General features: G+C 39.8%; 2 protein-coding genes, 3 long non-coding RNA genes and 1 other non-coding gene across 12 annotated transcripts; 3 read left to right on the top strand and 3 right to left on the bottom strand.

Moving 5' to 3' along the window:
• Positions 1-1,338: 1,338 nt before the first annotated feature.
• LOC144318488 (uncharacterized) lies at positions 1,339-19,477 on the bottom strand. 2 transcript variants are annotated; one of them, XR_013384422.1, is made up of 4 exons: positions 19,344-19,477; positions 11,289-11,366; positions 4,051-4,127; positions 1,339-1,711 (listed from the first exon to the last, which is right to left on the bottom strand). It is a non-coding gene; the product is annotated as an uncharacterized LOC144318488 (long non-coding RNA). The 2 variants fall into 2 exon arrangements; XR_013384423.1 differs by lacking the exons at positions 1,339-1,711; positions 4,051-4,127 and adding an exon at positions 10,551-10,683.
• Positions 5,181-5,288, top strand: LOC144319816 (U6 spliceosomal RNA). Its single transcript, XR_013385527.1, has one exon. It is a non-coding gene; the product is annotated as a U6 spliceosomal RNA (small nuclear RNA).
• A 142-nt stretch (positions 19,478-19,619) lies between the features above and the next one.
• On the top strand, positions 19,620-30,554 carry F3 (coagulation factor III, tissue factor). 3 transcript variants are annotated; one of them, XM_077905500.1, is made up of 6 exons: positions 19,633-19,818; positions 20,791-20,902; positions 25,132-25,322; positions 27,337-27,515; positions 28,071-28,218; positions 29,567-30,554. In XM_077905500.1, the coding sequence occupies exons 1-6, from the start codon at positions 19,719-19,721 to the stop codon at positions 29,701-29,703; spliced, it is 867 nt and encodes a 288-aa protein (XP_077761626.1). In that variant the 5' UTR covers positions 19,633-19,718; the 3' UTR covers positions 29,704-30,554. The 3 variants fall into 3 exon arrangements, with proteins under 3 accessions (XP_077761627.1, XP_077761626.1, XP_077761625.1); XM_077905499.1 differs by having other exon boundaries at positions 19,635-19,818; positions 28,071-28,230; XM_077905501.1 differs by lacking the exon at positions 28,071-28,218 and having other exon boundaries at positions 19,620-19,818.
• On the bottom strand, positions 21,091-24,246 carry LOC144318486 (uncharacterized). Its single transcript, XR_013384418.1, has 2 exons — positions 23,462-24,246; positions 21,091-21,596 (listed from the first exon to the last, which is right to left on the bottom strand). It is a non-coding gene; the product is annotated as an uncharacterized LOC144318486 (long non-coding RNA).
• A 20,137-nt stretch (positions 30,555-50,691) lies between the features above and the next one.
• On the bottom strand, positions 50,692-127,612 carry ABCD3 (ATP binding cassette subfamily D member 3). Of its 4 annotated transcripts, none has more exons than XM_077905497.1 (23): positions 127,426-127,610; positions 105,574-105,610; positions 98,334-98,432; positions 94,369-94,457; positions 87,659-87,728; positions 86,264-86,361; positions 85,799-85,922; positions 83,623-83,679; positions 81,285-81,427; positions 77,973-78,042; positions 75,525-75,594; positions 75,338-75,435; positions 75,136-75,227; positions 74,612-74,703; positions 74,455-74,530; positions 74,263-74,326; positions 66,471-66,548; positions 66,299-66,364; positions 66,115-66,204; positions 65,514-65,633; positions 58,238-58,342; positions 54,471-54,527; positions 50,692-52,273 (listed from the first exon to the last, which is right to left on the bottom strand). In XM_077905497.1, exons 1-23 carry the CDS (start codon positions 127,533-127,535, stop codon positions 52,196-52,198), a joined length of 1,983 nt encoding a protein of 660 aa, XP_077761623.1. In that variant the 5' UTR covers positions 127,536-127,610; the 3' UTR covers positions 50,692-52,195. The 4 variants fall into 4 exon arrangements, 3 of the variants coding, with proteins under 3 accessions (XP_077761623.1, XP_077761622.1, XP_077761624.1); XR_013384415.1 differs by lacking the exon at positions 50,692-52,273 and adding an exon at positions 56,214-56,371 and having other exon boundaries at positions 127,426-127,612; XM_077905496.1 differs by lacking the exons at positions 50,692-52,273; positions 54,471-54,527 and having other exon boundaries at positions 58,067-58,342; positions 127,426-127,612.
• On the top strand, positions 55,227-67,364 carry LOC144318484 (uncharacterized). Its single transcript, XR_013384416.1, has 3 exons — positions 55,227-55,306; positions 58,173-58,393; positions 67,264-67,364. It is a non-coding gene; the product is annotated as an uncharacterized LOC144318484 (long non-coding RNA).
• Positions 127,613-128,004: the final 392 nt, after the last annotated feature.

Below are 128,004 nucleotides of genomic sequence, written 5' to 3'. Positions count from 1 at the left end.
TGAGTGGCTCAGTCAGTTAAGTGTCTGACTCTTGGTTTCAGCTCAGGTCGTGATTTCAGGTTCATGAGATTGAGCCCCATATTGGGCTCTGTGCTCAGTGCAGAGTCTGCTTAAGACTCTCTCTCCATCTCCCTCTGCGCCCCCCTCCCACCCCGCCTGTCTTTCTCTCTCTAAAATAGATAAATTACTGATTTATAGGAAGAAACTAATCATCAAGGATCAACACACTTGGGTCAGAGAGTCACTTTGCTTTGCTCTGTGGAAGAGGCTGCTCAGGAGGACAAATCCATCAGTATTTGGAGCTTACTTAATAGGCAAAGACAGTGAATAGGAGAGATAAATGGGTATCCCAAACATTTGGAAATGACAGGATGGACAACCTCTGAAGAGTTAACCTGTAAAGTCAAATCACCCAATGGTTCAGGGAAAAGCCATTTGGACTGGTTAGCTTGGAATGAATTTATGATCTGCATGCATGTTTAATCTTAGAGATCGTGAGACAGAATGATTCCTAGGCCAGATCTAGACTTGACTGAAACATTAACATATTTCATGGAGGAATGTGTTAATCACCCACAGAAGCACAGAAAAGGGGGAGTTTCAGAAACAAATTTGGTTGGCCCATTCACAGGAAGCGAAGAGACCAGAAGGTACCCTAACTGGAGGTGGAAAGGAGGTCAATGGGTCATAGGGTGTCCAGCTCTGGAGAAAGACACATTGGCTGCCAGAGTGTGGGCTACCCAACATCTGAGTCCTAGGACTAAGTTCCCTGATTCTGAATCCAGCATCACTAAGCTGATCATTGCCTTCCCAGGCAGCTTTCCAATAGGAGAGACCATGCTAGTGAGCTTGGCTTGATTATCCTGTCTGCCTGAGTTATGTTTTTCCAGCCTGGTAAGTTAATTGAATTTATGATTGGAGAGAGTAGTCTCTTATGAATTTTTAAGCATGGAGTTCATTTATGTAATGAAGCACATAAATGATTTGTGTTTCTGAATCTATAAGACTTACTCAAAGGGCAAATTCACTAAGTCCAGCAAGTGTATCCTTCCTATTGAGAGCTCTCTGTGTTTCTGAATTCCACTGCCTTCCAGTACAATCCTCAGCAGTAAGCACAAAGAATCATGTTCCAATCTGGCTAAGATGCCCAACTTGGAATTTGCAGGTCCAAGCAGGTGACCATAGCTCCACATTATGGACAGCTGTGTAGACTACAGGTTTAGAGACGGAACAGACACTGAGCTGAATTTTTACTTACCCCAAGACAACTCTTGAATGTTTTTCAAGTCTAAGTCTCTATTATTAGTATTTTGATATGTTAAAAATATAAAACCATGATTGTGATTTATTCATTTCAGGCAATCAACAAATATTTATTTGAAGATCTGCTATGTTTCAAGAACCATTCTAAGTGCTGGGATGTATGTCAGCAAATAACACACACAAAGATATCTATTCCCAAGGAAATTAGAGTCCAGGAGGGTGGGCAGGAAAAAGACGATCAATTAACAAATTTAAAAATGTATAGTATTTTAGGAAGCATTAAGCATTGTTTACATTTTTAAAATAACAGTCGAAACGGGAAAGGAGATTGCAGAACTAAAAAGGCAGAACAGTGGATGCTGTCTGGTTCAGGCTTATGAGAGTGAGCACGTGACCACATACGTTCTTCAAAAGTTCACTTGCAAAACCTACAGATTAGGGAAGAAAGCTGAAAAGAGAAGCAAAGTATATTCAGCACATCTATCCTACATAAGGGCACTTTCACTTGGGCTTTCACTGTATTCTCATTAGGAACTTCTTTAGGATCCATCCTCATGTATGTGCTGCTTATTGAATTATTGTCTCAGAAGTACTTTGGCTCTGCTGCTGTTTATCAATGTGCTTTCTCACAAACCAGCAGTTCCTCACACCCCCTCGCCCACCCTCCCCTCCCTTCCCTTCTCAAAGGGAAGGAAAACAGAAAGGCTTCTTTAGCTGCCCCGAAAGTCCCTTGATCACCTCCCATGGCAAAAACCCCTCTTTGATGAGGCTGAAGTTATGTGCCTCTTAATCTGAGAACATCTCAGTCCTTAGATCGTGATACCTCATTGACAAAGCTGTGCCCCAGATTCCTTCCCAGCCGAGCCTTTCAAATCTATGCAAATCAGCGCTGGGTAGGGTGGTGTGCAACGCCGCATACCTCCTCCTCCACGTTCCCCTTCATCTACCCAAGTTTGCTCTTTAGATCATAACATGAGTTGACTGGCTTACATTTTCCCTTTTAAATAGTGAAAGCACTGGCTGAAAACATTTGACAGAGTTATTAAGGAAAATTAAGTTAGTGAGGTATTTTGCCCATTCTCTCAAGCAACAGAAATCGACTCCTTTCAAGAGAGCTCAAGACAAAAGCATGACTCTTTTTTTTTCCCCATGCAGGGAGCTCAACCCCAGGTGGGACTCCACTCGATCCGGGGTCTCCAGGATCACACCCCCGGCCGAAGGCAGCACTAAACCGCCGAGCCACCCGGGCTGCCCAAGAGCATGACTCTTAGATGATGCCCTCCAGCTTACAGTTTGGTCAAGCCAGAGCTTAGACTACATCTCATCACCCAAGACTCCTGTCTAGTCTTTCAAGGTCAGACATTCAGGACCTGTATTCCTGTCAACACCATCCAATATTTACCGGGTCTGAAATCAGAGCTATATAAATACTCCTTATCTCTTCCTTTCATATACTACTTGCAAAGAATAAGCAATGGAATGTGTTTAATAAATAGGCAAGGCGAATAAACATAGAAAAGAAATAAATTAAGGAGGCTGGTTTTAAAAGAAACAGAATTATTATATTTTTTACAAAGGCTTAGGTTCTAGGTTACTTCTGAGCCTATCTGGTTATGGATAGGCTTTGGGTTTTTGGTAGACCCTACAGAACATGTAGTACTTTACATACTGCCTTGATGGGAAAGGAGAAGAGTCAGCTCTCAGTAGCCAAGTCTAAAGATTTATAAACTTTGGTTGGGGCCTTAAGGTAGATCTTTTTCTTTGAGACAACCATCTAATGTAGAGCCTGATGTAAAACTTTCTTCTCTTCATTTGACATTAGAAAAAAAATTAGGTTAAAGAAGTATGTAATTTTTCTAAACCTACACATCTCAGGGGATGCAAAGCTGGAATTCAAATCCAGGTGTATCTGGTCCTAAAAGCCATGTTCAACCCCAAACCTGTAGCCCCAAGTCATTTGCCAGATATCTTGGGACAGCTACCCTAAATACAGGTTTGGGTGCCCACTGGCATCCAAAGCTGAGAGGATAAATGCCTTTGGGACAGGTATAAGGTGACCCTGCATTGAGTGAGTGATAAGTCAGGTACCACAGCTGTCTCCAGGCTTAGAAGCCAAGCAAAACCATTATCAACGGAATGCTCAAGCCTCTTCAACCAGGGACCTTTCAAGTTACTCCAGTAAGAATAAAAATTAACCTTCTTGAGCAAGCAGAAAATATTTGAATGAATGCTAATTAATGACATGCTGCACTTACTTATAATTTACCAGCCACTCTGAGATCTCTGAGATCTTCCACAAACAACTTACTATGACAATAACTTGTGAGCTGTGTGCTTCACTCCACAGAACGGACAGTGAGGAGCCCACACAAATCAGCAGTAGTATTGGCATGCTGCTATCTATTCCAGTCTAGTCCAAGACCAGAAACCACTCTAGGTTTCTTGAACAGAGTGGATTTGATACAGGGAGCTGGTTACAAAGGTCACAGAAGAGCTGAGAAACCAAAGAGGACATAGGAAAGCAATCTCAAGAGGAACAATAGCAGGCATCTGCTACCATCCCTAGGGATGGAGGGACAATGGGTGGTGGTACTAGATCCCAGGGGGAGGACTGCCTGGCTGAGTCCATGGAGGAGGCGCAGCCAGCAGGGCACACGCTGCGGACCAAAGTGGGGGCTGGGGAAGGAAAGAAACACCCTGGCTCGTCCCCTCCTCTCACCCTCGGTCCTCTACCAGCTGCACCCAATGACTGAGCTAAGATGCTAGAAGGGAGCCTGGGAAACATACCTCCATACAGACAGGGTTGGAAGGAGAAGGACGGCTTCGGGATCCATGCGGAAGTCAACAATGTGGTGGTGACTAGGCTGCAGATGGGCAATGGGTGCGATGGGTGGGGAAAGGAGACATTGAGAGTATTACCGCCGGTCACTGATAAAGAGGATTAGGAGCACATGAGGACCCTCCCCCCCAATTCCCAGCAAGAATGATTATCCAATATATTAAAGCATTTTCAGGCAAGTGAGGAAGGGGGCCATATGAACAGGCTAAAAGCATGAATTCCAAGGGAGTATTAAAGAATAATGCATGCTTGTGTTGCAAAATAGAAGATTTAGAAACAGCACAGAACCAACTCCTTGTAGACGAAACTCATTATAATAAAGCTGGTCTAGAAGGCTTGAGATGGAAAGCAGCAGCCGACTGCGGAGCCAACAACGGGACAGGACGGACACCCTCCAGCACAGGTGGACAGCAGCACGTCTGGACCCCCAAGGTCTACCTACGTCCAGGGCTGCAGGGCCAAGGCCCTCCCAACCCCGGGGCCAGCACCCCGTGATTTATTCATTCGTCTGTAGAAATTCACTGGACACCTGCAGTGCACCCGGATCTAGACGGGACACAGACGGAGGGAACACCCCGGGCCTCCACACGGCCAGAGTGGGACCGTCCACTCCGTCCGGAGGAGAGGGACGGGAGGGTGTCCTGGCAGGATATGGTCACAGAGAGCCCGAAACTCCTGCTCCCGGCCCTGCTAGACAGATTCATGGCACTGACATAAGCAGTAGGGACACACCAGCCCCACCAACAGAGATCCTCCTCTAAAGAACAGTGATATCTCCCCCTGGATTCGAATTTATTCAGTTCAACACAACATTTGTTAGAAAGCACTGCCCCTGCCCTCCGTATGATAAGAGTGGCAAATCCATGCAATATCAAATGCTGCCAGAGACCGTAGTCCTCTACAGATTCACGTAGAGGGTGGAGATTGGTTTCCCCACCAGGGCAAAGTGGTGGCAAAGTGGTGGTGATCACGGTCAGGGCGACGCAAAGCTGACCCGAGCCATCGTGCAGCCCTCTCGCCACTGAGGCTGAATCTCCACCAGGGAGAACCTTCTGGATTTTGCTTGGTGAGACGTTCAGTGCTCTCCTCGGCAGCACATATAGTGAAGCTATCACCAGCCAGAGGAGATTGGCATGGCCCCGGGGCAAAGGATGACATGCAAACTCATGAAGCAGTTCCTATTTTTGTGACCAGATTGAACACAGAGGATATTAAGGGAATGAAATACCCTTCACGAAACCGGGATACTGGATGGGTGTCCTCACACCGTCGTCCAAACCCGGAGGATGTACAGCACCGGGAGTGGACCGTACCATCAACTCCGGACTTTGGCTGCTAATGGTGTGTCAGTGGAGCTCCACCTGTTGTCAGAAAGGTAGCACCCTCGTGGGGGACTGATGACGGGGGTAGGGAGTACTATGCCTTTGTGGGGGGTCCGGGGTACCGGGGAAATTTCTGTACCCTCTGCTCAATTTTGCTGTGAACCTAAAACTGCTCTTAAAGAAAAATAGTCTTCATTTTTAAAAAATGACTAAAAAGGGGCAGCCCGGGTGGCTCAGTGGTTTAGCACCGCCGCCTTCAACCCAGGGCGTGATCCTGGAGACGCAGGATCAAGTCCCACGTCGGACTCCCCGCGTGGAGCCTGCTTCTCCCTCTGCTGTGTCTCTGCCTCTTTCTCTCTCTGTGTCTCTCATGAATAAATAAATATATTCTTAAAAAAATAAAAATGACTAAAAAGAAGGAAGAGTTTCAGGCAGGAAAGCAGCTGAGTAAATTCCCTGGAACAAGCCAGACACACAGGAGACAGGGGCTGGGAAAGCCTCAGTCCTCCTCTTGCCATCTGGAGCAGAGCAAGGAGGCCAGTATATCTGAGTCTAATTTCCTCCTTTTATATAAATGCCTGGCAATAATGCACCTAAGTACTTGAACTAGTCCAGTACTATAATTTATTTTTTTGATTTATTAATAATTAGGGGGAAAATATAAATGAACAAGATTTCTTACTTTGCAAAATCTTTTGTTTTGCTTTAATGTGTTCCTCTGAACTGATAAGCGAAAACAAAGACTCCATTTGTTATTTAAGATTCTCGTTTCTCCTGGGTTTATGCTCTCCTGGAACAGTACTGTTGTTATCTTAAAAGCTTCTGTTTCATCGGAAAGATGATTTAGCCACAAAACCTATGTACTAGGGTGATCTAATTTAGTTCTCAGCTTCCCTCAATATGTGTTTGCCTTGACAAGTTAATTTTTTAAACATAATCAAGGCCTTAGCTGGCCATGCGGAGTTTAGTCAACCACAGGATGTCGGGTATTATGTAGCAATGTGAACTGCGCCCTCAATCTGTTTGTGTTTTCCAGAAAGGTTAAGGGCTGCCGGAGACCCAGCCACAGGCGTGGGGGTGGGGGGCTGCTTGCCTACCCCCCACCCTCACCCGAACTTGCAGTCTGGCCCTCAGCCGGGTTGCCCCTGAAGCACCCTTCTCCGTTCTGACCCAGGGCAGACCTGCAACCACCCCACCCACGGCTCCCTGCTGCCTCGTTCGCTCAGACCGGGTCCTAAGTAGCATCTTAATCATGACACTCAAGTGAGGGGTTTTGTTACTTTCAACACCTGGACACATGGCTGAAGTTTTAGGCTTGGTCTGTAAGCTCAAACCCGTGTCACTGCTGTCATTGGCTAGAGCCACCCTGTCCACATTATACATTAATCCCACAACTGTTTGGGGATAAACCTGAAGGCTGGGGCGGATTTTCAGTCTGTTTTGCTTCTCTGGCTTGCTGATGAGAGCTGTGGGAGTAGTTGAACAGGTCTGGGAGGGCACGGATGGCTTTAGAGCTTGTCCTTCCTCCTCAGCGTTAATTAGAACATTTTATATCAAGGTTAATGCCTTGGGAAGCAATGATGTTAGCTGTTGGAGGAAGCTGAACTCATCCTTGGGCAGAATAGATAATACAAGCAAAAAATCAAACAAACAAACAAAAAAACAGAAGGGCATCCATAACTGCCTGCCTCTCGCCAAGGGCTGCAAATAAGAAGGAATTTTATTTAAAGCCATAAAATCTTTCTTTTTTCTTCTCTGTTTTCAAGTAAAGGTACTTTTCCTAATTTTCAAAGTCTGAGTCATCCTTTTTGGTACACAAGAAGTCAAGTTAGCCAGGTGAGATTGAAAAGATAAAATAGTTCCCCACGGAGAACCAAGGACTCTTTCTCAGCACTTTCTCTGCTTCCTGGGTCACAGACTTAGCACAGCGTCTCCTACCTTATAGCACATATTGCTGCCTTCACCTCCCTAGGCCCCCTTGAAGGCAGGGGGAAGGTCTTGACCCTGAGCTGGAGCCTAATGAGTGCTCAGGATGGGGTGCTCACAGGAGGGGTCATGTATCGGTTCTGGAACTAAACAACCTAGTTTGAGCCCCAGTCCCGCCACATCCCAGTGTGTGATCCTACCCAGTTACTTTAGCTTTGCTGAGCCTCTGTTTTCTCAAGGGGGAAACTACAGTACCTGCTTTCCAGGATTTTCATCAGAAGTAAATTAGATCACCCTAGTACATAGGTTTTGTGGCTAAATCATGATCTAGGCAGAAAGTTCATCAATGCTGGTAAAGCAATTGCTTATCTATGAAGTGTTCAGGCAAAAGAAAACCCACTCATTCGGATGGCACTTGGTGAAGATGGGAGTGTTTAGTGGGTATTGGGCAGAAACCACTGACTTGTCCAGTGTCATCAAGAAGGCTTTGAAGGATTGGGGTTTCAGGAGCTCTTAGTTGAAGGGAGAACCTAGGGAGTTTGCCCAGAACAGTCTCGCAGGCAAGTAGGAGAATCTCAGAAAATTGCTCTGTTGTCTCACTCTCAAGTTCTCAGCACCTCCCCGCTGATCTTGGAAGGAGATGGACACTGAGGAGCAGGTGCAGAGCTTGTCATGCAGTCAGCTGCCGCCAAGCCCTCCCCTAGGGAGTGATGTGCCCTACCGGTGTACCTGGTTAAGTGTTTTTCCTCCAAGAGCTGTGCATCCATTGTGCACCAATTGCACATCTGGGTCTCAGTAAATAATGAACAACACTAAGACCGTGATGGCCATAATATCACATGTGCCAGTGCTAAAATAAAACATGCAGACCCACAGGGAAATGGTCCTTAATATCTAAGTGCTTGCCAATGACAAAGAAATGGTGGGTCTGAATTTGGTCTCAAATTCTTACAACCAGTTTGGGTCTGGAACCATTGGATGCTTTGAACCAAGTCAGTTTCAGAGGTATATTCACAGAAACTATAAATTATAATCTTTAGAAGAAGATAAATGTCAATTTAAAACTTATTTTAAAACTGGAAATAGGGGACACCTGGGTGGCTCAGTGGTTTAGCATCTGCCTTTGGCCCAGGGAGTGATCCCAGGACCAGGGATGTAGTCCTGTATCGGGCTCCCTGCGAGGAGCTTGCTTCTCCCTCTGCCTATGTCTCTGCCTCTCTCTCTCTCTCTCTCTGTCTCTCAGGAATAAATAAATAAATCTTTTAAAAATAAAATTAAATAAAAAAATAAAAATTAGAAATAGTAAGTATTTGATACAACAAACATATTGCAGCCATGAAAATAAGCTCTGGTCCATCTGTCTGTCTCTAAGACAGCAAAACAAAGAATTTGAGATCTGGATCACTGATTCATTGTGCCCATTCTACAGATAGGAAAATGAAAACTCTGAAAAATCAAATGACTTGTGCACACGGGCGCGCACACACACACACACTCACCATATCAGCTTTTCCCTCTTAGTGGAAGGCGCATGCGCCACTTTTCCACAACCACTGTTGATTTTAAGACTTGGTTCTTTCACATGGCCTCAAAAACCAGTGTGCTTTGCTCTTGGATTAACTGAACTATTTGAGCTAAAGGCTTAACTTGTTCTTAATCTTCTCTTTGAAATGCTGACTTAAAGAATTAGTGCCCTGTCCAACAGGTCAGAGGCTCAGAAGGAAGCAAGGGGCCCGCATGCACACTTCTTTAGCGACACAAAGTTCCTGGTCAGAGATCCGGGACCAGATTTTCGTGGAACCTATGTCAGATCCAGCATATCGTGGTTAGAGACCCGAGCAGAGGCAGAGATAAATGGAGGCTATCTGGAGAAGCACCAGATGCTATCGGGAGAAAGTAGGCCGGGCTGCAGGAAGCCCTTCTCTTGGGTCATTCAGAGTGGCCAGGCGTCTCTATGAAGGACCCACAGAATCCCAGAAACGGCACCTTTCCCACACCCATGACCCTGGCACCCACCACCGACGCGGTGGCAACTGTCCCCACACCACTGGGCCCAGCAACAGGGGCTCAGAGTCTGTGGGTACTGCTGGTAGCATCCGAGCGACCGCTCCAGTTATGACATGACCTTTCTTCCTGCGTAGAAAGGGGCTAAGTGGCTTCCTCGGGTAGGGGACCAGGCGCTCCTGTCCCCCGAAGTACCTCCTGGAGTGTCAGAGGTGGCAGCAGGGACCCCGTGGTTCAGGTCACACGGTCAGATTGACCCCTCCCTCTTACAAAAAACAAGAGTTCTCTTTATCTTCCCACGTAACTCCTGACATCACACCCGCTGTCTCACTCCACTCCGGCTGCCCCTGTGGCTTTTCTGTCCTGTGGGCGCCTTAATGATTACTGGAGCCTGAGTGTCAAACGATACAAATGTCCCCAGTGGGAGGGAGAAGAGTCTGTGATGATTTTTTCTGGGATCAGCTTCAGTCATGGGTCCTCAGATACCACTGACATTTTTCCAAGCTGCTTTATTTTTTTTTAAATTTTTTTCCCCAAGCTGCTTTTAAAGGTAGCGTGGAGATGACCACGTCCTGTAGCGTAGGACAGGCACAGAGATAGTAGTTCAGCTAAGAAAGGCCCCAGTTACCCAGGCACTGATGCCACCTGACCCATTTCCAGAGGCAGGCTCGGAGGTTGGCATGGGGCAACCCGCAGCAGGTTTGGGGAAGTGAGGGGCCACAGAGGAGCCGGGTCAGTGGTGGAGGTGGCCCCCGAATCCTGTGGGAGGGAGCGCAACTGCCTGAGCATCCCTTCTGGGCATCCAGGATTATCGTCACACAGACCAGGGGAAATGTAAGTGACTCTATGACAAGTTCCATCTTGAGCCTGGACACGTGTATCATGACGACAAATAGGATGTAAATTCACACGTGCGAGAAGGCATATGGAAAGTTACAGAGCAGTGGAAGTGATTCTAGATTAAACCAGTTCATCAGCTCGGTTATGGCATAAGCAAGAAGCGAATCAGAAGGGCCCTCCGAGCCTAAACTCTAGGTTATGAGACCTCTATTTCTTAGTGAAAGACAGGAATATGGAAGAGCCTTTGTTTCATGTTGGCGGGGGAGGCATTTGTAGGCTAGGGTGTCCTTTTTTTTTTTGTCCTGCTGTGGTAAGGAAAAAGTCTGGATGTCAAATAACATTAAGGATTTAATGAATTGGAAACAAAGCAGAAGAAGGAGCCCTTTATTCTCAATTGAGGGCTGGTTTTGGCTTGGTCTTCTATTGGAAATTCCCCTTATTCCGAAGCCAGGAACTTTAGAGAGGTCCAGCTTCACAAGGCAGGAAACACTGGGGAAAAAGGAAATGGGCTTGACTCTGTGCAGTGGGAAATGTACCTCCTTAACGCTACCACTGTGGAGAGGTGGCACGGTGGTAGAGTGGTTGTGGAGGGCACCCTGGAGCTAACTGCCTGTGTTCAAATCCCAGCTTTGTCACCTCCCAGTTGTGCAACGCTGGGCGAGTTAATTAACCTCACTGGGCTTTGGGTTAACACAGGTGCACAAAATCCTACCTACCTCTCCCAGGATTGTTGTGAGGATGAAATAAGTTAATACCTAGAGAATGCTAGAATAGTATTTTCTGTTTATTTTTATAGGCTGCAAATAATAGAAATAGCTACAGAAAGCTGCTGAATGCTCCCAAATGATCTTTCGCTTTTCCACTGGCAGCATGTCATCAGCTAAGAAGAAATAAAAGGCTAAATGTAGAAAGAACAAGTTATTTTGCAGATTTCCTAGATTCTCATAAAATGGCATCATGTCTGGAGAAAGGGGAACCCTTCGTATACTGTTGGTGGGAATGTCAGCTGGGGCAGCCACTCAGTATGGAGGTTCCTCAAAAAGTGGAAAATAGAGCAACCCCATGACAAAGCAATTGCACTACTAGGTACTTACCCCAAAGACATAAATGTAGTGATCCGAAGGGACCTCTGTACTTCAATGTTTATAGCAGCAATGTCCACAATATCCAAACTGTGGAAAGAGCCCAGATGTCCATTGATAGATGAATGGATAAAGAAGATGTGGGATATATACATATGTCCCATGGAATATTACTCAGTCATCAAAAAAGAATAAAACCTAGCCATTTGCAATGATGTGGATGGAGCTAGAGGGTATTATGCTAAGTGGAAAAAAATCAGAGAAAGACAATTATCATATGATCTCACATGTATGTGGAATGTAAGAAACAAAACAGAGGATCATTAAGGGAAGGGATAGAAAAATAAAATAAGACAAAATCAGAGAGAGAGAAACAAACCACAACAGACTCTTAACCATAGGAAACAAACTGCTGATTGCTAGGGGTGAGGGGTGGGGGGATGGGGTAACTGGGTGATGGACATTGAGGAGGGCATGTGATGTAATGAGCATTGGGTGTTAGATAACACTGAGGAATCACTGCCCTCTACCTCTGAAACTAATAGTACACTCTATGTTAATTAATTGAATTTAAATTAAAAAAATAAAAAGAAAATGGCATGATGTCAGGGCTATGGATGGTTGTTCCTACATTTGGCAAATATCTGACAGTAGCATCGAAGCATTGGAGGCACTGGCCTTCAGAGCGGCAAGAAGGCAGACACATTCCTGCCTGCATGATGCTTCACCAGAGCAGACAATGACGTCACAATTCACTTCAATCCGGGGCAAGGACTGTGGTAGGAGGAGGAGGATGGGATTCTGGCCACTGACCAGGCGAAAGGCTGGGCCTCCCCGGTACCCAGCACGTACCATAAACGCTCATGGGGTTAATGGACACAGCGCATATGGTGCTTTATTGTTTATCTCATGTTGTCCTTTATCTCATAATCTTCGGGGCAAGACTACATCTCCCAGCACCTGACATCATGCCTCGCACATTCGGGGATAGGGAGGCAGTGAGCAGCAACAAATGTTTGCTCGATTGATCTGCATGACTGAGAAAACCTAATGTGTCTCTTCCCTATTCAACGGCACAGATCTTTCTAGCTTCGACCAAAGAAGTGAGAAACTTGTCAAGATTGGTAGCCACGTTAATTTTAGGGGTTGGGTGTTGTAGCACCCATTAAAGTGACATGCATCACTGGTTTTCTGCTCACTCTTGGCTGCCATGACCTAAAGCTCTCTTTCTTACTAAAGCTCTCCTCCTTAGTGTTAGGGTCCCATTTGTCCTCCCTCATCTCTCTGAACCTTCCTCTACTTTTTCCCCTACATCATCTTCCTCCTCCAGTGATGTCCCAGTCTCAGTCCTAGGGCCACTGGTGGCCACAGTTTCTGTCTGACTGCTAACTTGATCCATCTGCTCCCTCCAAGAGCAGACCCACTCCCTGGCCCCAGGAGCGGACACACAGCCAGACCTGGTATTTCTCTGGCAACGGGGATTGGCTAACGAGAGGGCAAGTGCCCCAAACAGAGACAAAGTCCTTCTCCAGCATGATGGCTGGACCCCAAAGCAATGGAGCCTAGGGAATGTCACTCGGTGCCATTGGCTGTAACCAAACAATGCAAACAGAGTCCAGGAACAGATGCAAGTGGAGACCAGCTTCATGAGACATGGGAGAAAGAGCAGGCAAGAGCAAAAGAGAGAGCTGGTCTCAGAGGCCCTGGTTTCTATGGCCCTTCCACCGGACTACAAGCTTCCCAGACTCATAAACATATACACGCTCCTCCAACTGGAGCTAGGCTGACCAGGTCACTATGGATTTCTCATCACTCTAGACCTTCCATTGGAGACCTTGTCTACTTTGACATCTTTGACCAAGCCTCAAGGCCAATATCTCCCAATTTCTCGCTCTAGCCTCATCTCTTGGCAAGCCTTGGCGCCTCGTTTCCAACTCTTCATGCTGGGCATTTTTCCTAGAGGTCTATGGCCACCTCACCTTCAACATGTGTAAAATTCAGTTTCTGAATGGCCAACTTTCTCTTCCAGGCTCCATTATGGCTGCCACCTTTCTCTGCCCCCAAGACCTCAGCCCTCTGCATCCTTCCTGCCCCCACCCACGGTCAGTCACTGAGTCCTGCAACTTCTTCCTTCACGCTGCTCCCCGCAGCCATCTGTCCTTTCTATTCCTCAGCCACTCTGCGGGTGAGGGGCCTAGGTTCCTGTTGCGCCCCCTGACTCAATTCTTCTGATGAACCATGACCAGAAGAATAAGCTTCTGAGGGTACTGTCTGCTGAGTCAAATCCAGACTCCTTGGTGGAGCCAACAGAGCTGCTCATGAGCCACCGTTCTAGCTTCTGACAACACTTGTCACCTGCAGGATCCCTAAACCCTCCACTCTGCTCACACAGGCCTCAGCCCTTGGCTCATCCTTCCTCTCCTCAGCCATTCCCCTGTGGTCCAGCTCAGACAGTGCTTTCCTCCAGGGAACCTTCTCTCATCACCCCCGTGGAAAGTAAGTTCTCCCTTTGGGGGTCCCAAATACCTTCTCTATCTTTATTTTTTTTTTTAAGATTTATTTATTTATTCATTCAGAGAGAGCGAGAGAGAGGCAGAGACACAGGCAGAGGGAGAAGCAGGCTCCATGCAGGAAGCCCGATGTGGGACTCGATCCCGGGTCCCCAGGATCACACCCCGGGCTGCAGGCAGCGCCAAACCGCTGTGCCACCGGGGCTGCCCCCTTCTCTGTCTTTAAACAAAGCTTTGTGGATGCGGAGGACACACTACGCGCCGGGCACTGGGCCAGGCTGGGATATTAGTAAAGATAAAGCAGCCTCTGCTGGCACAGAGCTCTCAAACTACTAGTGAGACGCATGACAACATGTCCCACTTCACTGACCCCCGCCTCCTCTGGTGGAAGCTGACACACTGGGCTCAGCTCTCCGACTAGCTGCAAGATATCTTAGCAAAAGGACTCCTACGAGAGTGCCTGGCGCATTGGCCTTCAGGACGTGTTTATTAGCCTGTATAAGGCAAGACCTTGGTGACAAATCCATCAAGGAGGTGTAAGACAAATGCTATTCTTAAAATCAAAGACCAGGCTCGAGACCAATTCGATCTGGACATTTCAACAGCTGTCTATGAAGCGTACCAAACTCGGAAAACCCAGTCCCTGGCAGGGTCCCACAAGCCCCCTCTGTAGCGTGTGTCCTGCTGCGCTCCCGACGCCAGGGAATCCGAGGCATTCCGTGGTCGGTTGGCAGCTGATTCAGATCTGAGATAGCGCAGTACAGAGAGGAGGGTGCTGGTTCACGGTGGCGATCGCCACCAGCCAACGTTACAAACATGCGTCCGGGGCAGACACAACCACCTTAGTCAGCAATCACTCCCCAGCCTGCAGGCTCTGCTGGAAGGAGGCGCGGGCGTCACAGGATGGAGCATCAGCCGGGAAAGGCGTGCTTAGGGGCTGCGATGTGAGAGCATCTGTGAACCAAGCCGGTTTATAAAATGTCGACAAATGAATCATCCAAAATGGAAATAAGGCCTCCAGGTATAAGTACTCTTAAACTGGTTATTTCACTAATTTGCAGTTACTTTTCATCTGAGGAAACCCACACATAGTTATCTTTCGCCTTTCCCTCGAGTTGACTTTCTGTATTGGGATTCACTTTCTTCCCATGTGCTGAACTTTGAAAGATCACCCCTACTTTCAAACTGATACAGTGCATGTATCACAAGCTTAATTTTCTGGGTTGAAGATACCTGTTTGATGGATTGACCATGATATGCCTAACCTTATATATATTTTTGGGGGCATGGAACAAAATTTATTAATAAATAACATTGCAGGGATCCCTGGGTGGCGCAGCGGTTTAGCGCCTGCCTTTGGCCCAGGGCGCGATCCTGGAGACCCGGGATCGAGTCCCACATCGGGCTCCCGGTGCATGGAGCCTGCTTCTCCCTCTGCCTGTGTCTCTGCCTCTCTCTCTCTCACTGTGTGCCTATCATAAATAAATAAAAAAAAAATTAAAAATAAATAAATAACATTGCAAAACACTGACAGGAAATCATTCAAGCAATTAAAATCAGGACAGTAAGTCAGGGTGCTGATATATTTAAGAGCAAAGGGACTCCTTGTTTTATCCTGTATATCCAAAGTCTAGAGAGAACTCTAGATATTCAAGTATTTACTGAATGAATGGACTTCTGTCCATCAAGTTAGTGCATATGTCAAGTATAAAGAGCTATAGAAATTGGGAATTAAGGGATGCTTACATAAAATGATACCAAATTAAAACTTTAAAATTATATGTGTTATATTCATGAGACCATACAGTAGTTTTCATTTTAAATGACTTTTAGTTACCAAAACAATATCTACAACTTATGTTTATGATTATCTATTTTGTCAACATTGTATGTACAGAATAAGAATAATATTTACTGTCCATCAAATTGGAAGTTGATAGACTGTTTGATAAGCCTTAGGTTTATAAAGAGAGTTTTGAGCTGAAAATACTAATTCTGCCTAAGGTTTGAACTGGAAACTTTTTCTCTAAAATTGTGCTTTTTAAAATACTGGCGCTTTGTGATAACTTATATGGTAAAGCTTCCTGTAAACTATTTTAGACAGCTAATAGAAATATTTTTGGATGACGAGGATAATAGATTTCATTGTACAGGCTCTCTATTATTTAATTTCGTTCTAAATGTTAAATGTTGAACTAGTATATAATTATTTTCATAAAATGCACAGTCATGACTGCCAATTTTTCCATGACTAACTATACCCTGCCAGATGTTTTTTAAGTTCTGCTAAGTCATATTTTCTTTTTCCAGAACTCTATGTTCCCACTCCTAAGTCCCTCTGGCCTCTTTTCATATGCTGCCTTTTACCTGAATTTGGCATAAAATGGATCGACTGTTCTTTTTACCATTTTTATATGATTATAATCGTTTTGTATAAATTACTCTCAATCTTACCTATCATAAAGCTTAACCTAACCCGTTCCTGGGGAGATATAGATTTTTGTACAATTTATTCTAAAAAGTCATGAAGCCTTTCCATGCAAGAACAGCCTCATCATATGACCGACAATTTTCTGAATCACCCTAGCACCCAGCCTGTAAGAAAAATGCTAAATAGTTCCCAAACTTCCACATTTGTTTTCTTCCATTCAGCTACCTCTCCTCCTGCTTAGATTTCCTGGCTGTAGCAAGAATCATTAGTCACTACTTAGACAGCTGGAGCCTGCTGTCAAGGAATACCATGCAACCCATCATGGATTTGCATTTTCTTACCAATCTGAGCATTCTGGAACACTCACTGCCCAGCCACTAGACAGAAAAATTTCAATGACAAATTTCACCTCTTGAACACCACTGAAAATATTTGGCTGCATGCACAGTTCCAAAAAAAAAAAAGTGTTCATTCAAATGTGCTGGTAATTGTGCAGAGGACTGAGAGATGTAAAGAAAAAAATCCAGTCCTTATTGCCCCACGGTGCTGTAGCGGGGGGAAGACAGATGACAAACACAGTTGAAATCAAGTGAAGTACTAGATGAAACCAAGTCAGTGCAGTTGGCGGGGGTAGAGAGAAATGGCTGCAACACTGCCCAGTCATCTCCAGACTCCTCAACAACCACAGTGCATCACCACTTGTGCAAAAACAAGGCGACCTCCCTTACATGTCTCCAGGCATGCACGCGTCAAGGAATGACCATCTGGATATTTCCACTGGAGAGCAGTGAATTCTCCAAACTCCAAGCATTTTTCTACACCTACTACAGAACATTGTCGAGTGCCCATAGATGAGTAGATTAATCAAGTAAGCTGGGGTTTAGGACCCAATCCTACTTGCATGTACTGGGAGTAGAAGAAAGCAAGCATGGTTGTGGAAGGAAAGTCCCTGAGGTCAGAAGACCACATAGATCTACATTGTGAGGCTCCTCATCCCTAGAAGGATGGCTGTGAGGTTCCCTCCAGCCCTCTGATACTCTAAGATCTAACCATAAAGGGACTGGTCAGGCCAGCCTGATTATCATTATGGCTTAGGAATGTTTCCCACTTCTAAGACTCTTCAAGATACATCAGGTAGGAGGGAGCTTTGGTTTACTGGAGGAGTTTAAAAAAAAAAAAAAAAAGCTAAAGGTAGAGAATAATTTTAACAATCAATTTGTTTCTGTGCAATAATTATCAACAGTAAAACTTTAGGATGTACTCTTAACAGTGCCAAGCAGCGGAGATCTAGAAATCATCTGGCCACAGTGTGATAGATGGTGATAGCACAGAAATATTATCTATTCTAGCCAGTCTGCTTCCTCATTTTCTTGAAAATAGTGATGTTTTTTGGCATTTTTCAAACTTTGAAGGATGTAATTCTATATTTACTCAAAAACCCTATGCAGAAATCCAACCAATTCCTCTCTTCCTGGTCTGATAATTTTAGTGAATATGCAAAATATCTAATTTATCAGTGTTTAAGGCACTTTTTGTATCACCATCTAACATTAAACATATTTTTCTCACAGAATTGCTTATCTTGACATCACTTAAAGCCCTTTGCGACTTCAGGAGGGTCAGTGGCTCTAAATAGAACCAATTACCCTGTAGACAGAGTAATCAATTCCCTGGGTCTTGGAGAGCAAGTGTAACATTTTCTCTACATACCTTCAACTCCAGGGCAAAGAATCATATCCCAGGCTGGGCTAAAGATCTGTTAGGGAAAATGACTCAGGCAGGGGGCCTACAAAAAGGAGGTTTGCATGGTCTCGTTTTGCAAATAGAAATTTTGTGGGTTTTAGAGCCAGGAGAGAGCTCAAAGAGGAAACCAGCAAGTGTAGTTTTCAGCTTCCAGGAAAGATGGACAAGAGCTAAACCTGGATGTGCTATTTCAGCTCAGGCACAGGGAGAAAACAAAGATTTTGCAGGGTTTTATTTCTTTTAAAATGAGGTATTGCTATGGCTCAACAGGCTATATGGAAATGCATATGTAGTATGCACCAGAATGCAAGGCTGACTTCCCTAGAAAAAGGTGGGAGACTCCACTCCTGTCCCCATATCTCTCCAGTCTGTCCTGGTAATAATAAAGGAATGATGGCAAGTGCTCTGACAAGAACTTGTACAATGCCACCTAATAGAATAAAGAGTTAACGTTCTCTTGCCTGACAATTTTACAGGAAAGCCCAGAAGAGGAAGCCAGAAATAGATCCAAAAAAACCAATGCATAGGACTAACAACAACAAAAAGTCTGATGACATTTTTAAATTTCATTTTTGGTTTCCCTACATTTGGGCGGAACTAACTCAAATCCCACGAATGTCTTCTTCAGTGTGAGAACAATCCTTTCTGGAACCACAAGGCTGCAGATGTCATGCTGGAAATCTCCCAAGGGCAAACCGCCCAGACTGGGGCAGCTCTTCCTCGGTCACTACCTGGAGTTGGGCAGGGCTGAGCCTGGGCTACCGACCTTCAGACACCTGCCGAGGGCCCCGCCAGGTGGGAGGCCAAGTACCTCTGACCTCACCGCCCCCCCCCCCCCGCCCCGGCCCCCGCCCCCGCCTGCAGATTCCGAGGCCAGGACGATGCCCCCCACCCCCCACCCCCCCCCCCCCGCGCCGCAGCCAGCCCAGAGCCCCAGCTGCCCTTGCCCTGGGGAGTGCGGGGCCGGGGGGGGGGGGGGGGGGGGGGGGGGGGGGCGGCCCAGGGCACCTAACCTGCGCTGGGGGAGGAGAATGCCCGCCCTCCTCTTCGGGAACTCCTCCCAGAGCACCCTGCTGTCTTCCCCCCCCACCCGCCCCTCCCGCCCCTCCCACCGGCCTGGGGGACCTGGGGGGCGGGGGGGCTGGAGACCTGGGGACCTGGGGGCTGGGGGACCTGGGGAGCCATGGGGAACCTGGGGGCCGGAGGACCTGGGGACCTGGGGACCTGGGGGCCGGAGACCTGGGGACCTGGAGACCTGGGGGCTGGAGACCTGGGGACCTGGGGACCTGGGGGCCGGGGGGCCGGAGGACGGGGACCTGGAGACCTGGGGGCCGGGATACCTGGGGACCTGGGGGCCGGGGACCACCGGGTTCCCCGCCGCACCTGGAGCCGCGGGAGCCGAAGGGAAGCCTGGCCTCGGCGGCGCGGTTGAATCACGCGTGAATCACCTTCGGAGTTTCCCCCGGGGGCGGGGCCGGGGTGGGGACCTGCGGGGCCGCCCACCGCGAGGGCCAGTGACCCGGCGGGGGGCGGGGGGCGGGGGCGGGGCGGAGCGCGGGGGCGGGGCGGGCGGGGGCCGGCGGAGCGGCGGGCGGCCCGAGGCTCCTTAAAGCGCGCCGGGCGCGGGCTCCCCCAGACTCGGGGCTCCCCGCGCCCCTCCCGCCGACACCCGCTGCCCCGCGGCGCTCCAGCCCGACCTCCGCAGGCCTCGGGGCGCGACGCCGTCCTGCCAGCGAGCGAGCGAGCGCCCGCCGGGCCATGAAGACCCGCGCCCGCCCCCGGGGGCCGCGCGCCGAGGCTGCCGCCGCTCGGCTGCTCCTGCTCGCCTGGGCCCTCCTGCAGGTGGCCGGGGCCTCAGGTGAGTGGCGCCCCGCCCGGGGCAGGGGGCGCGCGAGCTGCCCGCAGGTGCCCGCAGGTGCCCGCAGGTGCCCGCCGCGGCGCTCTCAGCCCCCGGGCTCGCGTTACGGGCGGGGAAGGTGACCGCGACCTTGGAGGTGATGGACGGAGACCTGCCCCGCCCGGGGCAGCGCGCCGTGCTGCTGTGGCCCTTCGCTGCACGTGCACCTTCCGTGATGAGGAGCGGCCCTCGTGGGCTCTTCTAGAACGTCTTTGTTTTAGAGCGGGTTAGAGGCGACCCCTGTTGCAAAAGTGCGCGCTCGGGCCGGGGCGCAGCGCAGGTGGTGCAGGCTCCTAGGCCGGCTCGGCCCGCGGGCACCGCGGGGACTGTGACCGGCGGGGCCGAGCCGCACAGCATCCCACCGGGACCCAGGGACCAGCCGGCCGTGCGACAGGCCTCGCTGCGGCTTGGCTGCCCGAAAGCTTCCGTAGAGCGACGTGTTACAAAGAAAATGGACAAAGTCAAGATTTGGCTGGCTTACGGTTTGCAGCCCTGACCTCTCTCACACGTGTAGGGTCTGCCTTTTTCCAGAACTTACCCCAGCCCCCCTTCCCCGGCCTTCCCCGGTGAGGCCACACTCACTGGGCTGGCCTTAGACTTTCCCGGAGGCTGCCGGCTCCTGAGCTGTGCTTCTAGGTCGGATTACATCAGGGCTTCCCGCCTATGGATGATTTCAAACAAGGACTTGGATGGAGATCCTTGCCTGTTTTTTGTTTGTTTTGTTTTCTGTTGGTTTTTTTTAGATTGCAAGGTCGATCTTGCCATGAGGAAATTCAGAGAATTTAATTCCGAAAATTAAGAAAAACGTAGTTTTGCAGTTAGAAAAAAAAATGAGGTTTATGGTGATGTTGGGGGAGTGAGATGTTTTATACCATCAACATGAAATCATGTGCTGAGTTCATTTAATAATAGTTGTTTCTCTATTGTTTAAAGGCACTGCAGATGTAGTCGTAGCATATAATTTAACTTGGAAATCAACTAATTTCAAGACAATTTTGGAGTGGGAACCCAAACCCATCAATCATGTCTACACTGTTCAGATAAGGTAAGCTAGGTACAAAAAAAAAAAAAGAAGAAGAATCAGGTTTTTGATGTTTCCACTTCCCTGTGCTGAATACAAATGTCTTTAAAACGGATTAATAGATGAGAGTATTTAACAGGTGACAAAGAGGGCATTCGTGGTAATTTGCTGGCCAGAGCCATACTCTAGGAAGCCTGCAACATTGCCACAACTTAAACTGATAGAATGCTTTACTTGGTTTTTAGAGGTGATGGGAAAATTCGTAAGTGGAGTCCCAGCTGGGTGTCAGTGAACCTTCCAGAGCAGTCTGTGGCAGCATTGGAAGATCGTGTTCTTAATCGATGCTAACCAACCCCATGTCTTTTTCCTGGTTAACTGTCTAGACAGTGAGCCAGATCTAACATGTTGCGGAGGGAGCAGGGAGGAGTACAAATGTATACATTGCCCTAAAGCAGTGTTTGATTCACTAATCTTTGGACCCGGAGTCCAATTCAGTTGCATACATGATCTCGGAGGAGATCAAATTTGTGACTCACTAAGCCCCGAAGAAATACTCCTCATCCATCCTCCTCTCCGACTGACAGCTCTCCCAGGAGCTGGTGATTGGGCATTTTCGGTCTGAATGTCAGTCGTGTGCCACCTGTCTTCCTTGACGGTTTTCCCCATAGTCTTGGTGAGTTTCTGGTTTCTGGGATGTTCTAGGAGGCTTGCTAGAGACCTTATAAAACAGAGAAGAGCTGCTGTGGAAATGAACACTAATTAAAGGCACAGTAGAGTCACTGGCTAAAAATTCAAGGTGTTTTGCTGTTTTGTTTCAGCTTGTGGCAAGCCTTTTATATACTATTAGGAACATAACTCCTAAGTACGAGTGGGTCTTTTAGGTGCATGTCCTTGTTTTTCAAAACGAACTTCATGACGACTCTTGATAAACGGGGAGGAGAATTTGTGTGTTTGTGTGCATTCATGTATAGATAGAGTTTCACACAGGAGTTTCATAACCCCCAGGTAATAATTATGCTTATTGTCAAACTTGTCCATTCAGATTCCACTAATTGAGAATTAGTAATTAATTCCTCTGATGCAGAACTGAAATTTACCTTAGTAAAACGTCTTCCTTCTGGATAATGAAAATATGACTTCCGGAGGAATGCTTATTCCTAAATATACGCAATCTTATGTTTGGTGAATACGTGGCAACATTTATGACCGATCTGATTTTTAAACATAAGCCTCTGTGAACTCTAAGTTCTCAGACTTTCCAAGGCTGCCGCTATTTCAGTGAACACGTGCCCTGATGTGCACACATCCTAGCAGAGCTGCAGTTTGGAGGGGCCTGCAGATGGGGATGAGGGGTTCCTGCCAAGAGCCTGACCTCCCACACTCTTACCTCCTGCACTAGAGAACCTGTGGGCACTTCTGCACCCCTGCCCTGCAGGAACCGGCACTCTTCTTCAGCCTCCCTATGGGTAAATACAATTCTTGGGTGAAAAGGACCATGGCAGTCTTATTAGGGAAGAGGAAACTTGCCCGGGGAAGGTGAGGGATTTATTCGTGACTGCCCTGGTAGTGAGTGCCCAGCCAGGTCTGGAACTGGGGTCTCCCCATCACCTGCTTTGGTGGGTCTGCCCCAGTCTGATGTGAGGCCCCAAAGCTGGGAGGAGGAAGGAAGGCCATCCCCACTGCGTCTCCTCTGTGGGCTTCTTCCCTCCTGGTTTTCCGACCCTAGAGAAACCTTTTTAACCTGCTGCTCTTCTTCACACATCCACACTCACTACCAGCCTGTCTCCACCCACAGGGCGCCACTGCTCTGCCTGGAGCCCCTGCTTGGAGCGCCAACTGCCTTTTTCCCCCATGGAAAGTTTTCAGTGGTAGTTGGGAAGTGCTATTGGCTCTTAGCACCCAAACATCACCTGTAACACAGATTCTATGGAAATGTTCTGAATTCTTTAAGTAAACTTCCAAAGCTTCTAGAAAACAACCTGCTCCTAAATTGGTGAATCTGGCTTCTGCTGGAATTTCTTAGTAATTCAAGTGGCACATTTATTATTTCCAAATTAGGAGGTTTTGCAGTACCTAGAGGAAGCTTGAAGCCTTTTAAAATGTTGATGCTGACAATTGCATTTAGAGGAATTTGGTACAGAACTGCCCCCTTCATTACCTGTTCACAGGACTTGACTACTTGAGGGGACCTAGGTGCTTGTGCTAACTTTCACCAGAGAAAGTTAGCTGTGATTTCTATGTGTGAGCTGGGAGGAACCGAATACCTATCTCAGATGGAATGCGGCCACAGAGCCCAGCAGGCTTTCCCCTGTTAATCTGAACAACATGTGTGCCATAGCGATAGAGAAGACGCGTCATGTTCTCACTCACTTTTTAGAATAGAAGTGATATAAATATTAAAGATGCATTTTGGTCATTCTGGGATTAAGAAAGCCTCTCTTATCACAGAAAGTCAGAGAAATCTAAGAAAGCAAGATATTTCTCTATCAGTCTCAGTTTGTGAATTTTAGAACAAAGAGTATGGTTGCCTATACGCCCTCACCCACGATAATTTAGTTCAGATTTTCTACAATATGTACTTACGGCTCTTACGTGTGAACTGAGACAGTTGAATCCATATGGCAGCTCATTTTCCCCAATTCAACCCGAAAGTGCAAACCACCTAGCAATCAGCAAGGTCTGGCTATGTGGGCCCCCTGTTAAGCCCTGCTGCTTAAGGGGGGAGCGCACAAGGGATGGACCCCGGTACCAAGTTCGAAGTAAGTGCTTCAGTGGAGCTATGGGCACAGGGAAGGGAGAGGCCAATTCTGAGAAAGAAGATCTGGAGATTCCTGGAGAAAGTGGGATTGGAGCATGGTCTTGAATGATGGGCAGGGCTCTCTGGTGGTCTGCGATGCTGAAGGAAAGAGCAGTGTGGCTGTCAATTTATGTGGGACAGAAACGTATGGATTCAGTGGCAGGGACACTCATCTACAGACGTTTTGGTCTTTTAGTTTCGTGGTTAGCAGTTCCTTAAACTGTTTCTTCTTCAATGATGTCTCTCAAAAGAAAGATCTGCCTTAGCCTCTTTGTCTCTCGGACTGTTAGATCCCACCTGTATTGTTACGTGATCATCTTTGGTGGGCTGTATTCGCATCCAGCAGAAGTGAGGGAGGCAGGCAGCATAATGAGACAGACAGACTCAGCTCTCACCTCATTAGCTACGTGACCTTGTACAAGTTACTTAGTGGTTCTGAGCCTGTGTGAAAAAGATCCAATAACTTCTTGGAAGGATTATAGCAAATGAAGTAACCTGTGTAAAGGGCTCTGTATAGTAGCCAGCATATAGTAGATTCAGTGATAAATAACCACACTAATCACGATCACAATCAAATGTAATATATGGAATGTATTATTTATGTAGATTCCATTATTACTACATTGACTATGTTCCACATAGAATATAGAATGTGATAAAAACATGTTGAAATAGGGGCTCTTGGGTGGCTCAGTCAGTTGAGCATCCAACGCTTAATTTTAGCTCAGGTCATGATCTCCAGGACATGAGATCGTGCCCCACATCGGGCTCCTCGCTTGGTGTGGAGTCTGTTTGGGATTCTCTCCCTCTCCCTCTGCCCCTACCCCGAATCATACTCATACTCTCTGTCCCTCTAAGTAAAATCTTAAAAAAAATAAGTGTGTAAGAGTGTTATAATAAGTAGACTATAGCAAATAATTGGGTCTTGATGGAAAATTGCTCTCTCTCCCATGTAACCATAACGAATTGTTTACATTTTAAGAAAGATATCTGGGGGGTCTGGGGGGCTCAGTCAGTTGCGCTTCTGCCTTGGGCTCAGGTCACAGTCTTGGGGTCTTCCTGCTCAGCAGGGAGCCTACCTCTCCCTCTCCTTCTGCCCCTTCCCCTGCTTGTTCTTTCTCTCTCTGAAATCAGTAACATCTTAAAAAAAAAGGTATTTAACAAATGGTCGAGAGCACAGACCCAAGCAGGCAAACTGCTGGCTGGCTCAGAGTCCTGCTGTGTGACTTTGAGCTGGTCACCCATTGTCACCTTGCCTTATCTATGAAAACCGAGTAATTACAGAGCCATTCCCAGCTTGCTGTGAAGACTCAGACACCCCCAGAGTGCTCAGCATAGCAAATGCCCGTGCAGACTGCGTGTGGGTGCTGTTAGCATAACACAGTGCCACAGCCAGAGAGCAATCTGCCTCCGATGCAAATCATGATGTTTCATGCCTCTTCCTTCCTTCCTTTAGCCCTAGACTAGGAAATTGGAAAAGCAAATGCTTCTACACCACAGACACGGAGTGTGACCTCACCGATGAAATTGTGAATGACGTGCATCAGACATACCAGGCACGGGTCTTTTCCTACCCAGCCGATGCCACTGACTACTCTGGGGAGCCTCCATTTACAAACTCCCCAGAGTTCATACCTTACATAGAGAGTAAGTACTCTTTGTAATAACCTTGCATTCTTGGTCTGAATATTTTTGTGACTCTTAGGGCCTATTACATAAGGAAAACACATGCTCTTTCTCAGAAATTGGTAAATGCCACAGCCCTCTTGGCTCATTCCTGCTGCATGGTAGGAGGTTCACAGAACGTAAACTGTGCAGTTGCTAACGGTGACCCGGAGTAACCTTCTCCAGCCGTCTGTCCCCAGGCCCTCCCAGGAACTGGCTGCATGAGGGGCAGGGGGGTAGGAATCCACCAAAGCCGGAGAGTCAGCATTGCCCCCACGGATATCTAGGAGCACATAATATTACAGACGCACATAAATCTCCTGAATATTCTCTTCCATCGTGAGCCCAGAAGTCCCAGGTTAGGGTTTCCACAGTCACAAATCTGTGGGGTAGGTCCAGTCTCCCTCTAAGTCCACGATCAGGCTTGCCGGCCTCTTCAAATCACCTGACCACGCTCGGAGTCCCGTGACGCCGTGATGTGCCCACACTTGCCTGGCCAGCCCCCGGCCTGCCTCCTTCATGCTGGCTTTGAAAATGAGGAATGCTTCCCTCCCTAACCTTCGCCCCAGTAAGCTGACTTTAGCATCTAGAAAGGGAATGCAGAGGACTCCTGCCAAGTGGATTTAAATGTGAGGTTTTTTTCTGGCCTGGACAATGGTTCTGAACTAGGTATTTTTAACAAATGTAGCACGTTAAGAAGAGTGAAATCAGCTGCTCTTTTCAGAAGAGAACGAAAGGTTGGAATGAAAGTGTGTGAATGAAAGTTTGACCAGTGCCTAGTCCTTACCCTCTGGGGGCCACTGAGAGAGCACCTTTCTCCGGGCAGGGGGGAGAGGCCCGGCGCCGTCCGCCACCTTTCCCCTCCACCGTCTACTTTGAGGGGTGGAAATAGGAAGCAGCCTAACCCCATGTAAATCCATCTGCCTTCCCTGAGCCCCTGTGGGCCAGAGCCTGTCTTCACACTCCTCTGTGGCCTTCACTTGTGTGTCTCCCGTGGCACTCAGCCACCCTCAGGGACCGTGCAGGATTGGTGATACTCACACCCGCTTTGGTCGTATCCTCAGGAGTTCCTTTTATAGTTCTTGAGGTTTTTGTAAGCCATTTCAAATCCTTTCATGGTGTAAGACAAAATATTTTATATAGTAATTTTGCATGTGCTCTCATCACACACACACACACACACATTTGTGTGTAATTCATGTTGAGCTACTGGGATTTAATCTACTGTCATGCGGCCTAAGCTCAGCAGACGACTGAGCCATTGCAGAGACCCAGTGGTTCTTGAGGTACCAAGGGCACAGCCCAGTCTTTCCCACATCCCCTAATTTATTGTATCTAAAATATGGAATCTCATACAACTGTATTGTTTAATATGACAGCCACTACCACATGTGGCTCTGGAGCACTTGAACTATGGCTGAGGCTATATAGGTATAAAATATATAGTGGATTTTGAAAAATATCTCCAAAAATTTTTATATGGATTACATGTTAAATGATCATATTTTGCTATTTGAGGTTAAACAAAATGTATTATTAAAAGTAATTTCAGGGCAGCCTGGGTAGCTCAGCGGTTTAGCGCCACCTTCAGCCCAGGGTGTGATCCTAGAGTCCCACATCGGGCTCCCTGCATGGAGCCTGCTTCTCCCTCTGCCTGTGTCTCTGCCTCTCTCTCTCTCTGTGTATTCTCATGAATAAATAAATAAAATATTTTTAAAAATAAAAATAAAATAAATAATATAAAAGTAATTTCAGCTGTTCCTCTTTACATTTTCTAACGTGAATACAAGGAAATTTAAAATTCCGTCTATGGCTCTGTTTTATGTGCCCTGGGAAGCCTCGGGGTTTGGCTCGGGAGCCACTTAGCTTACTACTGCTAAGTGAGCTGATTCGATGCAGGGGTTCACGAGGGATGACCGGGTTGTCTCGGGAACTAATGGAATTCTACTTGGCATAGAATTTTTGGTTCCATCAGAGCTCATTTTCTATGTTGTAGCAAAGCTCGGACAGCCAACAATTCAGAGTTTCAAACAAGTTGGCACAGAACTGAATGTGATCGTACAAGATGCACGCACTTTGGTCAAGGTGAACGGCACATTTCTAAGCCTCCGGGATGTTTTCGGCAAGGACTTAAGTTACACACTTTATTACTGGAAAGCTTCAAGTACAGGAAAGGTGAGGATTCTTTCATTTGCTTTTATGACTTGTTTTAAATTGTGGATCTCTGACTTTACAGCCCACTTCCTCCCTCAATTCAAAAATGCCAGAATGGAGTGGGTGAGAGGGCAGCGTGGTGGTGGGGCGGGGGGCGGGGGGCACTACCTGTGACGGGGTGCGGCCCCTCCGATACTCAGGCTCCTCCGCCAAGGACTGAACTGGGTCATCTCTAAGGCTCCTGCCGGCTCTCCCATTCCTTCCTCTCTGGAGGGTCCTGGAGACAAAATCGGTTTTCCATTCAATGATGAAATGTTTCTTTCCTTTTTTCCTTTATTGCAAATATCTTCTTCCAATTTAGGAGCTAAATTGGGCTGGATGTGCCTAAATTGGATATTTTTGGTCTTGGAAGAAGCATCCGTAGCAGTTAGCAGGGGGAACAGATCAGCCAAGTCACTTCTAATCCTTTATATGTCAGGTGTGTCCCTGCAGGCTTTTACCTTCACAATGACTTAGCAAAGGGGAAGGAATTCACTCTGAGCCCAGGTGAATTAAGAACTCTTCGTCTTTTAACAGAAAACAGCCAAGACAAACACTAATGAGTTTTTGATTGATGTGGATGAAGGACAAAACTACTGTTTCAGTGTTCAAGCAGGGATTCCATCACGGAAAGCTAACCAAAAGAGTCCAGAAAGTCCCATTGAGTGCACCAGCCACGAGAAAGGTATGTTCAGAGGTGAGTGGCTCTACCATCATTCATCTGGGAGGCATGGATACCTTCCGGAACACCGGCTCCACCCTCAGAACCAGGGTGTACTTTTGTTCAGGGAGAAACAGCCTTGTTTTTGTTGTTGTTGTTTGTGTTGTGTTGTTGGGGGGTACTCTTACAATTTTAGGCATTTGGAAATGTTTCTGTGTCATTCCCTTGTCTTAGCTAGTGTTTTCTTGAGCACCTATCCTGGGCCAAGCCCTCGGCTGAGCACTGGACACATGGTGCATGTTCAGGATTTAGCATTAAATCACAGATTTCTCTGGATATTTTTTCATACTTAAATTCTGATCCTGGGAGTTATGGGGGAGTTTCTGGACCAGCTGTAGCAGCACCGAATAGACATTTGTGGGGATCCACCATGGGCTGTTGTCACAGAAGACAGAAAGTCTAACCCCTGAAGGGAAGAGATTGAGTGTATCAGATATACCCTCGCCCACATGTGTGCACACTCGGGGCCCAGGCCCCTTGTGAGGAGTGATTCCTACCTGGAAATGCTGCAGGGGCTCAGATTCATCCAGTGAAGCTGAAAGCCTGAGTCTCCCTCCGGGCTTTATAAGCAAAGTACTCTGAGGACATCCAGGGAACAAAAGAGTCCCCGGATAACTCCATGCTGAGACAAGATTTGAAAATTTAAAAACACTTTTAGATAAATTCTCTCCTATTGGTTGACTGTGATGGCTCTACTTCTGGTCCTGCACCCCTTTGGGCCATCGGAGCCACAGTCCTCACAGCCGTCTCCCTCAAGCCAACTGGAGCTCCACTGCCTGTCTCCACACACACCCAGATCACTGCCTCCCTGCCTCTTCACCATCTACTGAAATGTGTCCTTGAGAACCATTTCAAATGCCACCTCCACCAGGAAGCCTTCTTGGCACCCCAACCAACCATCATCTCTCCTTCACGGGAACCCTGCTAGCACTCAGTGCCTCGCTGTTTGCACTGATCCTTGGTCTTCTACCGTATTATCATCCGGGCCACCAAACGCAGCATTATTTTTAGCCACTTGCTCTAACAGCTGTTCCTGCTCCCATTTACGTGTACCATTTCCAGGCTGTGAACATTATCCAGTTTATTAAATAGCCCATTAAATGATTTTCACCACTGTCAACTGCCCTTAAACATCTAGGCTTTGGCCAATTCTTTCCTAATCAAAGTCTGTTGTGTTGGAAAGAGTGGAAGGAAGGAAATTTTAAATTAAGCTAAAGCAGGCTAGTGTAATTTGGGGTTGTGCTCTCAGTTTTGCCCACTGATAAAGGGGAAGCTCTCAAAGTTGAAGTTGACTCTACCTTTTGTTTTTCAGAAATGTTCCTCGTCATTGGAATTGTGGTGCTCGTGGTCATCATCTTCACCATCATCCTGTCTGTGTCTCTGTACAAGTGCAGGAAGGTGCGAGCAAGGCAAAGCAGGAAGGAGAGCACCCCGCTCAATGCTGCATAAAGAAGGTGCCCTTGGAGCTGCCAACTGCGACAAAGTTTATGTTGCACTGTGACCAAGAACTTTTTAGAGAATAGAATATATAGAAACACAAATGAGTATTTTGGAGCCCGGAGACAGCTTGGGCTCACAGAAAGCTCTTTATGGGACCTGTTCTCATGATTAGCATTCTGGTTTCGGCAGCAGCATTAGACACTTTGGAATGTAATGAACGTACAACCCAGTCCAAGTTTTTAAAATTTCTATTTTAACACTATGGTACTTTTTGCACATACCATGTTTTAGAATGTATATTCTGCACCCCAAATGAAACCAGGTTGTCTAATCAAAAACAAATGAACAAAAGGTTTAAGAAATCCTGGGTAGGTGTTTGGAAAACTTTTGAGGTGACTTCAAATCATGTGGGAGAGTAAAATGGAAATTGGGTGGACTCTTCTAACATATAACATTGTTTTGTGATATATGGTATTTAGGTTCTTCTTTTTTGAGTTCTTTTGGAGGTTCAAAACAATTGGCAAACTTTGAATGTGTTCAATGCAGAAGACTTCTGTTTTGAGGCACATTTCCTAAAGTGCCTTACAGTTTAGCACTTTAACTGACTCAGATGCTGTGGATTAAGCACTTGACAGCTAACTCTATTTTTATAAGACTACTATACACACACCATATAGAGGTGATGATTTACGGTACTACAAGCTTTTATGGTCCATATTGTATATATTTATATAATTTTATAAAAGGTTTTATACGTGGGGATTTTCTATTTATAGAAGTAATATTGTTCTGTTTGTATATATTGAGATAATTTATTTAATATACTTTTATATATAAATAAAGGTGACTGGGAATTGTGACTATCGTATTTATTATATCTTCCATTTTGTTATTTATGGTTTGGTCTTTGTATTAGTTGGCCCTGCTGCAGGAACAAATGACCCAAAAACTCTCAGTGGCTCCCCACCACATTATCTTGAATTCTCACTTACATTAGTTTGATGACTGCGAGTTGACTGCAAGTCTTCTTAATTATGTTCTCATTCTAGGACCCAAACCAAAGGGGAAGACTCTTTGGGTCAGGGCAGAGGGAAAAGCAAATAACTAGTCACAACGGCAGCCATGCCTTCAAGCTTTGAGACACCTCTTAAAACTTCTGCTCACATGCCACTGCCCTGGGCAAGACACCTGACCACGCGTGACAATATTCTGCCTACAGGGAGGCACCACCAGTCACACAGCAATGGCAGGGCTACATGGTACCCCAGGTCGGGAGAAAATTATACAGTCTATTGCAGTTTTAGAGGGGGCAACTATTTCCTATTGGCATTAGTTTGAGTTGCAGATGAAGACTGGAAAAGAGAAAGGAAAGATTCTTTGGACTATCATCTTGAAAGAAAATCAGATAAAAGAGCAATATAAGAGAGAGAGAGAGAAGTGGAGGCTCCCTAGAATTCATTAAAAGCAAACTAGATTGGGACGCCTGGGTGGCTCAGCAGTTGAGGCTCAGCTCAGGGCATGATCCCAAAGTCCCCGGATGGAGCCCTGCTTCTCCCCCTGCCTATGTCTCTGCCTCTGTGTGTGTGTGTGTGTGTCTTTATTTTATTTATAAATAAATAAATAAATAAATAAATAAATAAATAAATAAATAAAAAAAATCTATCCATCTTTAAAATGAAAAAAGCAAACTAAATTGAGAGCAACTCATGGGTAGGACTGGGTCTGGCTCATGTTTATGGCCCTTTGAAGACCCGACCAGTAGGCTCCTGCTCATGGCCGAGTCCCAGTTGACTATATTACTTCCCTCTAGAGCATAGACATAGTCCACCATTCAAATACGAATAAAATACAGCAGAACCGTCTTGATCTCACAAAAGTATTGAAAGAGGATTCTAACTAGAGAGAAATGAGGCTCCTGGCACCTAGTCGGGCCACAACCGTGCTTGCCTCCTACTGGGAAAGGCTGGGCCCGTGCAGTCTAGGAAGAGCATCCAGACAGCTCAGCCACCTGGAAGTGCCCCCCACCCCTCACCACCCCACCCCACCCCATGGACACACGGACCAAGCACTTAAAATAAGGGAAGAATGAGTTCACTGTCCAGCTGTTCATACATTTCAAGTCCATCTATTCCTTTGCTCCGAGAACTCGAAGCATTCCCACTAAAACTCTAAAGCATGTTTTATTTGATAGAACATCACGTTCTCTAGAAGAACAGGGAAAACAATCCTTTGCCGTCCCTGGAAAAACGGGAGCCAGAAAGGAGAAAAACGGCAGAAACTTTGGAGACCTAAAGGAAAGCAGACCGAGGTTTGCCGGGTTAGTTTGCTGGGTTGCTGGCCCGAGGCAGCTGCACCGGCGCCCGAGAGGCCGCGCCCAACGGAGGCTTCCCTCTGCGGCAGAGTCGGCCACAGCCCGCGCTAAGTGAGCTCTGGGCTCCCCCCAGTCCCTGACCCCCGGGGGACCAGGATCTGGGGCAGGGGGGCCACAGGTCCCAGGAGGGCATCTGACTGCGTGTTTCCTTCCACCAGGCTGCTCTTGCCCTGCCGGGAATGATTCCAGGGTTTCGTGGCTCCGGGCCTCTCAATGGGAGGAATTGGAGGGGACCCCCTAAAGGCGGTAGTGGCCGAGTGAGAGCTGATCTGGGTAGCAGCCGGGATCTGGGGGTTCACGGGCAAGGAATTCCTGGCAGGTCCAAATGAGGCCACGTGCACTCATCGGAGGCTTCGGACTGCACATGTTGACCCCATCACCACCCCCCCACCTCCCCCACTCCCCACCCCCTCAACACCACCCCTTCACCTCCACCACCACCACCACCACCCCCCACCACCAGGTTTCCCCACCTGTCCTTATCGCTGAAACAGAACATCCACTGCCCAAACCAATGCCATCCTCGGCACTGGGAGCAGAAAAGGCTACTGGTAATTGCTGGCTGCCCTCCGGAGGGCCAAGTCGTACTTCATTACTTATCCAGGCCCTTAAAGTATCATCAGGCCAACTGTCAGTAAACAAACTTTCAGGCTTTGAAAATAGGTTTTTACCATCCTAAATTATTGATGCACTTTGACTTACATACAAGAAATTAATACTTGTGAAATCCAAAGACGTTTTACCCTAGTTACAGCTGACGGCTTATAATCTAAGTTCCTGCCTCTTAAATAAACGAAGGCACAATCATCCCTGTCCACGAAATAGGAAATAAATTCACTCCCAAATGTAATTCTTCCCTGTTCCAGAACATGTGTATTTAGCAGGTGTTCTTTCTTCTCCAGTGGTTGCCTGAGGTTTGTTACTGTTGCCATGTGACTTTCATTCAGAAGCTTATAGCGGACACTTGTTCCCCTACCCACAGCCCCTGCTTTTCACCTGGGAATCTAGGTGTTTCTGGCTTTGCCAGTCAGTACATTCCTTCCTCGTGACTGCAGAAGTTGGTTTAGGCACATGACCTAACCTCATCTAGGAAAGGTGAGTCTCAGGGCTCTTTCTGGGAATGTTGGGATGCTCTTTCTTGATGAATATAGTGAAGGATCATCTGGCCCCCAGAGCTGCCGGCAGTTATCTCGAAACCACAGATGGAGCCAACCTCAACTGGAGCTAACATACTGGAGAGCAGTGCAGAGTGAGGGAAGGAAACTAAGTCACCAAGCTACTGGATCAAACCTTGTGTGAAGTTCTCCCTACCCATCGACTTTCCACAGGATATAAGCCACTGGATTGTCTTTGACTCAGGCTTTCTTGACTTTTTCAACTTGCTGTCAAAAGTACCCTCACAGATGCAGTGCAAGCACTGACCATGGAATATAAACATAGAGGAGGAAGGCGCCTGCAATGTGAGCTTATAATAGGAAATGCTTACATCGTAAAGTAACTTCCACATTCGTGCTCTCTCAGTTACTGATTTTGCTCTGAAATTATCCCTGCTTGCCGGCACTGTTTAGTTTTTCTTTTCTATTCAATTATTCCTATCACAACACAAACATACTGTATTATTTTCTATCTTAAAAAAATAATCTTCCGGGGATCCCTGGGTGGCTCAACGGTTTGGTGCCTGCCTTTGGCCCAGGGCGCTATCCTGGAGTCCCGGGATTGAGTCCCGCATCAGGCTCTCGGCATGGAGCCTGCTTCTCTCTCCTCCTATGTTTCTGACTCTCTCTCTCTCTCTCTCTGTCTATCATAAATAAATAAATAAATCTTTAAAAATAATAATAATCTTCCTTTGACCTTGTAGAAGCCCTCCTCTGGATTTCTTCCTCACTTCCTACTCCTTAGACCCCATCAACTTGTAAATATTGGATTACCTTAGTGCCCCAATCTATCACCTATCAATAATCACTCCCCAGGTACGATAGCCAGGCCCATGGCTCTTACCATCTCGCTCTGTCAATCATCTCGCTCTATTATGCACTATGCCCATATCGCCCGTATACAGATGACTTCCAGTGTGTATCTTAGCCCCCAGCCTCTTCCCAACGAGTTGCACTGCAGACCAAACTACTTACACAACGTCTCCACCTGGCTGTCTAATTGGCATCTCAATCTTAACCTGGCCAAAAAGAATCTATAATTTCTCCCAATCCCAAAACCTGTTTCTCCCACCCCCTGGTCTTTCCCATTTCAGTGAGTAGAACCACCACTGGCTCAAGCCAAAACCCTTGGTGTCATCACTGACTTCTCTTTTTCTCCCATTCAATCCATCGGCAAAGGGGTCAGCTCTACCTTTAAAGTACCCCAGTTCCAGGGATGCCAGGGTGGTCCAGAGAGTTAAGCATCCAGATCAGGTCTTGACCTCCGGGCCTTAGGGATCAAGCCCTGAGTCTGGGTCTGTGCTCAGCGGGGAGTCTACTCTCCCTCCCTCTGCCTCACACACACACACACACACACACACACACACATACACACACACCCTCGCCCACTCCAGCTCACACTAGCTCTCACTCTCTCTCTGGACTAAATAAATAAATCTTTAAGAAAAGACCCCAGTTCCAAAAGTTACCTCCTCTTTGGCTATCGCACTAATTCTGGTCATTCTCATCTCCTACTGGATTATTTCAGCAGCCTCCCCGCTGGCCTTGCTGTCTGGTCCCTGCAGTCTATGGTCCTCACAGCGGGCATAGCTATCCTTGTAAAAACATAGATTATGTTTTTAGGGGTACTGTTCTCAACCCTCCAAGAAGGCCTGGGCCGGAGGGCGACTGTGTCACTTTGGCTAATCCGGAACCAGGCTTAGCAGAGAACTTTCCCCAGAATGATTCCCGAGCTGAGTTAAGGGAGGAGAAGGTGAAGGTGCGGCGGGGGTGCAAGCGAGCAGGTGCACGGCGGGGGTGGGGGTGGGGGGGTCGGTGCCGCGGTCCCGCCGGCCTGCCCTCCCCGTGCTCCCCTGCAGCTCCCCGGCGGCTGCCCTGCTGCAGGCCTGCAGCACCCGCAGAGGGGGGACTCTGTGCCATCGGTCTCCCTCGGGTCTCTCGGGGAGTCCTAACAGAGATGGCACGTCTTTCGTGGGGATCCACGGAAGTTCCAAGGAAGAGGCAGGGGATGCTCACCTGCTGTCTCCGTCCACGGGGGTCTCCCCCGCGGCCGCCTTCTCCCGGGGGCACCTGCCCCCCCACCCCCATTAACGGCCTCCGCAGCCCGTGCAGCTGCGGTTGTGATTTTCATCTAACACTTGGATTTCATTTTAATGGAGTTGCCCTTTCCACCGGCCGGTAGGAACCTTCCTGGGCGATCTGGCGATGCCCTGGGCCGCCCCCGGGCCCCAGGTCCCCTCTCTCTAGCCGGGGGCGAGGAGGATGCGGGCCCCTCCCCCCCCCCCCCCCCCCGTTGCTGCGGGAGCCCCTTGCACCTGCTGTCTGAGCGCCAGCCCTGTGCACCCAGGAAGGGCGCGCTGCCCGGCATCAGGGCATCAGCTACGACCGCAGGCGGGGGGGGGGGGGGCACCCCGCAGAAGCAGCACAGGTGGCTCGTCCAGAGGACACCATCCCACCATTCCCGCTGCAAACAGGACCCTAAAGCTCACTTAGTCAAAGTGTCAGTGCGGCGTCTTAATGTTTTACCAGGAGTCCCCCTCTTCCCTCACCAGCTGCTGCGGAGGCAGAGGGGGCTTGCTCGGCCCTAAGTCCGGCCGCAGCAGGTCGGGGTCCGCAGGGCTGGCCCGGCCTCCCCGGGCACCCCAGCCCCACCCGTACCGCTTGCTCTACCCGGTGCCCGACCGGCTGTCCACGTTCTCCAGATCCGCCCCCCCAACAGCCGGGCCCCACGATTTCCTTCTAAAGGGAAGCCGCGTGTGCACAGCTGATCCCCTGGGGAAATGTGTTCTTGCTGGATACTTCTAAACCAGCGCTTTGTCCTTTTTTTTTTTTTTTAAGGTAACTTATTTATTTAAGACACAGGGTGAGTGAGAAAGCACATGAATAGGGGCAGAGGGCGAGGAGAAGCAGACTCCCCGCCACGGGGCCTCCATCCTGAGCCTACCGGGTCGTGACCCGAGCCAAAGGCAGACAGGCCACCGTCTGAGCCACCCAGTGCGTCCCCCCCCCCCCTGCTTTGCTCCAATGTTAGCTTAAGCCAATGGCTCTCAAAGGCGGGGATCCCCAAGCCGGCAGCATTAGCATCACCTGAGAGCCTGTGAGAAAAGCAAATCTATAGCCCTGACCTCAGGCTTACTGAACTAGAAATCTGTGCTGCTTCCCCCCCAATTTATTTTTAAGATTTTATTTATTCATGAAAGACACACACAGAGAGAGAGAGAGAGAGAGAGAAGGAGAGAGACACAGGCCTGCCCCACCACCACCCAATTTTATTGAGAAATCATTTATATACGTCGCTGTATAAGTTTAGGGCGTGCAGCATGCTGGTTTGATTTTCTTATGTTGGGAAATGATTATCGCCATGGGTTTAGTTACATCCATCATCTCATACTGATGCAATTAAAAAAAAATTCTGGGCAGCCCGGGTGGCTCAGTGGTTTAGCGTCGCCTTAGGCCCAGGGAGTGATCCTGGAGTCCCGGGATCGAGTCCCACGTCGGGCTCCCTGCATCGAGCCTGCTTTTCCTTTTGCCTGTGTCTCTGCCTCTGTGTGTGTGTGTGTGTGAATTTATTTATTTATGAATAAATAAATAAAATCTTAAAAATAAAAAAAAGTTTTCTCCTTGTGTTGAGAACTCTGAGGACTGACCCTCCTAAGAGCGTTTCTGTGCATCTCGCAGCGGTGCTAGCTGGTCAGCCTGGCGTGCAGGGTCCCACCTCCCCCAGGGCTGCGTCTGTCTCCTCACTGGGACTTGGTGCCCTTTGGCCACCTCCTGCCAATCCGCTCTCCCCTGCCAACAATTCTCACCCAACCGCAAGTCTGACCTCTTTCTCTAGGATGCGGCAGCGGTGGGTGTGAGATTACACGTGTATATGAGCTCATACAGTATTTGTGTTTCTCTGACTTATTCCACTGAGCATAATGCCTTCAAGGTAGACCCATGTTGTTGCAAACGGTAGAATGTTCTTGGGGTTTTTTTATGGCTGAGTAAATATTTCATTGTGCCACAACCTCTATATTCATCCATCCATCAATGGACACTTATGCTGTTTCCATGTCCTTATGTTGTTTCCATGTCTTGGCTGTTGTAAATAATGCTATGAACATGGGGTGCAGACATCTTTCTCGAGTTAGTGATTTTCTTTCCTTTAGATACATTCCCAGCAGTGGAATTGCTGGATCAGATGATATTTCTATTTTTTTAGATCTTTTGAGAATCCTCCATACTGCTTCCTACAGTGGTTGCACCAATTTATATTTCCACCAACAGTGCACAAGGGCTCCCTTTCCTTTTCCACTTGCACCCCAGCATTTGTTATCTCTTCTCTTCTTGAGAATGGCCATTTTAACAGGTGTGAGGTGATGTCTCATCATGGTTTTAACTTGCATTTCCCTAATGACTAGCCACACTGTGCACCTTTTCTTGTACTTGTTGGCCATCTGTATAGCTTCTTTGGAAAAATGTCTATTCAGGTCCTTTGTCCATTTTTTGGTTTTTGGTTTGTTTTTGATGTTGCACTATATGAGTCCCGTATATATTTTGGATATTAACCCCTCATCTGGTACATGGCTTGCAAATATTTTCTTTTCCCATTTGGTAGGTTGTCTTTTCATTTTGTTGGTGGTTTTCTTTGCTGTGGAGAAACTTTATATTTTAATGTAGTCCCACTTATTTATTTTTTATTTCGTTGCTTGTGCTTTAGCTATGATTTCCAAACATGACTAAGGAGCTTTGTTCCTATGTTTTCTTCTAGGAGTTTCATTACATGTACAGGTCTTATATTTAAGTTTTTAATGCATCCTGAGGTAATTTTTGTGAGTAGTACTGGAGTGGGAGAGCTAGGTTCTGTGTCAGAGTCAAAGAATGAATCTCTTGGATGAAGGAGAGTAAAGCAATAGAAGTTTACTAAGCAAGGATGCAGAGGGAGCTCTCAGTAGTGAGAGGGGTCCCGAGAGAGTTGCTACCAAAGGCTTTAGGCTGGTCTCTTATTGAAAACTTGACCAGGGAGCATAATTATGGCCTTGAAATTCTTATGCCATCTTAGTTTGAGCAAGGACTATTGATAACACCCTTAATGACTTACTTCTTTGTGGTCTGGTCATTTTCTGTGATTATATGGTAGACTCCACCCCCCCAAAAAATAAACATACATAAATAAAATAAAATAAAATAAAATAAAATAAAATAAAATAAAATAAAATAAAAATGAAAAAAAGGGACATCTGGGTGGCTCAGTGGTTGAGCGTCTGCCTTTGGCTCAGGTTGTGATCCCGGGGTCCTGGGATCGAGTTCTGCATCAAGCTCTTGCATGGAGCCTGCTTCTCCCTGTGCCTGTGTCTCTGCCCCTCTCTGTGTCTCTCATTGATAAAAAATAATAATAATTAAATAAATAAAAATATATTGTAGCCCTCAAAGGAAAATGCTCCCTAGCATCCAGGGCCAGGTGGTCTGATCTAATCCCTTATCTCCGGTTTCCTTACATCTCAGCATTTTGGGATTTCTATGAGCCTAATTCCATGGCCCTCTGTCTCTACTTGCCTAGCGCTGCCTGTCCCTTACTCAGTATAAGATAGGGGGATCAGCAATCTGTGCTGTAACAAGAAGCCCTCCAAGTAATTTTAATACCCAATAAATTTTGAGAACCACTGGCTTAATCTAATTTTTACTGCAGTAAGAGTAGAGCTATAGCCCTACATGGGGTATTTCTAGCTCTTGTAGAGGTCAGAATGCAGCTTGCTGTGAGGCCTAAATCAAAGTACTATATAAAGCCCAGATAAAATTCTCCATGTGTAGACTGTGCACTGCCTAGGTGAGCGTTTGTCACATAGGAGTCTGTTAGCATTTTCCCACTTGCCAGGAACAGAAACTCTTTCAAGAGGACTTAAATGAAATCAGGAAGCCTGTCTTCTCTCTTGTCAAGTGCACTAATTGGCCTGAAGCTCTTCGGTTCCTTTTAGCCTCAATTACGTGATTATACGTTATTAGAGCATCAATAATGAACAATTAAAAATAACACTCTTCCTGTGGGGAAATAAAAATACTAAAAAAAAAAAAAAAAAAAATCCAAGAATTTTGAAGCTGAGAAATTGCAACTCATCTTGAACATGTGAAATGTAATAAACTTTAAGGAGGGTTCTGAAAAAAAGCTTTAAGGAAAGGGTCTTGACATGACATTCTCTCTCCAACGTGATTTTCAGAAACCACCAAGAGAACTATGCTCCATCTGCAAAGCAACTCCTGTTTCCTGAGCATGTGTCAAGCCAGAGAATTAGAAATGTAGCTTTCAGAGAGGCAGGAAGTGCTTTCCCTTCCGTCACAGCAGGAGAGGGAAGTGTGGTTTATAACTAAGATTGTGGCGCCATCTTCTGGATTGGTAACTTCTAGAATGTTTCTAGACCGGGTTCTAAAAGAAAGGAGTCCCCAAACCCAACACCGGTAAGTGATGAAGAATGAAGGCATCTGGCGGGAGGGTGGGCCCGAATCACTAGACCAGAGCACCTTCCCCAACCTGCTGCAACTCTACCTGCGGTGGTCTCTCGAGTCCAGAGCTAGAGTTCCACTCCAGCTCTTGCTCCTTCCCGTGGACTCCGGGTTCAGCAGCTTTGGCACCATTTGAGAGCTAGTGAGAGATGGAAATTCTCAGGCCCCAATCCAGACTTACTGAATCAGAATCTGCATTTTCCGGGCGACGTGTACACTCCCCGCAGTCTGAGAAGCTCTGTTCTATGTGCTTTCCTAACCATTCAGTCCCCTCTGCCCGAGTTCACGAATGCAGGGCAGGGGATACAGGATGAAAAAGGAAGACAGACACCTCACTGATGGATAGAATTACACAGACTTGATAAAATATGTCATTTATTAAACTTAAATATCTACAAGTTATTAATCCATGCCAAAGGTAAAAGCAGAGCCACGATCATATTGCAAAGATTACACTTTCCAAAGATGGACTTTGCCATTTTCCAGAGACGAGACTTTGAGGACCCCTGCCTTATCTGCAGCTCTCTGAACCCCAAAAGCTTTCCTGCCTCTATTCCATTGATTCACATGCCTTGCTTCTACCTACCCCTCCCCCCTTCAAGGCAGTTCATAGTGTTCCCTGGATCTCAGCCAGAAGCTTTCCTCTCCTGGATTCCCAGCACTCTCCCCACCACCTCGTTGTACAACCTTACACTCCTTCTTAGGACCCTTAATGTTGTACAAAATAGTTCTTTACCCGTCTTGGCTCCTTTTCCAGATCATAACTGCCTTTGAAAAAACCATGAATTTGAATTCACTCACTTATTCATTAATTTATTTTAATACTAAGCACCTACTATGTGCCAGGCATTGTGGGTTTGATCGAAACACAACGAGCACAATCCCAGCATTTTCAGAGCTCATTACGTTTGTAGGGTAAAATGTCAAACAGGTAATGGTAACAGAACAATTGATAATAATACGATAGGGAAAGTATAGGGTATTTGGGGGAACTCATATGGGGCCATCTAACTTAGACTCAGAAGGGCTATTTAAAATCTCAGCTAAAGGACACAGTTAATCAGTCAAAGGGGGAGATGGGGAGGGGTAATTGGGAGGAGCGCTCCAGGAAGAGGGAATGCTCGCATCACTAAAGCCACAACTGGGGCATCAGATACCACCCCAAATAAAGTGTATTTGACAATGTTTGGTGTTTGTGTTGCCTCAAACATCTCAAAGAGAAAGCAATTTGGCAAAATGGCTAGAGTTAATTTATCTTTAAAAACATATCTTTTTAAGAAAAGACAGCTTTTAAAGTATTGGTTAAAGGTATTTTTAAGTTGAGGATGACTGTGAATTTTTTTTAAAAAGCATTTTCAGAAAACCAGAATGACCAGATCATGGAGCCTGCTCTTCCATTCCAAGAATGGAAAGCAAATGGAGCTTTACCTGCAGTAACAGAAAGTTCCATGAGGCATCATGAATCTGGTCATAATCCCTGTGAAATAATGTGCTGTAGAGAACATCCTAAAATCATGGTCCAATTATTCACTTTGAGTTTTCTTAAATATATTACTCTCTTTATTGCTAAAATAAGCTTTTGGAGGGAAAGTATATACAGAGGGACATAAAAAAGTCTTCATGGTTTTCCAGTTAGAAATGAAACATGTGTCTCTCCTCTCCTTCCCAAGACCCCCCTAACACCATACTAAGTGAACTTAAAAGATTTAAATCCATAGGAACAATGAGAAAAGACAAGAGGAAATTAATGGAGTAATGATTTCAGTAAATAATGGACAAAGGCTTAGAAAATGTTTGTACATGGACGAGGGAGCCATACTCTATCTGCATGTGCATTGGAAAGGGGAGAAAGATTAATTGCCTTTCTAGAGATCTCTAGGACTTGCCAGATATGGCAGAGGAGAATCCTGAGAGAGACAGGGGTGGGAGAAAAAGTCTCCACAGCAAATCTGATATTCAGAAAATAAATATAAGAGGCCAATGACTATAAGAAAAATTTTAAGGAAAAATTATCTAAAATTTAAATTTGGCATGCCGGGGATGCCTGGGTGGCTCAGTGATTGAGCGTCTGTCTGCTTTTGGCTCAGGACGTGGTCCTGGAGTCTAGGGATCGAGTCCCGCATTGGGCTCCTGGCAGGAAGCCTGCTTCTCCCTCTGCCTGTGTCTCTCTATGTATCTCTCATGAATGAATAAATAAAGTCTTCAGAAAAATTTTTTAAAAATAATAAATTTGGCATTCCAGCTGACTTCCCACCAGTATAACAGAGTAAGGATATTTTCAGATATACAAGACTTCAAAGAATTTTCCTCCCATGCACCCTGTCCAGGAAGCCACTGTAGGACATGTTCCACTAAATAAAGGAATAAATCCAAAACAGAAGGATCCAGTGCAAGAGAGCTCCGTGTCGGGCTGGCAGCTTGGCCGGCCTCCAAAACTAGAGGGAAGCAAGAACACAGAAGACCCCAGGAAGACCCCATTGAAATATGCCTCTGAAAGCCTTACTTTCTGGAAAGTAAGAAGACATTAATATGGTGGCACAACTAGAAATAATAAAGGAGTACCTGTTATGATCATTACGGCAGATGGCGCAAGGTTAAAAAAAATGAAGTCTATCAGACTAGAGAGAAAAGACAGTAAGAAAGGAGCCCTGTTCTCTACTTGACTCTGCAATGAACCATATCATACATTCATCAGAAAACAAACACCGATTGTTAATTTAAAAGGATTTAACTTGAACTTCTGCTGTATTTTATTGGTCACAGAAATATTCTATAAACAGGCCTGAGATGGTCCCTCTAAATTAGCCTCCAATGGCCTGTTTACTTCTTCACAGCAGACCAGGACCATCAGCCCAAAGCCCACCAGTGCCGAACTCAAATCCTCACATATCTATTTGTTTTAAATATAGTCCAAACCTCCTCCCAAATCTGTAGCCAGCTAGAGCCTACTTGATGTACAACCCCAGCCCCCCCGCGCCGTGAAACTGCCTCGAACATCTGCCAAGCATAGATAAGACCAGCCTATAGCTATGAGGCCCAAACCACTGCCCTTCAGAGCAGTTGCTGCTGAACACCATTACCTACGCACATGAGTCCTGATTTCCGCTTTCCCTCCAGGAGTCCCCTTGTCCTATTCCACTCATGGGTGGTGGTCCCACACCACCATCTCTGGAACTAATTTTTCCTTAGTTCGGTCAGTTTTTATGTGTTTTGACCCTGTTACTGGGAGGAACTTCCCCTCCCAGGCAATACTATCTAAGTGCCACCCATATGAAGTTTGTGTGTTACTGCCTCTCCTGATCCCATCTCCTTCTTGGTCAACCCTCAAATCTCCCAACTTATCATTTATTATTTGTAACAAATTACAAAGGTCTCCAGGTCCAAGGAGAGGGAATATAGACCTCACCTCTCCATGGAGGATGCTGACACTACGCTGTCCAGAGCGCATGGGATGGGAGATCTATTCATGGGACCATCTTTGGAAGATACAAGGATGGCCCATATACAAAATTATGGTCCACTAAGATCCATATACAAAAATCAACTGCATTTCTACTCAGTAGCAACAATTAGAAAAAGAAATGTTAAATGGATACAATTTGCACCAGGACACTACAAACATCAAATGCCTAGACATAGAGCTAATGAAAGAGAAAGCTACCAAACATTACCGACAGACACTAAGGAAGTCTTAAATAAATGGACAGATCAAACATATTCAGGGATTGTAAGAATTCTGCAGTTGCCACGTACATAGAGGGGAGGGGTCAAGTTGGTTTATTGCGTTCAAGTATTTATGTGGAGTTTTGTTTATTATTGTTGGTTCAATCTTTTTCTCGTTATGAAATATGCCTCTGAATTTTTTGAAATGCTCATTAGCCTAAGGTCTACACTGTCTGATATTAGAACATTTATCCAATAAAAGACTCATACCCAGAATACATAAAAATCTGTAATAGCACTAGGACAACTTGTAAAAGGGGGCCCAAAGATTTAAACGGCCACTTCAAAAAAGAGGATGTTCCAATGGGAGATAAACACGCAAAAGTTCAGCCTCATTACTGGTCAGGGAGCTGCAGAGTGAAGCCACAGTAATTTGCTGTTGATGGCTAAAGTACACAGAAAAAAGAAAAAAGAAAAAACCACTAGCAATATAAATATTGGCAAGGACTGGGAAAACTGGAATTCTCATACACTTGATGCTGGGAGCATAAAAATGGTACTACTTTGGAGAACAGTCTGCAATACATAACAAAGCTGGACACATTCCATTCCTGAAACTCGTACATATGTGCACCCAAAGATTTGCATAAGAATGTTTTTTTTTTAAGATTTTATTTATTGGGATCCCTGGGTGGCGCAGCGGTTGGGCGCCTGCCTTTGGCCCAGGGCGCGATCCTGGAGACCCGGGATCGAATCCCACGTCGGGCTCCCGGTGCATGGAGCCTGCTTCTCCCTCTGCCTGTGTCTCTGCCTCTCTCTCTTTCTCTCTCTGTGACTATCATAAATAAATAAAAATTTAAAAAAAAAAGAGATTTTATTTATTTATTCATGAGAGACACAGAGAGACAGAGACATAGGCAGAGGGAGGAGCAGGGTCCACACAGGGAGCCCGATGCGGGACTCGATCCTGGGACTCCGGGATCACACCTTGAGCCAAAGGCAGACGCTCAACCACTGAGCCACCCAGGCGTCCCGCATAAGAATGTTTATAAGGACTACGTGGAACAGCTTCACACAGAAGGACCAATGCCCATCCATGGTAAGATGAACAAAGTATGGTCTATTCGTATAATTAAATATTATACAGCAATAAAAATGAGGGAACTCTTGCCACATCAACAATGGATCGGTCTCACAAGGGTGAGGGAAAAAGCCATACACAAAAGGGTATCTAATGTATATGAAGTTCAAAAAGAGGCAAAGCAATTTATGTGATAGAAGCGGGAAGAGTGGCTTTTGGAGGCTAACAGTTAGATGGCATGAGGGCGGCTCGGAGGTGTGACAATGTTCTATTTCTTGATTTGGAGGGTAGTAATGAGTGTGCACTCTTTCTAAAAACTCATCGAGCTTACGATTTATGGACTTTCTTGCATATGTATTATACTTCAATAGAGTGTCTAAAATTCCTTTTAAATAATTTAACTCTATGTGGAGGATGTGGCAGGAATATCATCGCAGGACTAAAGTGGGTCCTCTCCTCGGTGAGCTACAGACTCTACCAGGTAGAGTTGCCTCACAAAGTCACCTTATTTGTACAAAAAAGGAGATCACAGGGAATAATTCCCAAAGCTGTGACTCCCTGAACAGGGGAAAACAGGTTCCTTTTTTTTAGGACTTGGGATGAATTTCAGAGGGTCATCTTAACATTATAAAGAGGCAGAAGCACTTTCTGGCACTTTGATTCATCTGCTCAGGTGTGTTCCTCAAAAAAATTTTTTTTCTGTTCTAGCAGTTTGTTAGTTTGTAAAAGGTAAGGTTGACAGGCAGAAGCTTCTAGGAGTTCAGGAGGTCAGTCAGGTTGGTGACAAAATCCCTCCTCTAGTTTTATTCCGCTCCTCATTCTTGAGGGGCACAGGGCAAAGGTCCATCTGCAGCTACTTCCTGCCACACATGCGTGTCGTCACAGGGATTCAGAGGGGGGCAATCTGTTTTCCCAGCTCGTCTGACACCTGCGTGCGACCACATTCCACCCCCCGCTGTTCACACCCTTGTGGTACCGCCATCTGTGGTTTCACGGCCTCTATACGCTTGGCCACAAACTGTACCAAACAGTGGAGTATATAGTCTCCAAAAAGTAAGAAGAATAGCAGGATCACTGGGGGCCCCAGAAAGGGGGGGAACTACACGATGCTGGGGAGCACCATGCCGACGGCCTGCCAGTCCTCCGCGGGACATCTCCTCTGATGGTACGCAGCCAAGCTGCCTGACCGAAGATTTTCTTCATGTTTACTTCTACGAATCCAGGTACAACCCGAAGCGTTCATTGCTGCACACTCCCCCACTACCAGGCAGTCCAGGGCCAGTCTATCATTTCTTACTTCTATTCACCAGGGAATCTAAGTCCCAACAGTGCTCCGGTGTGTTGGTAGTTTGAGACTTTTACATATTTCTAGAACAGTCGTGACAAAACTAGTATCAGGAGAGTGTTCATCTTAAGATCTTTTTTTAAAAAAGATTTTATTTATTTATTCATGAGACACAGAGAGAGAGGCAGAGACACAGGCAGAGGGAGAAGCAGGCTCCTCCCAGGGAGCTGCATGTGGGACTCGATCCCTGGACCTAGGATCACGCCCTGAGCCAAAGGCAGATGCTCAGTCACTGAGCCACCCAGGTGTCCCCATCTTAAGATCTTAAGGCTTCAATCATCATGCCCAGTCTCTAGAAGCTGAGGAACAAAGCAAAGACAACCAGAAAACTCTGCATTCTATCATGTGTGAACCATGATCTGCATCATTCATTATTGAACAGTCACAGAGAAAATAATTTAATCCACTCAAGGGGCCTGGCAGCAAACAGACTGAAGAAACCAGAACAGCAGAGCTAGTACTGTCCAGATTGAGACTGTCAGAGTACAAACCTGAGTACCTCTATCCATGGCGGTCTTACCGAAGACCAGAAGCGTCAGGTCTAGAAGTGGCTCACGGTGTATTTGTTGTCCTCTGTTGTGAGGGCGCCTTTTTCACTGGTGGTGGATCCAGGGCATGACTCCCTCTAATTTTAGAGATCGTGTGGCTAATCGTACGAGGTGGGGCCTTGTCTGTATTGAGTGTAACTGGTCCTGTGGCGACCCATTTTTCCCAGTGTTGAGGTCCACCACGTTCCTACAGGTGAAGCTGGATTTCAGTAGGGAGGGGGAGGCAACAGTTTCCAACACTTGTTGAGCGCCTTCATCCCACTCCAATGGGTCTGTCTCAGGTCCTTTAAGTTTATCATAAAGGGGTTTTTGCAATCGGCAAAGTTAGGAATCCAGATGTGACAAGAAACGGCCATTCCCAAAAACCCACACAACTGTTTGTGGGTCCTTGATGGGGCCAGCTGACACGTTCTCCTTTCCTGAAGAAGACCCCATTGCCTCTCAGACATAATAAACTCCAAGTATTTTACAGCGTCCTTTGACATTTGGGCCTTTTCTTTTGATACCTTATATATTCCTTGCTGGCTATAGTATTTTTGTGACGTTCAACACCTCAATAATCAGAATTACAAGTCACGACATTATACTGAGACCTAATAGAATTTTAGGGATTTTATATAACTTCTAGAACAGCCATAGCATTCCACACAATATAGCCTAAGAAGCTTTATCATCACTTAGTTGATGATAAACCAAATAAGCCTAATTAGTCAAAAAGTCTTCATTTAGATTTTGAATTTGGGTAAGTTTGTCCAAAAATATCAGAAGGTTTTAAATATCAGAAGGATCCTACATGTCTAAGTAGGATCCTAGTTCATTACAAAACTTTTAACCAGGTTGACAATAACAGATTCTACAGATTATAGTTGCTAAAAACTTAACTCTTTTAATATTAAGAAGATTCAGTTTCCTTAAGTAATCAAAGACCCACACAGAAACCATTTTTCCGTGGTAGATAAAGAAAAACTATGTTGACAATTTCTTATCGAGAGTAGGCCAAATTCCAACCTATACCAGCATACCTTTTTTTTGAACTTTATTTTTTTAATAATCTCTACACTTACGGTGGGGCTCAAACCCATGACCCCAAAATAAGAGTCACATGCTCCTCTGACTGAGCCAGCCAGGCCCTCATACTAATGTACTCTTAAAACTCATTCAGTCCTATCTCAGTCTCAATCAGGTGTAAAACACTTGTCAGGGATTCCTTTTTTACAGACTTTCTACAGCTCTCTTTTTACATTCAGATTTTGTCCTAAGTTTTCCCTCTCCTAGACAACCAGTCTCATTTTAGGACAAAGTTACTTTTTTTCCCCTCAACAAAAATGTATTTCCATTCCTCATACCTTTCTTACCAAAAACATATATCTTACTTTCCTTGCATACAGAGTTGTTTCCCATATTATTCCCAGTAGTCTTAATTACATTTATTAGAATTCTTAATGCTTAGAGACCTTAATTTCTAGAAAAACTAAGTAGGGGAAAAAAAAAAAAGAAAAACTAAGTAGGAAAGCAATTGTGAGCTATTACACCATCATTCTTCAGCTCAGCAAATTTCTATTTCTATTCCTAGAAACATGTACTTTTCACAGTACTATTTTTGATAAAGCATAAAACATGTTTACTAACAGACCCAATTTATCATTAGTTTCTTTGTAACAGGACCAAAGTGAATAAGCCTATGTTTAGTAATCAATGTTTGCATAGTTTCTCCTACTTAGATTTAGATATCCAGTGAATTTAACCCAGTTTATCATCTAATCCAGCAAAACCTTAAAGTTGTAGGTTACCACAGATTTTGGAAGCCATTTATAAATTTACCTGTAGGATTTTTTACCTATTCAATCTACTTGTTCTTAACAATTTCCCAATAGTGTTGGGACCTATTGCCAATTTCTAAAGTTTTCTGCAGATATCTGGAGCACTTTGAGATATGGAATAGGTATTAAGGACCACTTGATTACCTTGGGCCCCAAGGTCCCAATTGGTATGCCTTTTTAGATAATCTCACAGCCTTTCTGGGAAAGGTGATGGGTTTTTAAACGACACAGCAGTGTCAGGTGCCCCTGCCAATTAGACCAAACCACCAGGTACCCAGGTTCTGCTCAACTGAACCCTCAACAGATTGTACCTACTTTGCTGGGCTGGAGCTTCCGAGTCTCTAAATGTCAGGTGCTGTAACCCTTCACCCCTGGGATGTTTAGGCTGAACTTCAAGGGGCATTCAATCCACCAACTTGACTTGAACGAGCTAGGCTTCACTAAATGAGTCCCCCCGCCCCCAAATTGCCCGGACTTTGTGAGACAACTGAAAGAGTAACTCTTACATCCATGCTGTGGGATCAGCACCTACCTCCATGGAAGGATCCTCTGAACAAAAGGTTCAGTGCAGCCGGTGGATCTCCCAATGGGGCAGCAACGCCAATCCAGCAACACTGGTGAGACAGGCGCTGTGGGTACAGGCCCCAAGTGAAAAAGATTATGCACTTGAGGTTATTGTTAAACTGCTTCTCTTATAGAGCACAAGGAGACTGTGGCCAGGTTGTGACCCCATTTATAGCCACGCTTAAAACAGAAGACTCTGGGCAGCCCGGTGGCTCAGCAGTTTAGTGACGCCTTCAGCCCAGGGTGTGATCCTGGAGACCCGGGATGGAGTCCCATGTCAGGCTCCCTGCATGGAGATAATCTCCCTCTGCCTGTGTCTCTACCCCTCTGTGTGTCTCTCATAAATAATAAAAAAAATCTTTAAAAATATAAAAAAATTTTTTTAAATGGTTCCCCCTAAGGATGAGAAATTGACTTTTTCAGTGATTTTTGATAATAGATTTTTTTAAAGTGACGTGCATATGATATTTATAGGTCAGAATATTTCAATTATTCACAAGTGAAAATTGACTGATGTAAGTAAAAATGTAAAGTTTTCCAACAATGATAAAGTCCATCTAACAGAATACATTCTGCCTTTAGCCAAATTACAAACACATTTAAAAGTTTAAAAATTCCATGAGGAAATGACAGACACTACAGTATCACTAGTTTTAAGTCAAATGCTAATCATTATGAGGGGAACAAGGTGGAGGGTGACAAAATATACCACCCCAGAATATCCCATTTTGGTGTAATGACTATTTTTGAGCTAAAGACACTTAAAAAAAAAACAAAAAACAAAAAACAAAACAGGTGCAAGAAGGGTACTGACTCTCCTTTTCCTCCTGAAAACAAGCTAATACTTGTCCCTGTATGGAAGATGTCCCCCCTAAACCAGAAGGAAATTACCACTCATCGTTGGCTTCCTCACATAGTTTATTCAACTTTTCCACAATTGCCTCTCTTTGCTCCACCTGGCATAAAAAGCCTTTAGGTTTTGCCACTTCTTTGGGCCATCTCCTTACGAGGGCTTCCCTATCACCTATAACTTGTATTCAATAAACTTTTATGGTTCCTTCCTGTTTCCCTGTCTTATGTCAACTTAATTCTTAGACCCAGCCAAAAACACAAAGAGGACAGAGGTAAAATTTTGCCTCCCCTGCAGAGGCAAACCCTAGATATATTTTATTCTGTTAATGCACAGCAAACAACCATAGTTATTTACACCCCTATTTTCTGTTGTAGGAAAAGTAGAAGCTTGGTATTAGAACACAGAGTGGTTCACTCAGGATGCAGTATGTTGCTCACAGGTGAAACTTACTTATTTTTCAGATTAAACTGACATTTCCAAGTGCAGCCTATAGAAGATGCTAAGACAAATTATAAGGAAAAAGGTGTTTCATGGTCAATCGTGTTCTAGAAATGCTGGATTTCTTTATTGTTGGTGTTCTTAGAACCATAGTTATGTTATGTATATGGTGATTCTCCAGGAGAAGGGTGTTCCTTTATGCCTCAAATGGTAAGGCAATTTAATGTTTGTTAAATTTTAAAAGGAATAAGGAATTAAAAATAAAGAAAACAAGAAACCCCAAATGGTTTTATCATGGTAAGAATCCATTACAGAAGGAATTAGGAGGCAGTTATTAGTAGGTTCACGGTAATCTAGAAATCTGAAAATCTCAAACTTCCCGCATAATTTAAAATCTTTCCCAGGCCTGATAATATCTTTTAAGGTCCCCTGGCTATTGCGTAGCATTTGTGAGGCACACTGAAATTTTGGGGGTTTTTACACTTTTTTTCTTGTAATCTCTACACACAACACGGGGCTCAAACTCATGACCCTGAGATCAAGAGTCACATGCTCCACCGACTGAGCCAGGTGCCTTGGTACATTGAAGGTTTTATGTGACTTTTCTAAAAGAGAAATTCATTCTGTTAAAAATCACATTTGATGGAACTTTTTAAAAAAGAGACATTGGGTGCTAAAAGGGATTTCTAACTGTCACTTTATTTTTGTGTTTTTCAAGATTAAGACTGTATGAACTATGTATAAACTACCCACTTTTTAGATACCAGAATAAAAAGAGCAAGCAAAGGTTGTACAGGATTTCTGATTATTTTTAATCTGAACAGAAAATGAGTAAGTAGACAAGTTTGCCAAATAGAGTGATAAAAACTGAATGTTATGTATTATGGAAATCAGTATATCGAGTTTTACTTTGGTAGCCGGTGATTCTTAGAGTTAATTCTGCAAAAAAACCAAAATCATTATACAGGAACAAGAATATAAAATGCCCATTTCTGAACCCTACTCTGATAAAACTGATTTCATATCTAGCTTATTGATAATATTCAGTTTCAGTTTTCCCTGTGCAAATAATACATGTAAGTCATTAATGGTGGTTTGGTGAGGTGAAATCAATTTCTTTTAGGATAATTCGACATAATAACCCAAATATAAAAAAGTTATTCAAGATTCACAGAGATAAACCAGTGCCTAGGAAACATAATTCACCCATGTGCGTAATTATAACATTTTTAAACATAAAATCACGGTCAAAGACAGTGATAACATTGCATACTCAGTGCATTACTTCATGTAGTGCGTTCCTATGGCTCATTTGGAGTTTAACACCATGTATCCACCGTACGTCTAATGAATGGGCTTCTAACATACACAGATCCATCCAATTCTTTTAAAAAATCTGAAACTCTTAAAGACCTTGAACTTGACATACAAGGGCTTTGTGTTTTAATATCCCAAACATTGGGAAGATTAGGTATGAAACACAGTAACCACCCCTTGTAAGCAAGACTGCACATAAGTTTCTGTTACATCCCCACAAAAAACCCCCCAAACAACTCAATACTGCAGACTGAGAGGGGCACATTTATTATTTGGCCAAAGGAAATTCAAATGGCTTTCCTGGAGTCAAATGTACCCCAAGATCTATACAAGGAATGAGTATAATGGTGGCAGCTAAAGAAATCTGCCACTGTGTAATAAATGCTATTATGCATTGATGCTGTACATTTTGAGAATATACTATGATTTGTTTGCCACTATCATGGAGCACAAGAAAATGAAACTCAAGACTATCTTGTTATAACAGGATAAATGACGACCCCAGGTTTAAATAGGGTTCTTCATTGAAGGAAAAAATAGAGCCATAAAAGTCAAATTAGCTGACTTCAAATGGTTTACATCCCAGGATGAATCAGGTTACACTGATTTAAGCCCAATTTAATTTAGGCAGGTTTTTAACCACAAGAATAAGGACATTCTTAGTACATATTAATAATTAAACCAACATATACACAATTAGCAATATCCTATATAATATTAAATGGTTTAACAACTTGTTCTCAATTATTTCATATCTAATTAATTTGTTGTTTAAAAAAAACAAGCTCAGCTTTATTTTACAATGTACTGTGTATTTCTAAGTGTGTTCTGTAATGATTTCATTGAAGCAGTACAGCTCTCGGGATTCTAAGAGCCAAATTCAACCGTATCTTCTGTTATCTGTTTGAATTCATAACTGCCTCTGCCATCCATATGCAGGTAGTACTATGGGAAAGAAGCAGAGAGAAAAAACATCAATGACTAAAAGAATTTCCTTTTTGTCAGGAACTTATGTAGAGATGATTATATAGGAAAATGATTGGAGGTTATTTTAAGCCACTAATACCTTCAAAAGTTTTATACTCAGAAAGGTAAGACTAAATGAGGAAGTCTTTTCTTTTTAAAATAACAATATTATTCTGCTTGGAGTGGACACAGTACCTTCCTTCATGAAGGAATTCCTCATTATTTTGAAGGGAACCAGAATTCCTCATTATTTTGAAGGGAACCAAATGTATAGGCTTCCTACAAATCAGAATGTTTCCGTAACCCCACCACCAAAGATCTGACGTACCACAGGCTGAACTGTGCTAACTGTAAGCCTATTCAATAGGGCAGTCTCAAATACTTCCTTTATCTCGTTTCCTGGATCAGTTTGGAACCTCTAACTTAAGGCTTTTTGTTTGTTCATGGTCTTAGTAGAGAAGGAAAAGAACTATACGGTATGCCTGCATAACCCATCCTGTGAAGACACTTAGGACAGCAGTTAACAAAGGCTTCTGTTTCATTTAGCAGCTTTTTATTTACAGAAAAGATGTATTTTTCCATCTTCTGTATTATTTCTTAGCTATTCTAGTCTGACACTGCAGTCTGTGTCATCCCTCCTTCACATAATCACTGCTTGATATTCTGTGCTTATCTCCACCACCAGAAGAAGAGGGGATGTCAAATCCAAGCACTCTCACAGCCATGTGACTGATGTTTATGAGCTCCTGAGAAAATGCAAAGGCTTGGATACTTTTTAAACTGCTTTATTAGTTATCCAATTTCTCATTTCACTCATGAAAAATGGACAAATTATAATATGTTTTAAGATAATAAAAAGTAAGGGCTCCTGGTTAAAAAGCAAGGGCTTAGTTGGTTAAGTGTCTGCCTTCAGCTCAGGTCATGATCCTAGGGTCCTGAGATCGAGCCCCACACTGGACTCCCTGCTCAGCAAGAGTCTGCCTCTCTCTCTCCCTGCCTCCTGCTCGTGCTCTCTCTCACTCTCTCAAATAAATAAAATCTTTAAAAAATAATAATAAAAGGTATCTTTAAAAGTCACACAGCTGTATAGAATTCCATTATTTTTAAATACTTTTATACAAGCTACCTCTTCGATGCTCATGGTAACCTAGGAGACAGGAAGGTAAGGATCAATAACTTTATTATATGAAGGAAGCAACTGATGCCAGAAACAGCTGTGCTTGAGCCCAGGTGTTCTGACTTCAAATCCCAGTCTTCATTTTACCAGGTGTACACTTTCATCTTACTATAAGGTTCTTGAGGGCAAAAACAGTACTCTGTATCCCTCAAGGACATTTAGCCCAGTACGTGCAAAAGAGCTGCTCTATCCGGAATGTATTTTATGGAACAAGACACCCCATTCCATTGTTCTGATTTCTCTCAAACCCTTTCTTTTACTCAAAATGTCTTTATCATTTCAGAAGGAAAAAAGAGAAGGAAGGAAAGAGGAAGGGGGGGGAAGAGGAGAGGAGAGGGGAAAGGAGTTAATAGGGTTAGTTTGGGGGTTTGAATATTTTACATTAAGAACTGAAAAGGGGAAAAAAAAAAAAGAACTGAAAAGAATGGCACTGCTAGAACACCAGAATACATCAGGGATCTGTACAAGTGCAAACCTCACTGTAATCTCTATGCAAATTATAGTGACTACTTAATGATTCTATTTTATTACAGGGCAATAATAAACACAGCTGACATTATTCAGTTTCCCCTTACAGCCAGGATCTCGCTAAAAATGTCCCTAAACTTTCTGCCATCTAATCCTTCCTAGACTCTTTCCTTTCTGTCAATACTGGGTGGTAAGAAAAACTTTACTTAGCCAGAGCTGTGATAAGGTTGTGTAAATTTTAGTCAGTTATTATACAATAGTCATTTATAAAAACGGAGAACCACTAACTAGTTCTCTAATATCTCAAATACAACCAGGGCTTGTTTATATGTATTACAGCTTTCAAAACTGACAACTATAATAGTATTTAAGGAAAACCTATTTTATTTTATAGAACTGAAATAGAACCACCTTTTGTCCTTCAAGGTATATATTTATAAGGGAACATACACCAAGAAATTTAAAACTACAATCACCTGAATTTAAATAAAATAAAATTCCACTATACCATTCAACATAAGAAATACAAACCTCATGGTGTTTCCAAAGAGACTTTCTATGTGACACAGTAAAGAGGGTGATGCCAACCTAATACAAAGAAAGTGATTTAGTTTTATATCAATAAAATAGAATCACAAATTAAACTCATCTATATATTGTAAGCTATTAAAATGACTATCTTCAGAAGCTTTAGTTAAAAATCAGTGTGAAAGAAAAAATTACAACTGATGTCAATGTTCAGGGTAATGCAAAGTACAGACCATTAACGACATAATAAAAACACACAAGTATCAATAAATTCTTTAAGAAAAAAAAAAAAAAAAAAAAAACTAGGGGATGCCTGGGTGGCTCAGCAGTTTAGCACCGCCTTCAGCCCAGGGCGTGATCCTGGAGACCCCAGATAGAGTCCCACATCAGGCTCCTGGCAGGGAGCCTGCTTCTCCCTCTGCCTGTGTCTGTGTCTCTGCCTCTGCCTCTCTCTCTCTCTCTCTCATGAATAAATAAATAAAATCTTAAAAAAAAAAAAAAAAAACAACTAATGGGTACTAGCATTAAATGTACTATTTTGTTTGGGGCAGAAAATATACATCCTGACAGTTTCTATTTTATTGTGAAAAAATATATGACAAAAGCACAAAAATAGAAAAATAGCAAGAGATCAAAATCAGGAAAATTAATTCAATATAGTACTATCTACAGTCAATCTATTTTTCAAATACAGGGTCATAATCTTTTATTGGAACCCCTTGTTTTGGAATGTGTCTTGGAATTCAGAGTTTGGAAAAGCAACATCAGAATTCTAGGGCAAAATTCTACAACTAAGTATGTTCCTTTGGCAACACGGAAGAACATGGACACTGAGACAAGTAAGAGGTTAAATATAAAAAAAAAAAAGAGGTTAAATATCTTTTGTTGGGGCGCCTGGGTGGGGTGGCTCAGTCAGTCAAGTGTCTGTCTTTGGCTCAAGTCATGATCCTCAAGTCCTGGGATCCACATCGGGCTCCTTGCTCAGCAGGGAGTCTGCTTCTTCTCCTTCTGCTCCCTACTAATACTTGCTCACTCTCTCAAATAAATAAATAATCTTTAAAAACTTTTTTAAAATAAAAAAAATCTTTTGTTAGTTTAGGCAAAGTTTGGCTACCCCATTAAGCATACTATAAAATAATGAAAAATCTTTCAGTTTTAAAACCTTATTGGTTTTTAAACTATAAATAAAGATTTAGGGCTCTCTAATAACTATTTAAAAAAAAAAAACCCATTCATCAATATAACTGCAGATGCTCTGGATCAATGGTTCTCAACTGGGGGTGGGGGGGATTTTTTTGTCCTTGGGGGACACTTAGCAATGTCTGGAGACATTTTTGACACAACTGAAAGCACTACTAGCATCTAATGAATAGAGATCAGATGTTGTCAAATATCCTATAAATCTGAAAGTTTATATGAACAGCTACATATCCTTTTTATCCTATAAAGCAGCTCCTCACAACTAAGGATTATCCAGCCCAAGATACCAACAGAGCTGAGACTGAGAGAAACCCTACTCTAGACTGCAGTTTCTTAAAATGGATCTCTCAAGGCTGACAGAAATAAATACTGGAGTATCCAGACAATTTTATCATGAGTTCTAATTTTATTTTCATTTTGATAATTTTTTAAAAATTAGGCTAAGTATTTTCTGGAACTTTTCTACCATGAATCTAAGTGCCCAAATCTGTGTTTATACTTCCGCTGAAACCAAGTGATTATTTAAAGTGATAGCTCTTGGGGCACCTGGGTGGCTCAGTCGGTAAAGGGTCCAACTCTTGATTTTGGCTCATGATCTCAGGGTTATGAGATCGAGCCCTGCATCAGGCTCTGTGCTGGGCATGGAGCCTGCTTAAGGTTCTCTCTCTCCCTCTGTCCATCCGTCCCCTGCGCTCTCCCTCTCTCTAAAAAAAAAAAAAAAAAAACATAAATAAATAAAGTGATAGCACTTAAAACTTTTAATGTACCATAACTTTGAATGCCATGTGGAAAGGTTCTCAAATTGGTTACAAACTGCATGACAAAATAAGTTATCAGTACAACACTGATTTTTGAAAGCTCACTTCAGATACTATTTTTATGATTCTACAATAACTGGATCAGATCTCAACTTAATGAAAGCATTCTTTCTGATAGAATTACTTAAGTAAGATACATTCGCAAATTTCAAAATACACGATCTGGACCTCAGACTATATCTTTCCATAATTAAATTCCAAACTAGTGGTTTAATTTCAGCAATACAATATCAGAGGTCTCTTTAATGTTACCAACTTGAAACTGTGTTTTGTCTGTACTTAATTTTTAAATTTATATTCGTTGTGTGGCTGTAAATGAGCTCTAAGTTCAAGGAATTCATACCTCATTTCATGCTTATACATATGTAACTGCTATTATAGTAATATAATTTAAACTATCAAATGCAGGCCCCAAAAGAATTTTCTTTTAAATGGAATCTATGCTTTAGAGGAAAAATGCATCTTACGTGGGAACATATAGCCTAAAACTAAATGTAAGGGACATCACATGGTCAAAACTACCAGCAAAGAGCCTCTAAATCAGTGATTAAGGGACACATGGGTGGCTCAGTGATTGAGTATGTGCCTTCAACTCAGGGCATGATCCCAGGGTGCCCGGATGGAGTCCCACATCAGGCCCCCTCATCAGGCAGGGAGCCTGCCTCTCTCTCTCCCTCTGCCTAAGTCTCTGCCTCTCTCTCTGTGTCTCTCATGAATAAATAAAATCTTTTAATAAATAAATCACTGATTAAATAGAGACCACATCTCCAATACCTATAAATCTGAAAGTTTATATGAACAGCTACATAAAAAGATTATAAATGACCAAAACTGATTCTAGAAAACAAATCAGTAAAGAAATAAAATCAGTAAAGAAAAACCTTCCTACAAAGATGAATGTAGCAAATTTCTTCTTTCATCATTATACCAATGCTTCTCAAACCTTAATGTGCATTTGAATCTTCTGGGAATGTAGTTAAAATGTAGACTCTAATTTGGTAGGGCCAGAGAGTCTGCATTCTCACAACCTCCCAGGAGATGCTGATCAATGACCTCACTTTGAATAGTAGGAAGTCATACTGTAAATAGCAACATAATCTTTTATATTTACTGTAAACCCCCAAAGAATACTTACAAATTGTTAAAAGACCCATGTACTTCCTTACTTGTATAATACTGTAAAACAGTTAGGATATACTGCTCTTATCCTCAAAATCCAACAAGAGTAGAGATGGTGTGACAGTCACCACAGAACTACTGAATATTCAGTTACTTAAAGAACAGTATCAATATGCACAGCCTGAGAAAAGGCTACCAAAAGAAACTCTGGTAAAATGTTGCCCAGGCCAGAGAAAAAAATGGACAAACTGAAGCTACCAAAGGACTACTATCAAGTTTTCTTAATTAGAAAAACAAATGATATTTAGGTTTCATTCTTAATGGAACACATTAAGAAAATAACAATTTATTAACTGAGTATAGGGAATGAGGTAAAAAGGGAAATAAAGTTAAAATACAGTATTTGTTTCAAATCTAAGATATAGCTAAAGAGAATTATATACAGAATTCACTTACAATTCTTTTTACTCATATCTATTAATTATTATTTGAAATCTTTATTAAGTAGATAGAATATCCTTTGATAGTAATTTTGCATCTTAATAACTTGAAATTTCTCTTTGGATAGATACTTGGTTGGACACAGAGTAAACTAAGAATGAGAAGCTCAAACTGAGAACTTGAAATGCTTACCTTTCGACAATGACTGTAAATGTAGCCTTCCACATCTACACTAACCGCACTGGTACATTCATCCAAAATGGCAAACTGGGGTTTATGATAAAATAATCTTGCCATCTGAAGCATAAAAAGAAATATTCTGTGTAAGCACATGCAGAAATTAATAAGGTAAAGTAGATTTACTTTAAATTAAATATGCATTAGTGTTGTAAAGCAAGTATGAAAATTATTTTAACTCAAAAAAATCTACTTCCTCAAAACAGAAACAAAAACAAAAAAACACAAACCTAAGTGTTTTTACTATCTTCCCAAAAGGGAAAATGTAACACATAGGAAATTTACTGTTGAGTTAATCAAAACATTTAAGAATGATGTGAAATGAAGTTGAGTTTTAAACTATTAGGAGGAAGTTCTCTAAACAAAATTAGAGGGTACATATTTTAACCAAATCTTAGAATTTAGACTCCAGATGACTCAAGTGCAAAAACGTGTTTATTTCTAAACATTCTTGTTTAAGTAATGACAAGTAATTATTAAGCAACCAATTAGTATTTCTACCAATAATTTTTAATGTACCTGTTTTATATCCCTGAGGTTAATACTGGATGCGCTTATTTTTTTTAAAGATTCTGCTAATTTTATAAGTAAAACTTAACATTAAGATTGTTATAGCTTCCATTTCATTATGTTGAACATTTTATCTTTATTTTTCATATGTATTTCATTTTCTGGGAATTATTTACTCTGATTCTTTGTCTAACAGATATTCCAACTGGTCATTTGCCCCTAACAACAATCACCATGTTGCAAGACCAATGGACACTTTTCTATCCTTACCCAATTTATCTCTTCTGCTATATGCAACTCAGATGACCACTTCCTCCTTCTTGAGAAAGTGACAGTGAAACCATAGTCTTAACGTTTCTTCTCACTTCTTAGGCTGCTTCCTCAGTTTCTTTTCCAGCATTTTCTTCACTTGACCATTAAATGTTGGGAGTTCCTCAGGGCCAATTCGTAAGTCCTCTCCTCTTTATCCTATATTTGCCTCTCCCTGAATGATCTCATTGAATCTCATGATTCCAAATATTATTTACACTTGTGAACTCTCAATACATATCTCTTGCATATCCTTCTCTTCGAGTTTCTAAATTGCTGAATAAAAATTCCTTTTTGAAATTTTTACTTAGTTATCTAATTTTTCCCTTAAAATCCATTCATCCACCCCACCCCACCTTAAATATTTCAGAAAATAACACTATCAAACAGCTGCTTAAGCTAGAAGGCAACAAGTCCTCCTTGACCTGTTCCTTTTCTTCTCCTCCTTTTCACACTCCCACCCTCATTTTTTAGTCCATTTGAGTAAGCCCTTCAGTGTTTGTAGTCCACTCACTTTTCCCCATCTCCACAATCATGCCCTCAGTCCAGAACACAATCATCACCTGCCTAGAGGACCATGAATAGCCTACTTCCTCTTTTACTCCTCTCCAATCCATTCTCCCTGTAACCAGAAAGGATTTTTCAGAAATATAAGTCAAAGAATTTCACTCTTCTGCTTAAACCCCTTCAACATCCCACTTCACTTAGAACAAAACCCAAACTCCTTACCGTGGCCCACAGGCCCTGCACAATCAGATTCTTATGAGTGGATAAAGCAGATATGGTGTATGTATGTATGTATGTGTGTGTGTGTGTGAGTGTGTGTGTATACACACACACACACAATGGAAAACTACTCAGCCATCAAAAACAAAAAAAGACACAATATATATTGCGTGTATACACACACACACACACACACACACACACAAAATGGAAAACTACTCAGCCATCAAAAACAAAACAAAAAAGAAATCTTGCCATTTACAATGACGTGGGTGGAACTACAGGATATTACACTAAGCAAAATAAGTCAATCAGAGAAAGACAATTACATGATCTCACTCATACATGGAATTTAAGAAACAAAACAGGATCATAGGGGAGGAGAGGAAAAAAATACAGCAAGACGAAATCAGAGAGGGAAACAAAGTATAAGAGATTTTTAATCATAGGAAACAAACTGAGGGTCTCTGAAGGGGAAGGGGAAGGGGGAGAAGGTAACTGGGTAATGGACATTAAAGAGAGCAGGGCACATGATGTAATGAGCACTGGGTGTTATATAAGACTGATGAATCACTGACTTCTACCTCTGAAACAAATAATACACTATATGTTAATTAATTAAATTTAAATACAATTAAAACAAAAGATTCTTACTTTCTAACCTCAACATTCTAGCCAAAATTGCTTCCTCTCAACTACCAAGACACAATGGGTCTTAGGTCAGAGATGCTTATGGCACATGTCACTTTCCTTTTGTCTCTAACACCGTGCTCTGCTTCTTGTATCTTTGAAATTTCTCGGGATCCCTGGGTGGCGCAGCGGTTTGGCACCTGCCTTTGGCCCAGGGCGCGATCCCAGAGACCCGGGATCGAATCCCACATCGGACTCCCGGTGCATGGAGCCTGCTTCTCCCTCTGCCTGTGTCTCTGCCTCTCTCTCTCTCTCTCTCTCTCTCTCTCTGTGACTATCATAAATAAATAAAAATTAAAAAAAAAAAATTTCTCCTTAAACCTACTCTGACCCCTCCCCCAAAATCCAAGTGGGTCCCCCCTGTAACTTCTCTACAGCCCTTCATATGTTGTGAACTGTATGTTGTCAGTCTCTCGGCCTACCTCCCTAGGCTATTATATTCATAAGCAGAGACTATTTTAATTACTACTGTACACTCAACACCTGCATGAAAGAAACATAAATTAATGACTAAAACATAAGCAGCTTTCTAGAGGTTTATATTTATTTGATGAGGTAAGGAAGGGATTATTAAGAAGTTCAACTGTACAGAGAATGATAGGTACAGACTACAGAGGACCTTTGGTTAAAGCATAGCTTGCTTTTTACATCAGGGAACCTGAAAATGTCTTTCTGAAAGAGAAGGGCCAGAAGAGATTAAATATAGGCTGTGCTGCCTCCAGGCCTGTTGCTATAGAGCTTACCTGTGTGTCAATAAACAACAGTTGAAGCACCCAATAATTAATAAATAAATAAATAAATAAATAAATAAATAAATAAATAAATAAATAAATAAATACTGTGTGAATCTGCACACATGCATTACTGAAGGAAAAAATATGATAAAGTCAGAGGATCCAAAAACATGGAAACATTTAGCCTTTCTCAAGAGGATGAATGACTTACCCTCCACAGATGGAAACAGGGACATCAGGAAAGTCTAGAGTGAACTTAGTTAAGAGGACTGATTATGTGAAGGCATTCCACAAACACCTCCAGCCAAGTGTTCTCAAGGAATTCTTTGCATACCTTCATCATCACACTTGGCATATTATATGGCAATTTTTTTATGTGTCTCTCTCCCATTATGCTGTCAGTACTTGATACCACAATGTAAGAAGACTGTAAAGTGAGTTAAGTACATGACCCCTCCAGTATTGCCACTGGAGGTTGACAAGCACTGCCCGCCCCCCATAGCTATCTTTGCTTGACAGTCTACTTCACTGTGCTACATTTCAATTTCTTCCATACAAGGGGGCACTCAACCATTTCTGCCTCAAAGGACTTGTAAAAATTGAATGTAAAGGGCTTAGTTGACTGTCTATCACAATTAAGCACTCAATAAAAATGAGCTCTCAATTGACTGACATAATAACTGACATAATGCTGCCTTATTTTTTTTTTCACTTCTCCAACAGATTTATTTGGAAAGGAATGGATTTTGAGGAGAAAAAAACATGGGGCAGAGGTATAGAATAGAAAATAAATACAAATGTAAGCTGTTTTGCTAATTGTTTTATAACCACAACAAATTCTAAAGAGAATGCCCTGTACAAAACAACGCAAGGTTCAAAGATTGAGGTGTTCCCTAGGACAATGAGGATTTCAGTCTCTGGTGTTTGGAATTTAGGCTGCAGTCTTTAGTTTTGGATGGATCACTGGGTGTGTGACACAGTCTGTGCTTTTAACCAGAGGTGAGTTTTAAGTAGGAGGTGGGATGTTCTGCTGGGAGTTGTGGAGTAGGAAATGGGGTAGAAAGCCTGAGATTGGTAGTTTTTAAATGATTATCATGAAAAATGAGAGAGAAGGGCAAAAGTAAATAAAATAATCACCAAAGAACACTTCTGAGCCCCAGTAAGACTGGAAACCATGCAAGTGTGGTGGTACCAAATCACATCATTCTGATCTTTCAGCTGTGCTCAGAGGCCTATATACAGAAATGCCAGGGCAAACAACTGCTCTTGGGCTGAAGTTGAGATAACAATGAAGCAACAAAAAGTGGGAAAGGAAGTTAAGGGAAAGGGTTATTTGTTCATTCCTTTAAGTATTATCTCCTGGGTACCTCCTATGGGTCAGGCCCTGGATTATTAAGTCTGTACTGGACAGAAAAGGAGGCAGAGTCAGAAGGGGACTGATCAGGGACACCTGGGTGGCTCAGTGGTTGAGTGTCTGCCTTTGGCTCAGGTCGTGATTCTGGGGTCCTGGGACCGAGTCCTGCATCAGGTTCCCCACAGGGAGTGGGCTTCTCCCTCTCCCTATTTCTCTGCCTCTCTCTGTCTCTCATTAATAAATAAATAAAATCTTAAATTAAAAAAAAAAGAGGGATTGATCAATCATAAGAAAGGGGAGGGGTAAATAGTCAAGATGTCAGTGAGTCTAAAGAAGGGAGACAGTTGCCAATTAGGTAAAAGAAAAAGAATTACAAAATTGGATTTAAAAAACACTAACAATTTTATGACAGTGGTATCTCTAGTAGGGGGTTTTGGTCCTTCTGTATACTTCATAAATATCCCAACCCTTCTATCATACATAGATATTTTTCATAATTCATCATAAAAAAAAAGCACCACTTTTAGATAGGAAGAACAAGCATAGTTGAGTGGGAAAGAGAACTATCAGTCTGAGAAATAAGATTGTGCAATTTATGATATTGGGTAGAAAAACCCTGGCTTGGTAAAGGCTGGGCCCAAAGGGGTGCAATGGAGGTAAGGAAAATGTTACCTGAGATTTTAAGGGGCAGTGAGAGAAGTAGATAGACAACCAATCTGCACGTTGGAGGCTATATAACGTACTGGTCAGTAGCAAGAAGGGTGATTTTAGACCCCCTTTCACGTGAATCTCCATTCTGCAACTCAGTAGCCTCATGGCATTAGGAAGCTGCTTAAGCTGTGCCAAGTCTTTCCCTAATAAAATAAAGTACCTAATAAAGTACCTATTAATAAAGTACCTAAATTCACAGGGTTACTGGGAGAATTACACAGAGTCTGCCATTCAAGACCAATCCTTCCCTCATCATTATCCCACTGTACTTTCTATTTAGCTATAACTGAAGACTGCCTTGTGTTACAGTTGGTTGAGAATATGTGGATCTCCTAACTAGATTATTAAGGGCAGGCACCTATCTCTGTATCCTGCAAAGAGTAGGCTCCTAGCAAGTAACGAACTCTGTGGAAATTATACTAGATTAAGTTTTTTCATTAAAATTATGTAATGATCTTATTTCCCTACATTTACTGATTTTGGGTAGTTAGACCTTTCAAGTCCATTCTTCCTTAAAAAAAAATCTAACTTTTAGAATTTACAAATTATTAATCTTTATAATTTATAAAAATTATGTCCTCTCTTCCCTCAATTTTTTACATTGAAAAATTTCAAGCCTACCCAAAAACTGTAAGAGCAATAAAATGACCATACATGAACTTTGCTCAATTTCACCAACATCAACATCTGTTTTATCAGCCTTCTCCCTTTCCCTAAAACCTTTTGGAGGTAGCAAAACAATATGCTCTCTTTTAAATTTCACAACCAATTCTCCAAATATTGGTTTATATAGAACATATCTGTCAGCAGTTTGGTCATGCCGCAGTGCCACTGGTGAGTTTCTCCTTTCCCAACCAACTCTATCATGGTTCACCTGGTTTTATAGGGTTCCTCCCTCCACTTCTTTCCTCTCCCCAACACATCCCCTCTTCCTCAAGGCCTTGAATTTCTTATCTTCAACTAAGAACTATTCCCTCTGTACCTTTCATATTCCACACATAGGACTCCTTAGTTAAGCACACTGATTTTTGTTTCTCTGTATTTACACTGTGGGCATTTGTGAATCTTGACGTATCCTTCCATTTTCTTTGAAGTCATAATAAAAGGACCTTAACTTTGTTCTCTTGACTTGCAGTTTTTTCTATAGTCATCTTCTAATTCATTTCAGAAATCCCGATTACTTCAAATTCTCACTCCTAAGACCCAATTTCCATTTTCAGTATAGCTGACATTTCTTTTCTTTTGCTTATAATTCATTCTTCACTCTGTAGATTAATCTCATGTTATAGCACTAGCCAGACAATCACACTATCAAGTTGATATTAAGTCCATACAGAATGGGTATGTTTGGGAAAAATAACATGCATTATCAGGGAATAAGAGGCAACAAAAAAAGGCAGAATATAATTTTAAAATAATGAGTAAACAATTCAGCAATAAGCCATTTCTTTTGCTGTTTTTCTTTGGCTACAGTTTTCTCTAATTTCCACAAGGCTAACATTCTAGGGAAAAAATTTCCTCTGCAGCTGCTCATACTATGGTATCCATAGTTAGAAAATGACTCTTTTAAAAGTTATCCCCCTGAACACGGTATTCAAGGTATTACTCTTAACATGCAGTGTTCTGTAGTCATGTTTGATCAGGAATAAGTTTAGACAATCACAAAATTAAAACATCTCCTTTCAAATGCCTCTTTCTATTAGGAGAATGTAAAAATTCTAAATAACTTCAGGGAGTAGATACTGACTCCTGAAACCAGAATAGTATGATGATAGAGGGAAGGGCAGGAGCAGAAATAAAGTGGGAACATATTGAGAATGGATCATCTCTAACTTTCAGACACTTCTGAGAGAGCAGCTTCAGTGAGAGGTCAGTAGAGAAAAGATATTAAGAGATCTTGAACTGCCATATAACCCAGGATCAATATGCTAGAAAGTTTCCCCAACTTTAATTAATCCCCAATGGATTAATAGTATATAACTAGAAAACTTAAGAATTTTTCAGAATTTTAAATATACATGCAAGTTATGCATTTTCAACACTTTTATTATCACTTCAACTAATCCATACTATAATAATTGCCAAATAAAAAGATTAAAATAAAACTGTGTACCTTGAATAATCAAAATACTGGACTCCACAAGTGACTGTATGCAACCAGTTGCATTGTTGTGCAATGTGTTCAGAGTATACTTACCGCCATTCTTTGTTTCTCTCCACCACTGAGGACATCCATCCAATCCTGAACACTGTCCCAGCCTCCTTCACGTTCAAGGATATGACCCAACTGGACATTATCTAAGTATTCCTTTAGTACCTTTCAGCACAATGATTAAAGATGAAATCAAACTTGATGTAAACCAACATTCTCTATTCCTGCTTTATTTTTTAAACTAGAATCACTATAATTCTATTGCCAATATCACTTAAAGGGGCACATTTCACAAAAGAATGTGACACAAAGGTAGCCCTGAACCCTCACTTCCTATCTATACTAACTCCGACAAAAACCTACTTAGTAGCTTAAAGAGAATACAACTACTATACATAATTAAAGGATGAGGGCAATGAGAAAAAAAAAAAAAAAAACTGTCAGGACCAGCTTAAATACTACACGTTTAAGCAAAGTAGTTAACATCTTATCTCAACTTGGAAAGTTATAATTAACGACATGGTTTTAGAAGACTTTACAAGGTAGGACAGATAAACTATCTAGCAGTTAAAATACTTAATTGATTAATATAAAGAATATGATACAGAGTATTTCCAGTAGATCTAGGATATAAACATTTCCTTACCAGGTCAGATATCCCCTTCCTTTTCTGATCTTCTCTTCCATCTGGATATATCACTTGGTCTCGAAGTGTTCCAAGGGTCATATAAGGTCTCTGATAGTGACAGAGCAAAAATCATTTTAAGTGACTTTTTAAAAAATAAAAGATCTTTACATCAAAGATTACAAAATAAACAAGGTCCTCTTACCTGAGGAACGTAAAATAACTTTCCTCTCTCAGGTTTAGTTAGACGTCCTCCAAAAAGAGGCCATAACTATAAAAGGAAAATGATGGGGGAGAGGAGCAGTTGTAAATTTCACAATGTGGTAGATTGTATGGCAAAACAAGACTACAAAATCTTGAGGCCAACTTGTACTTACTTCACCAAGAACACGGAAAAGTGAACTTTTCCCACAACCATTTGGACCACAAATTAAAACATTGGCCCCAGATCGAACCTGAAAGAAAAATCAGTCTATGAATTAACAATGAATATATGCTCAGTGAACATTTCCTTAGAGTCAAAGCATTCTTTGCTAATGATAAGCTTTTTATTTTGTCTATAAATGTGGTAACGGGTAGAAGCAGTGGAGGCTATGGTTGAAGAGATCTTTCACATTTTACTTTTTTTAAGATTTTATTTATTTATTCATAGAGACAGAGAGAGAGAGACACACACAGGCAGAGGGAGAAGCAGGTTCCATGCAGGGAGCCCGACATGGGACTCAATCCCAGGTCTCCAAGATCATGCCCTGGACTGAAGGTGGCGCTAAACTGCTGAGCCACCTGGGCTGCCCAACACATTTTACTCTTTTTTTTCATTTAAAAATCTTTGAGTGACATAAACTTAATCAGAATACAGAAATACAAAAAAAAAAAAAAAAAAAAAAAGAATACAGAAATACAGCTTATAAATTCTGAGAATTCTTGAAAACAGGTAGTATGTGTGTATATGGTCTTTTTTTTAAAAAAATGGAATCATACTATATATGTTCTACATATTACTATTTAGCAATATACCAAAATATTCTTCCAAGTCAGTATATTCAGATTCTTTCCATTCCATTTTTTAAGGGTCTACAGTGTAATCCATTCTAAGAATACACCATAATTTACTTAAAAACTTACTTTTTGTTAAGTATTTAGGTCATTTGTATTTTGCTTTGCTTTTAGGTAATACTGCAATGAACCAGAAGCAGTGAGCAAATTTATGCATAAGTGAGAAATGTTTCCATGGACCAGATTCTTGGAAGAGTGTGTGTGTGTGTGTGTGTGTGTGTGTGTGTAATAAATATTTACAAGTACCACACCACTTGTTCTGCAATGATGTAAAGGTAAATGAGAAAATGTGATCAAGAGTGGTTAAGTTCTCAGCTTAAGGTCTCATTTTAAGTATTAATCAACCTTGTGAAGAATCAGAAACCTGGGTTACAATCACACAGCAGGGTATCACAGCAGGAAAGAAGACAACAAAGATGTGAATACTCTGGCTGTGGAACCTGCCTTTGACAAATTTTTTTAACTGTTGAGACTTGCATTCCTATTATTTAAGTCAGTGAGTATTTGTTGAATGCTTAGTGTCAGGCTCTGCTCTATAAGTAATGGAGCTACACTAACAAATAAAAGAGAAAAACCAAAGCAAAAAAATCCTGCCCTTATCACTTTACATTCTAGTGGGAGAGACATATAATAAAGAATACACACAATACATGAGTAAATTCAGTAATGTATTAGAAAATAAGTGCTATGGAGAAAAAAATGTAACAAGGTAAGGGAATTTGGGAGTGGGTAGGGAGGTTACATTTTTAAGGCTGTGAGGCCAGGTCTCATTGAAAATGGTAACTGGGCAATTTTGAATGGAGTGAATTAGCAATTTATCTGGAGAAAGATTGCTCCAGTCCAACCCCACCCAAAAAAAAAAAAAAAAAAAGTTGATTGAAAAAGCAAGTACATTCAAACAGGAATGTACTTGTTCTGGTAAAAAAAAAAAAAAAAAAAAAAAAAAAAAAAAAAAAAGGCTGAGAAACTGACACAGAGGAAAGAGTACTAGGAAAAGAATTCAGAGAGGTAAGAGGTTGGGAGAGGGCAGCACAGGCAAATCCTGCAGAGCACTAGGAGCCACTGAAAGGACTACCTTTTGCTTTGATGAAACAAAGAGCCATCAGCATTATTCCCAATAGCCAAAGGTGGAAGTGACAGAAGAGAATGGAAGGATAAACAAAATGTGGTCTATACATACAATGGAAGAGTATTCAGCCTTGAAAATGAATGAAATTCTGACACATGCCATAGCATGGATGAACCTTGAAGACATTATCAAGCTAAGTGAAATAAGCTAGACACAAAAGGGCAACTATTGTATGACTCCACTTGTATGAAGTCCCCAGAATAGTCACACTCATAAAGTAGAATAGTAGTTACCAGGGGCTGGGGAGAGGGAGGAATGAGGATTTATTGTTTAATGAGTATAGAGTTTCTATTTGTTATGATGAAAGAGTCCTGGAGATAGTTAGTGGTGATGGTTGCACAACACTGTAAATGAACTTAGTATCACTGAATTGTTTACTAAGAAATAGTTAAAAGAGTACATTTTATGTTATGTACACTTTGCCACAAAAATTTTTTTAATGGTTGAAAGGAGTAAATTTTATGTTATAAAGGGATTCTTTTATGTTATGTTTATATATAATACCACAAAAAAAAAAAAAGAATGAGCTTCTGGGCACTTGGGTGGCTCAGTCGATTGGGCGGCCAACTCATGATTTTGACTCAGGTCATGATCCAGACTTGTGTTGGGTTCCACACTCAGTGGGGAGTTTTGCTTGAGACTCTCTCTCTCCTCCCTCTGCCCCTCCCCAGCTCTCTTTCTTACTTACTCTCAAATAAATAAATCTTAGGAAAAAAAACTTCTAAAAAAGGTTGAGAATTACTAGCCTCCTATATATATATATAAAATTTTCAGTGAAAGTCTCCCTTATAGTCTTAATTTAACCAAGGGGGAATAAAAACATTTTAAAAAATCTTTACTATGGAAAAACTGTTGCTGGTTTGTCATGACTGATGTCATAATTGGAAGTTTACCCCATACTAAAAGCCATGGGGTAATGTTAATGCTGAATCTAAGATCTGTGCGCATAAGAGAATGCCTATGGATATCTGTAAATTGAGTTGTTATATTTATAGGTTAAATTTGGCTTTGGGTTTCCTGGCATATTGCAACAAATAGTATGGAGAGGTTTTGGCTACCAGTGAAAACCACAGTGAGCAGTTAGGAACGGAAGACAGTATATATGGCTGACATTAGCAAAAAGCATAGTAGTAGGGGACGATTTAATTAACAGCCCTGAACATTATGAGCTCCTAAGGACATCATTATTATAATAAAGTAACACTATTATATATAATCAGAAGTATTCACTATATTCAGTTTCACAGAAAATGGTAATAAGTCCATCAAATAAATCCATAAAAAAGATTCTTTAAAATAATTTCTCAGAAAAAGGGACAGTTCTTTTTGCTGGAAAAATCATTCCATATAGTTCATATGAAACACTGAGGTTCATACGATGTGCTTTTTTATTACGGATCAGTTAGGGCAGCCCGGGTGGCTCAGCAGTTTAGCGCTGCCTTCAGCCCAGGGCCTGATCCTGGAGACCCAGGATCGAGTCCCATGTTAGGCTCCCTGCATGGAACCTGCTTCTCCCTCTGTCTGTGCCTCTGCCCCCCTCTCTCTCTCTCTCTTTCTCATGAGTTAAATAAATATATATATATATATATATATATATATATATATATATATATATATATATAATCAGTTATATGGTAGGCTAGTAATTCTCAACCTTTTTTAGAAGTTTTTTTTTTTCTAAGATTTATTTATTTGAGAGTGAGTAAGAAAGAGAGCTGAGGGAGGGACAGAGGGAGGAGAGAGAGAGTCTCAAGCAAAACTCCCCACTGAGTGTGGAACCCAACACAAGTCTGGATCATGACCTGAGTCAAAATCATGAGTTGGCCGCCCAATCGACTGAGCCACCCAAGTGCTCAGAAGCTCATTCTTTTTTTTTTTTTTTGTGGTATTATATATAAACATAACATAAAATAATCCCTTTATAACATAAAATTTACTCCTTTCAACCATTAAAAAAAATTTTTTTTTAAAGACTTTATTTATTCATGAAAGACACACAGAGAGAGAGGCAGAGACACAGGGAGAGGGAGAAGCAGGCTCCATGCAGGGAGCCTGATGTGGGTCTTGATCCCGGGACTCCAGGATCACGCCCTGGGCCAAAGGCAGGCGCTAAACCGTTGAGCCACGCAGGGATTCCCCATTAAAAAATTTTTTGTGGCAAAGTGTACATAACATAAAATGTACTCTTTTAACTATTTCTTAGTAAACAATTCAGTGATACTAAGTTCATTTACAGTGTTGTGCAACCATCACCACTAACTATCTCCAGGACTCTTTCATCGTAACAAATAGAAACTCTATACTCATTAAACAATAAATCCTCATTCCTTCCTCTCCCCAGCCCCTGGTAACTACTATTCTACTTTATGAGTGTGACTATTCTGGGGACTTCATACAAGTGGAGTCATACAATAGTTGCCCTTTTGTGTCTAGCTTATTTCACTTAGCTTGATAAGGTCTTCAAGGTTCATCCATGCTGTGGCATGTGTCAGAATTTCATTCATTTTCAAGGCTGAATACTCTTCCATTGTATGTATAGACCACATTTTGTTTATCCTTCCATTCTCTTCTGTCACTTCCACCTTTGGCCGCCCAACCAACTGATGATCCACCTAAGTGCCCAGTAGCTCATTCTTTTTTTTTTTTTTATTGTGATATTATATATAACATAACATAAAAATAACCCATTTATAACATGGACTTTACTCCTTTAAACCATTAAGATTTATTTATTCATGAGCGACAGAGAGGCAGAGACATAGGCAGAGGGAGAAGCAGGCTTCCTGCAAGGAGTCCGATGGGGACTTGATCCCAGGACCTCAGGATCATGACCTGAGCCAAAGGCAGATGTGCTCAACAACTTACACCCTAGTGCCCCGAAAATTAAGTTCTTAATAACACTGTATCATTGAGGTTCCTGGACTGGTTTAATGGGGCAACAGATGCATTGTACCATTACTTTTTCTTTCAATGTTTCAAGTTTTATTTAAATATTAATTAACATAGTATAATATTAGTTTCAGGAGTAGAATCCAGTGATTCATCACTTACATATGGCACCCAGTATTTATCACAAGTGCCCTCATTAATACCCTCACCCATTTGGTCCATTCCCCTACCCACCTCCCCTCCAGCAACCCTCAGTTTGTTCTCTATAGTTAAGAGGTTTTTTTTTTTTTTTTATGGTTTGCCTCACTCTTTTTTTCCCCTTTCCCCTAGGTCATCTGTTTTGTTTCTTACATTCCACATATGACGTACCACATATTTACAAATTAAAATATTCCCCAGATAAAAGACTTTTTGATAAATTCAACTTATGAATTTACCTCAAGAAGTCATCAAAAATAGCTCTATACATAATATGATTTAAGAGATTATACAAAAATATGCTGCTTATGAAGATTCACAGGCTTCTTCAAATATTATAAATGTGCCTTACTTTAAACATAAAAATTTGAGTAACTTACAAAGTACTATTTTAACACCCACATTATAACCCACAAGTCATTAATCTCTTAGGATTTCCTCAGTTCTACATCTAGATAGATAGATATGTCTGTGCTGGGGGAGTTCATAAAGAAATGAGGTATAAAATGTCCAATCTCAAAGAAGTTTATATTGTTACTATGTAAAAACAAAAGACAAAATAATCATAAAAGCATTAAATATTTATTTTCTGGTGGCCACGTCTGTTTTGTTATGCCCCTTTCAGGTGAAAAATTCTTATTTTCAAATAAGACAAATGGGTAGAAAATAATTGAAGGTTACACAGAACTGAAGGATGTGTATAAAGGAAGGCTATGCTATGAAAAATGACAGAAAGACAGAATAAATGGGAAAAGGCCAAGTGTAACTTAAAATACCTTGAGTCAGAAAGAGACAGAAGAGGAATTCATTACAGAAGACCCAAAGAACAAAAGTCAAAGAAACAGCTTCCATTGGAAGAGAAGACAAAATAAGAATCAACAGGATAGACAACAGGTGGTACAGAATATGGTCACCAAGTAAAAAACTTGAACAAGTAGGGGCCTAACTAGGGACTCAAAAATAGGACTTTCCAACTGAAACCAAAGTAAGAGCAAGAAAATGAAGTGTCTGAGACTAAGAGAGTGCAGTTAGAGGGACTGATGGTAAAAGTATATGAAATCCAAACATAAGGGCTTTAAAAGAAAGAGCTTCTGGATAGGAAAGTGACAACTTGGGCAGCCCTGGTGGCCCAGCGGTTTAGTGCTGTCTTCAGCCCAGGGCCTGATCCTGGAGACCTGGGATCGAGTCCCACGTCAGGCTCCCTGCATGGAGCCTGCTTCTCCCTCTGCCTGTATCTCAGCCTCTTTCTCTCTCTCTCTCTCTTTCATGAATAAATAAAAATCTTTTTTTAAAAAAAAAAAAAGGAAAGTGACTTCAGTGACAGGTGACAAAGTAATATCACAGCCTATAATTATCTTATCTGTTCTATGCAACTGTGCATACAGATCCCAAAGAACCTCTTATCACAATGCTTAAGCCATGTATACATCTGCACAGTTAGTGCAATCTATTTCTTCATATAGACCGAATGAGGGAAAGTGTGGGAAGGGCCGAGAGGATTGTTCACTGAAGAAATCCCATGGCCCCTTTCCTCCTGGGGTAATTAATGGCAATAAAGGAGCTACTGAAAATCTAACAAAGATGGGGCTCTGAGCTCTGCTTTATTCCCTGAAATCAAGCCTGGTGGGTGGCCACCTACTGTGCCAAGGGACCACACCAAAATGAGTAGAGCACCTAGGGTTAAATGAGACAACACTTCTGCAATACCTGGAGTCATTCAATATTTATCAACTATATTTACATTTCCTCTACATAGTCTTGTTTCCTAGCTTGAAGATAAATATGGTAATATATAATACACATTGTCAAATTAAGTTCAAAGTACTCTGCATAACTAACATTTTTCATTTTTAGAGTTTCTTAAAAAGAAAAGTGGAGATGTCCTTAAAAATTTAATTACTAAGAATAACAAAATTGAAGACTTGCCTAAGATTATAACAATTTAGAAACAAATCCAATAATTATACTTATTTTTAAACTATCAGACAACATTGCTAAAGTTAAAGCAGTTGAAAAGAATCTTTACATACAACACAAATTATAGAAGGCCACAGAGGCATGGAAAGAGGAATTCTAGAGCTGTGCTGTGCCATTTGGTAACCACTAGTCAGTCACATGTAGCTATTTACAATCTAATTAAAATTAAATTTCAAGTGTGACTACTATAATGAACAAAAGCACTGCAGACAATTCTACTGAACAGTGCTGTTCTAAAGAAGTGGTAGCTAGCCTTGGGGAGACAGCCTACATGGTAGGAATCTGTTACTAAGCAACCAGATTTTCTGAACTACTCATAAAGTCATAATAGACATATATTCTAATAGTAACCCTTAGGCCTGGGAGTGTCTTATAAATCACACAAAAATACTCTTCTTTTGCTTTTTCTTTTTAATTGAGTCTGCCATGTTCCCATTTGATTAACTAACTCTACTGAATCAGCGCCACTCTTCACTTGGCATGTTACTGCAGCGCTACTATGCTGCTCTTCCACAGTTTTCAGTAATAATAGAGTCTATATTTGGTTCGTGTAGGTACAGATCCTCCTGCACAGTCAAAACAATGCCTAATCATAATTTTTTTCAACTTAGAGACTAAAATTACATTGCATGTTTAAATATTCATTTCTCACTGGGGATTACAATCAACTATATTTTCTGTGGCTTTCTTGAGACAGACTGTATTTTTTTTAAAATGTTTGACAGTAGTATCTGAAACTTTAAAGTCCTAACAGTTAAGAAAAATTGATTTCTAAGTGTTTCAAAGACTTACTTTTTAAAACAATTTTGTGGATTTAGAGACTAAGTCAAGCCTTATAGTTATTTTACATATTCAGACAAAATTTTCATTTCATATTCTGAATCTGATCTAAGCTTTTATAAGATCATTTAAAAACTTACTTCAAAATTTAGGTCACGGATCAAGATATCTCCATTTGGCGTTGCTAATGGAACATGATCAAATCTACAGAGGAAATTGATTAAAAAAATTACAATTTTATATTAAACACTAAGCAAATGTAGCTGAAAGAGAATGGCTATTATGCGATTTAAGAAATGTTTATGATGCTAAAGAACTTTTCCTATACATACTTTATAATGTTATCAGCATTGATGATTTCTCCAGCACCAGGTATCAAGGGAATGAAGTGTGCTCCTTCTTCAATACCTTAAGTGGAAAACAAGTATTAAAGCATCACATTATGTCAGTCAAAACTTAAACTATGTGACCTAGTGCATTCATATTTACCCCTTTCCTGTTGCGAGACCATTGTGCGTTCATATTTGCCTTGATTTAAATCCTTTAGTACTTGCATTAATTCTGTAATCCGAGCAGTAAAACTGCAATTAAAAAAAAAAAGTCATAATGAAAATTGCAAAGGCCATCTTTCATTACTATTTTTAATATTTATTTGAAAAGTAACTGACATGTAACATTGTACAAGTTCAAAACTTTCATTCAAACTTAACTGAAATTTCTAAAATTATAATTTAGTATAACTATATACTAAGTATATACTCCGTATAACTAACTATATACTAAGCAAGACAGCTTGGTGGAGGCTCCAAACAGCTGAGCTGTCTTAAGGAAACATGAAAAGTTCACTCTCAGAGAAAAATGTTCCTTAATTTTCCTATCAAAATGTGCTCGAGGAGCAGGAAATGGGGCTTCAGTTGCCCCTTATTTTAACCTCAACTGGGCACAATCATTAAGTATGACATATTTTTAAAACTTATTTTCTGCAATTACTCAGTATTACTAATCTTACTTACCCAGCCAATCTAGTCATTTCACGGCCAGCCAAAACTATCCGACCCAGAGCTTGAGACATTCGCAAAAGCATTCTTCCACTTTGGTAGTAATCCTTAAATAGAAATAAATACTCGTTTTCACTTATATTTCTAAGATTAAAAATTAGCTTTTGTTTTTAAATTTCAATTTCAATTTATTATGGCTATGATTACAATACTTTACCTCTAGAAGTTCTGAATGTGTACTCTTGAGGTGTCGAGGATGAGACAAATCTAGAAAAGGACGACTTACAACTAGGTAACCAACAACAGTGGCAAGATCTGAAACAAAACAGTTAACATTTAATCATTAACAACACTTCACTTTCTCCACAAATTTCATTCCACTACCTTTTTTAAAGCATACTTACATTTGGCAACTATGCTATCAATGAAGCCCATAGAAAACCGAAACAAAATGAAATTATGGAGATGCTCCACCTGGTAGAAAGAAAATACAAAATAACATATATTATGTATGCACATAAAAATATGAATCTACCCTGAAAAAAACTGCATGATTTATTCCATAAATATTTACCGAAAATTTAAAAATTATATAATTTATTCCATAAATATCACCTATGATTTCTGATTATATGTATGTCACATTTCATGCACAATACTATCACAGAGCAGATGCCAAATACTTTATGAAACCATTTTTATGCAAATGAATTGAAATTACATATAAATGTTAATTTGGTATTATCCACATATAATATTGTATTCCCAATATTGTCAGATATATACGTGTTAAAATTGATCAATAATCAAAACAATAAAACAGAAGGATAAGCTAATTTAGGTAAAATACTAGCTGTCTAGATTGGCACTTAGTGTTTTGGTTTAGCTGGAAACATCTGGTCTATGCTTTCTCTAAGAATCATATTACACTCGATCTGAACCAAGTGCCAATGTCATCCATGCTATACAGCCCTGGTCTGTAGCTTTAATCGATCACACACTACCTCAAAATTGTAAGTCTAAAAATGTTCTCAAATTTTCCATCTATCAGATTATTCAAAGCTCTGCATGATCTGGCACTGGACTCTATCTTAAACTTCATCTGCTTCTATGTTGTTCCTTTTCACTGAGCTCCAGAAATACTGGCTCCTCAAACATGGTCCTGTCTTAAGGCTTTCCTCTTGTTTTGCCCTCTGCCAGGAATATTGTTGTCCTAGATATTTCTATTTTGTGACTAATTTCCTCATTCCATGCGGGTTTCTGATAAAATGTCACTTCAGGACCAACCTTCTTGCCATCCTACCTAAAGTATCTAGGCAACCACCGCCACCACATTGTACCATTTCATCCCATTTTATTCTTGGTCACAGAATTCACTACTATCCAGAACCATATAAAATATTGTTATTTATCGTCTCTCCTCTACTAAAATATGAGTTTTCTGAGTAGAGGGTGGCATCCTCTATCTTTTGCAAAAGGACAATGACTGAAACATTTATTCAATGAATGCAACATATTACATGCTGTGCTCAATGCTGAAGGTACAATAATGAATAAAATAGACAAAGTCCCTGAACTCATGGAGTTTACACTTGGAGACAAGTGTAAACAAGTGAGACAAATGTTTGTACATAAGATAATTATAAATTGCATTAAATTGGGAAGTAACTGGTGGAAGCCATTTCAGACAGACTAACCAGAGAAAGCAAGGCCACAGTAAGTTAACTTTTGGGCTAAAATCTAAAGGAAAAGAATAAGCAAGCCATATAAAGAGTGAGCTGATCAACCGCAGTTCTCTGGAAAAATTACCTTAAGTGCATTTTATCAGTGAGCACTATCAGAGTTCAGTCATGTCAAATATAAGTAAGACAAAAATCCAATTTCTAAAAGAATTTACTTTTTTAAAGGTTTATCTATTCTAGAAAGGGAGAGGAAGAGACAGAGAGAGAGACTCTTCCAAGCAGACTCCCTCTTGAGCACAGAGTCCCAATGTGCTGCTCAATCCCAAAACCTATGAGATCATGACCTGAGCCAAAACCAAGAGTTAGACACTCACCCAACCGAACCACCCAGGCACCCCTGAAATAATTTTAAATGACAATTTCTCTAACCTTTTTAAATCACCTCAAATGTATTTTTAGTTTCACAAATTTCCACTACAATGTAAGCTCTTTAGAGGAAGGATTTTCATAGGTTATGTCCACTATTATTATTACTAGAACCTGGAATAAGCTCAGGCATCTAGATGGCACTCAATATCTTTGGAATGAAGTAATGAAATTACTTGAATTCAAATTTTCCAATTACTTGAATTCAAATTTTCCAAATCGCAAGAAAATAAAAACTGATTTATGTATAGTTCTTAAAATATACAATATACAAGTTCTTTACGTAGAGTATATGACTACTTTTGAATGTCAATACAGACCATAACGTCTGAAACGCCTAAACTATATATGTATTATCTTGTCTTTTATAGAAATAATTTGCTGACCCCTATTCTAAATAATAATTACCATAGTATCTTCAAGAATGCTACAGAAACAAAAACAAAATGCTACAAAACAAAACATCACTAAATAAAACTACTAAGCAACCTCTAAAACTACACTGACAATTGCTTTAACAAATCAATCTATTTTTGTAGCTGGGAAACTTTATATACTGATATGATAATTTTTATTCTTTTATTTTTTATGAAAATACAGTATAAAAATACTTCATAGTTATTTAAAAATAAGTATCTTAAAGATTTAAGATATATACCTATATAGGTATATATAGATACAGATCAACATAAGCAAAAAAAAAATCTTTCTATAACTTCATGAGCCTGAAGCATATTATCTTACCAGTTTTCGGAAGACTGAGTGGATTGTCTGCTTTTCTCTCTTATTCCCATTGTAAAAGGCAATTTCTTCACTATTAAAGAAAATAATTTAGTAATTAATTTTAATATTACCAATGCCTGAAAAGTATTTGATGACGGAATATTTTATTTAAATCGACACTTAAGACTATAAGCTTAATGGGTATGTCTGGCCACAGTCCTGTCTGTACTTGAGACCCTGCTCCTAGCTCAGCTGATTAGAGAGCAAAGGAATACACACCTAACTGGATCACAGACCGAACAGCAGCCATATGCTGCATATACAAGTTACGTAGCCTGGTTGGAAAAGATGTGCTGGGCTAGTTCTCAGAAATTTAATTAATTTAATTTCTTTAATAAGAAATAAGAAGGAAGTTGCTATGACATATAGGAAGGCAGGGCTGGGATAGCCATTATAGACGACAAATGGAGTACAGATCCTACAGGAGGGAGAGGAGAAAACAACAGCTAAGAGAAGCTACAGAGTGATGCCATGACATACAGCTTTTGAAAGACTAAAAAGCAAACCAAGTCCGAACAACCTCACAATGCCGGCTTCCAGGAGCCCTGGCTGCACAGTCGTTATTATGCCGGGAATCCACCATACCCTCACAACAACTTCCCTTTTCTTGAGCTGGCCTGAATGGCCCCATAAGGACCACAAGAATCCTGACTAGAAGAAAAAGGGCATTCGTACAGATGAAGAAAGGTTCAGTGTAGTTAAGAAAAGTCTGTCAAAGTCATACAGCTAGCAAGTTAGGCAGCTGAGACTGTAACTCATATCTGACTCTAAAGTCTAGTCTTTCCACTCCCTATTCAGTATGATGTAAACATTCCTAGAAAAATAATTCTTACAGCAAAGTAAAGATTTACATAGGAATCTAGGGGGTATAGTTTAAAAAGCCTTCGATAAACACCTAATACTTCTTTAAAGTCTCTTTTAAATATGTGAATTTTATAGTCTAATCCAAAATGTACCTGCATTTTTTTCCATTATGTGAATTTTATAGTCTAATCCAAAATGTACCTGCATATGTGAATTTTAAAAAAATATGTGAATTTTACAGTCTAATCCAAAATGTACCTGCATTTTTTTCCATTATAAAAAAAAAAGGTAGCTCTTGCCACAACCCCTTCAAGCAAAATTAACTTTTTTTTTTTAGATTTTATCTATTGATGACACACACACAGAGAGGCAGAGACACAGAGAGAGAAGCAGGCCCCATGGAGGGAGCCCGATGTGGGACTCAATCCCAGGGCTCCAGGATCACGCCCTGGGCAGAAGGCAGGCGCTAAACCACCCAGGTGTCCCACAAAATTAACTTTGTATAAAGATGAATCATGTTTGACTTGTGTTTCACTATTTCCTTGGCAGGATAATATAGAGCCCCAGGGTATCAGAATCCCAATTTAAGCAACAATTCCATACCTATAATTACTTTTCTCTTGTCCTCCTACCTCCTCTGCACATATGAGTATCTTCCTATGGAGGAAGAGGAGGTGAGCATTCTACTTCTGACTCATTTAGCTCCATACGATCTTAAAGGGTAAAAACATCCCAGAACACTATGGCTGCCTATCTACCACAACTTTCTTCCTAAGTAAGAGAGCTCCAATTTCCTTAGTTATCCATCTATACTTTCCTATGCACCCAAATAGTTTAGGAATGGAACCTTATCTATAAGGAATGAGTTCCATTTGGTTCCTGCCCCTAAAGAAATGGCCTGTTTTTATTTCTGCATTTGTTACAGGGGAGGACTAATGAGATCTGGAACTGCTTTTGCTATCTTGTGATCACAAGAAAAATTAGGTTGAGGAAGGGGCAACATACAAAAGACGGCTGAGCCAGGAGAACATCAAAGAGCCAGAGCCCTGATCCTGTTGTGCCTGGAATGGGGCTATCTAAGAGTTCTTATGTCAAGTACTAAATGTGCTTATTGTTATAGCTACCTGAGTCAGGGTTTTCTGTTTCTCACAAAAGAACGCATTCTAGCTGATACCATCTTTGATTCACTTGGCAAATCATCTCTCTGCACAACCAACCGTCTATTCTTCCACATACCTACAGCACAACACTGTTTAAAATTGGTACCATTTTAGCAATACAAGGAAATAAAGGAAGAAGGAACCGTTAAAAGAGTAATCTGAGTAATTTTGTAAATGCTTTACATACTAAATAAAGATTAGGACCCTTAAAATGACTTAAGGTTTATAGAGCAACACATGAGAAAATTTACTGAGTACCTATTACATATCAAAACCTTTGCTGGAAGCTTTGTATATTATCTCATATTTAATCCTCAAGATAGTATTATACTCTCCATTATAAACAAGATAAGTGAAGCTATAACTAACTTGCCAAGGTCATATTATATATAATTGATAAGTGGAGGAGGCATATTCTGAAACTAGTCAGGCTGGCTCCAAAGCCTAATACTTTTTCTTCCTATTTTGGAAAATGCCTGGAAAATAGGTAGAGATACATTTAGGGAGACTGAATTACTGAATTAGTATTCCATATATAGTCTCAAAATAAAAGTGTTTGTGGATAAATTGAGACAGGTTTTCATTTGAAGAAGTATTATAAGTAAATTTTTTAAAAAAGATTTTAGGGATCCCTGGGTGGCGCAGCGGTTTGGCGCCTGCCTTTGGCCCAGGGCGCGATCCTGGAGACCCAGGATCGAATCCCGCGTCGGGCTCCCGGTGCATGGAGCCTGCTTCTCCCTCTGCCTGTGTCTCTGCCTCTCTCTCTCTCTTTCTCTCTGTGACTATCATAAATAAATAAAAAAAAAAATTAAAAAAAAAAAAATAAAAAAAATAAAAAAGATTTTATGTATTTATTCATGAGAGACACAGAGAGAGAGAGGCAGAGACATAGGCCGAGGGAGAAGCAGGCTCCATGCAGTGAGCCCAAAGGTAGACCAGATCACACCCTGAGGGGAGGGCAGACGCTCAACTGTTGAGCCACTCAGGGTTCCCTGTAAGTAAATTTGAATTTGAATTGAACTTTGAGTGTGTTTAAAGTGAAATCAACAGAAAATTAGTCAATAAAAGATATGAAGAGGTGAACCAGGGATACTACACAGTTGAAAATGAGAGAGAAATGCTGAGGATTACTAATCTATAAAACTGGTATTCTTCATAATGTGTTATTCAAAAGAGGTAAATACAGACACACACACAAATACAAATTTGTAAGAGTGCCTACCAGACTTTGTGGAGTTAAGTTATATGACAACAATATCCATAAAAAACAAATTTTTAGTACACCTAAATTTAATACATTTCTCCTTACCTGTTTGTGATGAGCCGGGAATTAACAAATCTATACTCTCCTTCATACTTTTGCTCAGTTATTGTCATCTTACCAATGGGTCTTCTAAGTCGAGTTAGGAATAGTCCAGAAACAATCAAGTAGGCCATCATACTTGTTGGGCCCTATTATTTTTGGAAGAGAATATACGAAGTTCAAGGATATCATAATAAATTCACTGGATGCAACATGCATAATTTCTATCATCAGCTCCAGTGACTTTGAGAGAAATTGCTCTTTTGGCTACTTTTTCCCCCTTATTTCTTTTTTGAGAAAATACACACTGGGCCTTCACGTTTTTAACTACTCACCTATTCTGTTCCTTCTTCAACACGGTAGCTCATCCCCAGCTTTCCTGAAATTGCCTACCTAAAAACTCCTCATTGTAGTCCTCATTCTTCCTATGGCATCTAAAACTCTTGATGGAACGCTTCCTGATATTCCCTTAAGATTCCACAAAAACTCTCAGATCTCTCTCTCTCTTTTTTTTTTTTTTCCTTCTGTTGGAATGTTAATATTCCCTGAGGTTTCTTTTTTTTTCCCCCCTGAGGTTTCATCCTTAAATCTTTTCTCCCAAATTTTTATCTCTACCCCCATCACTCTTAAGAATCTAAGGTAGCATTTCCAAGTAAATACCATATACCTTCACCTCACTATTCTGTAGGGCCTCAATCTAAAGTCCCCCAGATAAGCTCTACCTGCCTTTCCCTTCTTACATTTTGTTTGCAGCTGCCATAACTTCTAACTTAGTGAGTAACTTCATCATTAACTAACCGAAGCGAGAAACTTTTAAGTTTACCTCTCTGAGCTTATCACAAGCACTTCCCTCACTCCTTCTATATCCTAGGATCTGTCATACTAAAACTATTTCCTGAACGTGCCATTCAATGAAGTGCTCTGAAAGCTCGACATATCTAACAGATAACTCATCCTCCTCAGAGCAGCTCAAATATCACCTCCAGTTCTTCAGACACAAAATATTATAACTTCTGTTACTACTGTACTTATCACTCTGCATAATAACTGTCTGAATACCTATTCTTTCACTCGATTATAAACCTTTTTCAGCTGGAACTGTGTCTTATTTTTTTTTATCCCCACTACCTAGTACAATAAATGTGGACTATAATTTGTATTCAATATTTTTTAATTAAATATGATTGATCTGATGCATTCAACAATCAATGCAAGAGTGGGCAAAGGAGAGAACTAAAACAGTTTCTACCTTTGAGAAATGCAGAATCAGATAACAGGAATACATGGAGAGGTATTTAGGTATTATAAAAATGTAGTAAGTACCATAAAAATACTGCAGCACAGAGACAGGAGGGATTAGGCCTATTCACTTGCTTATAGTAAAGATTTTTTTTTTTAATTTATTCATTCATGAGAGACATAGACAGAGAAAGAGAGGCAGAGACACAGGCAGAGGGAGAAGCAGGCTCCATGCAGGGGGCCCAACGTGGGACTGGATCCTGGGTCTCCAGGATCCCACCCTGGGCCTAAAGCGGTGCTAAACCGCTGAGTCACCAGGGCTGCCCCTCACTTGCTTATAGTAAAAACAAGCCAGAAGAATAATTAAACCTGTATCACAGGGTTGCAAAAGTTTAGGAGGATAGATGAGAAAATTCAGATAAAAAACTACTCTCCCCGGTGTTCTGGAAAGTGGCAAAAACCACTGTATAAATTATGTATTAATCAACTACAAGATGTGTATGCATATGCATGTACATATATATATACACACAGAATAGTCACACTATCACATGGTCATGTAATAAGTATGTAACAGTAACAGCACATATTACATGACTAAAGTTATACTTCAATAAGGACACTCAGAGAAAGTTTAAACGTCATTCTTACCAACACAAATATTAGAGTGACAGGATAATAAGGCTCATGAGATAGTCAACCATTTATATTATTATAAACTTACATATTATGTTATAAACCAGTATAGCCACTCTAAAGGTATTTCTGATATTTTAACATTTATATTAAAATGGCTGCCTCCAAATCTCTTTTTAGACATTACTTTACAACAGTAAGAACATGAATGTTAAGGTTTAAGCACTTCTGGTTATTAATGCCACAAATTTTCCAAGTATCTACCTTAAGGAAAATTCAAACACCAAATTAGAGCACTTTTCAAGTCTCTAGTACAGTATTATTTTATAACTAGACTTTATTAGGTACATGAGATACATAAAAATTCCTACAAACAATCTGGCTATTTACAACACAGTACTATAGCAATTTAAAAGAGATAGGTAGATAGATAGATAGATAGATAGATAGATAAACAGATTAAACTTACCTGAGCTCCTATTGCACTTGTTAACTTGAAGATATACAAAACTATGTCTAAAAATGGCTGTAAATATTAGAAGGTAAAAAATTAAAAAGAAGATTGTGTAGACTGGTAGCTAATAAAACATGATAAATATAAAATGCCGTTCAACATTTAACATATAATGGTCAGCATGCAGCATTCCCATCACATTTAATGTACTATAACAGTATATAAACAACAAACAACAAATACATAAAGGCAACAGTTCTTATTCTCACAAAACTTAAAATAGAGAGACCATAACCAATGTCTACTGACCATCAAGTGGGAAAAACATGTATCATTTTCCACCAACTAAGGTAGTTCTACTGTGATAATTAACCATTAGTAACTTAGTAACTTCTTAATGTAGTGTAAAGACACTGAATAAAAGGACCAGAGATGTAACCCAAATCTAATACCAGCTTTTCTGGTTCCTATATACCTAAACCTATAAAACAAAAGGTCCTTCATGCTCGTACTATTGTCTAATTCTATTCAATATCCATATGTTGAAATAAATGAATGAGCCTATAATTTTCTGATATAAAACTCAAGCTTCTAGAACTAAAACAAGACATTAATATACTACTGCTCCGTACACAGAGACAACTCAAATGACATAAAAGTTTGTACATATTTTGAAGTGTTTTTCAAAAACCCCATATTATATTCATTCACTTTAAGTCTATAGCCACTCCTTTTTGTTGGCTGTTGTTAACCTCTTCTGTTTTGCCTTATAAATTACCAAGAAGCTAGACATACTTATAAACTTCAAGCACATTTAAAAGTTAACAAAAATGACTCATCATTTAAGTCACAGTTTATTTTTTTAAGTCACAGTTTAAATAATGAGATGTTAAAAACAGTAAATATACTGTAGTGCAGAGCACCACTAAAATTATTTTAAATTTTTCTCTATTGCCAATGTGATAAGATCTGAGCTATAGAGCTGCTCAAGTGCCAAGATGTAAAGAATACATAACAATGTCTACAGAATTACACAAAAATTTGTATATACAGTCCCCCACCCCTATATACACAGATAACTACAAAATGTGATAATGGGAGTAAAAGAAAGCTGAATTAATGAACAATTTATAGTTTTCAGAGTTCCTAGAGTATGGAATCAGTTAGTAAAGCCTTCTGGGTACCTGAGTAAAAAGTTTGGCATGAAGTGAAAAGACATCCTAGTAATGGGTCTGTCATGAGGGGGGAAGGTCTTATGGATACACAGCACTTTTCTAAGAATTGCCTGCCATCCCTCTATCCACATGGTTGAAGCAGTAGCATTCCTATTCTTACAATATGACCTGGCCCCTTGTATATCGTTCTTTTGACTACGAGTGGATATCTGGATCAAATGTGGCCAGACACAAGGATACTATAATTGGTCCACTTTGAGACAAACCCCCACTCCAGACCAAGAGCAGTCATGTCAATTAGAGTCGGAAATAGGGCATCTAGGATAAGAGGAGGAAATGCTAGGTGGATTATCTTGCAGGTGCCCTGTACATGTCCCAGACAAGACTGGAGGTGATGGCAAAGAAGAGGACTTAATAGGAAAACGATAGCAAAGCTGTAAAAGGTAGTGAGATAAGATAGTAAGATGAATAAGATCTGAAGAAATTGGCAGGAAGAAAACTGGTTAAAGCCCATCATCAGTCTCAAGAGCTTTGGCAATATTCGGAGGGGAAACAGTAATTAGAAAACTGAAATAAACTAGTATCTTATGAAAATTTGTTGACTATTATTCAAATGTTGTATTAGAATTAGAGATAATGAAGCACAGAAATGGACAGGAAGGAAAAAGTCCTAGCCTAGTGTTATGGATGTGGAACTGGAAACATAACTAGACGATCAATTTCTACCAACTGCCACAAGTTCACAGGTCAGGTGACAATTTACATTTCTGTTGTTTTAGTGAAATCAGCCTGCAAAATTCATACAAAATCTTTGCAAGACAGTAAATTCTTAGGCACCTCCAAAAATAAGAGAAAATAACTGGAATCAAAACTATTATAACAAGTCTAATTCTCTTATAAAAGCACTTAGTATTTATATGCTATATGTCCATCAAATCAATTCTATATAAATTTGCTGAGATTCAAAACTCAACAAATTAGCAAATAATTTTTAAAAAGAAAATAAAGAAACTTACCTTACTAAGATTTGAATACAGATCAACTACGCTGTTACAAAACTTTTCCACATCTTGTGTAAGCAGCTGGTCTGGATTGGCTATTCTGTTGTCCAGATTACCCATTTTATAATATGTGAAAGCTCTAAAATAGGTGTAAGAAAATAATTTAAAATTATTTTAAAAACAGTTCACATTCTAGCACACAGTACAAATTCAGAGAAACAGAAGTTAAGAGTTGAAAGAGGCCTTAAAGACTGTCCTTACTTTAGAGATAAGGAAGCAAGTCCAGAGAAGGAAGACTTGCAAATTAATCGAAGAGCCAGGATTAGAGTCTAAATTGCTAAGATCTTTCACAATGTGCTTCTGAGTCTAAGAGCAATTTCCTTGAACAACATATCCAATACAAAAGAAAGACTTCTATATCTCAATATCACAAGCATTTCTATTTAAGTATTTTTAACATAAAAATAGGTTATCACTTACTGGAGATACTCCTCATAGAGGTATTTAGTTAGTCTTACTCGAAAGCACAGTTTGAGCTCATTTAACCCAAACTTCAAGAAGTTATTCACTACAGAGATCTGAAACAAACAAACACATATTACTGGTTTTATTACATTTCTGCTTACAAAATTATAATTTATTTTTCTATCATTGCCTCTGTCCCGAAATCTATGATTTTTATAACTGATAGTCCAAATTGACATAATTCGGTTCTGTTTTACTCAGTTTACAAAGATACAAAGAGAACATGCTACACAAATGCAATTGGCTATATTATCCTGATACATTAAAACCTTTCTTGAAGCTTAGAGTATGTTAATATCATTAATTATGAGAAACAACTTGATACTTTTGTAAACAAACAAAAAGCCAAATCTGTCACCTTTGTATCCAATGTAAAGGAGCCCTGACATTTTTGTTTGTACCTTCTATTTCTTACTACAAACACTACACAACCCTAGACAATGAAATTCTACTTGCATTTGTTACAAAAATACTATAAATTTCATATCAACTAATACCATTTCCAGATTATTTCTAGAGTCACCTCTACTTCTCTTTTCCATCATTATATTAAAATTAATTATTCCATAGTTCCAAACTCACATTTACATAAATATTTTCTCAAGAAAATGCTGGTTGTTTATGGAATCTCAATCTTTTACTGATATCTACACTACTTATCTCAAGCTTTTTTTAAAGGTCTAAAAACCATATAACTATATCGTCAAGTTTTATTAAATATCTGACATTTTCTAAGTAGCTAGATTTTATAATCAAGCTTTTTTCTCCCTATTTATAATACAAAAATTCTTACAGTGGCAATAAAGAACCAAGCTAAAAATTATCACTTGTGATTTAAACCTAACACTGACCTTTATTTTTAATAAATTCAGATAATAAATCCCAATTTCACTGAAACTACATTAGTGGTTCAGTTACTATAACAGTTTATAGCCTCAAGCAATGGTTCTCAATCAGGGTGATTTTGCCACCATGTCTACCCCCATCTCCTAAGTCTCCCCTGGATATCTAGCTATGTCCTACATTTTGTTTGTCAAAACTGGGGGAGGACATTACTGCCATCAAGTGGGATGCTACTAAACATCAGACACCTTGGCCTAAAGGTGAGAATAAAATAACACATATGTACACATTCACATGTGTATACAATGAAACTGAACTCAACCTAATTAATGTTTACTATCTAGTATAAAGGTTTACATTGAAAAACTCTGCTATAAGTTACAAAACTAAAACTGAAATAGGAACTTAGTACCATAAATCTTTAAACTTAGGAAGCAAAAATATCTGAAGACTTTAGTAAGATCCAAATTTTTCCCTATATAAAGATTTTTAAGGAATTACACTTACGAGAGGCATGGCAGCGATGAAGTTGAATAAGTATCTCTTGAAATCTTTCCTGCTACGACCAATGATACCACTGCAAACCACCACATGCAATGCATTAGTTGCAAAAGAAGCAATATTTAACACTAAGAACACCTGTAAAGCTCTAAAATTACTCTTGGAAGTTTTTATTGACTCAAAAGAATCAATAAAAAAAAAGATGCTGAAAAACATTTTCTTGCAAAAACATGTTTCCAACTTTTGAAATTTGATCATTTTAAATAGGCTTCTTGAAATCACTCTATAAACGGCAAAATTAAATAACAATGATTTCCTGGGACGCCTGGGTGGCTCAGTGGTTGAGCATCTGCCCTTGGCTCAGGGCATGATCCCAGAGTCCTGGGATCGAGTCCCACATCAGGCTTCCTGCATGGACCTGCTTCTCCCTCTGCCTATGTCTCTGCCTCTCTCTCCGTGTCTCTCATGAATAAATAAATAAAATCTTTAACAACAACAACCAAAAAAAAAAAAAAAAAAAAAAAACAATGATTTCCTTAGTTCTTTCCTTCATAAAAATTGTAATTTAAAAAAAGGCATATGCTACCACAAAAAGGGTTTAGATGGGGAAACAAGTTGATAGAGCCAGCAATGGGTTATTATGGATGAAATAAACTAGTATTTGTTTTTAAATATTTAAATATCCTGATTCTCATTTGTATGAATTAATGGCAGAGATAACCTAATGAGATCAGATCAGCAAACTCTCACTGTAAAAGGTCAAGAGTAAATATTTTAAGATTTTGTGGGCCACAAGGTAAGGTATCTGTTTTAATTAGTTCTGCTACTGCAGAGCAAAAACAGGCAAGAATGGGACTGGCTGCACCCTAATAAAAATTTCCAAAACAGATGGCAGTGGGATGTGACCAGTGGAACCTTGTTTGCTGACCCTGGCAAACAAGAGACAGAGAGTAGACTGGCAGGGTTTCTCAGAGCCTCAGAATGGTTTTGTAGAGGCTTCAGATCTGTTAACACACTACAACTAGACCAAATGCTCTTTTATCTTTTTAATTTATTTTACATATTTATCTGTTCTAAAAATATCAAGAACTTATTTGATCACACATTCTTTTTTCAAATGTTTATTAATATTCCTCAATATAAGTAAAATATATTTTGAAAAACACTGTGCTAAATTATTTAAACCTAGCTCCACATATATGAAAAAAAAAGGGTATGTGATACAGAAATAATTTTATTTTTGTGAGAGAGTAGGTGAATAATGCCAAGTAATGTTAATTGGCCTTTTAGAGCAAAAAAGTTGCATGGTAAAATAAATTTGAGAAAACTTGAGTTACACAAAGCTAACAAATGTCTTTATCAAAGACCTTCTCAAAGCTCTTAACATAAAACATGTGCATTAAGATGCTCTGAGAGGGCTTTGTAGCTGTCATAGCTGGCATTCCATAGAACATACTTGGGAAATGTTACTTTAGATTGACAGAACAATTAACAGTCCAATTTTGATAGAAGTGCTAAACAATTTTTTGTTTTTTAATTTAAGTTGAACTAGGGCAGCCCTGGTGGCTCAGCGGTTTAGTGCCTCCTTCAGCCCAGGGTGTGATCCTGGAGATCCAGGATCAAGTCACACATCGGGCTCCCCGCATGGCGCCTGCTTCTCCCTCTGCCTGTGTCTCTGCCTCTCTCTCTCTCTCTCTCTCTCTCTCTCTCTCTCTCTCTCTGTGTCTCTCATGAATAAATAAATAAAATCTTTAAAAAATAATAATAATTTAAGTTGAACTAGAAAAAGCCAAAATAGAACCACATAAAAATGTGGTTTCTAGAAATAAGAATATTAAAAACAAGAGCAATTTAGACAGTACAAAAAGTTTAGAGGTTTATATTAAAATTGTTTGAACCAAACCTTACATAAAACCAAAGTGCTTTAGTGCATCCAAGCTGTGAAACACACAAGATTATAAAACTTGGTAAAGCACATGCTATCATTCAGCAATGGTTACCATTGGAGTAGCAGCTATAAATTTAAAAAATGGTTTCTTGAATAAAGCCTTATTTCTGCTTATTATTCCGCTGAAAAAGAAAAATAATAATAAAAAGTGGTTTTACAGCTTACATAATATTACCTCCAAAACATGCATGGATCTTCATAAAAAATAACTTGGTGATTATAAAATGCTGCTTACAATCAAATGGGTGAAAATAAAATATATCTTTATAATTTTACATTATATAAGCAACAAGATATGAAGGAATCTCCTCCATATCATGAAATTCCCATTTTCTAGCTTAAAGAAGGAGTCTCCGTCCTATTAAAATTTGCCCATATTCCAAACTCTTTAGTAGCCACTGCTAACAAGCCTTTTTAAAAATGTAAAGGATATTAAAATGCACATTAAGGACCATAATGAGTCTCTTTCAGACTTTTTTTTTTTTTTTTTTTTTTTTTTAGCAGAAATACATGTATCTAAACCTCTTTGGAAGAAACAAAAAGGAATAAACAGAAAAACTAATTTATAATGTAGCTTTAGTAGCAAGTTAGAGCAAGGTGTTATTTTTCAATAAAACTGTTTCATATTATGAATTCACAATGTTTAAAAATGTTAAATTTAACCAAATATCAAAGATCTTATACATAGAAGCTCAAAAATATTTATCAAGGAGAAAGTTAACAATTTACTTTAAAATTACTCTTTCACAATTGATGATTATGGGTTAAGAGTATAAGGAAGTTCCTTGTATTGTTCTTGCAACTTTTCTGTAAGTTTAAATAGTATCAAAATAGTATGTTTTTTAGAAACTCTTAGGGTTTTTTTTTTTTCACTTTTTTTTCCATCTCATATCTAAATTTTTAAAATGAGTACCCAAATTGATTACTAGCTGGCTCATGTTAGATAACTTTCTTCTTGTCTATCATCACCAGTTAATGTACAATCTACTCTCTGCAATGCATTTTATTCAGGGCATTAAGTATGTGAGAAAATTAAAATTAGCATCTATTCAACTAAAGTTGGAAATCCCTAGTTTATAAGAGCAAATATTATTCTTTCGGATTACAAAAACAAGAAATCATAAAATGTAAATAAAAGAAAAAATTTTTTTAAAAATAAACTACTATACAAAGTTGTGCAAGGTTCTTTATATGTAATATGTGACTTCTACACAGATAGCTAATAGGATGCTTATAATGAATATAAGCTGTATGTTTTTGCTATAGGTATATAACAATGCTATAGTTGGAAAGCCTGTATTTTTATTAACAAATATGGCATTTAGATAATAAAGTCATCAAAGGAAAAAATATAAAATTCTATAAGCATGTAAAAGGGCATAAAGGTCTTCTCTACATTATACAAAGGATAATTGCTTATGTACACAGCTCATATAAACAGAACTTAGCAATAAAATTGATCCTTCAGAGTTGATATGCTAGCAGCAACAAGTAAACACTTCAATTGTGTTTATGACAAACTTCTTTGAATTTGTTAGAAGATTCCTCACTAGGGCACACACACAAAAATAACCAGACTCTCTATACAAACACCATTAAAGGAGACCAGACTATCAATAAGCCCTCAACTTATAGCAAGTTTTTTAGCCCTTCACTTTTAAAGATGAGTGGACAGGGGATCCCTAGGTGGTGCAGCGGTTTGGCGCCTGCCTTCGGCCTAGGGCGCGATCCTGGAGACCCAGGATCGAATCCCACATCGGGCTCCCAGTGCATGGAGCCTGCTTCTCCCTCTGCCTGTGTCTCTGCCTCTCTCTCTCTCTCTCTCTCTGTGACTATCATAAATAAATAAAAATTAAAAAAAAAAAAAAAAAAGATGAGTGGACAGGCAAGAATGAAAACTGAGGAAAGCTTCTCACATGATCAACACAAATCAGAACAACTGAGGACCAAGAAGAAATAGAAAATGCAGGAAGTTTAAAAAAAAAAAAAGTCACACGCTTGAAAGAATGATTGCTCTAAAATGAACATTCATACAAAAAATAACTCTTGAAAATAAAATGATGATAAATACAAATTCATTGGATAAAGTAAAAAAAAAAATTTTCCCAGAAAATAAAATGTTAGAGATTAAACAGTAGAGAAATTAAGAGATAAATCAGATGATCAGTTTAGGGTTCCAGCACACAAGTAATAATGATTCCAGAAAAATACAGGAAAAAAATGGAGAGGGAGAATTTTTTAAAAGCATAAGAAAATTTCTCAGAATGCAGAATGAGTTTCTCAATTGAAAAGAGCCCACCTAATGTCCAGAACAATGGAAAAAAAAAAAAAATCACAGTGACATTCAGTAAATTCCTAAACACCAGCAATACATCAACAATTTTAAAAAATGATCATAAAAACTTCCACTGGGGGTAAAAACAGATCCACTGCTAAGGAAGGGCAAGTAGCACAGCAATGGGCCTCCACACCATATGTGGCAGCTAGACCAGCAGTGTTTAACGATGGCTGCACATTAGAATTAGAATCACCACAGATGCTTCCAAAACTAATTATGAATTGAATCAGAATCTCTAGGGGTAGGCCCAGGTATTAATTGTTCTCAAAATTCCCCAGATGATTCTAATCATCCTGCAACCAAGGCTGAGAACTGCTGAGCTCTACAGAAGAGGGTGATACTTTCGAAATTCTAATAAAAAATGATTTCCAAGTTGGAATGTATAAATATAACTAAACTGGCAATCAAGTTTAAGAGGAGAAGAAAGACTTATTTATCAGATCTACAAGGTCTCAAAAATTTATTTCCCTAGTGCCCCTTCTCAGAAAAAGTCTGCACATGCCAAAATGAGAAAGTAAACTAAGGAAGAATTCAAAGGATTCAGAAAACCAGTTATTTAATGCAGAAGAGAAAGATCTAAAAAGTTTCCAAGGTCGGGACGCCTGGGTGGCTCAGCAGTTGAGCATCTGCCTTTGGCTCAGGGCGTTACTCCGGAGTCCCAGGATCGAGTTCCGCATCGGGCTCCCTGTATGGAGCCTGCTTCTCCCTCTGCCTCTGTCTCTGCCTCTCTCTCTGCCTCTCATGAATAAATAAATAAAATCTTAAAAAAAAAAAAAAAGTTCCCAAGATCATAATTAAAACAAATTCAAACAGGACTGCTCTTTAGTGAACTTAAAGTACAATCAATATTGATTAGGGTTAGAAGAGAAAAAACTAACAAGAGGTATAGGGTGGGGTGGTAATAGACAAAAATCAAAAGATCGCCTGGTGTGTATGACCATATTACAATATTGAAAAGATTTTACAAAGTGTTGTCAATAAGCTTGAGCTGAATTAGTAAGAAGTAGGCAAAAAACTAAGGCACACAAACAAAAACCCGTAATTTTTAAATGCCAGGGGGAGAAAAAAGTTGTGTATATCAAAGAAACTACCAAAGTACAGTATGTGGCTCAGCTCTAAGTAGGCAAAAAATGTAAACAATAAATTCTGACTTAACAACAAAAAAAAAATGCAGTAAAACAACCTAAGGATGGGCACAGGCATGGGTAGGAGTATAAAAGAGCTAATTTCCATCTTTCAAAGTAGGAAATAAATACATGCCCTTTAAAACTGAAAAATCTAGGACAATAATACAACTTACACGGAAATGCAGAGGTAGAGATGAACAGTAAAAAGAAAACAACTGACTCTGGGAATGGCAGTTACAAGTGGAAAAATGGAAGAAAGAACGGATATGTTTGTGATTAAGACCAGTAAAACTATTTAACATTAAGCTATGTTCAAGTATTCCTTTTTAAGCTGTTTTATATTAACTTTGATTAGGAGAAAAGGGCAGGGCACGACCACAGGTTTCAAGAAGACCTGTGTTGAATACAAGAGCCTACACAATTACACATGTTCTGAGGCATTTGGCTTTAATTCTATGCAAGTAACTTTTTCTCTTCTCCTAGAGAGATGAATCAGAAAACATGTGCATAAAGCATTCTTCCTCATTCTACAAATACTGAGAAGCAAACCAAAAATATGAGGGGAAAAAAACCAACTTAATTCAAAATTAGACAGCCTTCATTCAAAAATTTTAAGTACTGCATTCAGAAAGTTATTATTTTAAGAAATTTTCTGATAAAATACTGCATACCAGGAAACAGAATTCCAAGAAAAATGTTTTACTCTGACATTCAATTTCGTATCACAAGGAATAAAATCTTTTAATAGATAAATGTTAACATCCCAACTGTTACTGTAAGTTTTTAAATTCAAAATTATCAATTATAGTGAAATAATATGTACAAAGACTATAATGAAAAAACATATAAAGCACTAACTTCAGAAATTGAAGGAAATGTCAACAAATTGTTTTTGTGCTTATAATAAACATTCTCAATATGATTCTCTGAAATTCTTTGGCATTATTTTCCTCCAAATTACCTCATTAATTTCAGACATCCAACTTGGTGACTTTTTTAAACTCCCACTACATTTTTTATACTGCATTTTATTTCCTTGTTCCTAACCCTCTATAAACTCTCAGCTCTGCAGGGCTTGGCACAGGGTCTCCCCTGTTCACCAGCATATCCCTATCACAGAGTCGCATGGTACCTGGCACATAGGAGACACTCAATAAATATCTCTTTTTAAGTAAATGAACTAACACATACTTTGACTTAAGTATTTATACCTAATGAGTATCTATGTCTTGCTTAAAATAATGTTAAATATGAGACAAATGAGTATTTTATACATACAGGAGGAAGGTGAATAGAAAAGTACCTTTCAATGAGTGTACCATTTTGAATCATCCAAACATCACAATATGTTCGAGACACCAGCATAACAGCAATAAGTACCAAGTAACCTGTCTAAAATAAACCAGGTATAGTAAAATAAATGCATTTTTAAAACTTAAAAGAAACATTACCTTGGTAAAGGTTTTTTATTTCTAAATTCAAATCTTTATTCTAGTTTTAACACAGTGGCTGACATTTTACCTATATGCGATTTTTAAATATAGTTTAAAAGAATTTAAAAATATAATATAAATTTAAAAAGCCTTACACAGCATTTGATCTAACTTTGTCATCCAGAATTCAAAAGTGAATCCCAGGCAGCTCAAATGACTTGCCTTCATACAATTAGCAGAAGCTAGCAGTGTAACTTACATTACCTGAATCACAGTGTATTGTGGTTGTCTTATGTTTTTAATATATAAATCTAATAAAAAAATGATAGTAACTATTAATGTACAGTTAAGCAAATACTGAAGGTTAAAATTGTGCCTAATGGGATAAATGTGGTTCAATTTGTTGGAAAAAATCTCTAATAATGCCCCTGCCCTCAATTTAGTGATTAAGGCAAGATTTACACACACAAAAATAAGAAAACAGCATAGTAAATAAGTAAATAATTTGCATCACTTCATGTAATAAGTGACAGGATAGAAAGACCTGGGTTGGCAAAAGAGGGTTCTGATGTTAGGAATACATTAAACAGACCAAGTAAAATAAAGGAGAGGATGAGAATTGAGTAAAAGAAGATAAGGGATTTAATGGGAAATAGGAAATAGATAATAGATTGAAGTCATACAAATAACAAAGTGGATATCCAGCAGAATTTAGCAATATTAAACTACTGCAAGCCGCTAGGTAGAACAAAATGTTAAAATGTGTCATTTTGAGAACATTACTTAAGCAATGCTGTGGAAGATGGGATTACCCAGGGGAAAGATGAGAGGCCGAGTCAGGAGTCCTTTCTCTCTTTGTGAGATGAGAACCTACCCTCCAAATTCCAACACAACACAGTCAAAGCTGACCCTACTTAAATCTTCTAAATCGGAATAATAATGACAGTAATATAGAAGCTAAAGTCAGAGAGGAGGGCATATGGCAGCAGGGTCATTTGCTGAATAATATATTTAAAGTCAAAGTTATGGTGCTGAGTAGCAACTGCAACTATAACTTACGTAATTTTTGCAAAACATTGCTTTTAAAAAAGGTGAAGGTACTAGAAATACAGCACTTCAGGTGCAGACAAGGCAGAGAGTCATAAACACAGAATAATAAAGCCATAAGAAAAGACAATGTCAAACACAGAATAATAAAGCCATAAGAAAAGACAATGTCAAAAAATGTAACTGAGCAGTGATAGCGGCTACTCCAACATTTGACAGAAAGCAAAGATACCATCTTATCCTATCCATCATCTGCAAGTTAGGTATTCAGTTGGCAACAGATTTTAATAAACACTACCTGTATATGTCACTTTAACAGTAATGCTAACTTTTAATTCAGATCTTAAATACAGTCTCAATCCTAAATCATTTGACGTATAAGGTAACACTAGAAAAAGATCCTTTATTTTTTTCCTTCATTTTCTGTTCTGGGCTTAATTTTTCCTTGAAATAAGTACCAACTTTATTTGTCTCACTTTAGCAAAATCTGGCCAACTTTGATTACTAATGGTCCTGAAACGCCTTTCTACAAAGGATGCCCTGAGAATCACTACCACTCCCAGAATTAATGGGTTTGTAGAATGTATCAGAAACTAAAGATTTGCACTGATTTAGGCAGTCCCTCACCTCATGATATGCATGGCTTCCATATTTTCATAAGTGGTATTATCATTTCTCTATTTCCTAAATCAGTTAGTCTATCTCTACCTCTTCCGTGATTTCTATAAGAGTTTATTTTACTTATGTGAACTGGGGTTAAACCTGGATTTTTATATTTCTCAAAGATTGCATGTAAAATGACTCTGTGGCACAGCGAGGCCTAGAGCAAGCTGGGAGGTTGGCCAAGTTAGGCCCTGGTATCTCCCTTACTAACTCCCAGAGATCTATCCAATGTCTCACACTCATTTTACACTCAGAAAACCCTTACTAAAAGGTCAAATGATCACTGAACTGTTAACTGATTAAGAGGGGAATTTACAAATCTTTCCAGAAAAGCTGGTACTTTAAATAAGAATTCTTCAATCAGGTGGGTTGTAGAATGAGAAAACTTCACCAAGAAGATAATGAGCATCAAGCTATTTTTTATTAGTATCTGTCTTTGTTGGGGGAATGGGGCAGGATGTCACAGATATGAGGTCATGAAAGCACAAGAGCACAGAGCCTGACTACAAAATAGCTAAGACTCTTCCAAGCAGATGATAGTCAAAGAAAGGTCAAAGTCAGGTTGTGACTTACCCTACAAGAAAAAAGAAGTCAAATGTGTTTTTACTAAGGTTTTAGAAAAAAGACTATTAAGAAAATGAGAAGAGGCAAAAGGACCATTTAAGAGATTATGATAATCCAGATAAGATATATATAGTGAGATCAATAGGAATGGAAAGGAAGACTAAAATAAACTCAAGGAAAGAACATTCAAAAATAAGGAAGGGAGCAGATTTAAAAAGTCTCAGTGTGATCTCATTTTTATTAAAATATGTGCTAGACACCAAAATACTGATAGAAGTTCTGAGTGAAAGGCTAAGAAGCACCAAGAAGGAAAAAAAAAAATCTATTCGCATTTTCTAATTTTTCTTCAAGGAAACACGTATTATCTCTATCTTACTAGGGGAAAAAACGTTATTAAATTATGTCTTAGAGATTTATAAGGGTGGAAATCCACTAGCCATGATGCAGAAGTGAGGGAAAAAGAGAGCAAGTCCAGTGTAATGGGGGAATGTGCATTCTCGTTGGGGATTACAGTGCTTTTTTTATTAATAGATTATAAGGCTAATGCTGTTTAAAATTTTAACAATGGAAAACATTACGTTTCAAGAAGATAAATTTGGTGGAGAAGATAAAAAAGGGGGAGCTTCTTTGAAGAGAGACTTACTAACACTACAATATCCACATTAAGAATGTCTAGAATGAAAAATGACCCAATACCAGTGACTGAAAGGATGAAGTATAGGGAGGAGAAAGAGACAAAGATGATAATATTTCTAGTTATACAAAGGTGATTAAAGATGGAGAACACAGCATTACCTCATTTTTTAATCATTAAAAATACTTCTCAGATAATGATAAAGATAATCTTGATAAAAGAACAAAGAAAAGGATAATAAAACTTTATTCCTATCAGTTCACTTCCTGAAAATACGGGAAAAATTCATGTATCATTTTGGGCATCTCAAAAACATATTTAATCAATGGGATGCTTAGGTGGCTCAGTGGTTGAGTGTCTGCCTTCAGTTCAGGGAATGATCCTAGAGTCCCAGGACTGAGTCCCACATCGGGCTCCCTACATGGAGCCTGCTTCTCCTCCCTCTGCCTATGTCTCTGTCTCTCTGGTGAATAAATAAAATCTTTAAAAAAACAAACAAACAAACAAACAAAAAACATATTTAATCAAATATGAAAGAACAACCTTCAAACATATTCCATATCAATGTGACTTATGAACATCTCAATGTAATAAAAAAGTTTGCCTTTCAAAATTTAATCTTGTTTTTATTGACAGAATTTAGCTATATTAAAACAAAACATTTAGGGTAACTGCACTGAAGTACTCTAGTATTTCACATAAAATATAATGAAATACTACTTCAAAAACAAGAGAAAATAATTCAAGAACTGACACCAAACAACAAGCGTACTTGCAATGATAATAGATCATTTAAAGAAAAAAAATTTAGTAGTCTTCATTACCTACACAGAAAATATTTGACCTATAGTATAGTATATAATTTTATTGTTATGATATCATATAACCTTAAAAGTTAAACACTTAACATTGTAATTTAAGACTTACCTCCTTACAAAATGTTCTAGGGACCATGATTTTCAGAATCCGTGTGAGTCTTAAAAAAAACACCTTGTCCACCACAGCTCGCTCTTTTTTCCCCTCTTTCTATATTAAAAAAAAAAAAAATTAAGATATTTATAACAAGTAAGATTAAGGAACCACATTTCATCTAAGTCAATAGTAACAACTATCAAAATGGATATTGCATTTAGAGAGTACAAACATGAATTGTTCTTCAAACATGCTTTCAAGAAAATAAGATGTTATCAAAAACTAAATAAAGAAGTAAGAAGTTCTGGGCCACATGAGTATCTGGGAGAATACTGTAAGCAGAAGAAACAGCAAGTACAAAATGCCAAGGTGAAAGCTCATGTAATTGCTTTAGGAGCAACGAAATGGACAATCTGGCTAGAACTATAAGCAAGATAGAGTAGCAAAAGATGAGACCAGAGAGACAGCTAAGAAATGGTCAAGTACTTACTGACTATTACATACCACTTCCTGATTAACAGCAGAATGTTTTTAAAATCCTGAACAGTAATTTTCCTGATATTAATTACTGGAAACATTTAGATTCCTAGGTTTATCATTTAGCATTTCCAATATGCAATCTACCAATTCACTTTCTCTTCCTCATCAACTTAAAGACAAACAAGGTTTTTTTAATTCCTACAGCTCACATTCTAAGCAGGAGAAATATAAAAATAAACCAATAAATTGTTACAGATACACTAGGCAGGACCATGAAAAAAAGACTGATTCAGATAGGATAACAAGCAAGAGCTCTTTGGGGAGGTGACATTTAAGCTGAGACATAAATAAAGTGAAGCCATGTGGTAACTTTGGGGAAGGAAAGTAGTCAAGCATAGGGAACATCAAGCACAAAAACCAAGTGTTGAGAATAAACTCAGTGCACACACTGAAGAGCCAGACAGAACTGCTAAAACAAAGAGAAAAATGAGAGACACTGAAGAGATTGACAGGGTCTATAAAAGACCTCTGAAACCATAGTAAGGATTTAGAGTTTATCTAGTCAGTGTAGCACAAAATCACTGAAGAAACTTTGGAGCAGTAATTAATCTTATCACTCTCGGATGTTTCTTCATTTTGAAGGAACAGGAAAAAGTGAGATGAATTGGGTATGGTAGAGACTATTTACTTTTTTTTTTTTAATTTTTTTTTTAATTTTTAATTTATTTATTTATGATAGTCACAGAGAGAGAGAGAGAGAGAGGCAGAGACACAGGCAGAGGGAGAAGCAGGCTCCATGCACCGGGAGCCTGATGTGGGATTCGATCCTGGGTCTCCAGGATCGCGCCCTGGGCCAAAGGCAGGCGCCAAACCGCTGCGCCACCCAGGGATCCCGAGACTATTTACTTTACCACACCTGAAGTGTTTGGAAGATCACACAGGAGAAACTTCTTGCAACAGGCAACACACAAGAAGGATCAGATCCTCCTACCTAGCCCCTCCCCCCAACTCCCAGAATCACTGTTCACTTATTTCTTAACTCTTAATAAATACCCAGGGTATAGTAAAGTCTATAATTAGATTAGCTTTACTGTAAATATGTTTTATCTAAGTTGAGGAACCTGAAATAGTTTGTGTACTGAATGAGAATAAGAATAAGCTACCATCTATATGTCAGACATTGTGCTAAGTGCTTTATATTTATATAATCCTAACAAGTACTGAGTGCATTACAGAATCATAGACTAAGAAAGGAAATCTGAACGCACTGTGTTTCTAGAGTTAGATCAGAAAGACTAAGATAGATAAGGTCCAGCCTACCCTGTACCTGGAACAGAGTTTGGGTCTTTCAAACCTTATGAAGGTTGCAAATCTCATCCTACTGAATTAGAAGCCCAGGCTACTTCGTTCACACATGCATGTGCTCATTCATTCATTCAATAAATATTCACTCAGTTCCAGGCACTGTTCAGAATGATGGGAACACATCAGTAAATAAAACAGACCAAAACACTACTCACAGTCTATTTACTTTAGCTAGTCTATTCTCAAGCCAAATCCTATCACTTCAACAGAAATCTCCCCTTTTACTTCCCCCAAACTGAGAAAACATAGGAAGAAAAGAATAAAGACAAAGCAATAGATACCAACTACCTTTTAAAAAAAGAAAGGGCAGCCGGGGTGGCTCAGAGGTTTAGCACCGCCTTCCACCCAGGGCCTGTTCCTGGAGATCTGGGATCGAGTCCCATGTCAGGCTCCCTGCATGGAGCCTGCTTCTCCCTCTGCCTGTGTCTCTGCCTCTCTCTCTCTCTCTCTCTCTCTCTCTCTTTCTCTCTCTCTCTGTCTCTCATAAATAAACAAAAAAATCTTTTAAAAATAATAAAAAAAATTTAAAAAAGAAAGTTAAACTTCTACTCTCAAGTTTTTCCTCTTATCACTGCCTCCCTACCTCACCCCACTGCGCATGGAGTTAACACCCTTAAATAGAGTAATAATATAATGGCCATCTTCTGACTTAAATAGAGGATTACCTATTTCTAGCTTCTAGCTGCTTTCAAGAAATGATCTAAAAAAAACGAGGAAGTTTTTTTTTTTTTCGAGGAAGGTTTTAAAAAAAGATATAAGAAAGTCACATTGAAGCACTTTAAAATGTTAATTCCTCTTTTATTTCTGTTCCTATTGTCATCACTTCTAAATCATAAGCCACCTGTAAGCCTGACTTGATTTCCATTACATTTCAAGCCATGAAAGAATTGCATATATATTTCCTAAAGTCATCACAGCATGTTCTGCAAAGAAACACCTAGACCAAACAACTAGCTGGTTCAGAAAGGCTGAAATACCATGATGCTCTACCATTCTTGGCACATAATAAAATTCATACCTGGAACCAATCTAAAGGAGAGAGTACCTACAGAGACAGTACATTTCATAAACACTACTAGCTTCTTCTACGAATTCATTTTTAAATTCACAACTGACTTTCCCCCACCTCTGTACTTTCCAGTATTTCTTTAAAAATACAAAAAAATAAGGCAGCCTGGGTAGCTCAGCGGTTTAGCACCGCCTTCGGCCCAGGGTGTGATCCTGGAGACCCAGGATCAAGTCCCGCATCAGGCTTCCTGCATGGAGCCTGTTTCTCCCTCTGCCTCTGTCTCTGCCCCTCTCTCTCTCTCTCTCTCTGTGTCTCTCATGAATAAATAAATAAAATCTTAATATATATATATAAATACTTTGAGGATATCATTTTAAAATGTAAATTACTGAAAAAGCAAACCAGTAGATAAAGACCATTAAAACAGTTAAAGAAATTATGCAACCAGAAAATAATGTACCGAACATTCAGGAGGCAACAAGGTCAAAGAGCAAAGTGAAGTTCCTATTGAAGGGTCAATCAACTTAGAAAGGTGAGATGAACTAGAATGGACTGAAATAGACATCTGAAAAAACAAGCAAAATAAAAGGCCATATGGCACTGACAAGAGTATAAGCATTCCTGTATATTACTGGACAAAGTATAAATTGATACAGCTACTGTGTACCATCTATCAAAATGTAAAATGTACACAGACTGTAAAATGTAAAATAACTCAGCAAATTTACTTTTAGGAACTTATTGTACTGATATACTTGCACATATGTTTAAATAAATGAAGAACATTTGCACACTTTATATTATAAAATCAAAAACCAAAATGTGCATCAATGAAATTATATAAACTATATGAAATTTATGCAATGAAAATTCTACCCAATTATAAAAAAGCACTATTTATACAAAATCCTACAGAACAGTTAAATTAACTAGATCTACAGCTATCAAATATACATTAAGAGGATCTAAAAATATGCTGAAGAAAAAGAATGGTACATACCATGTATCATAAAATCATAAACTTTTTTAATATGCAAAATAATTCTACCTATATTGTTTATGAAGATATACATACATACACAAACCCTACTGGTATAAAATATGCATGGGAATACTAAATTTCCCATCTGAGTTTACAGTTCTCTAGAAATCCACCAATGTTTACCTTTATATATTTTAAATTTTATATCATGTATACTGCCATCAAAATTAAATAAGTATTTTTAAATCAAGTCAACTATTTCTTTATACTGCTAACTCTACTAAATTTTCCTCTCCTTCCTAAATTTCATGTGTGAAAACTGTACCATCTCAGCAAAATTATAAAAAATGTCAATGAAAAAAATTCCCTTTTTAACTGCTTTCCTTTGTAAATAACATTCGCTATAGAAAAATTAGAAAATTCTGATGAGCAAAAATAAGGAGCCTATACCTACCATTTAGAGGTATCAACTATTAATATTTTGCACATATCCTACCAGTCTTCATTTTAGCACATATGTATATATGTGTGTTCACTTCTTATAAATTTTACAAATGTGGTATAAGTATGCATACTATATTTAACCCTTTTGTCAAAAAATTCATGTAACCTAAAGTTACATTGCTCACACTATACAATGAGCAAATAAGTATATGCTAAAAAAAAGTTGTACAAAAAACAGAATTAAAAAAACCAGTGAATGAATTTAGTTGTACTGACAAGTTTTAATGATGTCCTAGAACTTGGAAGATATGATATGCAGATGGTGGATATAACTAAGATAATTAAGGTTTGATTATTCAGATATAATTTAGACATGAGAGATTATGAAGATGGAGATATGCCAGACAATGAGATAAGCATACCTTGTCCCATTTTTCAAAGTGAGAGAAAAAGATCATAGAAACCAAAGAACAGCAATTTTTGATATCAATCTTCAGGATATTCAGAGAACAGACATTATATGGAGGACTTGGGAAAATTTAAGAGATACTAATCACTAGAAGCCAGCATGAGTTTCCTAAGAATAAGTCATGCCTAACTCTTCCCATTTTCTTCTTTTTTAAGGACATTATACTAGTATACTAACTGACATGTATATTGTAAGTTCCATAAGGGTAGGGACTTTCATTTACATCTGCTACACACCCAGGGCCAAGACCAATTACGAGGCATAAATGAAGGCCTCAATCAATATTTGTTGAGAGACTGACCTAATAAAAGCATTAATAGATTATTCAAGGAATTTCACATTTCTTATAAAATTACTGTGGCCCTTAATAGAGAAGTATGAACCAGATTTTGCTATAGTTGGATGTAATTATAGCCAAATAAACCATAACCAAAAATAAGCAAACAAACAAAGATTAAGAGATGCCAGCGTAAATTTCCTTGGTCTTTACATAGTCAATACTATCAGCAATTGTGAAGAAGAAAGAGAAGGCCAATTTAAATTATGGATAATGTCTTCTACCTACCATACTAGAAGTCAGAATTACATTCAAAATTACACTAACAGGACAGACATACTACAGTATAGACTAATAATATTAATCCAATAAGCTGCCATATATAGGAATAAATTAATATTTAAAAGAAATCAACTGAGTTACCATGTGACGCAGCAATTCCACTCCTAGGTATATACCCAAAATAAACAAAAATACAGGTTGACACAAAAACTGCACATGAATATTCATAGCAGCATTATTCATAATCCTAAATATGAAAACAACCTAAGTTTCCCTCAACTTGATAAATGGATAAATAAAATGTTGTAAATCTATACAAAGGAATATTATTTGGCAATAAAAAGGAATGAAATACTGATACACATAACAAAACAAATAAACCTCCAAAACATCATGCTAAGTGAAAAGAAGCCAGTCACAAAAGAGCACATACTACATGATTCTTTTTAAATAATATGTCTGATATATAGGCAAATCATAGAAACAGAAAGCAGATTAATGGTTTTTAGGGGCTAGGAAAAGAGGGTAATCAGGGGTGATTATTAGTGGTAATGGAATTTCTCTTTGGGGAGATAAAAAGTTCAAATTAGTTAGCCACACAACTCTGTGAATATACTAAAACCATTGAATTATATCCTTAAATGGATAAATTATATGGTCTTTGAATTATATCTCAATAAAGCAGTTATTAAAAAAGAAAAAAGAAATCAACTGATGAATGCAGATGTATGGAATCTGTCAACAAAGTTGTTCATCAGAAAGATACCTGAAGATTATAATTCATAATTCAACTCAATGTAAACAGCAGTTAGGGCCAAAGAAGTAAAAATAATTTTAGGCAGAATTTCAGCAATAAAGCTTTCATAACTAGATATGTAATAGTGCTGATGTATTCCACACTAGTCATAGAACTATGTTGTAGTCTAAAAATAACGGCTAGACAAACTAACCAGTATAGGTCCAGAAGAATGTATACAGAATTGAAAAAGGATTGGAAACCATGACAAGTTAAGAAACACTTGAAGGAATGAGGGGTTGGGAAAAAAAGACTTCAAAGATATGACTATCTTCAAACAATATGAGTCCATTAGAGAAAATAGAGCAGCCCTGTCCTGAGTGGCTAGGAAAGACAAAATACAATCAATCACTAAGAGGGCAGAGGGAAAGATTAATCTCATCGTGGGCTATAATTAATATAGCTTATCAAATGAATAGATTGCTTATCAAATGAACAGATTCACGTAAATACTAGAAGTCACTTATCAAGGAATCCTATGTCAAAAATAATTGCTATAATATACAGCAGAGTGAAGATAATAGTTAAGTTCCCTTCTAATTCTAAAATTATATGTACTGCTTATCAAATGAATAGATTCACGTAAATACTAGAAGTCACTTATCAAGGAATCCTATGTCAAAAAGAATTGCTATAATATACAGCAGAATGAAGATAATAGTTAAGTTCCCTTCTAATTCTAAAATTATATGATTTTATCCTAATTCAAAATTATGTAACAAGGGATGTCTGAAGGACTCAATAGGTTGAGCCTCCAACTCTTGGTTTCAGCTCAGGTCATGATTCCATGGGTCTGGGATTGATCCCCAAGTGGGTCTCTGCACTCACTAGGTAAGGGTGCTTTAAGATTCTCTCCCTCTGGGTAGCCCGGGTGGCTCAGCGATTTAGCACCGGGATCGAGTCCCACGTTGGGCTCCCTGCATGGAGTCTGCTTCTCCTTCTGCCTGTGTCTTAGCCTTTCTCTCTCAATCTGTGTCTCTCATGAATAAATAAATAAAATCTTTAAAAAAAAATAGATTGTCTCCCTCTGCCCCTCTCCCTGCTTGCTCGTGGGCTCTCTCTCTCTCTAAAATAAATAAATAAATCTTCAAAATTATGTAACAAAATAAATACATACGAAATCCCAAAGAGTAGATTAGTTAAAACTTTACCTCATTGTTCTGTAATGGTGGTTTTCCATTTTTCTTACTGCAGAGAAAAAGAAAAGAGAGCTTTATTTGCAAACTGTTCCCATCATAAAAGTTACTTTAAGATATCAGAAGAATATACTAAATTCTCCCCAAAAGAGAGTTCCTTCTTTTTCATATCACACAGAGACAGAATATATTAAATATGTTTCAGTTGCCCCTTACTCAGTATTATTTATAGAAAGTGCTCAATAAATATTAACTACTACTGTATCAAGCATTATATTAGTAATTTTTAATATACACACACTCATTTTATAAATTTTCCCATGGAGATGTGGAGTCTATTTTGCTATCTTTGAAGTAAGGCTTGGCCATATGAACTGCTTCAGTCAATGGGATATTAGCAAGCTGATGCAAGCAAGGGCTTAAAAAATATTTGTGCCTTGGGCCCTCCTCTCTTGCTGCTGGGAATCTTCTCCCAGCCATTTGAGCAATCCCTGGTTAATAGCCTAAAGGAGGAAAGACCTGTGTCATTAGACATTACAAATAAAAAAACTGCCTAAGTAAGGAAGTGATAGTTCATGCTACTCAAAGTGATTAATCAGGCAATTACACCTAGGTCTGACCACTAATCCTAAACAGTAATATAACTAGGCTTAGGTTCTTTTTATAACACACTACCATAGGACTCTATGCTTCTATACAACATTGATCACATTTTAAATCTCCAGACTGATTGATAGTTCCTCCCAATAAATCAGTTTCGTGAGATCTTGAGCTACTGCAGGTTGGTCTCTCCAAAGTAGACCAGAAGTGGTACTTGGGATACAAAATGTTTATGGGGGATTAATACCTATGAAAGGAAGGCAAGGAAAGCAAGTGTGGACAGAACTGAAACTGATGCAGGCCCAATAAAATTTCAATCAATCATGGGACACCTGGGTGGCTCAGTGGTTGAGCATCTGCCTTCAGCTCAGGGTGTGATCCTGGAGTTCCAGGATGGCACCCCACCTCGGGCTCCCTGCATGGAGCCTGCTTGAGTCTTTGCCTCTCTATGTCTCTCATGAATAAATAAATAAAATCTTTTTAAAAAGTTTTTCAACCAATCAGGAAGGAAGCCCTGTAGCAAGTACTGTCCATCAGAGGGCTCTGTGAAGGGTTGAAAGAGCCAGGTCTTTTTGCCTTTATCTTGCTTGGTCTACAAATCCATGCTGCTCCAGGGAAGGCATGAACTCAGGCAAAGTGGCTCTACAACTAAGACAGACCCCAAGGTGTGGCCAGAACGGGTTACTTGGTGATCCAACTCCTTACAGCTGGACAGTAGGCCCTTCTTCAAAGGGGAAACTGGGTAGCACACCTTCATGTCTACTATTGAGGGCATATATCATTCAATCCTCTATGTTCAACACTTAGTTGAACTCCATCAATGTGTAGAATGAACACTTTCGATAATAAGATACCAGGTCACTGAAAAAGGCTAGAAAGCCAAACAACTACAATTCAGTAGATGCTCCCATTCTAAAAGTGCTTAGCTTTCTTATTTTTTTCTATTTTCAATTGTATTACAGGATTGTTTATGTGTTTTAAAGTTTTTATAAGATTGCAAAGCTGTTTCAGAAAATGCCTTTATATATGTTCAGGCATGTACAGTTAATTATAACCCCCTTTTATAAGGCTTTCTAAATTCCTCCTTTCAAAGAATTCTTTAAGGTTTTCTATCAATGTTCTCAATATTGAAAATATTAATGATATAAAGACATATAGATCATTAAGGATAAATTAGAACAGTATGCTAGAAACCTATATTGGGTAACATTTTTTCACTGGAAATGTCATGCTAAAAACTGGAGAGAAGTTAACTTACTTCCAAAACTACGATCTACTAGTAGGCAGATTCAATTCTAACAAATATTCAGTATTTTCCTTTTCTTGATTTTTATCCTATGAAACTAATAAAGGGGGATCCCTGGGTGGCGCAGCGGTTTGGCGCCTGCCTTTGGCCCAGGGCGCGATCCTGGAGACCCAGGATCGAATCCCACATCAGGCTCCCGGTGCATGGAGCCTGCTTCTCCCTCTGCCTGTGTCTCTGCCTCTCTCTCTCTCTCTGTGACTATCATAAATAAATAAAAATTTAAAAAAAAAAAAAAAAAAAAGAAACTAATAAAGGCTATAAAACAAAAGACATAGTCTACTCTTGTGTATTCCTTTTGGCTATGAAAAGATCAATTTATAAGCTAACTACATTAAAATAAAGGTATTCAAAATGTTCAAAATATGCTGATTTGCACACTAATCGCATGATTATCTGTAATATCTACAACAATCATTAATCATCAGTTGTCTTGTTACACTTGAGAATATAAAAAACTTCATTTAAAGATAATACAGATATTACATGTTAAATAAAATTTTTATAAAAATAGCTTTATTTTTCCAAACAAAACATTTAGTAAGGAAAGTGTTATTGTTTTACATTTTGGAAAATCTCATTAATGTCTGACTTAATACAAGAAGACTGGGTTCTCATATTAGAGTCTCCATTCTTGCTACCTATTGTGATAGAGATAGATAGTTGTAAAAGAGGAGTATTTTCATAACTGTGGATATTCTTCCTGGATACTGTAATGTTACAGTGCAGTCTGGAAACCCTATCAATGAACTTTTGTACCTTATACAATAAAATCTATTGATCACATTATATTTACCCTTCCAATGGATCTTTTATCCATGCAAAATTTTGTAATATGCATTAGTCTTTTGGAAAATAACGATCACCGAATTGTGTAGTAGACTTTCCAAATGTAATATATATTATGCAATATTTTTTAGAATTATATTTGTTAATACTGCCACCGATCTCATCAGAACAGTCTTAACCATTGGGAAGCTATCGAGCTCATGGTGGCAGAGACAAGTTTTCCAAATTCCAATAGTCACTTGAAAGCTTAAATTGTAACATTAGCAACAAACACTGCAGTGTTTCCTTGAAGGTACTATAAGAGAATGTCTGCAATATTCAAGGCCAAATAACTATAGTTATTTAGTCATTCTTTCAGATAAAAATGATGTTCCCCCCAAAAAAGTGGCTAGTTAGCTTAGAATTCAAACTACAGGTGTGTTCCCTCAAGATAACCTCTGCATTACAATATGCTGCAAGAAGTGCTTTGTGCCAACTTCTCCTTTTTCTTTGGCAAACACATTAAAAAAAAAAAAAAGACAAGACCAATAACCAACTATTTATAAAAAGTATAGGAAGGATATATCCAAGAAATGGAAGGGTCAGGTTCACATATGAAAATCAATCCATAATTCATCTATATTAACAATCTAAAAAAAATAACCATGATATCAATAGACATACAGAAAAGGCCTTTGATAAAACTCAACACCTATTAATCATAAACTCTAATCAAACTAGGAATAAAGAGGAATTTCTTCAATCTGAAAGGGACATCAACAAAAACCTACAGCTATGGGGCGCCTGGGTGGTTCAGTTGGTTAAGAGACTGATTTCAGCTCAGGTACTGATCTCAGCGTCCTGGGATTGAGCCCCTCCCTGTCTGGCTCCTTGCTCAGCGGGAAGTCTGCTTCTCCTTCTGTCCTTCTGTCCCTCTGTCCCTCCCCCAACCCCTGCGTGCACACACGTGCTCCCTCTCAAATAAATAAATAATCTTTAAGAAAAAGAAAAAACCTACAGTTATCACCATATTTATAAGACTGAGTCTCCATTCCAGAATATGGCCAAGATGCCAATTCTCATGACTTCTATACAATACTGTTATTGGAAAACACAGTGCAAAAAGGTAAGAAAAGAAATAAAAGGTACATAGAATTGGAAGGAAGAAGTAAAACTATCTTTATTGCAGACTCTATAAACATCTATACAGAAAATCTTAAGGAACCTGTAAAAAAGCTAAGTGAGTTTGGCCAGGTTCCAGGTATATCCATACATAAATATCAACTGTACTTCTATATATAGGCAAAGAACAATTGGAAACTGAAATTTTAAATATATCATTTACAAAAGCATCCAAAATATTAAATATTTCACAATAAATTTGGAAAGAAAAAGAAAATGTGCAAGACCTACATGCTGAAAACTACAATACACTGCAGAGAAATCATAAATGACTAGATTGAGAGATGTATCATGCTCATGGACCAGAAGACTCAACATTGTTAACATGTCAATTCTCCCCCAAAATGATTTAGAAATCCAATGCAATCCCAATAAAAACCCCATCAGAGTTTTTTGCAGAGAGTAAGAAAGTGATTTTAAAATTCATTTATAATTGCAAAGGACCTAGAATAACCAATAGATTTTGGAAAAGAACAAAGTCAGAAGAATTGTACCTCATTTCAAGGCTTAACATAAAGCTACAGTAAACAAGAGTGTGTGATACTAGAGTACAAATATAGATCAAAGAAACAGAAGAGTCGAGAAAGATAGACACATATATAGCTTAAGACAAAGGTGCTAAAGCAATTCAATGGGGAAAGAATCTTTTTAACAAATGGTACCAGATTAACTGGATAGCCATATGTTAAAAAAAAAATTAACCTTAACATTTATTGCACACCATATACCAAAAAAAGTAATCTGAAGTGTAAGAGCTAAAACTATGAAACAAAAGAAAACAGGAAAATGAAAATTAAAAAAAAAAAAAAAGAAAATGAAAATTAAGACCACAGTGAAAATTAAGCAGTGAGAAACCACTGCTTATGCCCACTAGAATGGCTCGGATTAAAAAGACTGATCACACCAAGAGTTATCAAGGATGTGGAACAACTGGAATCTTCCTATACTGCCGATGGGAATATAAAATAATACAAGCACTTTGGAAAACAGTTTGGCAAATTTCTTAAAAAGTTAAACATACACTACCATACGACCCAGTCATTCCACTACTAAGTATTTGCTCAAGGGACATAAAAGCATATGTCCATATATAAAGTCTGTTCAAATGTTCATAGCAGCTTTATTTTTAATAGTCAAAACCCGGAAACAATCCAAATGTTCATCAATAAGCCGAAGGATTAAAAAATTGTGGTAGATCCATAAAATGTACTCAACAATTAAAAAACAATTGATACACACAGCATAGATAAATCTCAAAAGCATTACACTGAAAGTAGCTAGACAAAAAAAGTATATAGCATATGATTCCACTCATGAAATTCTAGAGCAACCAACACCAATCTGTTGTTACAGAAAGCAGATCAGTGTTGCTTCAAGCTAGGGGCAGGGAGAGGACTGACTACAAAGGGGCCACAAGGGAACTTTGGGGAGATAAAATGTTCCTTACCTTGATTGTAGTACTGTTTCACAGATGTTATATATCAAAACTCATCAAGGTGTGTACTTTAAGTATCAACAGTTTACTGTGTATCAATAAAGTTTCAATAAAGTAAGAAAATTAAAAAAAAAAAAAACCTAACTGAAACCTAGAAAAGACTTTTTCCTAAGAACGTAACAGAATGTGTTTTGTTAGTCCTTTATTTTTGCAGAGGTGAGGGAGAGGAAAATGGGAGTTAACTGTTCCTTAGTATTCCCAGCAAAACATAAAATAGACAGGAACTTTCTCTAAAAATGGAAGGAGACAACTATAAGACTAGGAAAAAGAAATTGTCAAAAATTGAAAGAAGTTTTTAGGTAAGAGCTTTCAAACAAAGTAAAAAAAGACACAATTCTGAAAACTTCAATCAGAATTTAGTTAACCAGAACAGTATTTTTGACCCTAATGTTTTTCTCATTTCATTCTAGGTGAACTCGGCCAGTGTTTCCTAGACTTGTGGTAATGTACGAACCTCTTCTAAAGGGGAAAAAAAAAAAAAACTCTTCTTACAGATCCTACTACTACCTTAAATTTTGTAAATTATACAAATTATGTATAAGCAGAAAATTAAGCATATACTTTTTTTTTATACCTCTCCTATACACATATCGTTTAAAAAACAGGCAAAAGTTTTAAGGCTAATAAAAATGGAGTCAACATTCATTTAAAGTGACAGGTGAAATAACATTGCTACAACTAATCACTAGTGGGAGTAGAAGAATAGAAAGAATTATTCAATCCAGTTGATGTCCAAGATTTTTTTTAAATCATTATTATTCTTTTGTAAACAGTGAATTGGTTTTAAAACACTGCTTCATTAATGTTGATAGGATAATCAATTTATTAGTATATTCCAAAACAAAATTCTAAAAATTGAATAATAGTCAATGAATACATCTGAACTTATTTTCCTACCCCAAATCTCTTCTTCACCTTCTCATACTGAACCTGGGCCCTAACCCAGTGAACGTACCTTCACCTACACCACCACTTGAATCAAAACTTGGGAATTATTCTCAGGTATTCTCCCTTTCTCTCATACTCTTCATACCCAATCGCTCTCTATGTTCTTCTCTTCATCTCTATTGACAAGACTTCAAATTGGGCCATCAAAATTTCTCACATAAACTACTATAATTTTTCCACCTCCTTTCTACATAGTTTCCTTTTCATCTCTAACTGCTTTCAATTCACTTCCATAGCCATATCAAATATCGTGTGTGTGTGTGCATGGCACGCTCAACTGAGGTTAATAAGGGCAGAGGCGAAGACCTGAACATACAAAGCAACTCTGGGAATGGAAAGAAAGACAGGAAAACTGTCAGAAATGACATGGTGAGGGAGTAGATCAGAGCTGGGAACTATAGCTGACCCTTCACACAGGTTTGAATTGTGCAGGTTTACTTACAGATTTTTTACAGAATAGAACTGTAAATATATTTTCCCCTCCTTACGATTCTCTGAGTAATAATTTCTTTTCTCTAGTGTACATTATTGTTAAGAGTTATTGTAAGAATTATTGTAAGAATGTAGTACATAAGACAACACACTGTTAAGTGTTAATCAATGTTTATGTTATCAGTAAGTCTTCTGGTCAGTTAATAGTAGGATATTAGTAGTTAAATTTGGGGACAGGCCAAAGTTATACAAAGATTGTCAACTGTGCAGGGGTTCACCCCTAATCCCTACATTGTTCAAGGTTCAACTGAACATGGAAATGAGTGGAGAAGAGCACAGAGTTTAAGAACTGTGTAAAGATGGAGGAGATATAAGAAACGATCAGCTCCAAACTGATGCCATGAAAGGCAAAGACCACTTTCCTCAAGTTTCACAATTTACAGCCTGAGCTGCTAGAGGACAGGGATTCTGTTAACTACAAAAGAATAACAACAGTAAAAGCATTCAGGGAAATAATAATTAGACTCATAGTAAACATGTTCAATTTCAAGTCCCAGTGATAACTATATGGAATTTTTAAAAGTTGAGATGTTTAAAAGTTGAGATTTGAAGTACAAGAGTGGAGATGCTGATTTGAAAGGCATTAACAAGACACTGACGTGGACATACAAGGATAGAACTCCTTCGGGAAACAAAAACATGAAATCTGAAATGTGAGTCTTCCATCTGTCTATTAAAACGCTGTACTAAAAATTTTAGAATGTGCTCTTAAGGAACTTGGTTTAGGGATCCCTGGGTGGTGCAGCGGTTTAGCGCCTGCCTTTGGTCCAGGGCGTGATCCTAGAGATCCGGGATCGAATCCCACGCCGGGCTCCCGGTGCATGGAGCCTGCTTCTCCCTCTGCCTGTGTCTCTGCCTCTCTCTCTCTCTCTCTCACTGTGTGCCTATCATAAATAAATCTTAAAAAAAAAAAAAAAAATTAAAAAGAAAAAAAAAGGAACTTGATTTAAGTTGTTCCCTGAATATTGCTCCCAGGCACTGTAAGAAGCAAACTTGCCTCTTAAAAGGAAAGTATGTTTACTATAAGCCTCAAAATTATTCCTAGAACTTTAAATAAAATGTCTAGACCGTAATCAAAAATAACCAAGCACAGAGCAAACCAGACTCCATAAACAGGAACCAGTAGAAATTAAGACAGAAGGAAACCCAAGAAGATTTCAGATGTTTGAATTTCCAAACACATCCTATTAGAAAATGCAGACCATATTTAAAGATATAAATACACAAAATAAAGTTATCTACCAAAACAAGGAAATTATTAAAAAAAAAAAAAAAAAAAAGGAGAGCGAGATAGACATAAGAGAAGCCAACAGAATTGGAGGGGAGGGGGCAGAGGGAGAGACACAATCTTAATCAGGCTCCATGCCCAGCACAGAGCTCTGTCTCACAACCCTGAGATCATGACCCGAGCCGAAATCAAGAGTTCATGCTTAACCAACTGAGCTAACCAGGCACCCCAGAGCCAAATAGAATTTTAAAGAATTAAAAATACAAAAAGTGAAATGTAATACTTAATAATTTTAGTAGGTTTCACAGAGGCAGATACAATTAACAATTTAGGAGCTAAATGAGAATTTGCTAACCAGAGTGTAACAAAAAGTAAGCAAAAAGATGAATAACAAAAAAGAGATACAGTGCTCACTTCAGCAGCAATGTACTATAAAATTGGAATGATACAGAGAAGATCAACATGCCCCCCCATGAAACACAAATCTGTGAAGTGCTTTTAAAAAAAAAAAAAAAAAAAAAGTAAAAAGTGCTTACAATAAAAGTATCTCAACTGGTGTCCAGAAAGAATAAAAAAAGAAAACAAGGCAATCCACAAAGTCAAAAAGGCCCAGTGAATCCTAAGCAGGATAGATTAAAATATCCATGCATCACCAAATCATAGTGAGCACCAGAAAATCAAAGATAAAGATAAATCCTTAAAACCAGGTAGAGGAGGGAAAAAAAAGACCCATTACTTTCAAAGGGGTAACAGTTATAAATAGCTGACTTCTCATTAGTAGTATTGGAAACCAGAACATGGTAGAATCAAACATTCAATGGACAGAAAGAAAATCCCTACCAATCAAGAATTAAATGTGCAGGGGAAAAAACCACTTTCATGAATGAAGGCAAATAAAGACATTATCTGACAAAATGGAAAAAGTTCATAATTAGTAGATTTGTACAAAGGTCATATTGGTGGTGGCAAGGATGGTGATTTCAGTAGGAAGATGTAGGTTGCAAAAACAAATGAAGAGCAATGAAAGTAGTAACTATATACTTAACTCTGAATATTACATAAAACAATAATGCACTAAATGTCTTTTAGTACTTAAATAAAAACTCTCACCACAACAAATGCATATAAATCAGGAGGAAAGTAAGTGGAGCTATCACTCTAAAGTCATCTTACTGCTTAGGAGGAGGATGAAGTATTACTGATTAATGTTTAGGCTTCAAATTTTTAACATGTTAAAATTTCTAGGGTAATTAATTAAAGTAGAGTAAAAAAATAGTAACTTCCAAACTACTAGAAGGAGTAAAAATAAAATAATGAAAAAAGAATAACTACAAAGCAATTATGCTATTAATCAACAACAAAAAGAGGGGCACCTGAGTGGTTCAATGGTTGAGTGTCTGTCTTTGGCTCAGATCATGATTCCCAGGTCCTAGGATCCAGTCGTGCATCAGGCTCCCCACAGGGAGCCTGCTTCTCCCTCTGCCTGTGTCTCTGCCTCTCTGTGTGTCTCTCATGAATAAATAAAATCTTAAAAAAAAAAATACAAGAAAAATCCCCAAATGTTTGGAAATTGTGGTAAATTAAATATAAGACAAATTCTTTCTGTTCCTCCTAAAAAGGAGGAATCTATTTTCCCATCCTTGAATCTGGGCCAAGCTTCTGACTTGCTCTAACCAACAGAATGTGGCAGAAACCTTTTTGCTTTTATTTTTGCCTCTTGGAATGCTGAGACTACCATATGAGGAAACTGATTATAGCCTACTAGATGATAAAAAGTCACTCAGATGAGAACCAAAGCAGCCCAACCAACAGCTAGCACCATCAGCCACATATGAATGAAGCTGTCTTGAACCTTCCCACGTGTAGTCAATCCTCTAGTTGAATGCAGCCTCAGGCAAACCCAAAACAAAACCAGCAGAGGAACTGCCCAGCCACGCACAGAATTGAGGGGAAAAAGAATTATTTTAAGTTATTAAGTTTTGGGGTGGTTATGCAACAATAGATAACTGATACATACAAAGAGAGAAACTGTGAAGTCATAAGTCAACGAAATAAAAATAATTTGAAATGTATGATACACACATCAAATGATATGTTTACAAAATGGTAATAGTTTATATATCAAAAAAACCTGAAAAAGAAAAAAAAAAAAAACCTGTGTGCTGTAACTAAAGCAGTGCTTAGAGAAATTTATAACCTCAAATGAATACTTTAGAACAGAAAGGCTGGAAATTTATATCGCTCTCAGAACACTAGAAAAATAAAATTAATTGAGGAAAGCATAAAGAAGAAAAGGATAGAGGAAAGCAAAAAAAAAAAAAAAAGGAAATAACACACTATATAGAAGTAAACCAAAATTGAAAGCTGGATTTTTTTAAAAATTCATACATTTTTACAGACATATAGCAAGACTGATCCGAAAAAAAAAGAAAAAAAGGCAATCATACATTAATCTATAGATTAGAAGCAATACTCATCAAGATCTCAACATGCTGATCCTAAGAGTTATATAGAGAGTAGCTGGAAGAGTTGGTAACCAAAGCACATTTTTTTTTTTTTTTAATTTATCCATTCATGAAAGACACAGAGAGACAGAGGCAGAGGCAGAGTTGGAGAAGCAAGCTCCACGCAGGAAACCCGATGTGGGACTCGATCCCCGGACTCCAGGATCACAACCTGGGCCAAAGGCAGACGCTAAACTGCTGAGCCATCCAAGGATCCCCTTATATTTTAAGATCCACTGCATTCATAAAATAGGGTTCCTCCAAGCCTCTATAAAATAGAGAGCATTAAATAGTTATTTACTTGTAGTAAATCAACAGGTTCATAATGATACTTAAGACTCATTGGTTATCTTCAGAGAATAAGAGGGAACTAATGAATTATTTTAAAATTGGTAAAGTAAAAAGCAATTATCTATCCTTTCCTAATTGAACTGTACCACTGGGTAATAACCAAATAGTAGATGAAGAAGTTTATTTTTATTGAAAGCCTTCCACCTTATAAATGATGAATAAGAGAATTCAAATATCACCATTTTGCAAGCCCCAATAAAAACTCACTGATGTATGTCTCAAGCAACAGTGACTGCTAAAAATCATAAAAAAAAGAAGCAACCAGATACTACATACATCTTCATGGAGAGTACACAACATCAACACCTAGGAAGTGTTCTTACCCAAAATAAAATCTAAACTTTGATCAAGCTTTTAGATCCAACTCCTAATTTACAGGAAATACAGAGAATGAAGAAAAAGTATGCAATCAGCCAAACCCAGATGGCAAAATCTGTCTGGGTCAAAATACTTGATTGCTTCAACAAATGATAAAGGGAAGACAAATAGCAGCAGGACATGCAGATTAAGAGAAACAAACAAGAAAACACATAACTAAATTTTAGTGCTCAGGAATGCACATTTGGGCAACAAAATGAGAAACAGATGTATAGATGCAATTACTATAGAAGTCAGGATAGCAATTATAGCAAAGGAGAGGAATGGGCTCTGACTGGAAAGGGGCATGTGGAAGGCTTGTGGGGTGGCCAGCAAATATTTCTTTCTTGACCTGCATAGTAGTTTTAAAGGGTGTTTATTTTAAAAATTTAAAAAGTCATTAGGTTATATATGTTTTTATGCAGTTTTCTTCATTTGTGGCATAATATATAATAAAGAGATATTAAAAATCCTAGACTCTTTCACTATGACTCTAACATTTTAATTATCAACATATTCCCATAAAATTTTAACAATTAACTTTGCATTTAACATAAGACTTTCTTAACCCCTGAATGATTAACTGTTTTTTTGAATCTAAGTTGATCTGAAGGATTTGGTAAAAATGCTTTATTCTTTTACCTTCCACATAGCTAATTCAAACTTAAAAACTCTCATAACCACGTACCATTATTACCCTTCTGATTCCTCACTGGTAAAATGAAGACAATAAAACAACTATCCCAAAAGACTATTTGTGAGGAATAAATACTTAGAACAATGCTTAAAATATGTTAAGTGCTCAATAAATAATTAGTAAGACTTCCAGCTTCATGTCTTTGGAGTCCCTTCTCAAAACCTAAATCCATTAACTCTACGCCTTTACTCATGTTGTTTTCCCCACCTAAAATACCTCCTACCTCTTAGTGAAACACTACAAATCTTAAAGTCAGGCTCAAATGTGAAGCCTCCCCAGGTAACAAAAGATACCAAATTAGCCAAATATGCTTTGATAAGCTTTATTTTCAATTTTGTACTTTATTAATTGCATTCATTCAGGACCGCTAATTTAGCAAAAGGATTACAAAAGCATGTTTTAAAAAAAAAAAAAAAAACCTTTTTAAGCACACTCAAGGTTTCAAGCCCTCTTAGTATGTACAATAGTTCCCACTGAAGAGCATAACCATCAGCTACCCAAAGTACTTTACCCTTACGTTTATAGAAAGCTGTATCATTGATAGAGTTGCTTAAAACAAAAGTGATTTCTTCATAAAAAGAATATCATGATGAGAGCCATGTCCTTAAGCAAGAGTCTGATGAATTATTTTTTGTAGAAATAACTAAAAATGCCATTCTTAAACTACTCTGACATTCCATACAAATCACTGTATGGAAATAACAGAGAAATAAAATACCCATTTTTATAAAATTTTATTTGGCATATATTAGTATAACGAAAACTGTAAAGAGCCTATTTTTCTTCTTAACTACAGTTTGTATTTTATTGTAATAGATTAGAAGGTGATGATATTCATCAGGTCATGGATGAGACTGATGTTGATCCTGGGAAAAAATTAAAATTTATTTATCCAAATGGACAATATGGCATCAGTACTTAGAAGAAGTAGTTAATTCTAGAAATAAGCACAACTTCACCAAAAAGTCATGCTGGACCAAATTCATTCTCTTCTCTGAAGGGATCATAAAAATTCTGTAAACTTAGTTTATTATACTACAAAAAGCATTTGACAATGAACCAAATCAGGAGTTCTCCACCTTTTCCATATAAATGAAATTGATACCATATACTGCTCTAGGGTTTCATCTTCAGTGTTCCATGACCAGAAAAGAAAGACCCTTCCCCATCAGCTCCAGCAGAAACATCTCAAAGGAAGACTTTTGCTGGCCCAATATGGATTTGATGCCTAGGCGTACAGTCAGAGCGTAGGGTCGTTACCAGAAGGAAAAGTGTGAAAACATGTTAAGTTGAAGATAAGAACCAATACAACACCCAAATAATAGAAAGGTTCCAGAAGTATAAATACACTGTTCTATACTTGGCTGTCCAACAACTTAAATTTACTGTGAAAATACAGAAAAGGAATACTAATTCAATTTGCAGAATCAAAAAGAATTTTAGAGGAAGTAATACATCCAAAAGGTAAGTGTAAATATCTGCACCAGGTTTAATTAATATATATATATATATATATATATATATATATATATGAAACACAAGTTGAGAAGGGCACATGAAGGGAAAACAATTGTGTAAGCTTATTACCAGTGAAGAGTATTGATTGTCGCAAAAATATTAAATGTAACCTCACCTACTTTAACAAAAGCTAGGATCTACAAAGCAAGTAATACGTCATTCCACTCTGTGCCAGTCAGACCACACTTAGAAAATACTTATTTTCTACTAAAAAATATTTATGTAGAAAAATTACAGAAGCAATCTAGATGCCCAAAATAAATTATGATATAGTCATACAAAGGAGTATTTATGTATTTCTTTAAAAGTATAGTTATGAAGTTCATGTAAAAATACATGGAAAATGTCTATGCATTAAGAGAAAATAGCAAAACATGTACATTATAATTATGTACATGCATGCATATCAATGAGAAATAAGAGGTAGCAAAAGTAAAATAATATGTATGTTATAGTGATGACATTATGGATAACTTAATTTTTTAATTGTCTTTAATGTTTCCACTGTAAACTGTGAAAAGGTCACAAAACAATAATATCATTTTTATAAATTTCTAAGACTTGTTTAACCATACATATAAAAGGGAGCCAGCTCTTAAACAGCTCATAATATTCTTAAAGAGATATAAACATTTGCAGCAAGAAAATTTTGTTGTTTAAAATAACAGTAACTACAGCCCTAAGAAATGAGCATCTCAGAGTCAGTCAGTCAACAAACTTTCTTTGAGAGCCAACTATGTGCCAGCCACACTTTCTAGCCACTGGGGCTATAACAATGAACAAAACAGACAAAAATTCCTGCCCTCATAGAACTTACATCCTAGCAGCAGAGATATACATTAAACAAGATAAATATGTAAAATAAATACTGCATTTGATAGTGATTAAGGAAAAGCTAGGGAAGTGGTCAGTGTGTGTGTGAAGAATGCTTTTTAAAACTGAATGACAGTGGTTTAGCACCACCTTCAGCCCAGGGCGCGATCCTGGAGATCTGGGATCAAGTCCCACGTCAGGCTCCCTGCATGGAGCCTGCTTCTCCCTCTGCCTGTGTCTCTGCCTGTGTCTCTGCCTCTCTCTCTCTCTCTTTCTCTCTGTGTCTCTCATGAATGAATGAATGAATGAATGAATGAATGAATGAATGAATAAATAAATAAATAAATAAAATCTTTAAAATAATAAAATAAAATAAAACTGAGTGACAATGGAAGGTCTCCCTGAGAAGAAATCCGAAAAAAGATGGAAAAGGGGAGGGAGTTAGCAGTGTGGATATGTGGGGAAAGAAGTGCAAAATGCCTTGAAAAAGAATCTCTGGCCAATGATGGTATTGTTCTAAAAACATAGAAGTATAATTAATTAAACAGTCTGTACCCAGTCCCTGCCCAGCAGACCACAGACAGCTAGCTACACAGTTCCAAGAACACTGCTTCTGGACCTGACCTGCATCAGTTGTTGTCAGTACACAGATGCTTTTCCTGGCAAATTCTTTGAGGCCTTTTGCTTAAGCAATCTCTTTTTATTCTGAGGATCCAAATGGAGCCTATAACATCCACTCATGGTCCATCCCAAGGGTCTCCTGCAGCTCTTGCCCCTCACCTGACGCATACTTACACTTTGCAGAACATTTAGTGGGCCTGTGAAACTGAGCAAAGGGAAGCCAGACCCTCCTAGAGCTTAAGCTGAAAGGAGATCTCAGGAAGGAAAGATGAATTTCAAGTATGCGGAAAGCTGTAAAGAAGTTGGGGGGGGGGGGGTGCGCAGGGAGGCAAGGAGTAAAAGCTAGACATATGAGAACAATTCAAGAGGTACATAAAAGATCTAGCAACAGGCCATGGGGCTGAGGTTCAGGGAAAAATAGTCAACAAACTGCCAACAGTGGAAATGTCAAAGGAACTTATAAATAAATGAGTGTCTCCATTTTAAGCTGTTCACTATGCTAAGTATAATCCCTGCCATCAATCCCAAATTTTCAATGAAACTCGACAATTACGTGCTTTGTGGCTGATGCTTTATAGGAATCAAGGCAGATAATAAAAAGGCAAGATAGAAGTAGGATCTAAAATAGAGCAAAAGCTTTTGCATAGTGAAGGAAACTATCAAGAGAACAAAAAGGCAACCTACTGAATGGGAGAAGGTATTTGCAAATGATATGTCTAATAAAAGGCCAATAGTCAAGATATACAAAAAACTTATATAACAACACCAAGAAACCCCACAAATACTCCAATTAAAAATGGGCAGAGTACCTGAATAGACATTTTTCCAAAGAAGATGTACAGTCAGCCAACAGACAAATGAAAAGATGAACATCACTAATTATCATGGAAGTGCAAATAAAAACCACAGTGAGATATCTTACACCTGTCAGAATGGCTAGTATCAAAAAGACAAGAAGTAACAAGCGTTGGCAAGGATGTAGAGAAAAGGGAACCCTCATGCACTGTTGGTAGGAATGTAAATTGGTGCAGCCACTGTGGAAAACAATATAGAGGTTCCTCAAAAAATTAAAGATAAAAATACCATATGATCCAGTAATTTCACTATTGTTTACCCCCCCAAAAAACCAATAATTCAAAAAGATATATGCACCCCTATGTTTATTACAGCATTATTTACAATAGCCAAGATATAGACACAATCCAAGCATCCACTGATAGATAAATGGATAAAGATGTGGTGTCTATACATATACAATGGAGTATCATTCAGCCGTAAAAGTGGAGATCTTGCCACTTGAGATAACATGAACAGACCCAAACAACAGAATGCTAAGTGAAATAAATCAGAGAAAGACAAATACCATATGATTTCATTTATCTGTGGAATCCAAAAAAAAAAAAAAAAGGCCAACAAATAAACAAAAAGCAGAAACAGACTGATACATACAGAGAACTGATGGTAGCCAGAAGGGTAGGGGGTAGGGAATGGGCAAAATGGATGAAAGGGAGTGGAAAGCACAGGCTTCCAGTTATGGAATGAATAAGTCACAGGGATAAAAGGTACAGACAGCATAAGGAATATAGTCAATGGTACTATAATAACATTTGTATGGTGGCAGATGGTAACTACTTGTGATGAGCATAACATAGAATCACTATGTTGTACACCTGCAACTAATGTAACACTGTATGTCAACAATACTTCAATTAAAAAAAAAAATATATATATATATATACACATGTATACCAGCAGCCCCTGCCTGGCTCAGTTGGCAGAGACTGATGTCCAGGTTGTGAGTTCAAGCCCCACACATACTAGATGTAGAGAATACTTACAAATAAAATTTTTTTTAAAAATTTTACTTAAAAAAAAAATATATATATAGAAAATTTTAAAATAAATAAAACAGAGCAGAGGCAAAAATGTTAAATAAGGTGTAACTAAGAAAAACACAAGCTCCTTGAAACTCCTCAGAAATATCTGGGGGAGATAACTGTGTTCCCACTATCTACAGAGTGGCCTTTGAAAAGAATAAAGTAAATGATCACTCCATCAGCTGGGGGACTTGGCTACACCTGATAGCTGACAACTAGATTACACCAAGTCAAGCAATCAACAGATAAAACAAGAAAGGTACCTAAGGTTTTGACAACTGTGAAGCTGACAATGTCAAATCTCAATGTCCCCTCAGCCTGTTGATCTTCTGCCCAACCCCTAATAAAATGGTTTGATCAGACAACAACAACAACAAAAGTACCTAAATTTATGCTTCAGAAAGTTAAAAAGGATCATTATGTAGATCATCCCGAGTTACTAAATGATACTTCATGGAAGAATGACTCTCAAACCTACTCCTTAAAGGGTAAGAGCTAAAGAATAGAACATATAGGAAGAGAGATTCCAAGTTTGGTTAATATGAATAAAGCTCCAAAGCCTGGAATGAATGTGGCCTGTTCAGAGAACTGTACAAAACTGGTCTATCTGGAACAGTGTACTCACTGGCAGGCAAAGGCATATAAGATTAGCCAGGCATGGTGAGATCAGGTGAAGGAAGGCTCTGAAATCCAGGGTGAGAAATCTGAACTTGACAAGCATTCATGAGAAGGGAAAGAAACTGCTTTGTTCCGTTTTTGGTTTTTTGTGTTTAGTTTAAGACCATAAAATAAAAAAAAATAAAAAAAATAAAAAATAAGACCATAAAATACTATGGCAGTGCAGATTTTGCCTGCCCTCTAAAACTGGCCCATGATTTCCTACTACCTTGCCCATGTTACATATTCTCAGATATACACCTCTCACTATTACCTAATGCCTCTACTCATGTTTGTACTGTTCCTACATCTCCCAACTGTGTGTCAATTACCCTTAAAAGTTCTTCAACTTAAAAAAAAGTTTTTAACTTCTACATAATTTGTCCACTCCATACAATACTTAGTATCTACCCTGCAACATAGGAAATTAAACATGCCACAGGCTAACTTCTACATAATTTGTCCACTCCATACAATACTTAGTATCTACCCTGCAAATTAGGAAATTAAACATGCCGCAGGCAGTACATGCCCCAAGAAACTATGATGTAAACAGAAGCCAAGAAAATAAACTAGCACAATACAGAGTGTGCTAACTGGTAGAGGAGAGAAATGCTTACAGTTATCATAAGCGCAAAGGACAAGAGTTTGGAAATCAGGAAAAGATAGAAACACCTAAGAGAAAGTATTAACTGGATTGAGGGCTGTTTTTTTTTTTTTAAGATTTTATTTATTTATTCATGAGAGACACAGAGAGAGAGGCCGAGACACAGGCAGAGAGAGAAACAGGCTCCCTGCGGGGAGCCTGATGCAGGACGTGATCTGGGATCACCACCTGAGCCAAAGGCAGACCCTCAACCACTGAGCCACCCAAGCACCTCTGGACTGAATGTTGAAAGAAAATAAACACCAAAAGGTGGGGAGAAGTGGTAGGGATAACAGTGATTACAATCAAGACTGCAAAGGCTGAGCAAAGCATGTCATACTCAGAGACTTACTCCATATGGCTGGATGAGTATGAGAAGAAGTAGTAAAGGACCAGATCAGGAACATGATTTTCTAGTGCTAACAATTTTGTATCTTAGAATAATCAAAAGACTTTTATGAAGGAATAACAAGTTCACATTTCTGCTTCTTACAGAGTGCTCTGGTGGCAGTGGAAGATGGATTGAAGGATATCAAAAAGCTTCCTCCTACCACAAAATGCAACAAAAATCTAATAAAGGCTGATACTAATATTCAACTTATCTGCAGTTATCCACTCCTACCCCTTTTCTAGGCCTTTTCATAAAGCCTTCCCCAACTCTTCCCCAACGCATTAATCTCAGAACTTCTAAGGCATGTCTGTCTGTACACTGCATTCTGTCACCACCTTACATTTTAACTAATTTGCATTTAAACTTCTCTTCCCTAACAAGAAAACAAGATCCCTATGAAAAGATGCCATATATTTTTTGAATGTACATGTAAAACATACACACACACATACACCCCTCCATCCCATAGCACCAGGGCGGTAATACAACATCTTGAAATAGGTACTTCCTTTGAGCTGAATACATGATCTCCTTTATCTATGAGTACAGATTCCACTACTCCCCATAAATAACAAATAAAATGTATGATTAAGGAAAATCAAGGTGAAAAAAGTTAGTATACAGTAGTGGGGAATGAACACACTTCCTTTTCCAAGAAGATGAAAATGTTCTCATTTATGGTAGGGGTGTGTTACACTGTTGTACTGCATTTACTTAAAAAATGTGTAATCAAGATTTTTGTTTAATATATATAAATTTACCTAAAAATCTGTAAAAATAAGGGGTGGGAGGGAGCAAGGAGCTATGGAAGAAAGATGAATGGCAGAAAATTGATGGTACTTCCTCAGTAAAGTGCCTAGGTGGTTCATTATTCTGCTTCTTTTGAAAAAACTTCATTAACAAAAAAAAGTAACTCATAAATTGTAATTACTTATTCTCCTAATGTCTGGTATAATGTGACATTTAACTTTTAAAGTGGTTTTACTAGCTCCATTACCTTCTTGATTCTAAGGAAAATCTTCTAAGACATATCTTCTAAGACAAACCTATTGTTAATAGCATAGATGAAAAAAGGCTAAGCAGCCACAGATTCCTTAATTAAGCACCGACAGGAAAATTAATTAGCCTTGTTGGAACCAATACCCAAAAATCCAGTAAAATATAAAGTTAGAATTTTCTAATCTTCTAATCTTCAAACTGTGCTGCCAAAGACAGCATCTGAAAGATACCCAAAAGTTTCTGGAAATACAACACCTACAAAAATAGACTCAACACTATTCTGGATGGTTTTAAGATAATTCAATTATTTTACCTAGGTAATTCAAACTTCATGCTTATCTGCTCTTAATTTGCATTCTCCTCCCACAAGATATATAATGTGGAAAATAAAGACTTTTCTCATTCATGCCAATATTGGTACAAGGTTAACAAACTTTTGTTCAGAGAAATTAACTGTTGCATAACTGAAACCCTCAAAAAGTCCTAAGTTTCTCAAAAAGATTTCTAAAGCATTTTACAATAAAATACAAGTGGAAAAAACACCTAAAATTTAGTAAGACAGTTTCTATTACACTGTTTTGCTATTTCTCAGATGATATTTAAAACTTTTCTGAAAATTATCTACACTCTTATAAATCACTAGCTATCCAAACTGTGACTGGAAGGGACATGAAGAGAGTTTCTGGGACGCTGATAATGTTCTTATCTGAGTGCAGATCTGATTACACGAATAAGTTCTATCTGTAAAAATTCTTCATGCTCTACATTTATGTGTACTTTTCTACATTACATACATATTACACATGTAATACTCTGATAAAACAAAGTAAGCCTTGGCTGTTAGAGCTGTCCTCAAGTCCCCCACCTCATATTAAAACACCTGTTCTACGCACTAAAACATTTCTCTAATAAAAGATCATTCAAAGTTATTTTATAACATTTAACATTTTCCGACATATTCCCAGATAACAAATAACTTCCATTTGCATCTGGGAGCTCAGAAAGTACATAATGGGGGGGAGGGGGGTGTATTTTCCAGAAGAAATCATTTTAAAAGCTACCTGAATAGAAACAGTAGTGAACTGGTACTGTACTGTCTGGACAAAGATGCAAATCATTTTGAACTTGGTTAATAACTGAATTTAAAAAGGAAAAGAAAGACTCCTGCTTCAGATCTTAGTAAGATAAGGAAGACAGGAGGTTAGTAAAAGTTAAACGTTAAGGCTAAACATTAATATTCTCTCGAGGTTGGGGGGGGGGGGGGGAGCGGGGGCGGGGTGGTGTTGAGGTGACTGGGGGACGGGCACTGAGCGGGGCTCTTGGCCGGATGAGCACTGGGGTTACGCTATATGTTGGCAAATCGAACTCCAATAAAATATAATAATAATAATAATAATAATAATAATAATAATAATAATAATAAGATTCTCTCCAGCAGCCTGGGTGGCTCAGCAGTTTAGGCCGCTTTCAGCCCAGGGCGTGACCCCGGGGTCCCAAGATCGAGTCCCACGTCGGGCTCCCGGTGCATGGAGCCTGCTTCTCCCTCTGCCTGTGTCTCTGCCTCACTCTGTGCGTTTCTCATGAATAAATAATAATTTTTTAAAAAAATTTTTAAAGATTCTCTCGAGGAGGAAGAAGTGGAGTACAATCAAAAAGGATCTCGATCCTCAGGTAAATCACAGCCTCACTCTCCACCTGAACAGGCCAGGGGAGGGAACCAATCAGCCTTTCCGCATGAGATGCCAGAGAGTTCAAAGACCGACGAGCAGGGAACGTCGCTTGGGAAAGCAATCGTCCCGGATGCACCCAGGAGGGTTCACACGTACCATCCTCTCGCCTTTCGACAGCGAGTACTCGGGGATCCTGCCAAGGCCCATCCGAGCGACTGAGGCCACCCGGACTCCATCCTGGCGAGCCCAGTCCTCAGCCTCGAGTCACACAAACACGTCCACAGGGCAAACCGACGGTCTCTCGGGGGGGCGGGGGGTGAGAGGGCAAAACTAGAACATCCCCAGAAAGTTGACAGGGGAGGTGGGCTGTGGTGGGGGGCGGGGGGCGGCGACAGCCTCGGGGCAGAGGCGCAGATCTGCGAGCGGGCGCTGGGGCAAGAGGTCAGGCCCGCAGGGTCAGAGGGAGACGGCTTCGGGGGCGCCGGGAACGAGGCCTGGGGGCAAGAGGCGCGGGCTCCCCGCGGGGGCGGGCGAGAGAGACCTCGGCGGGGGCAGAGCGCGGGGCGCCGCGGGGAAACGCGCACGCCCCGGCCTCTGAGCCTGGCAGCAGCCGCCGCCCGCGCCCCGAGCGCCTGACCCCGCCGGGCACGGGGAGCCGTCCGCCCGGCGCCAGGCGAGGAGGCAGAGCGCGCCGGCCGCGGCCGCGCCCGCTCGGGCCCGGGAGGGGAGCGCGGCCAAGGGCCTTCTTACCCGTGCAGGCCGAGGGCGCGGCGCCTCCGGTGCAGCAGGCAGAGCAGCAGGAGCGCGGCCCCGGCCAGCGTGGAGTTTCGCGCCGTCAAGTACTTGCTGAAGGCCGCCATAGAAGCGCCCGAGCGAGCGAGCCGGGAACGGGGCCGCGGCGGCTACGACTGCCCTCAGCGCAGGAAGCGCGGGGGAGACTGGGAGGAGAGGCGCGCGCGGCCGGTGGGCGGGGCCGGCCGCGCAGCCCCGCCCCCCGGCGCGCGCCGCCGCCGCGTCGTCCGCGCGCCGCAGCCCCCCAGCGACCGCCGCCGGGCGGAAGCGCGCGCGGGCGCCGCGGAGGCCGTCTGCGCACGCGCGGACCCCCGCAGGGCCGGGCGGCGGCGGGTCTTCCGTCTCCGCGGCTCGCGGCTGCCCCCGCCTCACCCCTACTCCCACCTGCGCGCGCGCCCGGAGCCGGCCTTTCGCAAGAACTGGAAGAGCCGGCCTACCTGCCCCGGGGGCCCGGGGGGGCCTGCCGCTCCGCCCGCCCCCCCCCCCGGAGGCCCCCTCCCATCCGGGTAGGGCCGTTACCACCCTCTTAAAGGAGCG

The sequence above is a fragment of the Canis aureus genome, chromosome 8 (genome assembly GCF_053574225.1).
Source record: "Canis aureus isolate CA01 chromosome 8, VMU_Caureus_v.1.0, whole genome shotgun sequence".
NCBI classification, from domain to species: Eukaryota; Metazoa; Chordata; class Mammalia; order Carnivora; family Canidae; genus Canis; species Canis aureus.
The sequence above is the reverse complement of the archived record's forward strand: the minus strand, read 5'-3'. Positions and strand labels throughout refer to the sequence as shown.

Bases quoted from the DNA above. Each gene is read 5' to 3' on its own strand.
- F3 (XM_077905499.1), top strand. From the start codon at position 19,719: ATGAAGACCCGCGCCCGCCCCCGGGGGCCGCGCGCCGAGGCTGCCGCC. The intron at 20,903-25,131 runs GTAAGCTAGGTA...TCCTTCCTTTAG, and splicing joins GTCTACACTGTTCAGATAAG to CCCTAGACTAGGAAATTGGA. The intron at 28,231-29,566 runs GTGAGTGGCTCT...TTTGTTTTTCAG, and splicing joins CGAGAAAGGTATGTTCAGAG to AAATGTTCCTCGTCATTGGA.
- ABCD3 (XM_077905496.1), bottom strand. From the start codon at position 127,535: ATGGCGGCCTTCAGCAAGTACTTGACGGCGCGAAACTCCACGCTGGCC. The intron at 78,043-81,284 runs GTAAGGAGAAAT...TTTCTTTAATAG, and splicing joins TCCCGGCTCATCACAAACAG to TGAAGAAATTGCCTTTTACA. The intron at 75,228-75,337 runs GTAAAGTATTGT...TTTCTATTTAAG, and splicing joins CACATTCAGAACTTCTAGAG to GATTACTACCAAAGTGGAAG.